At 44.8% G+C, this 144,179-nt stretch overlaps 3 protein-coding genes across 6 annotated transcripts; all 3 read left to right on the top strand.

Moving 5' to 3' along the window:
* The first annotated feature begins 1,289 nt into the window (after window positions 1-1,289).
* Window positions 1,290-24,626, top strand: LOC142488012 (uncharacterized). 3 transcript variants are annotated; one of them, XM_075588337.1, is made up of 7 exons: window positions 1,290-1,436; window positions 1,933-1,988; window positions 13,183-13,311; window positions 13,390-13,639; window positions 13,921-14,034; window positions 14,408-14,521; window positions 23,182-24,626. In XM_075588337.1, the coding sequence occupies exons 4-7, from the start codon at window positions 13,621-13,623 to the stop codon at window positions 24,360-24,362; spliced, it is 1,428 nt and encodes a 475-aa protein (XP_075444452.1). In that variant the 5' UTR covers window positions 1,290-1,436; window positions 1,933-1,988; window positions 13,183-13,311; window positions 13,390-13,620; the 3' UTR covers window positions 24,363-24,626. The 3 variants fall into 3 exon arrangements, with proteins under 3 accessions (XP_075444452.1, XP_075444451.1, XP_075444454.1); XM_075588336.1 differs by lacking the exon at window positions 13,183-13,311; XM_075588339.1 differs by lacking the exons at window positions 1,933-1,988; window positions 13,183-13,311.
* Window positions 24,627-40,134: 15,508 nt separating this feature from the next.
* Window positions 40,135-41,636, top strand: LOC142488300 (uncharacterized). Its single transcript, XM_075588673.1, has 2 exons — window positions 40,135-40,231; window positions 40,597-41,636. Exons 1-2 carry the CDS (start codon window positions 40,135-40,137, stop codon window positions 41,634-41,636), a joined length of 1,137 nt encoding a protein of 378 aa, XP_075444788.1.
* A 26,312-nt stretch (window positions 41,637-67,948) lies between these two features.
* Window positions 67,949-112,788, top strand: LOC142488013 (uncharacterized). Of its 2 annotated transcripts, none has more exons than XM_075588340.1 (7): window positions 67,949-68,588; window positions 91,251-91,616; window positions 91,903-92,016; window positions 92,397-92,519; window positions 93,367-93,480; window positions 93,856-93,969; window positions 111,857-112,788. In XM_075588340.1, exons 2-7 carry the CDS (start codon window positions 91,598-91,600, stop codon window positions 112,786-112,788), a joined length of 1,416 nt encoding a protein of 471 aa, XP_075444455.1. In that variant the 5' UTR covers window positions 67,949-68,588; window positions 91,251-91,597. The 2 variants fall into 2 exon arrangements, with proteins under 2 accessions (XP_075444455.1, XP_075444456.1); XM_075588341.1 differs by having other exon boundaries at window positions 67,949-68,456.
* Window positions 112,789-144,179: the final 31,391 nt, after the last annotated feature.

Raw genomic sequence — 144,179 nt, forward strand, 5'->3', positions numbered from 1 at the left:
ACGAGAATGTAGGGATGGGGGAGAACGAGAATGGAGGGATGGGGGGAGAACAAGAATGTAGGGATGGAGGGAGAACTAGAATGTAGGGATGGGGGAGAACTAGAATGTAGGGATGGGGGGAGAACTAGAATGTAGGGATGGGGGGAGAACTAGAATGTAGGGATGGGGGGGAGAACGAGAATGTAGGGATGGGGGAGAACGAGAATGGAGGGATGGGGGAACGAGAGTGGAGGAATGGGGGGATGATAATGGAGGGGGGGACGAGAGAATGGTGTGTGTGAGAGAAGGGGCGATAGAGAGGGGCAGAGAGACATAAAGGAGAAGGGGTGCAGTTGGTGATGTCATTTGTTTTATAAATATTTTTTTTTAATGTGTCCCGGTTTTTACTTTTATAAATCTGGTCACCCTACTTATAGGGGAATCCTGATTGGGATACAAAGCTTCAATGGAGCCGCTTACCACAGATGCACTTATTCAATTAACGCTTGGCACAGCGCTAGAAGCTCCCCCGTGTGTTGCGAATACAGTTTGCACATTCAACATACATTCACAGGACTGCAGCTAGTTTCTGAGCTGTAAAACAGGGACAATACAGGGATGTATAGGGGAAACACTGCATTGTGGTGACCAACAATTAACCCCTTCATCCCCAACAAGGTTTAGGGGTTACCAGCCGGGTACAAGACCTTTATTATTTGCCTGGTTAACCCCTTCACCGCCACAGTTCTCCCCTGTGGGTGCTGGGTAGATGTTGGACCTGTGGTTCTCCTCTGTGGGTGCAGGATGGGTATAGAAGCTGGGACCTGTGGTTCTCCTCTGTGGGTGCAGTTCTGGGTGTTGGGTAGATGTTGGACCTGTGGTTCTCCTCTGTGGGTGCAGGTCTGGGTGCTGGGGAGATGTTCAGATGATGTCTGAGCTGTAACTTAACCTCCTACAGGACAGGGCAGAGAGGTGTACCTCACACAGATAGCTGAATGTAAGTTATAGGGGAATCCTGATTGGGATGGGTCCCAGCAATAAGCACAGTGAGCTATGGAAGTGCTCTGTACTGGCAGTAATCTCCTCCCACCGGGTGAGGCCAGTGCAGGAATAGATCCCCCTGTTACAGACAGGGCAGCACAGTCAGTGACTTCTCATTGCTGTATCACTCACAGATCCTCTGCATTTCTCACAGGACTGTCTGTGTGCAGAACTCATTTCCTCCCATCGCTGCCTACTACATCCGGGTCACAGCCCTATGCTCTACTGCGCATGCTCACACGCAAGGGATCATGGGAGTTGTAGTTTTTATAGACAAGATCGATTGACACATATAAGCAACACAGTAACATTCCCAGAAACCTGCTAGGGAGAGAGATTCCTGTGCATGTACAGTTAGTATATACAGGATATATCCAGGAGCTGAAGCAGCTTTTCTGAAATATAAGGACCAGGAGGTAGGTAGGGGGCTGTGTGTATGTGTGTGTGTGTGTGTGTGTGTGTGTGTGTGTGTCTGAGGTATGTGTCACTGTGTGTGTGTGTGTGTGTGTGTGTGTGTGTGTGTGTGTGTGTCTGTCAGTGTGTGTCTGAGGTATGTGTCACTGTGTGTGTGTGTGTGTGTGTGTGTGTGTGTGTGTGTTTGTGTGTGTGTGTGTGTGTGTGTGTGTGTGTGTGTGTGTCTGTCTGTCAGTGTGTGTCTGAGGTATGTGTCACTGTGTGTGTGTGGCCACTGAATGAGATCTGCTCTTATATACTCATATACACGTGAGTATAACTATTGAAGGGTTTCTATTATTGTAATCCTGACTTTTACCGTTACTGTTATATGGTTTATATATTTTTGCTTCTCTTACATATCTCTTGCTGCGTACCCCGCTCCCTCATCTTTCTGGATTCAACTGTCTGACTTCATATCTTATTTCTGAATCCCTGATCAAAAACGTATTTAAAAAGGTGATGATAAGTAGATGTGCCCCTCCAAGTTAAAACTGCTCTTACAAGAAAACTGGGTAAGTTTCACCAATATTAACTATATGTGTAGGGTGCATTGCACTTATATATATATATATATTTGTGAATATATATATATATATATATAATAATCAAAAAATAAATAGATGATACAGTTCTGTGGCTAACGAAATGCTTTTATTTGTGCGAGCTTTCGAGATATCAAAAAATAAATAGATGATACCGTTCTGTGGTTCAAAAAATAAATAGGTGATACTGTTCTATGATACCTCAACATGTGTGTGTGTGTATATATATATATATATATATATATATATATATATATATATATATATATATACACATATATATACAGTGTTCTACAAACATATACATTTGCTCGCCCCGGGCGAGTGGATTTAACCCCCGGGCGAGTAAATATTGGCCCAAGCAGCACACGTTTGGTACTAGGTGGCGAGTAGATTTGTTTGTGTGGCGAGTAGATTTTTTGGTGATTTGTCAACCACTGTGTATATATATATATATATATATATAACCTGAACAGATGGCACTCTAAGCAAAGTTCAAGGTGCCTGCTTTGTAATCAAATACATGTAACAGCTGCTGTCACCAAAGTGAGAGCAAAGAAATAGCACTCTCAGGTATAAAGAAAAACAATGTATTAGGCAATACAAAATGAACACAGCGACAAACCAACGTTTCGGTCCTCTATGGACCTTCCTCAGGGTAGTGTTAAGGGGCACTGGCACACAGAAGATATATACCCATAACCACCCTCTGTGACTAATTGGGGATCCACTAATTAACCAAACACTGAGAACTCATGACATCATTATCCAGCGCCGACAGCCGGCGGCCATCTTGGCGCCTATGTAAACAAATCCAAATGAGCATGTGTCAGCAGAGGACCGCCCTCTAGTGGCCTGTAATGCAACTGTAAGCATTGTGTATCCAGGCAACGAATTCGTGACTGTGCATGCATCGCCTCCATAGTGGGACCAGCCAACCGGTGCCAGTAAGAGTATGACGTGAGCCCTCTGGAACAAAACCAAGGGAAGCAGTGAGGGAACATGAAGTGAAGACACAAATACGGATGATTAAAACCAATGGGAACCGAATATGTGGGCAAATATATGGATAAGCACAATTAACAGAAAAAAAAATAATAAACACCTAACATATGACTAAAAGAAACATTCGTGTACTGCATAGAATATATCTAACCACGAACTACACTTGTTGAAATTCCAAAAGGAATATATAAAGTGAAAGACGTGAATCATGATATGCAGGCTAACGTGGAAGGTGAACGCCTAAATCATCTATAAAAAGCAACTGAGCTTGAAGTCTTCATTAAGACCACGGGGAGCAAGGGTGTCAAGTTCAAAGATCATACGCATCTTTAGTTGTAATAGTAGCTTGCCCCTATCTCCCCCACGGCCCGTGCATATGCCTGGAGTATGGGCATGCACCTGAGCGTAGCCAGACTGTGCTTGCTTCTTTTGAAATGTCTTGCTACCGGCTCAATCTTAAACTCATCCATACAGCTAGTATCTGACAGTGCCTTTCTAATACCTGAGCGATGTAAGGCCATATGCATGGCCGTAACCTCCCACTGTGGTACTGTCCCCAAAGTACTTAGGGGCCCTAAGCTATGCAGAGCTTCTCCTAGACACATAGGCTCTTGCGCGACATGTGACCTTGTCCCTGATGCTCATGGGACATGTAGTCCCTGCTGAAGGCCTTACCTATAGGCCGCCATTCGCACGCATACACTGCGCATGTGAAACTCTGCTGAAGATGGCGGCACCCTGCAAAGGGAGCGCCGGTAGCCTCCGGCGATGCGCTCGCCTGCCCGCACTCTGCGCGTTTGCCGCAGGGAGCGCGCACCCCTTCGCTGGCCACCGCGCACCCCACGGAGGTAGGGGAATGGAAAAGGGACCCGGGGGCGGGTGGGGGGGGCGACGTCCTAGCTACACAATTATCCCCAGAACATCACAGATACCAGGTTCTTGAAATCATGGGACTCCATTCTTGGCAAATGTTACAAAGAGCTCATGAAATTATTAGTTGACTACCAATCTGACAAGCTAAAAACAGCGAGTACAGATTGGGAAACTAAATTGGATAATTTAGATAAATGGAACAAACTACCTGAATTTGTAAATCTTCAATCCAAATTACACAAGAGAAAGAAACCCCCCAGATTGGGCACTCGTCCACCTACTGGATGATTGGTGAAACAATTAAAATGAACTTTATTTCATATCCAAATTAAAATAATGGGCGTTAAAACGATAATTAAAAGCACTAGTGATCCTAATGTATGAACATTATGATAAATGTTCTGGATCAATGATCAGCTTCTGAAATAGGGTAATACAAATGTTTGAACCTATTGAGAGTGATAGTATGGATAGAATATCCACTGCCCATAGATAGAGCCAGAGATCTAGAGTTCAGCTAAATGATCACGGTCGCTGGAGTGATGCCATATATGAGCAACCCCCCAGATCCTCAGGCAGTGTTCTTGCTGATAGTACCGGGACATACCCTCGCCTGGTCTGCCACACTGATGTAATATGCAAAAAATGGATGCACAAGTAGTGTAAATGAAGGAGCACCACAGTATAGTGAGAGAACCAGTAACTCACGTGTAAATATGGTAGAATCAGTATCGCAAGGGAGCGTACAAGAGTAAACGCACACTGATAGATGGTGTAAAAATTCTGGCACCAGTATGGTATAAGCAAGCAAATGAGTAGACTCTGTGTGAGTCTATTCATAATCCTGCAAAGTCTGGTGGCTGTAAGAATGGTATTGGGGCTGGTATTCAGCAACCTAGTAAACCCCAGTAATCACAGCTCAGACAACCAGAGCACACCGAGACAGACTATGTGCAAAGTAGGGATCAGTACCCTCTACGTCTCAGTGTGATGATCGGTGTAAGATCCCGCCCCGTGATGTCACCAATAACGCACGTCAGCCGCAACCTGCGCAAAGGCGCTGCACCACGAGGAGACACCGCAGGGCCCGCCTCCAGGCTCCGTCCCTGTGATGACATGAGCAGCGCACAGTGCGCTCCGGCTACGCGCACACAAACAGGCATTCAAGGGGTTAATGCTCTGCATTATACCACAGCTGCTGCAGACTCCTCCCCTGACTATCAGCACACAACCTTTTGTGTAATCACTCCTTACCCTGCAGCTGTGAGCTTCCTGCTATTCATCACCTTGCAGCTGCATGCTGCCTTTTCCATTGGCTGCTGGTTCCTTAAGTACTCAGCCAGTCCGCTCACACACTGGCTGAGCATAACACTTCATGCAGTACGAAGTGCTTACTGCAATCCCTGCCTCCTTACCTTGAACCTGTCTCCTTGTTCCTGATTCTTGTTTTGTCTGATCTTGGCTCTCATCTGGACTCCTTACCTCTCCACTCCTGACCCCGGCATTACCAACGACGGTCCGCACCTCTCCAATCCCGACCACGGCTAAGTACCTCCAACGATCTGCACCTCTCCAACCACGGCAAGTACCTACAATGATCCGCACCTGTCTAACCCTGACCCGGCTACCCACGACCAATCTACTCTCCAGATGCGCCAACGCGGCTGTGGGTTGGTGTTGTATATCTATCCCCACCTCGGCCTCGCGGTCATGGCTTGTTTGGAGTTACACTCAGGAGGTGTTCTAATGCGTCATAGGCTGTATACAACCAGTAAGTAGCCGAACTAGAACCAAACTAGAGGATATACATATTAGTAGCTGAGATTTCTGCTGGTGTCAGCAAGAACAGTGAAACTGTAGCTAAACTCTTTCAGGCTCCCTTAGACCATCTTTTCTTTAGCAAAGGAGCAACAAATAAGTACACGAGCAGTTACTGGCAACAGTGTTGCCTGCCAGTTCCATGTGGGGCGTGGGAACCCTGCGTGTGCACCCGAGATGCCGACGCGCGCGTTTCGCGTAAACGCTTTCTCAAGGCATGTATGGGGGAGGGTCCCATTGGATACATGCTATTATTTATAACACTGCGCTAATTAGATCTAATGGCGTCCTATTAACCCATGAAGAACCCTCTGTGCTGATAGTAGCATGTAGCCTGGTCCTGCACAGGAAAGTGGGTAAACCGGAGGTGCATTCATGTCCACACAGGAATCTGTATATATATAATAAAGTTGTCCTTGCCTATATCGTTGCCAAAAGTTACTGCATAAGTGGGGTCTTATCTATACTGCAATCCTATGATAGGATCACTCCCACTGTAGTAATGCTCAAAGAATAGTGTTAAAGAAATAAGTGGTCCTTAGTAGTGTAGATGTAAGGTGTACATATTCTGTGGGTGGGTAATAGTAGATATATGATATTGGATCCTTATGGCAGTTCCTTTAAAATGTTTAAAGTTACAGTCTCCTGCCTACAAACCGGATGTAGTCCAGTAAGGGTTAGTGGATGCCAGATTTCCACTGCATGTACAAAGTCATTGAAAAAGTAAATGAACAGGATTGGAGGTAGATGCCCATCACCAGGTTGGCGAGAGGGAGGCGTAGATAAGAACGCACACAATAGCACTGGTGGTACATATGTACAGTCATGTAAAAAAAGAAAGTACACCCTCTTTGAATTCCATTGTTTTACATATCAGGACATAATAACAATCATCTGTTCCTTAGCAGGTCTAAAAATTAGGTAAATACAACCTCAGATGAACAGCAACACATGACATATTACACCGTGTCATGATTTATTTAACAAAAATAAAGCCAAAATGGAGAAGCCATGTGTGAAAAACTAAGTACATCCTTACTGCTTCCATATGAATTAAGATGCTAAGTAGCAGACAGGTGCTGCTAATCAAATACCCTTGATTAATTGATCATCAGCAAGTGTGACCACCTCTATAAAAGCCGAAGTTATAGCAGTTTGCTGGTCTGGAGGATTCAGGTGTGTGTTAACACAATGCCAAGGAGGAAAGATATCAGCAATGATCTTAGAGAAGCAATTGTTGCTGCCCATCAATCTGGGAAGGGTTATAAGGCCATTTCCAAACAATTCAAAGTCCATCATTCTACAGTGAGAAAGATTATTCAAAAGTGGAAAACATTCAAGACAGTTGCCAATCTTCCCAGGAGTTGACGTCCCAGCAAATTCACCCCAAGGTCAGACCGTGCAATGCTCAGAGAAATTGCAAAAAAGCAGGTTAAATATTAAAGTTCATGACAGTACAATTAGAAAAAGACTGAACAAGTATGGTTTGTTCGGAAGGGTTGCCAGAAGAAAATCTCTTTTCTCTAAAAAGAACATGGCAGCACGGCTTAGGTTTGCAAAGTTGCATCTGAACAAACCACAAGACTTCAGGAACAATGTCCTTTGGACAGACGAGACCAAAGTGGAGATGTTTGGCCATAATGCACAGCGCCACGTTTGGTGAAAATCAAAAACCGCATATCAGCACAAACACCTCATACCAACTGTCAAGCACGGTGGTGGAGGGGTGATGATTTGGGCTTGTTTTGCAGCCACAGGACCTGGGAACCTTGCAGTCATTGAGTCAACCATGAACTCCTCTGTATACCAAAGTATTCTAGAGTCAAATGTGAGGCCATCTGTCCGACAGCTAAAGCTTGGCCGAAATTGGTTCATGCAACAGGACAATGATCCCAAGCACACCAGCAAATCTACAACAGAATGGCTGAAAAAGAAAAGAATCAAGGTGTTGCAATGGTCCAGTCAAAGTCTAGACCTCAACCCGATTGAAATGCTGTGGCTGGACCTTAAGAGAGCTGTGCATAAACAAATGCCCGCAAACCTCAATGAACTGAAGCAACGTTGTAAAGAAGAGTGGGCAAAACTTCCTCCACAACGATGTGAGAGACTGATAAAGTCATACAGAAAATGATTACTTCAAGTTATTGCTGCTAAAGGTGGTTCTACAAGCTATTGAATCATAAGGTGTACTTCGTTTTTCACACATGGCTTCTCCGTTTATTTTTTCTAAATCATGACACGGTGTAATATGTCATGTGTTGTTCATCTGAGGTTGTATTTACCTAATTTTAAGACCTGCTAAAGAACAAATGATTGTTATGTCCTGATATGTAAAACCATGGAATTCAGAGGGAAATTTTCTTTTTCACATGACTGTATGTGTATTAATAGCGATATTTAACTTGCAATGAAGGCGAACAATAGGCTTAAATAAAGGGTGTAAAAACAAAGGCCTCATTCAGCTCTCCTGGTGATGGGGTCTTCAGTGTGTATATCCATCTGGCCTCCTTTTTTAAGAGATCTTCGTCCCAATTTCCTTTTCTGATATCCAGTTAGTACTGGTCAATCCCGATAAATTTATTGTTGCTTATGTAGCCATTTTGACACGAATTCATATGTCTGGCCACTGGTGAGTCAACCTTGTTGGGAATTGTGGCTATACTGTATGTTCAATGATTCTTTGTTTGAAGAGCCTCCTCGTTTTGCCTGCGTACTCCTTTCCACAGGCACATACCCCCCAATAGATGACCCCGGCGGTAAGACAGTTGATAAATTTACGTATTACATAGATTTTGGAGTCATCGCAGTTGCTGAATTCCTTCGTCACCTTAATGTGTTTACACGCCTTGCATCTTTGGCAGGTAAATGTTCCCACTGGTTTCGGTGGTAGCCAGAGACTGACAGGGGGTTCTGTGAAGTGACTGTGGACCAGAGCGTTGCGTATGTTTCTGGCTCTTCTACTCACCATGGGTGGGTAGATATTTAGAGCTTCTTTAATGTCAGGATCTGCCTTAGGTATATGCCAGTGACGCTGTAGAATATCACAAATAAAATAATTGTGAGTTAGTAAAAATAAAATACAATCTTGAATAAACATGCTTTGTGCCTGTGAAAGTGTAGAAGACTGTAAAAAATGTTGAGTGGCAAGAAGACCATACTCATGTGCTATAATAGTGTATAAAGATGTGACGTCCATAGTTACCCAGCGGTAATTATGATTCCAGTTGATCCCTTCCATGGTCAACAGAATATCTGTTGTATCCTGAATGTATGAGGGGAGGGAACAAGGGCTGTAGAAACCTATCCACGTACTTGGAAACACCATCTCCCAAAGATCCAATGCTGGACACGATGGGCCTGCCCGGGGATTTGTCCAGCCCCTTGTGGCTATTTGGGAGATGGTGGAACACAGGCACGATGGGATGTAGACAATTCAAATAGTTATGCTCTTTCGTAGTTAGTACATATAAGGTGTTTCCTTGCTCTAAAAGATTCTGTAAATGCTGCTGGAATTTCTCGGTAGGGTCTGTTGTAAGTTTGGTATAAAAGCCCGGTCATTCAGTTGTCGCAGAGCTTCCGCTCTATATGAAGAGGCAGACTGACCACAGCACCCACCTTATCTGCATTTTGAATCACTATAGATTGATCTTCTACTAAAGTTCTGAGACTGCTCCGTTCTTCCCTAGAAAGATTATCATGTGTAGGAGCTACAAAATAAATCCCACTGGCCAATATCTTTAGGTCCTTCTCAACCAATGCCTCAAAGGCAGAGATGAAAGGGCCCCTGGAACCACTAGGTACAAAAATAGATTTCTTCTTAAGCCCTGAATCAATATGGCGAAAAAAATGGGTAGTATCAGAACCTAAGGATTCAGTATAATTCTCTTGGTAGAGAGTCTCCATATCTAATGAAAACACTGTATTTTTAAATGTTTGTGGAACCTCTACAGCAACAGCGGCTACATTATCAAGAGAGTCAACTGAACACGAGTGGCTTAGCGTAAGTAAATTAACCGTCTCAATCCCTTTGTATAAATAAAAAGTATATGTAGCCTAGAGGTCAGAGGTGGCGGGACTGGGGGTGGTCACTACCAAACTTGCACCCCCACCCCCCTCAACAGTTGTGGTCTGTGCTGGTATATTACTATCCTCTAGTCTAGGTCCCTCAAATCTGACCTATGGTTATGGGCTGTAATGTGGGGCACTCAGCTGCTCCCCACTTTGGTATGACCACGTCAATCACCTCTCTGGGCCCCCTGCAAGCATCTGGTTGGTGATGATGGGTTGTAATGGGAGGTTCCCCACTTAAGTACAACCCCCGTCAGTCACCCTCCCCTGGCCCACAGTGTGGGCGAGTACCTGGAATTGCACGACGGGTTCCTGAACTTGTTGGGTCACAGCAGTCTCATGCTGGGTAACCATCTTCCCAAGATAATTTCCCAGCAACATATTGGCAGGAATATCATCAATTATTCTCACCTCCTCCACACCCTGTCCAGGACCACAATCCCAGGTATACCTTTACCACCAGCAGATCGTGGCGGCCTTCTCCCACCTCCTCCAAATGCGGAGTCCGCCCAGGAATAATTGTTCGGCTGCACTAGGGTAACTGTAGCACCTGAGTCCCTCAGTCCTTGGGTGAGTTTCTGCCCCACATTGACCGGCAGCAAATGGTCTTCCCTATTCTCCTGCATCCGAGACGCCACATAGGCACCTGGGTGTGTTCTTGATAGAAGATCCTCTCCAGGTGCAGTTACAGGCTTCTTCTTTTCTGGAAAAGTGGTCTACAAAAACAAAAAAGCGCAACCACCATAGTGTATTATTTAATGTAAAAAAGTTTTAATCTGCATAAAATACGTGAGGTATCAAACTCACAAACAACCCTAGAATTGTTGAGCGTTGTTGAGTTTAAATATCTTGGATCTTTGCCATCCTTTGGAGTCAAATAGCCATCTTTGGCTAATAGCACTTTTGTCCATTCCGGTATAGTGTTGTTGGTACAGGGGGTGGGTGAAGGTGGTAGTTTCCCAAGGATGGTGATTAGGCCTTGCGGGAGGGTAGCGCGAGGGATTAACCCTTTCATTACCTTAGCCGTTGTAATCGCTAGGGTAATAAAGGGTTAACTTGTACTGTCACCTCCCCCAAGGCCTAAACACCCAACCTGGGGAAACTACCACCTTTACCCACCCACTGTACCAACAACAAACCAGTGCCTGCTATTTATCCCTTTCATTACCTTAGCGGTTAATCTAACTGGCTGCAATTTTATTTTTACTGCATAGGATTGATGGGGGGGGGGGGGGTCCCTGCGGGTCTCCGGGGGGTCTGCCGGTATCAATCCTATTCAGTAAAAGTGAAGGAAACCCCTTTTATGCATGTTGCAATTCCTTTAGAGCCAGTCTTCAGCTGGTGAGAAAAGATTGAAGTTTTTATAGTACTATATGCATATCGGAGTTTAGTGAATAGCAGTTTCTGGCAAAAAATGAGATTTTGGACATTTTTTGGCTTGCCGCACAACTTGTTTTAGCCAAACTGTTATTGTACTATAGAAAGCTGTTTTAGTGCGATATTGCACTGATATGAGAGCTTTGTGATTAGCTACACAGGCAATATCGCACTATAAGGGCATTTATAGTGCTATAAAGCACTCATCGAAGTTTAGTGAATAAGCCCCTATATCTCCAGGACAAAATCCTTTAGAAAATCCCGAAATTTGTTTCTCCTCTTTTCAGAGCAACAAAAGGGAAAACCAGCTTCCTAGATAGCCATAGCCCGATGGATAAGAAACCTCATTATACAGGCCTATGAAGCATCAGGAAACGCACCTCCAAGTTTCTTAAGGGCTCACTCTACTAGAGCAATCCCATCTTCCTGGGCTATGAAACCACAAGTATCCGCAGAGCACGTCTGGAAACAAGCGACTTGGTCTTCCCTTTATACTTTCTCATAACACTACCAATTAAATGTAGTCGCATCAGTAGAAGCTGCCTTTGGAAGAAAATTCATACAGGCAGCAGTATCGCTATAATTTGCCCAACCCAGTGTTTTCTGAGGGAGAACGGCCTTCAGACTTGTAGAACAACACACTAACAAAAAAGAGAGCGGAAAGGAAGGACAGTATCAATTAAAAGTTAAAATCACTTTATAGAAATAATAAACAAATTAAAAACTTACAAAATCACATGTACGATGGAAACATCTCATTCCAAAAAATCCCTCCCACATCTTGGACAAGATGCTCATGTGAAGTCGCTCAATCGTGATGGAAACCGGTATAACACCAAAAACATGAGAGGGACCAAACTTAAGTCCTAAATCTTCCAGAGCAGGGGTGTGCAAACTTTTCCATGTGCGCAACCCTGTCTGCTCTCCTCGGCACCTCGCAACTTCCCCCCACCCCCCCACCCCCCCACTCTTCCTGCTTGGCCCCGGCGTCAAATGACACACACGGTCATGTGACGTCACGTAACCTTGCAGCATCATTTGACGCTGGGCTACCATGACGACGCGTCGCTGGAAGGTAAGTGTGTTTATAGAGGCCTCACGCGGTTCCCCTGGGGGAGAGCGCGGGTCCTTTATAACTGCTGCTCCCCCCCCCCACCCAGTTTGTGCACCCCTGTTATAGAGAACCTTTTTTGTTTGTGTGTTCATAATTGGCCTTGAGATATTTGGGTGCACATGTGTATAGTACAGCCCGACTAGAGGTACAACTGACCTGAATCAGGCATAGGAGGGGCTTATAAGGGTGTGAGCAGGTCAGAAGTCTGTGTCCTACCTTCAGATGGGCAGAGCCTATTCCCTCATGCTGACATTGAGAGATCAGGAGAAAATAAATAATCAACGAGTAAAATGTCAGTGTTTCCCCAGGCCCTCCTTTATATAAGTTATATCCAGTTACAATGGGCAGTGCTTACCTCTCCATAGGGGCTGCCCTGTGTGACTCGTATACTCCTAGAATATGAAGCTAAATGAGGAGGAGGACACAACGGACTTGCAGCCAATTTTATTAATGTGAAGGAAACCAACGATTTGGCTGGACACAGCAGCCTTTATCAAAATGGATCCCTCGCCTTGTTCTGTGGCATTGCAGGATGTTCCTGCCTGGTACAAAGGTGCTGAATGTGAGAAACTGGAGGTGACTGAGAAAAAAAGAATGAGGGTGTGAGTGATCAAACCCCCCTATTTAATATGGTGAGAAGTGGGTTCAGGTGAGGGGACGTTACTGCACGGTTTCCTCTGCATTACCCACTTCTCAGCGTATGAAATAGGAAAGTGAGACTGTGTCAGTATGGAGCAGAACTGCTGGACCTGAGAGAGAATCGGGAGCGTTTATCAAAGTCTCTCTGATGTATCTGCTTTTTACTCATACTATAGAACTGTACAGTATGTTACTATGTTACACTGAGAGGACATTGCTGGTCTTTTGGCTGCTGATCTCCTACTCTCTTTATACGCTTTGTTTTTCTAGATTGTAATGTTGTGACACAATCCTGAACTATTGATGTGTTTGAAATGACGTTCCTGTTTGAGGATGGATCATACAAATTTTTCTAGGTGCCCCTGTTTTCTCCGACTCGTTTGGGGTTAATAATCTTAGGTTAGAAAACTCATTCTAAATGCTGTATATTTGTCCAATAAAACAGATCATTCCAATTCTGTTTTCTCTCTTATACAGACACAGTTGTCATCCAACAAATATTAAGATTAAGGAACCTCCAGTCAGCCCCTCCAGAGCAGCACTGCCCTCTGCCAGCACCTCCCAGAGCAGCACTGCCCACTACCAGCACCTCCAGAGCAGCACTGCCCACTGCCAGCACCTCCAGAGCAGCACTGCCCACTGCCAGCACCTCCAGAGCAACACTGCCCACTGCCAGCACCCCCCAGAGCAGCACTGCCCACTGCCAGTATGGATCCACACTTGTTAAGTGAGTAGAGGAGATATTTTGGTGTCTTTGAAATCTGCAAGGTGGGAATATCTGGGTATTTTGCAGTTATGCGAGTCAAATTAATCTTGTTTTCTTATAGACCCATCAGTAGGTAAGAAGATAATATATCTTCAACTCTTGAAATCATTTTCTGCCATAAAGGATAGAATAAATTTCTTTACAAGAGGTATTATATTATACCAATATCAGAGGAGGTGATATCACAAGAAGCGCCCCCACTCCCAGCTTTACATGATGGATTTTCCTATTCTTGTTGCCAGGTTTCCCTGTGGATGTCCCGGAGAGGTTAGAGATTAAGTCAGAGAAAGAAGAGCCGAACACTGAGGAACATCTGACCCCAATAAAGGAAGAAATAGATGCTTTTCCTGTTTGTGGTAAGTTACATCCTCACTTGTCTTTATTCAGTATGTTTAAAAAATGGGCTGAAATTACTGCAATATTTTGGGAAATAATATTAAAGCGTGCATACAATTATAAGATACCTGTTCCAATAAAAAAAAATGATTTGTCTAAGGTTATATTGAGGATATTATTGTTATTGTGGTTTGAACATTGGTAGCTCCAAAATGTTTTCAGCACTCGGGGGTAAAATCTCCCTGACCACTCAAAGGGTTAATAATAAAGTAAAATCAATCACTTCACCCCTCCCCCATTGGAATCAGTATAGAGTATTTCTGTTTACTGATATCACAAGAAGAGCCCCCACTCCCAGCTTTACATGATGGATTTTCCTTTTCTTATTGCCAGGTTTCCCAGTGGTTGTACTGGAGAGTTTAGAGATTAAGTCAGAGAAAGAAGAGACGAACGCTGAGGAACATCTGACCACAATAAAGAGTGAAACTGTTCCATTTCCTGTCTCTGGTGAGTACCTTTTCCCCTTTGTCTGCACAAAGGGATGTTATCTTATTACAAGGAGCATGGTCACATTTAGCGAATATTCATGGTTCATTGCCTCTCATAGGAAGTCCCCAGGCCTGCTGGGTGTTCTGGAACAAGCCACATGCAGCAGAGTTCAATATGGCTCTCAGATACGTATAAAAAGTTATGGGTATCTGACCATCAATAGATGCAATAAAAACGCATTTGGAATAAAAATTCAAGGGAACCGTCCCATGTCTGACGTGTGCGTGCCTGTGTGTGTGTTATAGGATGGCCACTATCTGTACCTGGATTTCACTAAATCTGAATGAGATGGGACAACAGGACATTTGTATTATTTTACTGCAGTAAATATACTGTTATTGTATCACAGTTTACTATTATTACTAGTGATCTAGTTTGTTCTTATTTGTTAATTGACTTTACATTGTACACCTAACATTACCATCCATTGTGTCCAATACACACACCAGTCCACGGACTAGTGACTCCGCCACATCAGTGCTGCCAGTAGTTAATAATAATAATAAGAATATAATATCTAATTGGTGTACACCCCACTAAATCTAACTCCCATTGTAATTGGGGTGTTGCATGCTTGTAGCATTGCCTGCTGGCTGTGCAGCTGTTTTGCTGTAATAGTTATGGTTATAGCCATTAGCCGTGTCAAACACTTCTAGCATTTACTTAATAACACTGACTGAACTGACCCCGGTCTGTGTGTGTCCAATACCTGTCCACTTGCCAGGTCTCAGTGGCCCTGTTCTTTGCTTAATCTATTTTTGGGGGCAGGACAGGAGGAGTACTGTGCGCTGCTGCCAGGCAGGCTTCTGTATGTATATGTATTGTACCCTCCTGCATATTTCCCAATGCAGTCTAACTGTCGCCCACTACGCAGTTGAATTCTGGCCCCTTGCCTCAGAAACCAGATGGAACGCTGGTAGCAGTATTTTGGCAAGGCCTTATGGAGAACCTCAAGGACAAACTCGCCACGCTGGAACACCCTGCAGGTTTAGAGGATCTCATCACTCTATGTATCCACATGGACCTGCGCCTACAGGAAAGAAGACACGAGAGGGTTCAGTGCAAAGCAGGTACACAATCTCTTCATACTTCTTCAGCGGCTCTATTCCCTGGATCCAGAGGAGGCAATGCAGCTCGGGGGTAACAGCCTATTGACCAACGAGAAGCAGCGTAGACGCACCTCCATGTATTGGGGTGTCACCGGACATCAGGCCCTTCTTTGTCCCAATAAGTTGGGAAATGCCAAAATCCCAGTGAGAGAAAGGGAGAATCACACTGGGAACATTACATACTTCTCCCTCTAGACTACCTAATAGGTTGCTGCCATATATCAAATTGACAGGGAAATCCTTCTCGGTCAAGACACGGGTCTTCTGGACTCCAGGTCAGGCGGTAACTTAATCGACCAGAGTTTCGCGGAGAAACATGGAATTCCTTTGATACAGAGAATCTCTGGTTTGGAGGCGATCTATGGCAGACCTTTACAGCCAGTGTTAATTTCCTTAGAGATGACTCTACTACACTTGGAGACAGGTACGGACCATACAGAGAAGATGCAATTGGACATAATCTACTGCCCCAATATTGAAGTAATTCTGGGCTTACCGTGTCTTCAACTTCATAACCCTTTCGTGGATTGGGCGGAGTCTCGACTCATCCATTGGAGTTCACGATGTCTAAAGAAATGTTCCGTTACTTCCCAAACGCTGGCTAGTGTTTCAGAACCGTCCAAGGTGAACCCCGGCTTACCAACCATTTACTCCACCTTTCAGGATGTATTCGACAAAGTTCAGGTCGAGGAGTTACCACCACATCGGTCCTTCGACTGTCCCATTGATCTTTTGCCCGGCTCGGTTCCTCCCAGAGAAGGTTCATATCCATTGTCACCTCTGGAGAACCGCTCCATGAAGGAGTACATTCAGGAAAACCTTCAGAGGGGATTCATTCATAAGTCTTCTCCTTCTGGCGCAGGGCTTTTCTTTGTTAAAAAAGATGGAACGCCATTGAGGCAGTGGAGCAGCAAATACGGCTGTTTAGGTGAAAACAGGAATGTAAATGTGTGATGTAGCTCCATGTCTTGTACATAAAAATTCAATAAACTTGAAGTTGGAAAAAAAAAAGGATGGAATGCTACGGCCGTGCATTGACTATCCAGGACTCAACAAAATCACGGTAAAAAAACGCTATTCTTTACCCCTGAGTGGAAGACTGCTTTCAATACGTTTGACGGACATTACGAGTATCTTGTTATGCCTTTTGGACTCTGTAACACTCGGGCAGTATTCCAGAACTTTGTGTACGAGATATTTAGGGATCTCCTCGACAAATATGTCAACTATGTCATCGTACACCTGGATGATATCCTGATCTTCTCTAAATCAGCACAAGAACATCCAGGCCATGTGATGCAGGTTCTAAAATGCATGCAGGAGAATCATCTGTTTGCCAAGTTAGAGAAATGCCAATTCCATCAATCCAGTACCTCTTTTCTGGGATATATCATCTCAGATACTGTAGCCATGGATCCGGCCAAAGTCAAAGCGGGTCTGGAGTGGCTACTTCCCCTCAGCCTGAAAGCTGTTCAACGGTTTCTAGGATTTGCTCAGTATTACCGCCGATTTATCCATAATTTTTCATCCTATCACCTATCACCGTCTTTACCAAGAAGGGGCGAAGCCTTCTCAACGGTCTGCTGACACAGCAGATGCCTTTGACAGAATAAAAACAACCTTCGCTTCGGCTCCAGTTCTGGTGCACCCAGATGCCGATTTACCCTTCACCCTAGAGGGAGAACCCCTCCTGCCCACGCATCAGATACATCTATCTCAGCGGAAAAACCCAAAGGTTAAATTGCACCCTTGTGCATTCTTATATCCATAAAAACAAAGGGGAACGGAGGTGAAAGCCATGTAAACAGAAAAAAAATCACACAGTACAACATTGCTGAAACAACGATTAAAAAAAGTGAAATATAAGGGGCTATACATTTCCTACTCACAATGGAGCAAGAATAATGAGCAGAAATCCAAACAGTGGCAATGTTGTATCTGGATGGTATGATGCAGGTTGTCTGGTGAATCTCAAAGACAGAAAGACAGACCCATGGTGCAGATCAACTTAAAATACATTTATCACATAAACTCACAAATGGAGGCTAACACTGTGTCGGTGATTTAAAGACAGGGTATAACAGACTGTGTCTCTGTGCGGTGAGTCGCGATATCACCACTTCCACGTCCAACCGAGCCTCCGATTGCATCTGCCGCCGCCGCCACCTCCAACGTCACTTCCGGTTACGCCGATCCATGCGTCTGGAAGTGCTTGTCTCTCCTCTCTCTCCAGATCACGCGTTTCACTGTATGGGGTTAACAGCTTCCTTGGGTGTAACTCCCTACTGCATCATGGGTGATTTTAATATCCACTGGTGTAACACAAAGCTGTGAAAGGTTGCGCCCATAGGAAACAAAAGTCAGGAAGTCATACAGGGACAAGTAGACAGGTATTCGTTGGTAAACCAGGACAGATTTATTCCACTGACAGTTTATGCTTTAGATCCAGATCACACATAGAAAAAAGATAAACAGCTGACAGACAGACCTGGTTTAGAGTACATTGCAGGGTTACTTTAAGCTCACCAGGTGGATTTCCAGGTATCGGCTCTTCAAGGAGGCAGATGCAGCAGAATCTGGAGAGAATAGAGTTTTGCAGAGCAGCTGCAGCGAGGTACAACCTTCTCCTTCTCCAACTCTCACTCTCACTCTGATCTGCCAACTGATTCCCCCTTAAATAGCATCAGACAGCTGGTTCATTAGGACCAAACCAACTTAAGCCAAACACGGGGGAAACATTTCCAAAACACATACCCACATCACCTTAATATAGTTCAGGTAAGGATTTTTATACTGTATTTTTACACCTGGCTATTAAGAATTAACCCCCCTCATTCCTGCTAGAACTGCCGGCATGTGTACAATACGTTAAAACTGTGCAGCAAATAAACCATTCCTGCCTTCATTTGACTGCCTTCAGGACGCCACATGAAAGGGTATAAGAGAGGAAAGATAGCTGGGCCCAGCAAAAAGAAAACAGTAAAGACAGAAACGTGGTGCACTGCCTGCAAGAAAACAAATCTGCATTTACTTTACACAAAATGTACAAGCAGCCCTGTCACAAAAGCCCTCCTCATTGGATCTAAGACACAAGAGGTGCATCTATGCTAAATACAGCTACATAAAGCATACCATAAACATAATTAAATACAAAGTGCCATCGTTTTTCACACATGGGTTCTCCATTTTGGCTTTATTTTTGTTAAATAAATCATGACACAGTGTAATATGTCATGTGTTGTTCATCTGAGGTTGTATTTACCTAATTTTTAGACCTACTAAGGAACAGATGATTGTTATTATGTCCTGATATGTAAAACAATAGAATTCAAAGAGGCTGAACTGTCTTTTTCACATGACTGAATACACACACACACACACACACTAGATGTTTAAATCCCATGAAAAGATTGCCAGCTGCTGTGCAACCCAAGTTGATATATGGATTATATGGTATGCCCATAGTTCATGCAAAAAAACATGTAGAGCTGCACACCAATACAAAATTGAATAAATAAATGATACTACCGGTGCTCTTGGTTCAGGGATATATGCCTGGGACATCCAATGTTGAGCAAAAGAAGAGAGATCCAGGGCAACTTCGGATGTCACTTGAAAAAGTCCCCTAGGAGGGATGAAACGTCGTGTTTATGGGCTGAAATAAATAGTTTTTTCTTATAAAATCCGAAGTTGCCCTGGATCTCTCTTCTTATGCCCATAGTTCAGACAGTTCTTTGGGGACTAATTTGACTGCTGTCGGGTTCGCCAAAGGAGATTGCTGCTGCTGTTCTATTGGCTATTGAATGCGGCACTGTTACTATATCATCGGCCGCAATGACGCTTGTGACGGGGCAGGGGTGCCAAGCGTGTAATAAAGGGGTCACCCCCATTAGGTACCCCCTTCCACCTTCTGGGAACACCCTCACACGACCCCAACCTGGTCCGAGAGTTAATGAAAAAAACGGCTAAGTCAGAGTGAGCAGAAACCTGGAACCCATAACTCCGTTCTGTTCAACCTAGAGGGCTGAGATTCGGCCACCATGTAGTCCTAGTGCCGGCAGGATTGCATGGCAAATACCGACCCTCTCGGGGCAACAGAACGGAGTCAGGGTAATTGCAAAGTTTGGGTTTCTGCCATTGACTTACATGGCAGGAAAGCGCCTCGTGTTCCAAAAGTGCTTTTAAACTGTAATTGTGTAACTCCGGTCCGGTGGGTCGCAGCGAGCTGAAACTTGGCCACCATAGAGAGTCCCCTCCGGTATGAGGGTCTGGCAAGTTTCGGCCCGCTCGGTCCAGCCGAACGGATTATTTTAATATATATATATATATATAAGAACTGTACTGTATTTCAAAGCGGGGATAAAAGACCACGAAAGTCCCTGGCTCTGTTTAATGTTACTGCTCAGGGGGGCGACCCATTGTCTACAACAGACCCCCTTATCAAAGGCTCACTCTGGCTGTATAGATTAGGGCAGAGAAACGCAGGGCTTGAGTGGTCTGTAAGTGCTGTAATTCACACTTACAGACAAAGGATTTCCTGACCAGATCCAAGTCTGGTAGACTTTTAGGCGCCCTGACTTTTGTGTGGGGCTAAAGAAATGAGACCCCAAGGGCCAGAAGTACACATGTGCCAACTAACTGGGGTCATGATCTAACAATGTTAGCTGGCAAGGAGGGATTGGGTGCAGATAATTGTCATCCAATGTCTTGCACTCAATGCCAGGGTATAGGAATGAAATCCCATATAAACCGGTGTCAACCCTATACCCGTTGTCTTCGTGATGTATCCTGTATTTTGTCCTGATGATGTATTTGTATCCTGTATTGCTGAATGAATTGCCAATCCTGTACCTGATTGCTTCATTGTCCAACCCCTAAGTAAGTGCTCTATTTTGTCTGTTATTTGTATCATCCTGTGGGTTCCCCTTGTTTAAGGAATAAACTATATATATTATATCTATGTCATGTTCAATTCAACCCAGGGATTTTTGTGTATATTATAACCTATCACTAGCTACCGTGACAACACTACAAAACGTGATGACGTCAGGTGGCAGAGGAGACAGCAATCAGCTGTATGATACGGACTCTAAATGAAAATCAGTTGGGCAAACTTCGTTTTTGGCGCAAATATGAAATAGTGCTTTACTTATAAAAAGTCTAGCTCTTCTTGTGCAAACTCCACTCCCAGAAGAAGACCATCGTCGAAACGCGTTGGAGCGGGAGTTTGGTTGGGGGACCCATTGTGACGGTGAGGGGGTAACCAGGCTCACTAATAAAGGTTCAGCCCCTTGGTTGCCCCTGATTATATATCTATTGCAAACTTGTAACCTTTCCAGATTGATGCCATGGGTCATTTTTAATTGTGGCTGAACACTTCCTTCCTTCAATACTATTTGTTATATGCCTTGCTCCTGTAATTTCTGACAGCATTATTACTGAAGTGCTGTGTAACATTTGGCATTCCTTTTCCTAAGTTACCTGTACATCAATAGTTAATTGATTATACACATTTGCTAGGTACCAAACAATTTACTTGAGAATCATAGTCTGCATGTTTAACCTGATTGTAAGAGATGTGTGTAGAGGTATGCAATGGAGACCGTTTTTAAGGTGAAATTAAAATAAGGCTTTATTGCGCCTGTCCCTTTTTAACACAGCAAAACATATGAAAACAACAAACGCCTATCCCTGTTTAAGGGCTAACTTACTTCCCCAGTTCCTTTCTCCAGGGCTGGAGGGATAATCCCATTACCACCCTATTCCCCAAAGTCTCAAGAGATACCTTAAAGCAGGTGGCCCTTCATGTCAGTCTCTGATAGGTTCCTGGGTCCCCTGTGTCCAGAAATATAGTTCTTTGGGTGTCTTGATCTCAGCAGAGCCTTTCTGCTCAAGACCTCTTTCCTCTTGTCAGCACACTTGTGTACTGAGGAAAATCTCTTTTCCTGTCTCAGAGGCAGGCTTTTTGAGACCTGTAATCAGCCAGGTGGTGTTGGTTAATTGTCTACCAGCAGTTAACGACCACACTGCTGGATTAGAGGCACATTTCTGAACAGGGATAAGTCCCCTGTTACACTGATTATCACTAATGTTGTTCCATTAAATCTCCAACATTCTATATTATTTACTCTTTATATTCCCTGTATTATTTGGTAAATTTCTCCTATCTTTCTGCAAAACCCTGTGTCATGGCTTTCTTTACTTTAAATTTCTGTAAAAACACACTCATAAAAATATTGCATACATCTAACAAAATGTGTTTGTTTTTCACAATGCATTGCTTTCTCTAAAGAAACTACTGTACTCCACATAAAATAATAATATCATTGTTCCAGTCTAAGGGACGCATTGGCTGGGGAGCATTTGCATCTTAAGAGTGATGCATTTTAAGTGAGAATATATAGTTAGACTATAGTATATATATTTATTGTTCTTCATGCAAGATCTATAACCTCAGCTGATGTGACATAGATCTAATTGCATTGTGTCTTTACAGGTATGTTTTTAACCCACTGATTGATCTGAAACCCACTGTCTTAAAAGAATTACCCACCCTGCCTTAATTTTTAATCTTGGTATGTGTCACGGGAGACCAAGCTTATTAACACTTTACCATCTGGATCCTTTGATTGAATAAAGCGTGAAATAAAATTGTATTTATTTACATAAAGCACACACACAGCATGAATTACAAAATTATCACAAATAAACACTTACTGGAACGAAAGTTCATGCAATCCGGTCTCCAGGTATCAATTCCCAGAAGCGGGGTTGATATGCGAGCAGGAAACAAGATGCAGTCTTTTGGCTAGGGGCGCAACTTGCCACCCCTATATCTTCACCAAATGTAATTATTTTGTTCTGCCCTTGCAGAATTAATTTCCAAGTCCTTAGATCTAACGAAATCCTGAGCGGGGTACAAATCCGTGGTGATGATGAAAACGTCTCTTGGTACCACACGCTATCATTCCTGATGTAAAAGCAGAGAACACCTTCCCGACAGCGTGCACGGGCTTATAATACCCTCACAAGCCTTTCTGGGCAATGGGCAACCAATCTTTGGCATGGGAGCTTTATTCCAAGTGTGTGTTTATTGTATATGGGTCCTGTACAGGGGTCATCTACACTATAAAATCCCGCACAGGTGGAGGCGCTAAGAGCATCATTCCAGGATACACCCCAGGCTCCCAGTAAAGGAGACTCTGGCCTCCTGTGAACCACCAGGTATTGCACCACCCTACACACACCGTAGCTACATATGTATCAATGATTTCACTGTGAGAGCTGCTATAAATACAATTCAGGCCTTCGGGGACCATCACCAAAGTCATTAGGGGCCACTGGATGGTCATGGGGCACAATTTTAAAACCCCAGGTGAAGAGAATGTTTTGTTAATTAAGTATTGGTAATGTCAATTCTTCTGTGTTTTTGGATTTGTAATTTGCTTTCAGTAATTTGATTTACAGATTGAAAACATTTGATCTGTGTTTTTTGTTTACTTCTGTTAGAGAACGGCCTGAATGAGGAACAGAACTTGAGCTCTGATACATCCAGAAGCTGGCTGACTCCTCACAGCCCAGAAGTACCAAAAAACTATTATTCCTGCCACATTTTGGACACATACAAGGAACCAGAGCCACATGATGGTGAATTTACAGACCTTGTACAGCACACAGCGGAGATGGACTCTAAATATGGGTCCAGCAAATGGTATGAGAGAGATTTAAGAAGAAGCCGTGGTGCTCAGCCTTTTCTCTGTTGTCAGTGTGGCAAAAGCTTCTCACTGGACAGGGACCTGCTCACACACCTTTGTGTCCCCACTAGAGAGCAAACCTTTACATGTACAGATGGTGGGAGCAGTCCCTCACTGAAGGGGAAACTTATTTCACACGAAAAGATTCCGGCAGCGGAAAATCCTTTTACTTGTACAGTGTGTGGGAAACAGTTAAGTACTAAGTGGACCCTTCTCAATCACCAGAGGATTCATACAGGAGAGAAGCGATTCACATGTACAGAGTGTGGGAAACAATTCAGAGCGAAATACCACCTCCTCACGCACCAGATGATTCATACAGGAGAGAAACCATTCACATGTGAAGAGTGTGGGAAACAATTCAGAGTCAAGCACCGCCTCCTCACGCACCAGATGATTCATACAGGAGAGAAACCATTCACATGTGAAGAGTGTGGGAAACAATTAAGTTTTAAAAGCAGCCTTCTCGCACACCAGATGATCCATAGAGGGGAGAAACCATTCAGATGTACTGAGTGTGAGAAACAATTCTGTACTAAGAGCAGCCTCCTCATGCACCAGCTGATTCATACAGGGGAGAAACCATTCACATGTGCAGAATGTGGAAAACAATTACGTTCTAAGAACTGCCTTCTCTCACACCAGATGAATCATACAGGGGAGAAACAATTCACATGTACTGAGTGTGGGAAAAGCTTTTCTAAAAAGAACAACCTCCTAACACATCACAGGATTCATACAGGGGAGAAACAATTCACATGTGCAGAGTGTAGTAAAAGCTTTTCTCGGAAGGAGAGCCTCCTCCAACATGTGTTGATTCATACAGAGGAGAAACCATTCACATGTACAGAGTGTGGGAAAAACTTTTCTCAAAAGAGCAACCTCCTCAGACACCACAGGATTCATATAGGGGAGAAACCATTTCCATGTACATAGTGTGGGGAAAGCTTTTCACAGATAATCGGCCTCCTTACACATGAGAGGATTCATACATCAGATAAAACATTTGATTGTTCAGAGGAGGGTTGGGCAATATAACAGTAGCATAGTAATACTGCCTTAATAAAAATGGCAGCTACTGTAGTGCCGACGAGTATTCTAAAACAAACCTGGTGCAATCCCCAACAAGACCCAGGTACATGCTGCAACATTTCAGTTACATTTCTGCCGACAGACTAATGGCCCATCAGATTAACAGCGGGGGTCCCCGGCAGTCCCATTCAAACAGAATGGGACTGTCAGGGACCCCTGCTGTGTTAATCCGATGGGCCATTAGTCTCTGCAGAAATGTCACTGAAATGTTTGCAGCATGTACCCAGCATGTACCTGGTAATAGCCCCAGGTTTTCCAAGGCAAGTTTTAGAATACTCGTCGGCGCACCTGTAACTCAATACTTACCATTCCTTATTACCATGGCATTCCTATCTGCGCCTGCAGAGTGGGGGTGGATTTGGTACAGAGTGGAGTGGCAGCACGTCTGGAAGCTCCATGAACTTTTGTAAGAAAAATCTTCAATCAGGAATCAGGTTTGCAGTTCAAATCAGAAGTCTTTATTACTTCAATCAGCTTCAGCGATTTTAGCAAGCATATATATATTAGATGTATTAGATGCTGCTATTCAATGTAGCAAGCATCTAAGAAGAAGGTAGTGCTTATGCTATGTTCACAGTGATTCCTATACACTTAAAATAAAGAGATGTAAATCAGTGTCTTGGCTACCTCGCTTTTGCTGACTAAATTACATCCTTGTTTATCAGGAAGATTAGGAATTAAGAAAAACATACAACATAGGATGTAATTAAGAAAGGACTATAAAAAGCAGACGAGAATTCGGCATGTTGTCAGGCTATAAGGTCAATAATGACAAGTCAGAGATCTTGTGCAAAGTGAGGGTGAAGGAAAACGGCGCTAACTCTATTAGTGTGCACTGGTGTTTATACAGTGGGTTAATAATAAAATCAAATACTTATACAACTTTGTGACGTGATTCAATAACGTGTGAAACAATAAATAAGTTCAAACCCCCTGCTCAAAACCCAGCTGGTGGGGACTGGTTTCACTAGTCCCACAATTCTTCACTCTCCAACTGCAATCCAGGGGGAGCATAAAGGGAAATAGAACAAAAAAACAAAAAAACAAAAAAACAATCTAAGTGCAGACAGTTTTTTGAAGGGGTGTATACATTTGTGTTGTCTCGGCTCTTATGTGTTGCCTACTTACAAGATGTAAGTCAAAAACGAGCGGTTTTGACACACAATGGTCTCTGCTAGGAAGATTTCTTAACCAGGTGTAGGGATCTCCAACTCTCAGCTCAGCAACAGTGTATATGTAAAAGAAATAGTACCATAGTGCAGACCAGTAACAATAAAAAACTCGACTTTATAGGGTAAAAATAAACACTTACAATAAAAACAATTGGTTAAGGCATGTATCACATTGATAGTGATTGAGGAGAGAAAATGGTTAGCTCCAGGCTCACCCGCCTCCTCCGGTGTGACTGTGTATGGACCACCGCTCTTTGTGACCTTTCACCTCCGCTGGTGTTCGCTGTCTCGCTGGTCTCGTCCCATCAGAAATGCCCTCTTAAGTGGGCTAATCGGCTACCTTAGCTGGGTGCATGCAGGTGCTGCAGAGGACTCAGACTCCAGCTCTCTCACCGATCGATGGTCCCGCCTTGCTTCCTCCGATACGTCACTTCCGCTTGGTCTATTGCGTCACTTCCGGTCGCGGCTGTAAGGGTGTCAGCTCCCAGATCTCTCCTCTCTTCTCACAGGGTGGCTAGCACTCTATGCGTTTCGCCAGGTGTGTGGCTTCCTCAGGAGCCACACACCTGGCGAAACGCGTAGAGTGCTAGCCACCCTGTGAGAAGAGAGGAGAGATCTGGGAGCTGACACCCTTACAGCCGCGACCGGAAGTGACGCAATAGACCAAGCGGAAGAGACGTATCGGAGGAAGCAAGGCGGGACCATCGATCGGTGAGAGAGCTGGAGTCTGAGTCCTCTGCAGCACCTGCATGCACCCAGCTAAGGTAGCCGATTAGCCCACTTAAGAGGGCATTTCTGATGGGACGAGACCAGCGAGACAGCGAACACCAGCGGAGGTGAAAGGTCACAAAGAGCGGTGGTCCATACACAGTCACACCGGAGGAGGCGGGTGAGCCTGGAGCTAACCATTTTCTCTCCTCAATCACTATCAATGTGATACATGCCTTAACCAATTGTTTTTATTGTAAGTGTTTATTTTTACCCTATAAAGACGAGTTTTTTATTGTTATTGGTCTGCACTATGGTACTATTTCTTTTACATATACACTGTTGCTGAGCTGAGAGTTGGAGATCCCTACACCTGGTTAAGAAATCTTCCTAGCAGAGACCATTGTGTGTCAAAACCGCTCGTTTTTGACTTACATCTTGTAAGTAGGCAACACATAAGAGCCGAGACAACACAAATGTATACACCCCTTCAAAAAACTGTCTGCACTTAGATTGTTTTTTTGTTTTTTTGTTCTATTTCCCTTTATGCTCCCCCTGGATTGCAGTTGGAAAGTCAGAGATCTTGAACATCTCCCTCCCAGAGGAAGAATACAGATTCCTGCATTTTTAAGAAAAATATTGAGGGAAAGCTTCCCATATCAAATACCTAGGGGTCAACATCATCAAAAATTATGAAAACGTATATGAAAGGACCTCCCCCCCCCCCATATCAACAAAATCAAAAAAAGATCTGTTTGAGTGGATGTCACGGTAGACCAAGCTTATTAACACATTACCATCTGGATCCTTGATTGAATAAAGCATGAAATAAAATAAATTGTATTTATTCACATAAAGAACACACACAGCTTGAATTACAAAATTATCACGAATAACACTTGCTGAAATTAGGTCAAATTAAATCAAATGTCCACAGAACGAAATCCACAGAAACGACGTCTCCAGGCAGGAACGCGTTGAGTTTTGGACCATTCAGTGATCCGTAGAGGAAGAGAGAGGAGAGAGAACTAGGAGATCAACGTGCGTGTCGGCGTGCGTTCCAAATTCTGGAGTAGCAAGTGACGTCATCGGAGCCGTGGACGCAGAGAACATCCGCAGTGAGGTCGCGACGAACTGCAGGCTGTGTCCTTATGCGTATCCAATGCCTGATTGTTGCTGACACTATGTAAGCCTCCATTTGTCTCTTGTGTGTTGATAAAATTGTTATTGTCTGAACTATGGTTCTCTCCTTTTTGTCTTTGAGCTCGGGATCTTATGCATCACGTACCATCTGAGGGTCATCTGCCACTGTGTTGGATTTCGCTCCGATCTTCTGCTCCACGTGTGAGTAGAACATCTATAGATTGCTTGATTGACTTGTGTGATTTCATTTGTATTACTGTTTTGCACTATGTGATTTTTCTTTATTCTATGGCAACGTATCTGGCTCCCCTAATGTTTGGAACTATTGTCAGGCTATAAGGTCAATAATGACAAGTCAGAGATCTTGAACATCTCCCTTCCAGAGGAAGAAGTCAGATTCCTGCAATTTTTTAAAAATATAGATGGAAAGCTTCTGATATCAAATACCTAGGGGTCAACATCACCAAAAATTATGAAAACTTATATGAAAGCAACTACCTCCCCCCCCTTCCCCAATCGACAAAATCAAAAAAGATCTGTTTGAGTGGATGTCACGGTAGATCAAGCTTATTAACACATTACCATCTGGATCCTTGATTGAATAAAGCATGAAATAAAATAAATTGTATTTATTCACATAAAGAACACGCACAGCTTGAATTCCAAAATTATCACGAATAACACTTGCTGAAATAGGGTCAAATTAAATCAAATGTCCACAGAACGAAATCCACAGAAATTACGTCTCAAGGCAGGAATTCCCACACGTGGGGTTGCTGCACAAAAAGAGTCGTATAACAGTCCTTGGCTAGGGGCACTAGCGGCAACCCCTGTTTCTTCGCCAAAAGTAATATTTTGTTCCCCCCAATGAAGGATTAATTAGCCAATCCTTTGTCCTTGCGAATACTGGAAGCTGGATACAACTCTTTAGTGGCAATGAAATAGTCTCTGTACTGCCCGCTGTAGCTTAGATGAATCTACTTACAAGATGGAATTTAGATGAATCTTAATCTCGGATGACTCTTAGATGGAACTGCCTTTCTGACGGACTGCATAACTTTTTTAAACTTCCCCTGTCCCATCTGTTAACATGTGCAGCCAATCTCTGGCGTGGGAACCAATTTCTCCACCTATAGCCAGATTCTTCCAGTCACTCCAAAAACTCTAACAAAGCCTCAGTATCTCAACTGAGCATGTGCAACAAAAATGTCATCTTCCCTCCACTGGCCACTTGTCACTTAGCATACCTAGCCAAGCTTACTTCCCAGGACATCTGCTAAGCATTTCAAAGCCCAGTATTACACATCCTACGTGTCAACAAAAGTTTTAACACCTCTAGGACAAATGTCCCTTTGATCTAGTAGCCATAAGCCCCCCTGTGAACATATGGCTCGCACACCTCTATTTCTTTGAAGCTCAGAGGTTTCCTGCTAAGCATTTCAAAACCCAGGATTACACACCCTAAGTGTCATCTCCTGTTCTGAACTGAAGGAAGGCGAATTCCCTCCTGTCTATAATGTTAATTTCCTAACTCTTATAACTTTAAAATACCAAAATTATAGGGCACATTAATTTAAGCTACACGTAAAGAAAAAACCTGCACAGCTTAATTTAATGAACCATGGTGAGGTGCTAACTGGGTGGGGACGTAAGTGTACACAGAAGAAAAGGAACCCAGTCTTCAAGCACTCTGTCACCAATACATGTATAATTGTAAGGTTAAAACAACTTTATTGATTGACAATGAATAAAAAAAGGGAGTTAAAATTCAATTAAATAAAAGTCAACAGCACGTGACTGTATCATAAGTGACCCAACTATGGCTAGGTGGGTAGATGTACATATGGAGATCCCTAATAGATATTCGGGATCTAATGCTATGTTAATAGCTACCTAAAGATATAGGTGGAGGGGCCGTTGTGCACCCACTAGGAAAAGTATGTCTCAATGTTGATGTATCAGGGCGTATGTTGTAACGCACTGTATAGGTAAACTTCATATAGTGTGTACATTAACACACTCTAGCATGATATGCGGTAGTCAGACCTGTAGAGTGACTCCCTGTAATTATGTTGGTGTTTGGGCTAATCAAAAAAAAAAAAAAAAAAAAACCTCAAGGTATAGATACTGAGAGGTTAGGTGTGAGATTGTTAGGCATAAGTCAGGCACTAAACGTATTGGAGTAATTCTAAAGGCGGCATATACGTGTAACGCTTGTGCTGGTATAGACACATATACACTCCTGTCGGAGACTCGGAGACTGTATCCTCGTGATCTATCTATGGCAACTGTTGCAAACGGTTCTATAACCACAGGTAAGTGCGGTGTGTGTGGTTAATGCAGTCCCCCAGCACACGCAGATAATAAACCCTAGTTTAAAGGGGTGAGAGGGTGCGCAAGTGGGTGTAGCATTGCATAACCACCACAGCATTGCAAGGGTTAAAACACTCCTGCAGTACCCGTAGTCTGAGTGTTGACTCTCAAACAAAATTCATCCAGACAGTGAAGGAAGCTGGAATAAATCAACTCACGACTCAAATCACTAAGATACTGCTAGGGAGGCAGCCGAAAGACGCAGTATGTGTGCACTGAACTTGCCACTGCTCACAGATGATCAGCATATGTTGTCAGCGGGAGGAAAGTATATTGAGGCTAGGTCACGTAGACCCGTAGTTCACCCCACCCCCACTCAGTAGACAACGTGTATACACCATACTATAGGCAGACAGAGAACAGGTCTGACTTTTACCGCATTGTCCCCTATATCAGCGCTGATATGCTCGAGGGCAAGCCTTGCTGGTAAGTGGGCTGGTAAATGGCCACCTATCTCCTGCACACGCGGGAAGCTTTCATTTGAATATAGCCTTGTATGGATATTGCTCCACGCTATTGAAACAACAGCTACCCCCGGTGTTTATTGATTTTTGGATCGTGCAGGTATTATATCACTGCAGGATCCTCATGCCCCGAGGGGCCATTTACCAGCCCACTTACCAGCAAGGCTTGCCCTCGAGCATATCAGAGCTGATATAGGGGACAATGCGGTAAAAGTCAGACCTGTTCTCTGTCTGCCTATAGTATGGTGTATACACGTTGTCTACTGAGTGGGGGTGGGGTGAACTACGGGTCTACGTGACCTAGCCTCAATATACTTTCCTCCCGCTGACAACATATGCTGATCAGCTGTGAGCAGTGGCAAGTTCAGTGCACACACACGGCGTCTTTCGTCTGCCTCCCTAGCAGTATCTTAGTGATTTGAGTCGTGAGTTGATTTATTCCAGCTTCCTTCACTGTCTGGATGAATTTTGTTTGAGAGTCAACACTCAGACTACGGGTACTGCAGGAGTGTTTTAACCCTTGCAATGCTGTGGTGGTTATGCAATGCTACACCCACTTGCGCACCCTCTCACCCCTTTAAACTAGGGTTTATTATCTGCGTGTGCTGGGGGACTGCATTAACCACACACACCGCACTTACCTGTGGTTATAGAACCGTTTGCAACAGTTGCCATAGATAGATCACGAGGATACAGTCTCCGAGTCTCCGACAGGAGTGTATATGTGTCTATACCAGCACAAGCGTTACACGTATATGCCGCCTTTAGAATTACTCCAATACGTTTAGTGCCTGACTTATGCCTAACAATCTCACACCTAACCTCTCAGTATCTATACCTTGAGGTTTTTTTTTTTTTTTTTTTTGATTAGCCCAAACACCAACATAATTACAGGGAGTCACTCTACAGGTCTGACTACCGCATATCATGCTAGAGTGTGTTAATGTACACACTATATGAAGTTTACCTATACAGTGCGTTACAACATACGCCCTGATACATCAACATTGAGACATACTTTTCCTAGTGGGTGCACAACGGCCCCTCCACCTATATCTTTAGGTAGCTATTAACATAGCATTAGATCCCGAATATCTATTAGGGATCTCCATATGTACATCTACCCACCTAGCCATAGTTGGGTCACTTATGATACAGTCACGTGCTGTTGACTTACTATTTAATTGAATTTTAACTCCCTTTTTTTTATTCATTGTCAATCAATAAAGTTTTTTTAACCTTACAATTATACATGTATTGGTGACAGAGTGCTTGAAGACTGGGTTCCTTTTTTTCTGTGTATACATTAATTTAATACTGGGGGTGAACATAATGCTCAAAAACATAACCCCTTTATGTGTTCGTACCTCTGTAATGCCCACACCAAATATCATTTTTCTAGGATGCTCCTAGCTAAAGTTAGCTATCGGCTTTCATGTGGTTTTAATCTTTTATTTTAATAAAACAAACCTGCTCAGACTTATACCTGACTGGAGTGTGGGGATAAACATTAATCCCTTATGTGCCATGTACTGTAGGTTGGAGGGTATTTTTCACACAGTCACAGTAATGCATACACAATGCCCGGCCCCAAGAGCTGACATTCTACATTTTAACTTAAAACCCCCTATACCTCTCTTCACCTTATCCCTGGTAAGATATGTACTGAACCCCACACTGGGGTCAGGGGTTTGGGCATATTCTGAGAACCTTTAATGCAATTCACTTCCCCGCCCGGTTTTACTGTCCTGGTCTGTGCTGAAGCAGGGGGATTTGGCGGTGAGCTGCAAACTGCGTTCTAGGGAGGATTTTGTCCGGTGATCTGTGTTACTCATGTCCTCAGGAATCTGGGGGGATTCCTGAGTACATGTTTTGGGGTACCCCGCAACAATGGCCCCCTTCTACCCAAACACACCCTGACAAAATGTTACCGTAAAATCACCCCTGAAACTCACGCCCTGCACATCCCCGCTGGCTGGCACCCCTGAAACTCACGCCCTGCACAACCCCGCTGGCTGGCACTCCTGGAACAGTAAAACCACATACATCTTTATTACACATGCAGTTATATACCACAATTGGGTTGAAAAGCTGACACTCACAATTCCCCAATATAGTTCAGGTGGCACATTTCTCACATCGTATCATATATTTTCAGGACTGCAGCCAGCTCTGGACTGCAGAACTGACACTTCACAGTCACCTTTTATGACTCAGGGGTCCCCCAACTGGGCATAATGCTTTAATTGGTGGCCTGGGGACCCCTTCACCATCACAGTGGAACAAACATCCTGGATAGGGAGAATAATCTCAATAAAGATGAATGTTCTACCCAGACTACTCTACCTCTTCCAGACACTTCCAATCCATGCCCCAAAAACAGAACTAAAAGACCTACTGTACTGAACAGGATATTCAAATATATTTGGCAAATATAAGAGAGCTAGAATGGCTAGGTCAGTACTACTGGCCTCTAAAGACAGAGGAGGAATAGGTGTCCCAGATTTAACACGCTATTACCGGGCCGCCCAGCTTAGATAGGTAGTAGTATGGAATGTTAAACTGAATCAAGTCTACTGGGTAGATATAGAGGCCAAATATTCAAGGAACTGCCTCCTCCCACTCTCAGTCTGGTCCGAGGAGAAAAAGGGGCCTTCCAAGATCCAGCTAATACTAGGACCAATGAAACTGACTCTAAATCTGTGGGACAAAACCAAAAGAATATTTAAATTTACAACTGGTATATCTCAACTCACCCCGATATTTGACAACCCAGATTTCCCTCCGGGATGCGATACGAAGTGTTTTGACATATTCAAAAATAACAACCTAACAAAGATTGGAGACTTTCTCCACAAAGGTAAATTGTTGACTTACCAGGAACTCTCTGCTAAAATTACTTCCCCATTCAAGTACCTCCAAATCAGACATTTCTTATACAAACTATCAAGCAAACTTAACTTTTCTGAGATGTCTGATTTCTAGCAACTGTGCAAAAAAAAATACCTACCAGAAGGGTTTAATAACTAAAATATATGCAGGGATCGAAGCAGCCGGAAACACCCCAGACCAAAAATATATGTCTAAATCAGGCCTGCACAACACGCAGCCCGCGGGCCACCCTCATTGTGCGGCCCGCAGCGGCTTTCCCCGTCCTCCTCCATCCCGAGCCTCCTCTCCTGGCCGTGAGCGCTATTCCCCTCCCCCTCCTCTCCCGGCACGATTCCCCCCTCATCCCCGGCCGCGAGCCGCCCCTCCTCAGCCGCGAGCCGTGAGTCCCTCCTCCCGCCCGGGAGCCACGATCCCCCTCCTCTCCTGCCCGAGAGCCGCGATCCCCCTCCTCTCATGCCCGAGAGCCGCGATCCCCCTCTCCCACCCAGGTGCCGCGAGCCCCCTCCTCTCCTGCCCGGGAGCCGCGAGCCTGCTCTCCCCCTCCTCGAGCCTGCTCTCAGGACTGCACGAGTGTGCTAGTCCTGCCTGCTCCGTGAGGTGCCGGTGGGGGGAGGTGAGGTGCAAGAGGGGGGGGGGGGGTGATGTGCAAGGGGGAGGGGGGTGAGGTGCAAAGGGAGGGGGTGAGGTGCAAGGGAGGGGGTGAGGTGCAAGGGGGGTGAGGTGCAAGGGGGGGAGGTGAGATGCAAGGAGGGGAGGTGAGATGCAAGGAGGGGAGGTGAGGTGCAAGTTGGGAGGGGAGGTGAGGTGCAGGGGGGGTGAGGTGCAGGGGAGTGATGTGAGGTGCAGGGGGGGTGAGGTGCAAGGGGGGGGGTGAGGTGCAAGGGGGGGAGGTGAGGTGCAAGGGGGGGAGGGGAGGTGAGGTGCAAGGGGGGAGGTGAGGTGCAGGGGAGTGATGTGAGTTGCAGGGGGGGTGAGTTGCAGGGGGCGTGAGGTGCAAGGGGGAGAGTGAGGTGCAAAGGGGGGAGTGAGGTGCCAGGGGGGGGGGTGAGGTGCAAGGGGGGGTGGGGAGGTGAGGTGCAGGGGAGTGATGTGAGGTGCAGGGGGGAGGTGTAGTGGGGTGAGGTGCAGGGGGGTGATGTGAGGTGCAGTGATGTGATGTGAGATGCAGGGGGAGAGTGAGGTGAGGTGCAGGGGGGTGGGATGTGTGTGGTCTGCAAGGGGGTATTGTGTGTTATGTGGAGGGGGAGTATTGTGTATGGGTGAGGGGGAGAGATGTGGGTGTGAGATAGAGGGTGAGTCTCGCACAGGTTGATGATGAGGAGTGCAGGGGGAAATATGAGGATGAGGGGTGCTGGGGGAGATACATGAAGATGATGAGTGCTGGGGGAGATATGAGGATGATGAGGGGTGCTGGGGGAGATATGAGGCTGGGGGAGATATGAGGATGATGGGATGCTGGGGCAGATATGAGGATGATGAGGGGTGCTGGGAGAGATTGATGAGGGGTGCTGGAGGAGATATGAGGATGATGATGATGATAGGTGCTGGGAGAGATATGATGATGATGATTTTACCTGTGCGGCCCAAATCTGTTTTCCTTGGAGCAGTTCGGCCCTTTTCGCTTTACAAGTTGTGCAGGCCTGCACAACTTGTAACCTAGGAGTTGAAATTGATAAGGAGGGTTGGGGCGGTATCTGGGAGAACGCGTCCAAAACATCTATATGTACTATAACCAATGAGAACATTTATAAAATTTTATATCAGTGGTACCTTACACCAAAAAGGCTCAAACAGATATACCCTGAATCCTCTGATCAGTGCTGGAGGGGATTTGGATCAGTGGGGGATATGGTCCATATTTGGTGAAATTGTCCAATTACACAAAAATTCTGGATAACTATCCAAGAAATTATAGATACTATAACTGGGGTCGAAATTCCTTTAAATCCCCTAATCTACCTATTGGCAAAACCAACAGAAGACGTGACCCACCCAACGAGACAGCTAATCACTCATATTATGACAGCTGCCAGGTGCTCTGAGGTACCTCCTGCGCCTACCCATCCTCCTGGTTCCACCATTCTTGTACTAGCCGCTACTGGACATTTTTAATATGATGTGTAAGTTTTTACATTTTATTATACCAATTGTCTAATACATTACCTTAACCCTTGGTGCGCTTCTGTGTTTCTTTCAATATGCTCTGGGGTAGGTGCCTGGAAGAGCCCTCTCCTGCCTCCAGACTAACGGTTGAAAGGAGGATCGATGAGATACTGTTGATGGAAAGGCTGACAGCTTTTCTCAAACATCCACTGAGAGATTCTATAAAACTTGGGAACCCTGGATTGACGACTGAACAATAATAGGAGATTAATGATCGATGATAAGTGCGTATCAACTAAAGCAGCGGTGCGCAAACTGTGGGGCGCGACCACCAGGGGGGGCGCGGGGTTTACAGAGGCCCCGTGCGCTTCCCGAAGGCACTTAAATTAAGTGCCGGGGGAGCTGCAAGGCCTCTGTAAACCTAACTTACCGTGGCTCCGGCGGCTTCCTCCCTGCGTCGCCATGGCAACGCGGCGTAAAAATGACGCTGCGAGGTCATGTGACGTCACGTTGCAATGGCAACGTGACGTCATTATGCCGGAGCGCGGGTAAGTTGGGGTTGGGGGGGGGGGCGCGGGAGTGAGTGGACAGCCGGCAGGGGGGCGCAGGGAAAAAAGTTTGCGCCCCCCTGAACTAAAGGATAAAATTTGCTTTGGAGAAGGAATGGCAACGTGTCCCACCCCCCCACCCCCCTCCCAATCCCCTCTTTCTTTTCTATCTCATTTTTCCTTTTTCTATCTCTTCTATGTTCTCTCTCGTATAGTTATGTGTACTTTTGTTCTTTTTTTATTGTTTGTATTGCTGGACACTACACAGTAAACAGTGTTCGGGTGTTGCTCTGAACAAAATTACTATCTAATATAAGTGGACTGTACTGACTATTTACTTGTCTGTTGTTTGCAATTGATGATGTTATCACTACTATGGGTTGTACTAAAGACTCGATCCCCACTGCTTTTATTAGTGGTGGTGCATATATCATTGCGATAATCATTTTTGCTAAACATTTTTCTGATTCGTTTTTGTTATTGTAATTCTGAAAAAAACAATAAAACTATTTGAAATAAAAAAAACAGACGAGGGTCAAGAATAGGTCACACCTGACAGAATTAACATAGTATCAGCAAAATACAATGTGTGGGAAAGAACCTGAGAAAGGCAGTATTTGACTGCCGAAACGTTGGACTTTATGGCATATTAAACCTCGTTTTGAGTAAGACCGTGTGCCTGCTTCTTCTTTGTACTGGGAAAGAACCTGGGAAAGCAAAATCTTATTGATACAATTCAGTTTCAAGTTCCAGAAGACCATTAGTTTCAAACTGCCCATAAAATCAGTTATGGGCAAAAATAACTTAAAATATTTTAACCTATTGAGTGCTGAATATATATATATATATATATAAAATTATTTTGCTATCCTATTTAAAGCTGCAGTTCCGTCAATATCCTGCATGTGTGTTTTTTTTTAATAAATCAGTTCTGTAGTAAGAAAAAATACTTTTAGCGTTTTCTGTTTTTAAAAAAGCAACTTTGAAAGACCAATTTTCTTGTATTCTATATCTGGCAGTGACGTCATTACGTCAAGGGGGCGGGACTAACGCTCGTGATCGGAGCGTGTCCTGCACCCAAACTAACTCCCATACAGAGAGTTAGCATGAAAGACTAAGGGCCTCATGCTGTAAGCGTCGATTATGTGAAATCGGCAATCTTACCGATTAGTCATGTTATTGCCGTTTTTTCCTCTCCGTATGCAGTAAGTGCCGAATACATTCAAAATCAACCCGAAAATAAATCCGCCCACTCTCACGATGATTAGCCGATCACACACAGGTGTATCGGCGTGTGTGGCGGGGTGCTGTTAGGTTGCCCAATCACAAATCTTGCTGAATCAGGCGAAACAAGCATGTTTTGGATTGCGCGCCATATTTAAAGGCAACGTGTACTGCTATTCATTCTCTGTGTTGTTGGGAGTGAGAGAGAGAGAGACGCACAGAGCTGGCTGTTTGAACATTTGCATATTGACTGAGAGACTTGTTGTGTATTGGGTGAGCTTTGTCCATTGTTGTTTTGTTTACATCTTTGTCTTGTTTTATATGTGGAAGTGTTTCGTGTGATTGCCTGTACATTTCTTGTCTGTTTTTTGTGAGTGCTGGAAGTATGCCCGCAAAGCGTGGGAAGAGTGATGCTGGTGGGAGTGGGAGTGCTACTCGTGCGAGTACGCGTCAGAGTGAACGTACTGTTCAGGGGAGTGATGTTGCTGAGAGTGAGAGTGGTGTTGCAGGGAGTGGGAGTGCTGGTGCTGCGAGTGGTGTTGCTGGGAGTGGGAGTGCTGTTGCTGGGAGTGGGAGTGCTGTTGCTGGGAGTGGGAGTGCTGGTGCTGGGAGTGCTGGTGCTAGGAGTGTGAGTGCTGGTGCTAGGAGTGTGAGTGCTGGTGCTAGGAGTGGGAGTGCTGGTGCTAGGAGTGGGAGTGCTGGTGCTGGGAGTGCTGCTGGTGGCGCAGTTGCTGATGGGGTGGATGGTGGTGGCGTGCTTGCTGGTGGGCAGCTTTTGGAGGCTCTTCCATTGGAAGAAGGAGAGTCCAGTCAGCACCAGCCAAGCTCTGACCCTAAACCTGCTCGGAAGAAACGTGTGGAGAAGCCACGTAATCCTCGCTTCAATGACCAGGAAAATACAGCTCTTGTCACTGGCATTCTGGAGCACTATGACAGTATATATGGACATTTACTAGGTAAGTGTACATTTACATTTATTATTCAAATACATGTGATCCTAGGTCATCTGAGTTTTGTTCATATGCAAATATGGCTTCACAATATCTTTCTATGTTAATTAGTCTGGAAACACAGCTTTTTAGCATGCCTTACAAGGACAACTAAACACAGGCGGTCAATTTGCCATAACTGCATACAATATGAATGCAACCTTGCTTACATGTATAGGTTTAGTAGTGAATGCTCATGTGCTTCACATATTACACATAAAACAGCATGTTTGCTATCTCTTGGAACAGCTAGCAGTGTAGGAAACTGGTGCTTATATTATTATTCATTTACCTCATATATTTGATATGTTTTTCAAGGGCGGACAAGTTCAGCAAGCAGAAAAGAAATGTGGGACACAATAGTCATTGGTGTCAATGCGTGTGGGAATCATGTGAGGGACAAGCGGAATTGTCACAAGAGATTTGATGATATTAGGTCCAAATTGAAAAAGAAAATACAACACCAACGCGTGCATGCTACTGGCACTGGAGGTGGGCCCACACCACAACGTCTCATATTAAGTCCATTGGAGGAGCTGCTTCGGGCAAAATTACTTCCCGTCGTCGTGGAAGGCTTACCTGGTGACCGTGATATAGGAATTTACCCCTCACAATTTCCACCAGGTGAGAAATATTACTGTACTAGGCGTGTCGTTGCTTACAGTTATTTTGCATAGTTACACTGCTTTTTATACTGTCTTCACAATATAAGCATACCTGCATCTATATATGTATATGTCTGATTCTGTATACATATATATCTCAAAATAGACATATATGTTGTAGTCCTACTAAAAGCAGTAACTAATATAGCACGTGCCATTGCGTGCTCATTTACATGTGAATTCCCAAAATGCATTGCTGCAGTGGAAGCAATTGATTGTGGGCGAAGATGGGGAACAACAGGGTAGTACACATGTGTAACACATGTTAATCAGAAATTATTACTAGCTACAGGTACAGAACAGAAATATGTAGAATATTATTGTGTATTTTATTTATTTTACTCCGACAAACATGACATTACTGCCTATTTTAAGCATGCATCAAATATATTGCATGCAACGGCCTACAAACATCACTTGCACTAACACATCTATAGTTGTTAATGAAAAGGTCCATTTTTGATTTAAGTCATATACAGACAGCATAATGAGGCACACGTATCATATTTTATGTCATTGTTTTCATAACTTAAAAACTGCACACGACTATTTAGCTCATCTACCATTGTGTTAAAGCAGCTGCAATTAATATCTCATCACAGCATACACTTCAACAGAGGGGGTGGGGTTCAGCACACACACTAATTACAGCCTCATTTTAGGGGCAACTTAGTTCACACCATTTTCACCTGTTTCAAGTAATTTAAAGGTGTGGCTGATTAGGCTTTTTGGGGAAGGGAAAACCATTCTTACAACCTCACTAGCACAACTGAAGTTAATCACACTCATTTGAAAGCTTCACTTTAGCTACTAAATGCCCCAACAACTCATTACTTATCAAACCGTACGTCACACATTAGTTCACTCATATCTATAGTTGAACTACTATCAACGACACATTATCACACACTGCATGTGTTGTCTTGTTTAGTCACAGCCACATTCAGGTGTGCCACATCTTATATTAATGTACCACACATATCCTCTACCAAAAACAACACTTTTTGCAATATGACCACCTTCATGATAACCATTGTGAATGGTCATCTCATGATAGTTATGTACATTATGATACTGATATCACTACACAACATATGATTTTTATGTACAAATTTAATGTATTTTTCCTCACGCATTACTGCAGAACCATAGTATGTTGTATGTTAGGGAACTCAAAACTTCTAAGTACACAGGCATGTACATTGTTATTACAACTATTTATGTTCACTTTCACACACACATTTTGGGTTAAGGAAATGATGCTGTTAGATACTCATAAATACAGAACATACAATAACTGTTTGTTCAATATTTACACATGTAAATGTAAAACTTATGTTATTGTTATATATAGTTGCCCCTGAAGGACATGTGTCACCTGAGACTGAACAAGTGTCTTCACCTGGGTCAGCCAGCTCAACACACCTAGAAGGTGAGTGTATCAGTTGGTGGCCATATAATATGTGCTCTTCTATATGTTATGTTGTCATGTTCATTATTTGTTTTGCACATCTTCTTTAAATAGGATTACTTAGTGTCAGTGAAAATGAAGTGTAAGGCAACTTGTATTATGTTAGTGATGTTAACTATCATGTAGGAGTTGTGAGTTTACAGCAAGTTTTCATTCACTCATATTTCATACTGAGTCCAAACATTATTCTTAAGTCAAGGTAGTTTTTAATGTGAGGTTATAAAACGTATGGAAACATGTTAGTTGTTACTTATGACACAGTACAATTACATAGTAACACAGCAGAGATTAACATGACATTTAATAATTTGTACATTTATTTGTAGAACATGATGAAGAGGATTTTGATGATGATGATGATGATGATGATGATGCCGCCGCCGCCGCCATAGACACACAAATACAAGCAAGTGACCATGAAGAGGTTCCAATTGAAACTGTTTTACCGCCAAAACGTCCAGCAAATACCACATATGATGCAATTGTAGCTTCTGAGGGAAAAATTGTGGAAGCAGAAAATCGTCGCCATTCTGACCTGATGACAGTGCTGGAAAGGATGATTGCACTGCAGGAAGAAACAGTTTCACAATTGGCACATCTCCACAGAGTCTTCATTGAAGTGCCTAAACAGTTGCAAAAAATCAACACCTCATTCGAAGCATTAGTTGTTCAGCAAACACAAGCTAATTACTGGAGAATGACTAATGTACCACGATTCAACACCTCACAGGCAGGATCTGTTCATGCAGGTCAGTTTTCACCACATTCATCTGATATTCATTCACCAGGCCCAAATGTTACCGGTCAAGTAGCAGACATTGCTGTGCAGTTTCCTGATGACATCCTACCGCTGCCATCTGTACAAATTCAGCAGCAGACACCTACAAAGGAGGCGACAAAAACAAAACAAGACACACATGAAACAGACCAACCATCACTTGTGCAGTGTCTACCAACTTGCTCACATGTGTCAGTGGGCACAAGCCCTGTCCGTGAACAGTCACTACCCAAAAGCCCTGTAGGTGAATCACTGCCCAAAAGCCCTGTAGGTGAATCACTGCCCAAAAGCCCTGTACGTGAATCACTGCCCAAAAGCCCTGTAGGTGAATCACTGCCCAAAAGCCCTGTAGGTGAATCACTGCCCAAAAGCCCTGTAGGTGAATCACTGGCCACAAGCCCCGTAGGTGAACAGTCACTGCCCAAAAGCCCTGTAGGTGAGTCACTGCCCACAAGCCCTGCCCGTGAAGTGCCAGAGGCCACTCAAAGTGGCTCTGCTGTGCCTAAAGTTGGTGGCAAAAGAAAAAGGAAAATTCAAGAGACAACAAGCAGGCCTGTTACTCGCTCGCAAAAGGAACAAAAAAAATAAATGTTATAATTCAGAAAATATGTCTTTGGCCTTGTTTTGTTGACTTCACATTATCTAATTACTATTGTATGTATGCTGAAGACTGTGTTGTTTCCAAACTTTCAAGTATGTTCTTGTACACGTGAAGTTTTGGAAATGTTAACACTCAATTAATGAATAGTGTTATAAATATTTATGTATTAATCGTCTGTTCAGTAATGGTCCACCTGGAACCAGTTGCAAAGTTTAGAGAAGCTGCCATTGACTTTGCAGCAAAACATTGCATTTGGGTGTGTTAATTGATGTAAGAATTGCATATGCATATTAGTCACATGCATTTATAAAAACACCTAAGTAACTGCAAACATCTTTCTTGTACGTGTACAGCAGGATTATGTGTAAATTATTACTTACCTTTGCCTTGCTTGGGCATTCTAATTTTGTCCTTTAATCATTTGTGTGTTCTTGTTTCAATAACATCTCAGAATGTATAAAAATATATATACACACACACACACACACACTGAGTGTGTGTGTGTGTGTGTGTGTGTGTGTGTGTATATATATATATATATATATATATATATATATATATATATATATAGTACTATATAAACTGGTATACATGTATTTTACAAACTAATACACTTCATGCTTCCTTGTGAAAGCACACTATTTTAATAATACAGGCATAATGTTTGAGAAATATCCTAAGTATGAGACTCTAACAGTATTGTGCTTAAACAAATGTTTATTACTTCATTCAATCATGTTTCTCACCATTTAAATAGGTTTCATACAAGGTATACTTACTGCCATCAATGTTGTGTGTACTCCTGCAATATTAAAAAAAATAAAATATAATATATAAATATATATATATTTTTATAAGAGAGATATATTTAGATATATATATATACACACGTATTTAAACTCATGCAGACAGGGAGTTAACCAGACTTTCACATACACACAGAAATGTAAGCGGGGAAAAAACATTTCTTTTTGCAGGTGTGTGTTTGTACTGATATGCCTGGCTAAGAACTATTTTCACACAGTGGTCTTTGTTAGTTTTCAAAAAAACACTATGTGAACGAATTCAAAGTCTAGGGATGTTTTTCAGAAACGAGATAAAAGAAGGAGAAATGTTTCTCCCACAGTCCCATATCACTAACCACAACTGTTAACCCAATTAGATTTACAAAGCCAATTGGCGTTTGAAATAAGGAGTCAAAGTAGTTAGTTTTGATGACCTTGACAAGGAAAAACAGGAGTTTGTTAGCCATTCAGAACATTCATTTTGATGAGCAAATAACACAGACCTGCACACAGCTTTTGTGCTACTCAGACATGGCTGATGAATTCGTTACCAATATTAATCCCCTTTTAGGGTATAAGTACATGATCTGTGAAGCCATCTTGAACAGTCGCGGACAGAAAGCAAGCACTCGCCAAATCGATGATTTCATTCGAGCAAAATATCCTTATTACCAAGACCGTAAGCATGCACGGAATTTTAATTCCTCAATAAGATTCACTTTATCAAGTAATGACTTTTTTGAACGTGACCAGGATAAGCTACAACACACCTATGGTTTCTGGAAGATTGCCCAGGAAAAACAATTTCTCCTGAAAGACGGCACTTATATTGTCGTGAAAGGCATATTTATTCCTAATGGCAATAGCAATGTATCCGCTACTACTGATCCGTTTGAATCGATACGTGCTGCAATATCTGCAGCCTCCATTCCTGAAACCCACATTGTACAAGAACAAAAGTACTATGATTATGTACCAAGCCTTTCAGCTGAAAATGCATTGGAATGGGAACCCGAAGAAATGAACCTACCTCCCGACCAATTATTTGAAGAAAGCAGTGGCGATTCCTATGAGCGCTTCCTGGAGGAGATATGTGTCATACTGGATTCAGCGGTTGGGTCAAGCGTGGATGAAAATGCCTTGCATTTCTGGAGCGACCAGTTGCAGCCAGGCGAAGAGTTAATTCTAGAAGAATGGTAAATATAACAATCGTTATGCGTTGACTCTGCGTTTAAATTTTTTTTTTTTTTGTAACCACCATTTTCACTTTCAATGCGTGGATACAGCGTAACATTGCAGACTGCATAACATGTAGCGATCACAAACAAATTGTTTCCTAATACAATATAGTAGAACCTGAAAGAGTAGTACACATTGCTGACGGTATACATATACGTACTTTCCTATCCCTTTAAACATATTAGCAACATTTTTCCATAACTCTAACACATACCTGTTTTGTTATCATGCAACATCTACAACATTGAAAACCGGGTCCACCACGTATGACGTGGGACCCTTGTCATGGGCCAAGGCGTCCTTAAAAAGGATTACGGATGTAAGTCCCGCCCCCAAGCGACGTGCGCGCCTCAAAGCCTATTGGCTGTCATGTTTTGTTATAGTAACGGTAACTGCAGTGTGTGATGCGTGCGGCTCAGTGTTTGTAGGCGTACCCTGGGCGTTAGCCGAATGTTAATTGAGTGGGAGGAGTGTTAGCATGCGTTTCACGCTGGCTTAACATGACGTCACACGTATTGCATTTGCGCATTGTGTTATCGGCCGTCCTTTCTGTCCAAACACGTCTGGTTTAAAAGAATACAGATGTACTCGTTTAGAATGATTTTAGTTTCATCTTCATTGTATTTGAAATAAAGATGTGATGTTTACTGGTATTTTCTACATGTATTGAACGCACAACGTTCGCTTTGTTTTGCGCATGCGCTAACAGTTAGTGGAGCCAAGCGTGAAGTGCGTGCGCACACTAAGATGTGCGCGCACATTTTTCAGTATACAGGCAACGTTCACTTCATATACATAGTTATGGCTGCTACAAATGATAATAAAAATTACATACTGATGTACACTTGTAGTTGTAACATATAAATGAGTGACGTGTGTATGTACACAATCATATAGAGCTGTGTAACGCGTTGTCACGGATACATATATAGTAAGGTGCCATATTTGACCATCATGTGTTTGCTGTATTTCAGAGATGTCGGGGAAGATACAATCGGATCAATGTATGATTTCAGAAGAGTCTACCTTTATATGAGATGATTGTGAGGAGGAGCCACCGACTACTATACTACATATGGAACTAATTTTATATTGCTTGCAGCGCTTATTAACAAACAATTAAAAAAGTGATACCCTTATGCCTATATTGCATAAGCACTTAATTAACATAATGATGTTGCAAAATAGTGCCTCTTGAATTTTTCTTGAGTGTTCTTTAATGACTACTAACATTTTATGACATGGTGTGTTTTTTATATAACAACCATTCCCACTCTGCTAACACATTTGTGTATTCTATTGTGTAATGGAACGTATGACTGTCGAAACTATGTAACAATAATAATAATAATAATATGAGCATGTTCATGTATAGGGCTGCTAGTTGTACGCAGCGATTTACAGACACATGTTTCAGCCTGAGGTCCCTGGCCCGTGGAACGTACAAATGTTTTTTTGCCGCATGAGGCACAGGGAGATAAAGTGACTTGGCCAAGGTCACAAGGAGCCCACACCGGGAATTGAACCAGACTCCCCTGCTTCAAACTATCAGTGCCAGTGTGTGTCTTTACTCACTGAGCCACTCCTTCTCCCAATGTAAAGGACACTTACAACCAAGTAGCCATTTATATTTAAAATCTCTTGTTACATGGGTATGTAGATAAAATGGTTTGGGACTGTAGCAAATAATGTTACTGGCCAGATGTTATGGTCCCCTCCAATGCATGATGTTCTGAATATGACATCACCATCATGTTATGAAGTACGTTTCTGTGTATATTTCATTAACCTAACTAACTATAGTTTACGGTGTTTATTAATCGTTTAAAAATACATAGTATAGTCAATATGATGATATAAGCTACCATAATAAAGCTGGTGTTATCATTTGTCGGTGTTATACATGGATCCTACACCAATTGATAGAGACACAAACAGTTGTCTTAAAAAGTGTGTCTATGCTAGTGATGAATGTGCTCCCGTAAGTAAACAAATAAGTACAGTTATCCCCTTTTCTCCAAACACCTCTATATTACATTAATGGAAATTATAAGGAAACATACATAAAATGTGATGAAATGTGAGTAATCATTTTCTAATACAATGCACATGAAACCTCAAGAGTAGCTAAATGCATATACATGATACAGAAAGTACATATATGTAACATTTGTGTTTAAACCAATATGTTGGGTTTTTAGTTCAAATAATTATAGGAAGATTGAGGTAGCCACATCTTATGAGAGATGTCAGCAAATATACATACCATGATCAGTCATACTGCAAATATACCTATAATGCAAAGGAACAATATATAAATTGCAAACATTGACATGCCATCTTCAGTACCGTAAACAACACATCAAAGTGTGTATTTGGTGTTAAATGTGCAACACCATGTATATTTAATGACATTCAAAATGTAAATGAGCCTGGTGTACACATCATATGGATGTACATGTTACACTGCACCAATAACATTGTATGTAAGCATACTAGAAGCATGAATGAGTATGGGCATAATATGTGTATTGTGTTAGCATAAGGAACAACACAATGCTAAAATATTAGTGCTTTAATTCCCCAGTTGTATTCACATACACACATCTAAAGTACAATTGAAGAGGGATTATATAACCTGTGCAACAATAACATACCGGTGCCACATCCCTTTGTGCACACAGCAGAGAAAAGAAAGGTGTGCAACCCATATTCATCTGTGTCCTAACAGAAGGTTATATAAAAAAAAATTATTGTTAAGATAACATAATGTAAGTATAAAAGTAGAACTTGGAACATATCTGTTTTTACTTACAAGAAAAAAATGAATTGATGAGATTCTGGCGTGTCTGGCCACCACTGGCTGTTTGTTCATTTTCAGCAGCTACATGGGTGGGATGCTCGTCTACCAAAGGCTCAGCTAGGTCTGATTGTACATTGTGCCTGAGTGCAACATTGTGCAAAATGCAACAGGCAAGGATAATATCAGAGACTTTTTGAGGCTTGTATAGAAGAGCCCCACCAGTTCTGTCCAGACACCTAAATCTGGTCTTGAGTAGGCCAAATGTCCTCTCTATAACAGATCTTGTAGATATATGGGCTGCATTGTACCTCTCCTCTGCTTCAGTTTGAGGGTTTAGCACCGGAGTCAAGAGCCACGGCCTAATTCCGTATCCTGAGTCACCTATAATGAATGGAGCACACATAAGCTTACATTAGTGATCAAATTCTACAATGCCAACATTCCTAAATAAAAATGTGTTTTGTGTTATAACATGTAAATGTGTACTCACCCAGCAGCCAACCATATTCAAAATGTCCCTCTTCGAACGCATGGAAGACCAGGGAATTTGGGTACCACATGCATTATCCTCATCGTGGCATCACATACCACCTGTACATTGAGTGAATGGTAGTGCTTCCGATTGCGGTACACATGCTCACTCTGACTAGGTGCAATCAAAGCAACATGTGTGCAATCGATTGCACCCAGCACACATGGTATCCCTGCTATATTATAAAAGCCAGTCCTGACTTCCAGCCATTCTGTCGCCTCTGTAGGAAAATGAATATAATTCCTAGCGCGTCTATTGAGTGCATAGAGAAACTGGGTCAAGGCCCGCGAGAATGTAGATTGCGAGACCCCGCCCACTATGCCCACAGTTGTCTGGTATGACGCGGAAGCAAGATAATGTAATGAGCACAGCATTTTAACAAGCCCAGGGACTGCACGACCTCTGGCTGTGAAAAAATCTAAATCTCCCCTTATCTCCTGATAAAGAGCTAAGATTGCTGCTGAACTCAAACGATAGCGACTTACAATCTCCTCCTCACTCATCCCATCTAACAGGGTTCTCTCCCTGTACAGACGCGGACGAGGCACAACTTGTCTCCTCTGTCTTCTCCTCTGATCTCCTGTCCCTCTCCCTGTCCCTCGGCCTGTCCCTCTCCCTGTCCCTGTCGTATCCGCGTCACTGTCCCTGTCACTGTCCCTCGGTGTGTCCCTCCCTTGCCCTATATGATTGTCTTCATCATCAAGCATGTCATAGAAAAGAATGTTCCTCCGTCTCCTAAACAATCTCAACATTTTGAAATGAGTAGCTGTGAATGAGCAGGTAATGGGCGTCCTTTAAATAGGTATAATGATGTCAGGTGACATAGTAAAATGCAAGGTTTTACATGAACATAATAAAGTACTTGTGTGGCAAGCTGTGTGCAGTTGTTGTGTGTATTCTGCAGGGAATGATGATATTTGCCAATGATGTGACGTGATGCTTTGTAGAAACATTGCTTGCAAATAAATAGTTGCATGTGCAATGCATGTAAAACTTGTGAACGCAAGAGTCAGTCATGTAATGAGACAAAAAGGCTGAGATTGATGTGGGAAAAGTTTTGTGTAACATGTGTAATTAGCCATGTTATTGTGACATGTTGCCAACAATGAATAGTCGTGTGCATATGCATGCATTTGTGTAATGAGGATAGTTGCTATAGAATGAGTTTACAAGGTGTCCCAATGATGAATTACTGTACATGTGCGTATAAGTTAGGTTGAAGTGCTTGTAATGCAACGGTTATAATGTAAATATGCAATGTGATTGCGCGTCCAATAAGTGACGTCATGAAAATAGGGAGGACCAAACGTAGATGTAAACATGAGAATTTAGATGTACATGAACGTTTAAAGATGCGTGACACATTACAAGCATTGTGTAATGTAAAGGAACATGAATATACGGTGTATGTGTGACATGTGTGACATGTGTAACATCATGTAAACAATTGTCGATCAATGCAGTAAAATGTGTGCTATGATGTGAGGTTCTCCTTTAAGAGTTGAGTATAGTATTTTCCCTTGCCACATCATCACATGATGAGTAATGTGACCCGCAAATGCTGCAAACATGTAAAAGTATAATGTTATGCAAATAATACACGTCAGCCGTGACACAATGCAGGGAATGCCCCCCACACTGTAATGCAAATGACGTTTGTATTGTGAGCAATGAAACGTAAACAGTACTATACTGTTATACGTCCCCGCTCCATTGACTCCATTGATGTACAGAAGATTTTTTTTTTCTAAGTGCCGTTCCGGCAGCCTTAGCGATCGTTCTCCCGTCCAAACTGCCAACTTTAGTTGGCGGGAGAAATCGGCCATAACATCTCAATTTCGTAGTGCCGATCAGCCCCGATAAGCTGATTTTTTTTGTTGAATCCAGCCGATTTAAAAAAGTGGCGATCAGTGGCGAAAACAGGCTTATCGGCAGCCGACTGGCCATAACAAAATAATCGGCTCCGAAACCTGGTGAAATCAAGCACTTATCGGCGCTTACTGAATCTCAAACCCAATTTTGGCTATAAAATGGTGATAATTCCCTTATCAACGCTTACTGCATGAGGCCCTAAATCTCTACTTTATTCACGCGAGCAGAGACTGTGGGTCTACTGAGCAACGGAGCATTAGCCCATATATTCATAGCCACTGAGCATTACATGATCTCTGTTCGTTCTTTATATGACCAGCTCCTCACGTTTTTTATGGTTCTAAGTGTATGTAGACACTACTTGTGTACTACAATTTTATTTTTTCCACCCATTGGATGCACGACCTTCTAATCTGTTGCAGTTACACCCCCTATGCCAGCTGCAAAACGGTAGTGGCTAGAGAGCATGTGTGAGTGCTCTTAATATTACTGCAGCATTTAGACTTGCAGCATTACACAGGCAACACAGCAGTGACCTGCTGATCAGGAGCACAGAAGCAGATATACTTACCTGCTATACTCCACCGTGTATACTATATGTGCACCTACCTAATGTACCTACCTGCGTATATTGTGTGATTAAGACTATTATCACACTCACTTGGTGTACCAACCTGTGTATATTGTGTGATTAAGACTACTATCACACATACCACTACCCGGAATGTGTATATATTCAGCCACTAGTGGCTGCGTCTGTGTTTGAATACTACACTCACTGATTCCAATGGGGTTTTGATACCACCAAGCTGTAACCCGCACATATCATCAGGGATATTTGCTTACACTCCAACGTGAGACCTGGCACATATATTTTACTTTCGCTGCGCTTTTTTGGCTCACATGAGTCTCATTTATCCTTGGTACTTAGCGTCTGTATTTTAACCTTGAGTCAAGACTCTAATAAAGTGTTTTAACGTGCACAATTCACTCATCACTATATACACCCTTATTCCTGTCCCCTGTATATTGTGCATCTGCAGAGTGCTCTCCATTGGGGTTCTATTCTACCCACAGTATCCATTCATTATTCACCCCAGATAGTAGCACCTCGGAGAATATAGATTTAGCAGTTGCGAGGGTTCCCTTCCCCTTCCCCTCCCCCCACTCTACCCTAGTGTTTATTTATTCTATTTTTACAACCATTTGCTAAGGCACTGCCCCTTCATGTCCTGTCACAAGCCCTGGCACACCCCTTTGTCAGCCCTGCCCTCCCTCTTGCACATGTCAGTGCAGGAGTGCTCATGAATATTCATGAGCTTCCACTGACTGACAGAAGCAGATGAAAAACATATGCCATATCTAAAGATGTCGTCAAATTTTGCCGATCAATACATGGAGAACGAATTGACTGGCAGCTATACAGTTTTTTAGGTAATTAGAGATTGCCCACATAAAACTATTGAATTAAAAAAATAAATAAAAAAAAAAAAAAAAAGACTGAACTGCAGCTTTAATATAGAAAATATATAGGTATATAATAATATATTTAAACTTTCACATGCAGCTACAGTATGATTAATCCTCCAGCTGGTAATCTCACCCATCCCTATTAACCACTTCCCCTCTGCCATGCCTCTTACCCCTTCCCTTCAACCATGACACAAACCCTTCCTCCCCCCCGCATTTCTCTAATCTGTCACCCATGCCTCTTGACCTCCTCCTTACCCATGCCCATTAACCAACGCCTCTCAATGCCCCTTTAATGTGGGTATAGTTAATTGTAAAATAATTTTCATTAAAAAGTGTTTCATTATTATAATTGAAATATTCTAAAATGTATTTGCTTTTTTACATTTTATTAAGAATGAAATGCATTTGTATAAGAAATATGTCTCACTATAAATTACCTTGAACATTTTGACGACTGGATTTTTGTTTTCTATTGGGTGTTAATATCTTGATGATTATTGTTATCACGATAAATTACTTAATAATGTTATGGTGGGAAGTTACAGACCAGGTGATTCATACAAGGGGATTACATCATAACCAATGCTGTAAAATGAAGACAATCCAGAGCATTTACACGGGAGAAACCTTTCTCAGTAAGAAAACCTCCTCGCCCAAGTGTTTACACAGGGAAGGATCATCTTCTGTGTACAAAGTAGAAAACAAATATTTGTAGCTATATTGGTCCTTTGCCCTATGTAAAAAATGAAAAAATACTGTAGTAGGATATTTTCATTTGATCAATAATGACCTTTGAAACCTCACAAGATTTGACTTACACTGTCACACCTAAAGATACCATGTAAAGTTCAAACGTTTGTGTATAGTAAACCATCCTGTTACAATAAAAATATCATACTACCTACTGTTTTATTTAATTCTCCTTCTCCCTCTGTATGTGTGGAGATTGGGGGGGAAATACTTTAAGATGAAGTGTAGCCTCCTTACGCACTATGTATACATAGGGGAGAATCCTATGTGGGAAGAAAAAGATTACCTTACCAGGTACTATCATTAGCACACAGAAGAGGAGCCTTTTGCTTGTATACACTGTGGAAAAAGCTTCTAACATAATGGGAGCATCTACACACCCACTGGTCCATACAGAGTAGAAGCCTTTGTCTTCAGTAGACTGTGGAAATCAATTTAGCCAAAAGGTACCACTCCTCCTACAGAGGCAGCCGCCGGTTGTCGACCATTTCACCCAAGGCAACCTCAGGCTAGCTGTGAGATTTTGGAAAATTATCACGTGGGTTAGCCACGAGTTTAATGTGGTTTGAAATTTACATTTAGCATTGTCTGCAATACCGGCCAGAAACTAAAGTCGGCAATTGAGAGTTATTGTGTCTTACAAATCTAATTGCAATGCAACCTGTCACGTATTCCCGTTCAGGTGTGAACGATCCAATATCACACATGTGTTGTACTGTACAGTATACAACAATAGACAAAAATGCTCAACGCTACAGTACATCCAATGTGACAAAATACATACTGCAATACTTCAGTGCTGATATTCTCATGAGTAAGGGTCATTTAGTTAAACTCTTTGGCCAAAGCGTTATAAGCCTGCAGCCACGTCACGGCATGACCAAATTGCAGGTCCTAACACTGCCTGATAAAATTCTCATGTACCTCTGTGAGAGGGAGAATAACCACATTGGGTCTGTCATAACAGGAACATGAAAAAAAAGTGTGTGTGCTGTGCACGCGCATTCTAAGTGAAAGTTCTTTGTCTTTTGTTACTGTTTTGTCACAGAAATTGTATTTGTGATGGAGATGTTTCTAATTAAAAAGCAAAACACAATTTCAGTGCCAAAACGCAAATAAGTTTGACTTAGAACGCGTGTTTTGGCTATTTTCATGTCTATATTTGTGTGTGTGTGTGTTTGTCTCTGTGTATCTGTGTGCGTGTGTGTGTGTCTGTGTGTGTCTGTGTATCTTGAGTGTGACCAGCTGGAGATACATGTCAGAGTGGCTGCTGTGTGATCAGCACTCTAATATCCTGGACGAGAAGCGGGCAGGGCAAGCCTTCTGGAAGCAGGTCCCTGCACCTAGTGAGTAGGTTGATGCAACGCACAGCAAAGAGGGGGTGACAGCAGGTCTGGCAAAAATCTTCTTTATTAAAGAGGCATTAAAATGTGGAAGGCTGCAACCTTCTACGCGTTTCGTGCAATGAAAGTTGCACTTTATCAAGAAGTCAGTTTAAACATGGTATGACGCACTACATAGGGACAGTCTGCCGTTTTGGCGCCAAAAAACACTATTTAGAATTTGCATAAATGTTTAATTATACACAGCTGCGCCAGCGCTATGCCAGAAGTGACTAACTACCTGTTCAGATCCTGAGACATCCGCCTGCCAAGCACTCCTGCTCTGTGGTACGCACAGCAGGGCAATGGAGGGCGAAATCTCGCGAGATGCGTTCCAGGGTGGTCACGACTGCTCGCGCATGCGCAGTTTGCCTTTGGTAATAAAAAGGAAATCCCGATCCCCTTAAAGGGGACAGCTACTGTCCTGTATGTGCGCGCATGCGCATGAGTGGCTCTGTGAGTATAGATACAGCAAAAGCGGCAAGATATTGGTGTAAACGACCACCACAAGGGAGACAATAATGGAAATGCCCCATAAACCTATGGAGACACCCATAGCATGTACCAACTGATGGGGGAAGTGATACACCAACTGTATGGCACATAGAGAGTTCTAAATTGTATGAAACTAATTTAGGCAGACTGTACCCCATACATACAAAACATCTAATAATTGTCAAATTAAAAACAAAAATTTAATCAAACAATATAAAAAAATATATATAAATAACTATAATCCTAACTTATACCTATATTAAAACCATTCGTACAGCCCTCCAGAAGAACAGAGGAAGAATTAAACAGAAAAAAGTTGTATTCAATATTTCCTTGTACACTATGTTACAGAATCAGGACAAATCAGAAAAAACAACTCAGAAAAAACAAGCATATGTATCTGAAGCAATTCTCCTTTGTTAACCTTATTACAACCTTCATAAGTCAATAAAGTTGTTTCCATTGAGTGAAATATCTCGCCCAACCTAATGACATAAACATTAACATTGCATATTGTTTTTCAATTTTGGTACAGAGTTGCTAACTTTTCGTGAGCTAAAAACATTTCTTGTTAACTACATGATTGTACTGCTTTATTTGGAACACTAGAACCATATTGTATAGTCATGATAATATGATCCTCAACCAGACATAATTGTTTTACTTTTGTTCCAAATTAGATGAGAATTAAAGTGTCTATCTATTAATGTTTCATTTCAGAAAATGATTAATACTCCATTCAATATTTATTCCATCAGGAAAACGGGTTTTTAGCGTGAAGATCCAGTAGGACTCTCTACAGTCTAACCTTTTTACCAAATCTCCTCCCCTCATTTTGGGTAAAATTCTCTCCATTCCCAAGAATGAGAAATTCTCAATACCCCCCTTCACACACTCAGAAAAATGGTTGGAAACCGGGTGTACCAGGTCTCCTTTTTTAATTAATCTAAAGTGTTCTTGCATTCTAATTTTGAGGGACCTCGTTGTTCTTCCGACGTATCTTTTCCCACAGCCACAATTGATTACATAAACCACAAAAGATGTATTGCAATTAATGAAATCTCTAATTTTGAAACGTCTGTGAGGGCTGTGGGAAAAGACATATCTGGAAGGTTTCATGTACTTACACATATTACAATTATTGCATCTGAATGAACCTTTAGTCCTAAAGGTGTTGATATCAATGTTTACATCTGGAATTACACTAGGAGATAGATAATTAGAAATAGTCTTGGCCTTCCTATAGACAATTTTAGGACCCATTTTGGTATACTCTCCCAGGATGGGATCCATGCGTAATAGGCCCCAATGTTTATTAATTATCTTGTTCACTTGGCCACTGGCTTGACTATATTGTGTAATAAACAAGGGGGGTGTGCTTCCCAGTCTATTCTTATCACTTTTCTGCCCAACCTCCCTCACCCTTGACTCTCTGGTGGGGAGTAATGTACTTCTTTCTTTTTTAATTATTTCCTCCACTATGGGTTGGAGGGTCTCCCTGGTATAACCCCTTTCTACAAACCTATTGGTGAGCGCCTCAGACTGAGTCTGGAATCCATCTAATGTGGAACAATTCCTCCTCAGTCTGAGGTACTGGCTTTTGGGGATGCCAGTAATCACCGATCTGGGATGAAGGAGGAAATAATTAAAAAAGAAAGAAGTACATTACTCCCCACCAGAGAGTCAAGGGTGAGGGAGGTTGGGCAGAAAAGTGATAAGAATAGACTGGGAAGCACACCCCCTTGTTTATTACACAATATAGTCAAGCCTGTGGCCAAGTGAACAAGATAATTAATAAACATTGGGGCCTATTACGCATGGATCCCATCCTGGGAGAGTATACCAAAATGGGTCCTAAAATTGTCTATAGGAAGGCCAAGACTATTTCTAATTATCTATCTCCTAGTGTAATTCCAGATGTAAACATTGATATCAACACCTTTAGGACTAAAGGTTCATTCAGATGCAATAATTGTAATATGTGTAAGTACATGAAACCTTCCAGATATGTCTTTTCCCACAGCCCTCACAGACGTTTCGAAATTAGAGATTTCATTCATTGCAATACATCTTTTGTGGTTTATGTAATCAATTGTGGCTGTGGGAAAAGATACGTCGGAAGAACAACGAGGTCCCTCAAAATTAGAATGCAAGAACACTTTAGATTAATTAAAAAAGGAGACCTGGTACACCCGGTTTCCAAACATTTTTCTGAGTGTGTGAAGGGGGGTATTGAGAATTTCTCATTCTTGGGAATGGAGAGAATTTTACCCAAAATGAGGGGAGGAGATTTGGTAAAAAGGTTAGACTGTAGAGAGTCTTACTGGATCTTCACGCTAAAAACCCGTTTTCCTGATGGAATAAATATTGAATGGAGTATTAATCATTTTCTGAAATGAAACATTAATAGATAGACACTTTAATTCTCATCTAATTTGGAACAAAAGTAAAACAATTATGTCTGGTTGAGGATCATATTATCATGACTATACAATATGGATCTAGTGTTCCAAATAAAGCAGTACAATCATGTAGTTAACAATAAATGTTTTTAGCTCACGAAAAGTTAGCAACTCTGTACCAAAATTGAAAAACAATATGCAATGTTAATGTTTATGTCATTAGGTTGGGCGAGATATTTCACTCAATGGAAACAACTTTATTGACTTATGAAGGTTGTAATAAGGTTAACAAAGGAGAATTGCTTCAGATACATATGCTTGTTTTTTCTGAGTTGTTTTTTCTGATTTGTCCTGATTCTGTAACATAGTGTACAAGGAAATATTGAATACAACTTTTTTCTGTTTAATTCTTCCTCTGTTCTTCTGGAGGGCTGTACGAATGGTTTTAATATAGGTATAAGTTAGGATTATAGTTATTTATATATATTTTTTTATATTGTTTGATTAAATTTTTGTTTTTAATTTGACAATTATTAGATGTTTTGTATGTATGGGGTACAGTCTGCCTAAATTAGTTTCATACAATTTAGAACTCTCTATGTGCCATACAGTTGGTGTATCACTTCCCCCATCAGTTGGTACATGCTATGGGTGTCTCCATAGGTTTATGGGGCATTTCCATTATTGTCTCCCTTGTGGTGGTCGTTTACACCAATATCTTGCCGCTTTTGCTGTATCTATACTCACAGAGCCACTCATGCGCATGCGCGCACATACAGGACAGTAGCTGTCCCCTTTAAGGGGATCGGGATTTCCTTTTTATTACCAAAGGCAAACTGCGCATGCGCGAGCAGTCGTGACCACCCTGGAACGCATCTCGCGAGATTTCGCCCTCCATTGCCCTGCTGTGCGTACCACAGAGCAGGAGTGCTTGGCAGGCGGATGTCTCAGGAGCTGAACAGGTAGTTAGTCACTTCTGGCATAGCGCTGGCGCAGCTGTGTATAATTAAACATTTATGCAAATTCTAAATAGTGTTTTTTGGCGCCAAAACGGCAGACTGTCCCTATATATAGTGCGTCATACCATGTTTAAACTGACTTCTTGATAAAGTGCAACTTTCATTGCACGAAACGCGTAGAAGGTTGCAGCCTTCCACATTTTAATGCCTCTTTAATAAAGAAGATTTTTGCCAGACCTGCTGTCACCCCCTCTTTGCTGTGCGTTGCATCAACCTACTCTGTACTGGATTCTACCCTCTGGCGACAGCACGCAGATTGTGAGTAACCCTGGTGATTAACACATATATTTGTGAGTACTACTGGGGGCCAGCCCAATGAGGTTAGGGGTGGGTGTTTTTATGCAACTACCCCTGCCTTCAGGGTAACTGGAGCCCTTCCTATAGTTGTACTGTATTTATGTCCCAGGAGGTTACTTCAATACTTACTTTTACATTACAAGTAATGGGACTACATACTTGAGCACCATATTACTCTTCTATATCCCTGCACCTAGTGAGGCTAGAGTCTACTCCCCAGGCCCCCAGTTGGTATTGTACCTCGTTTTGTGCATCTTTGTATTGTCTGCTGGCGTGCCAGAATAAATCTAATTTTATTCAACAACCTTGTTCCGTCTGGTGCTAGTTATCCCGGTGGTTTCGGTGTAAAAGTACTGGTCTCCCGTGACAGTGTCTCTGTGTGTGTCTCTGTGTTTCTGTGTGTGCGTCTCTGTGTGTTTCTCTGTGTCTGTGTGTGTGTGTGTCCATGTCTGTGTGTCTGTCTGTGTGTGTTTCTGTATGTGTGTGTGTCTTTGTGTGTATGTGTCTGTGTCTCTCTGTATGTGTCTGTGTATGTCTCTGTGTGTATGTGTCTGTGTCTCTCTGTGTGTGTCTGTGTATGTCTCTGTGTGTTTGTATCCGTGTGTCTGTCTCTGTGTTTGTGTGCGTCTCTGTGTGTGTCTGTGTTTATGTCTCTGTGTGTGTGTGTGTTTCTGTGTTTGTATGTGTGTCTGTGAGTGTGTGTGTGTCTGTGTGTGTGTCTCTGTGTTTCTGTGTGACCGTGTCTCTCTGTGTGTGTCTCTCTGTATGTGTGTGTGTTTGTGTCTTTGTGTGTCTGTGTGTCTGTGTGACTGTGTGTGTGTGTGTCTCTGTGTGTGTGTGTAACAGGGGAGTTATCCCTGTTCAGGTAATGTGCCTCTAATCCAGCAGTGTGGAGGTTAACTGCTGGTAGTCAATTAACAAACACCACCTGCCTGATTAGGTGGCTTAGAAAAGTATGTCTTTTGAGACAGGAAGTGAGACTCCTTAGCTCACACCTGAGCTGAACTTGGAGACAAGCAGTCTTGAGCCCTGCCATAAGAAACAGCAGATCTGCTTTCAAGACACAGGGGAAACTTCTAAACCTGAATGCTGACACACCCTGAGGAAAAGGGAGCTGAACGAGGGACAGAGAAGATTTTCCCTCCAAACCACAAGGAACAGATAAGACTTTCATTTATAAGACTTTTTTTATATTTGTTCATTTCATGCTATATGTTTGGGGCTGGGAGACATGCTTATCTAAGTTAGTTGTGAACTGCATAGTATTTCACTAGAAATACTCCCAAGTGAATAGAAGCTTCGTTTACTCCTTGTTTGGATGGTTTCCTGATGTTAAGGAAACAGAGGCAATAAAAGGCTTATTTAATTTCACTATCAGTCTCCCTTGCATACCTCTGTGAGCGTCCGCCTACAGTGTGTCTGTGACGGTAGGGCAGCTGGCATCATAAAACTGGGATGCAGCCCAGCTAGCTACCCCTAAATCTATTTAACTTGGCCACCTATGTAAGGCTTATGTTGGCCAAATGTACTTTAATATCTGGGGGGAGAACAGGGAATGTATAATGCACTATGTATGTAAGCCCAAGCATTTTATTCCCTGTTAATGCAATCCCCTAGTCTAGTTGATCAAGCAATATGAGGTAAAGTGTTTTGTGACCTATGTGTATGCACTGTGATGTGATTTGGGAGTCAGCCATGTAAAGTGTAAATTGGATTGTGTGCTCATTTCTAAGATAGCAGACTTGTAATGTGATTTGCATGTGCACCTTTCTATTGAGGGGACTCTGTGATTTAATCAGCAAAGATTCCTGCAAAGAAATGTGGATTGAGACAAAGGCTGGGAGCAGTGAGATGTTAAAGGCATTTGGTGAGTGGGAAAGAGTGGACAATCTGGTATGGGGGTGGGCTCTTAGCACGCGCTTTGGCTATTGTGACACCAACTTAATCCGTGCTCTGATTGGCCAGCAGCCTCTGTCCCATGCAAAGAATAGCCAAAGAGGACTATATAAGAGGTGCTTCTGATTAGAGTTTGTGTAACCCCACCTCAGCCCCGCGGTCCGGTCCCGGTTTGTGGCGAGCATCGGCGTAACAGTATGCTCGGCCAACAAAAACCGGACCGCGCCGTGGCGGGGGTAGGCAATTTTCCAACTGAAGTTATGTCTCGGCCTGCGTACCAGTCCCACTATGAAGGCCAGTATCTGTGTGAAATAATAGCCCTGACTGAAGACCTGTATACGTATGAAGGTTTAACCTATTTGCAAAGACAATGCCGTTGTGATCTCTTTATTAAGGCTTGCTGCATCCAGAACTTAAAACAGTCTCTAGCCGATTGTATACGCTCCCCTGATTCCCCTTTAACCTGGGATAACGTGTACCCTATGGAACTGGCCGACGCCCAAGAGGCACTCTATGCCCTGGCCTCAGCACTGGACATTCATCTAGTACAACGGGGCGCCCTCCTCATGTTGGCTCAATCTCAAGATATACTCCATGTACTTTCCTTAACACTTGACATTTGCATAAAAGAACGCTGCTGCTTGGCAGATCTCCTATGCTGCCAGTCCTGTTGCTAAACCTGTGGGGGTACCTCCCTCTCCTAAGAATGGCCAAACCATCTCTCTGTCGCTGCCCACTAAGGAAGAAGCTGCCACGCTCCCTAATCCTGAGTTAACCTCCCTAAATTCTGTCCCTGAGGTTATTCCGGTCTTAACCCCTGCTAGTCAGGCCTATGAGTCCCCCACTGTAAATCCCTGCATTCCCCAGTGTGTCTTCCCTAGCACCAGAGAATGAATCCTGTTTGCCCTCTTTTTCTAACCCAAAAATTCTAATCTGTTCCCGAGGTTTTTTCTGTTTTAACCCCTGCTAGTCTGCTCTGTGAGGTCCCTACTGCTAACCCTAGTATTCCGCAGTCTAATGTTAGGTCCCTAGGGCAAGAGGCAGAACCCCCTATGACCCCATACTCGGAAACTAGCTTCTATTTCCCTGATTCTCAGGTACAGAGTAATTTAACCCTTGAGGTTTTTCCTATGTTAACCCCTACAGGTCAGCCCTATGCCCTATGAACCTCCCTTGGTAAATCCCTGTAGTCCGTCAGTCAGGGACACCTCCTTAGCCTCAGAGAATGAACCCCTTATGTCCACTGACTCAGCTAAAATTCTCAGGGCTACGCCCCCTGAACTTTCGGCAATAATACTGGCTCCAGTTAAGAGTATTCTGGAGCCGTTTGTCTCTAAACCTGTTTGCAGAATCCCTACTCCTAGGTATTTCGCTGACCCCGTCTGTCACTCAGAGAGCTGAGACCCCTGCTTCTGAGCATAGACCCCTTTTCGTGGAATCTGTTGTCGTTTCTGATGTCCCAGACACTCTTTCCCAAATACCCACTTCAGAGACCAGCACAGTCGTGGTTGCCCCATTTGCACTGTCTGTGTTCTCCTCTTCTCAAATCCTAGGGTTTAAAGCGAACAGTACATATTATGTCCCTTTCCAAGTGACCCCTTCTGTGATCAGCGTATCTGCTGTTGCTCCCTTAGTACAATTAAAGTTAGGGCCCTCCTATTTGGAGGATCAGGTTTTCAAGTTTGAAACTTCCCTTATCCCTGATTTTGTAAACCTGCAGTCCCTTCTAACTGTAGCTAAAATTTCTCCAGCAGCCGCTGAGTTAAGCTCTGCCGCTTCCAAATCTTCTGTTGTAGAAGCAACCTTTTCTAGCTTACTTCTGTTTTTCCTATCTGTTATGCCTATCACCTTTACTAAAATTTCTGTTTTGCAAGGTATTTCTCCTATTAAGTCTGTGATATCTGCAATTCCTTTAATTGGTTCCAAGACCCCTGTCACTGAGTTTCCCATGGAGTCTGATGCCCTCACTAGGGATTCTCAGGGATCCAATTCTGAAACAAGCGCAATGCTATCTGATTTCATTACAGTAGCTAGTTCAGTTCCTGCTGGTTCTCAATCACCCACTTCAGTGACTAGCAAGATGTCCCTTGTTTCTATTGGAGAATCTACCCCAGCTTCTTTCACGGATCATGCCACAGCCTCCGGGATGATTAAAGATGACTTTAAGTCTGGGATGCCCACTCCTTTAATAATACTGTTTCACGCTGATTCGCCCACAGTATTCGGGGTATCCACTACTGACTGTATGTCTACTACCACGAACTCTGGGGTATCGCAGTTGGAACTTTCAGTAATACCCGCTGTGTCCCTTTTTTCAAAAGACCCCGTCTTTAAGATGGACTTGTATTTCTCTGTGTCTCCCACAATACTTGGGGTACTTACTATTGACTGTCCTGTCGCTAAACTAGGGTTACCTCTCAGGAAGGTGCCTGGAGCTACCGATGTTAAGAACCCTATGTTTAAAACAGTAATATTTCGCATTGCTTCTCCCACAGTATCATGCGAGACCTGGGTACCTGGGACCTCCACCCCCAAGCCAAGCTCTTGTTCACTGTTTTCCTTCTCTGTGTTGGAGGTACCCAGCATTAACCACAAGACTTCTATTCCTAAGCCTGTTACACCGTTTACCCGACTTCCTGCTTTCTCGGATAAGATCTGTTTTCTCACCTTTCAAACAGAGTCTTTACTCGCAGGTTTCTGTGCGGTGTCTGAAGTGCCCTTTCTGGATTGCATGTCTTCATTCTCTAGGACGAGGACACTCATGCTGGACCTCGTTGCTTTGCCTGAGGCGTCCATCCCTGTTCTTGATGGCCCCACTATGGGTTTGGACGTGCTGTCCCCTACTGTCTCCGTGATGCTTACTATGCCCTTCGCCAAGACCATAACTTTGGATTTGATTCCCCCCAAATTTCAGAGGACAAAGGAGGCGGATCCTGCAACTGCATGTACCACAACCAACAATTACGTAAACACTACTACCAGCTCTCTCGACTTGCTTGGGATTGCAAGCCTGGTTCGTATCAAGACTACTGCTCCAATATCTTGCAGTGAACCCGCCCGCCCTATACCCTCGCTAACCACCACCCTGAATTCCTTGGGAGCTAAAGACTCTCGCAACTTCTTACATGCTGATTCCACCAAGGCCATTGTCTGCCCCGAATTCCCCAATGTCATTTTTGTCCAACAATCAGTGTCCTGTGTCCCGTATTCTTGGATTATTACTATGCACTGGATACCTGGCTGCGGCCCTTCTGATGTCCCTATTCCGGAGTCCCCTGGTCCCATTGCCCATGTACCAAAAACCGCAGTGCCACCATTGTCCTTTGTGGCACTCGCCAATGTACACCTGGATTTTGGACCTAAATCTCGCCTGAGACACTTCAGGAACAACTCGATGTCTCCCAGATCTATGAATGGTCCTGTCCACCCAGGCTTCTCACCCAGTGGTGGGTGTACTGTAAGGAATCCCAACAAATCGTGGGCTTTCAACGCCACCTCTCGCCTAAGGAGGTTTAGAAACAACTCCATGTCCCCCAAATCTGTGATGGACCCTGTTCGTCCGGAGTTCTCACCTGAAGGGGGGGGGGGGGGGGTACTGTAAGGAATCCACTCCTGGCTTTGATTATAGCTTTTGCAGACTACTGCAGTTGCAAAAACTTCCTCTGGCAATCAATGGCACATGTGCTGCTTCTCATTGCAGCTTCTGCCTGTGCTACATCATTGGAGGAATACTCACACACCCTCCTCCTGTGATTGGATCTCCGCCCTTTATATCCTGGGCGTTGGCACATGTGTGTCCATGTCTGTGTGTATGTGCGCGAGTCTTTGTGTGTCTCTGTGTGTGTGTCTCTGTGTGTGTGTGTGTCTGTTTCTCTGTGTGTGTTTGTCTGTGTGTGTCTCTACACCCCCCTTCTGCAAACCGTGTCCTCATCTCACTTGTGTCCCCTCCAGCTGTGATCTACTTTCTGTGCTAACACCTCCCTCCCCTACATCCATTATCGCAGCCCAGAAAACATACATTGTGTACGTACACTGTTTGTTATGTGTGTGTATTAATATGTAAGTGCATAGGTGTGTACACATGCACATTTGCACTATTCCCTGATAACTTTCTTTATATACATCACCAGACATAACATAGTTATAGTGGTTTTTATAATGATAGATATTTTAACACATTCACTGCCTTGTCCCCCTCACGTCTCCTTAATGTCTAGCCTGTGTGACAGAGTCACTGTCCTTATGGACTAAAGAGCTAACACAGTGAATAGGTTCCAGTATGCAGGAGGTTACATTTCTCTTTGTGAGCTTGCTGCACCTGGCACCAATTAAGACCACTCCTAAGTGAAGGTTTAAAAGGCAGGAAGTAACCTGCCTAACAGAGCTAGTTTTCCCCCAGGAGGGTAGAGAGACTTCTCCTGGCTAGGAAGGACCCTGGCTGTTGATCTGGTCCACCAGCTCTGCGAGGAGCTCTGCTGTTGGGACCCCAACCCAGGATAAAAGACTGCTATGAGCTGGACACAGCCTGCGCCTGTGACTGTGAAACTCCTTTAGAGAGATTTTCAGTTCCGCGCTAAGATTGCTGACATCCTGGCGAGAGACTTCCAGCTCTGTGCTGAGAGTTTGAACCTCTTTCTGGAGACTTCCAGCTCTGTATGGAGACTGCAAACCCCATATTGAGAGATTCCCTGCTCTGTACTGAGACTGTGAACTCTCTTTTGATAGACTCCAGTCTCTGCCTTAGCCTCCTCATACTTCTGCTTCCAGTCAATCATTTTGTCAGAGTGACTCTGCTTCACATCATGGCGGTGATAGCTGTATTTTGTCGTCTCCAGCTCCATCATCACGTCCTACAACTCCATTCATAAGAGATGGTCTATCTTCTCCAAAGTCCAACACAAAGTAAGCTGCGAACTGAGACCTCTGTAGCTCAGTATTAGCTTCCATCTCTTTTTACAATCATTCACATAGATCACAGTCATGTCTGGTAGTTTGCAGTGCATTTTCAGTGCTGGTCAAAGGATCGTCATTCAATTGTTCCAAATCCACTTCCCCCGTTGAGGGATTCTCACTGGCATAACCAGTTAGAGGGAACTTCTGGGTACCCAACTTCAGCATCGGACCCTCTGCTATTCCATAGGCAGCGCTTATAGTGCCGGCTTCGGATGACGTCACCCGTGTCCGTAGCCATTGCGAAAGTTGTAATCTGTTTTGGAGACGTCTCTGGCTACAAGGGGAGTGACGTCAGGCAAGGGGGAAGGCAGAGGGGCGGAGACAAGAGCAAGGGGGAAGGCAGAGGGGCGGAGACAAGAGCAAGGGGGAAGGCAGAGGGGCGGAGACAAGAGCAAGGGGGAAGGCAGAGGGGCGGAGACAAGAGCAAGGGGGAAAGCAGAGGGGCGGAGACAAGAGCAAGGGGGAAGGCAGAGGGGCAGAGACAAGAGCAAGGGGGAAGGCAGAGGGGCGGGGACAAGAGCAAAGGGGAAAGCAGAGGGGCGGGGACAAGAGCAAAGGGGAAAGCAGAGGGGCGGAGACAAGAGCAAGGGGGAAGGCAGAGGGGCGTAGACAAGAGCAAGGGGGAAGGCAGAAACGGAGAGGAGTTCTAATTTCTGTTTGTATGCTGAATTTACTTTACTTTAAATAACGGGAGACTTTACTATTTTAAAGTTGTTAATATAGTCTGTTTCACTTGACAGACACACAATCACACACATCCCCCCTCTCCCTGCACTCACACACACCCCCCCTCTCCCTGCACTCACACATCCCCCCTTCTCCCTGCACTCACACACACATCCCCCCCTCTCCCTGCCTGTAATGCTTGCGCCACACACCCACAGCAGCGGAGGCGTGCCTGGAAGGCGGATAGTCGGCGTAGCTGGGTCTGGGTTGGAGAGAGAGGATTATTCTTGTATACTTGCCGGGGTCCTGGGTTATAGAGAGCTGCATAGTTGAAGTCCGTAAGCCAATGGTCTGGAGTGGAGAAGACAGGGTAGTTGTAGTCCGTAAGCCTGGGTCGTGGCTTGGAGAGGTAAGCGTAGTCGAGGGTAAGCCGGGGTCAGAGCCAGAGAGAGTCCACAAACAAGCCGGGTCGGTACACGAAGGGTCACACTGCAAGAGAATACTGGGACAAGGCATGGCAGGGCAAAACACACGACAGGATCCGCACAAGGCTACACTTGGTTATGCTCAGCCATGCAATGAACCACTAGCAGGGCCTTTAACCAGGAAGGAAGCCAATAGCACAGGAGGCGGAGTGGGGGCGGGGGCGCGGCCCCAGCGGAGACCGGGATAGGTGCAGAAGACAAGGGGCTCATTAGGGCTTGACGCACAGCTGGGGATCGTTGCGCGACGTCACGCGTGCACGCCGCGCGCGGAGGAGGCGCATCCGAGGAGGCAGAGCTGAGCTCCGTGGCAGTGGCATATGAAGAGCGGGTGCGCGAGCGCTCTGTATCGGGAGCAGGGGTGCGGGCACTGGAGGAGAGGGGAGCGGAGGCAGAGGCAGCTGCGGTACTTCTGGTAAGAGAGGAGAGAACACGCCGCAAGGGACGTGTTCCCCGATTCCTCACGCTGCCCTCAAACACACACTTCCCCCCCCTGTCCCTACACACACACACACACACACACACACACACACACACACACAGACACACTCCCCCCTCTCCCTGCATCTGAAGCTATCTGATTGGTTATAGGCTGCCACATGGTGAGACCGTCACTGTAAAAATCAAATTCTACTGGCTACAGAGATTTAGGTTGCTCCGTCGCGCCTACTATAAGCGCATGCAACGGATTCAATGCATTTGTTTTGACGCGACGTCAACGGCACTATAAGAGCAGCCTTAGCTTCCTCCATACTTCTGCTTCCTGTCAATCATTTTGTCAGAGTGGGTCTGCTTCACATCCATGGCGGTGATAGCTGTATTTTTCCGTCTGCAGATCCATCATCACATCCTACAATTCCGTTCATAAGAGACAGTCTGTCTTCTCTAAAGTCCCACACAAAGTAAGCTGCGAACAGAGACCTCAGTAGCTCAATGTTAGCTTCCATCTCGTTTTCCAATCATTCACAGAGGAGATCTGGTAGTTTGCAGTGCATTTTCAGTACTGGTCAAAGGATCGTCATTCATTTGTTCCAAATCTGCTTCCCTGTTGAGGGATTCTCACTAGCAGTACCAGATTGTAGGTACCCAACTTCAGCACTGGACCCTCTGCTATTCCTGGGACGATTCCGGCACTCACTCAGAGCTGCAGGACATCTCGGCCCCTTCTGATGTCACAGGGTTATCTGCGACCGTGGAAGCTGCAGACACGTTAAGTGGAGAATCTCTTTTCTTCCTCTTTACTCTGGAAGACTCTCTGGTGCATCCGGGCTACTGAGGTCCCCTTCATTAACTTCTTGTCACGATTGTGCTCGCCACAAACCGGGACCGGACCGCGGGGCTGAGGCTGGGTTATGAAACCGACCTTATACCGCGCAGACTGGTCCGGAGTGCGCAGTTCATAGTCAAACAGGCCGGGTTCAGGACTGGAGATAACAGCATAGTTGTTGGGCAAGCCAGAGTCGGGGTAGGAGATATCCGGGTAGTCGTAGTTCAAGCAGGGAGTCGGCAACAGGAAATCAAGCTGGTCCTTTTGCATCAGCGCAATCGCTTCAGGTCGGGAACGAGGTTTACGCGAGTGGCGTCCACGACCCATGGCTCTGGTCTAGGAGAGGGAAGACTGACCGCAATAGGCACACCACCAGGCAGCACTAGTAACCCCGTGTTACAGCACAAACGAAGCAGGTCTGTAAGAACCAGGAACTCAGGAACTCAGCGTAGCAGCAGCAGGCCTGGAGGAAACTGGACGAGTACAACGAACTGGAACAAAAACAGAGATACGTAACGAAAGAACAAGGCTTTTGGCAGAAACACAGGTAACATCCCATAAGGATCTATGCTCGGCAAGGAAGTGAAGCCAAAGCAGAATATTTAAAGCGACAGTGACCAATCCGGACGAGGGGCATGGTGGAGGCGTGTCGAGGAGCTGCTTGTGAGTGGCTGAGAGACCAGGAAGTAGTGGAGCACAGCTGAGAGTCTGTAACACCAGTGCCAGAATCCAAGATGGCGACGGCAGAGTTCAAGGTATGCACTGGGCGGCGGCATGGGTGGCGACGGGGGGCAGGGGCAGCAGCCGCTGCAGTACTGGTAGTGGGTAAGGAGGGGTCACACCACAAGGGACGTGGCCCCCGATTCCTTACACTTCTGCAGTCACTGCACCCATGAGGTTTTGCTTGCAGTTGGAGTAGCTGGTGGAAATACAGTATTCGACGTGCAGCTGATCCTGCTCTTGCTGCCAGCGTTCATGTTCAAGGGCGTAGCGACAAAACCCCTCCATACTTCCCCCCTTCAATACTTCCTCCCCCAGTCCATGCTTCCCGCCGTCTATACTTCCTCCCCATCTACATACTTCCCTCCTCCCTATACTTTCTCACCCCCTACCTCAACCCATACTTCCCCTCTCCCCATACTCCCCCTCCCCCATCCTCTCCCCCCTCATATTTTTGCCCCCTCCCCGTACTTCCTCCCATACCCATACATTCCCGCCTCCATACTTTAGCCCCATGCCCACACCCCCCCTTCCCTATACTTCTCCCCTCCATATGTCCCTCCATACTCATACTTCCACCCTCCCCATCCACATACTTCCACCCTCCCCCATACACATACTTCCACCCTCCCCATACATCCACCATACTTCACCCCCATGTACCCCTTCCCCATTATTCCAGTCTATATATCTTCACCCCTCACTATACTTCACCCCTACCCTCTCCACACTTCCACCCACTTCCCCTCCCCATACTCTCCCCCCACCCACACACACCTTTTTCCTCCCTCCCCCTCCCCATACTGTTTCCCCTTTTCAGACAGTATATGAATAAAGAATATATTGGAACTTGTCAGTGTGTATAAAGAAGGAATGAAAGCCTGGAGTATTAGTGCAGATAGCACTGCATAACGTGTCAGCTTATACCACACGCGGTGTAATGTGCGCATACTCGGAGGAAATAGTACTTTTGTGTAAACAAAAATAATATATAAAGATTTGCAATTTATTTGTGAATATAGAAGTGCAATGCGCCCTACATATATAGTTAATGTTAGTGAAACTAACCCCCCCCCCCCCCCCCCCCTGGATATATCCTGTATATAAACACATTGTACATGCACAGGAATCTCTTTCCCTAGCAGGTTTCTGGGAATGTTACTGTGTTACTTATATGTGTCAATCGGTCTTGTCTAATAAAAACTACAACTCCCATGATCCCCTGCGTGTGAGCATGCGCAGTAGAGCATAGGGCTGTGACCCGGATGTAGTAGGCAGCGATGGGAGGAAATGAGTTCTGCACACAGACAGTCCTGTGAGAAATGCAGAGGATCTGTGAGTGATGCAGCAATGAGAAGTCACTGACTGTGCTGCCCTGTCTGTAACAGGGGGATCTATTCCTGCACTGGCCTCACCCGGTGGGAGGAGATTACTGCCAGTACAGAGCACTTCCATAGCTCACTGTGCTTATTGCTGGGACCCATCCCAATCAGGATTCCCCTATAACTTACATGCAGCTATCTGTGTGAGGTACACCTCTCTGCCCTGTCCAGTAGGAGGTTAAGTTACAGCTCAGACATCATCTGAACATCTCCCCAGCACCCAGACCTGCACCCACAGAGGAGAACCACAGGTCCCAGCTTCTATACCCAGCACCCAGACCTGCACCCACACCGGAGAACCACAGTTCCCAGCTACTATACTCATCCTGCACCCAGAGGAGAACCACAGGTCCAGGTTCTATACCCATCCAGCACCCACAAGAGGACAACAGGTACCGTCTTCTATACCCATCCTGCACTCACAGAGGAGAACCACAGGTCCAGCTTCTATACTAATCCTGCACCCATAGAGGAGAACCACAGGTCCAGCTGTGACCCATCCTGCATCCAGAAGAGAACTGAAGGTCCATGAGTTGTGAATCACAGGGATCTAGCCCTGATTTTAATATTTAAATAGATAGTTAGGAATGTTGATGGATTAAGCACTGGAGATTTGAATGTATACATTAGTGGGAACCCAAGCCTATTGTGTATTACAAATATAGTCTCTGGGTTAGACAGATAACAGGAGGACTGCACCTTGTTTATGTTGGGTAGGATACAATACTGACGCACCTTTATACAGGCATACCCTGCATTAACGTACGCAATGGGTCCAGAGCATGTATGTAAAGCGAAAATGTAGTTAAAGTGAAGCACTACCTTTCCCCACTTATCGATGCATGTACTGTACTCCAATCGTCATATACGTGCATAACTGATGTAAATAACGCATTTGTAACAGGCTCTATAGTCTCCCCGCTTGCGCACAGCTTCAGTGCAGGTAGGGAGCCGGTATTGCTGTTCAGGACGTGCTGACAGGCGCATGCGTGAGCTGCTGTTTGCTTATTGGGCGATGTGTCCTTACTCGCGAGTGTACTTAAAGTGAGTGTCCTTAAACCGGGGTATGCCTGTATTTTGCTCCCAGGTGGGACAGTAATTATTTGTGGCCACTTGGTTGTGACTTGGAGAATATTTTCCCAGTCACTCTGAGCTCGGTTATTTTTCTCACTTGCAATCAGCGGTGATGTATGCAGCGTACATATTGTATAAGTGTTCCTATGCCATATAATTGTTATATTATTTTACGTATCAAGGAGAAAAAGAAACCTAGTTTGCAAGCACTCCGTCACAACTAAATGTATAATGAATGTGTTAAAATACTTTATTATACCAATAAATAAAAAAAGGGGGTTTAAAATAAAATGTATGTCAAACAGTACGTGACTGTCATTTGTAACGTAACTCTGGTTAGTTAGGTTGATTTTACATATGGAGATCCTTAATTGATATTCAGGATCTTATGCTATTATATAGCTGCCTATAGATATAGGAATGGGGCCGTAATGGGGCCACTGTGTAGATAATGTCTTATCCCCGTAGGGATGGATCAGGGCATATAATTAGTAAGTGTACTGTTAATAATTGACTTTGTAATAATACGTTATTGATCCTTGGCAAGGGTAGCGAAGATAAATCCGATCTATGTGACTACCTATAATATATGGTCAGTCCAGAACCAGTGGGTAACCTCCTTATGGCTGCTAGGCAAGTGATTAGGTTATGCGGATAACACTCGAGAGAAGCACCTGTAAATGTTTCTCCCCTAGCACCCAAATAGCCTACAAAGGATGATATGGTGTACACAGTAAGGTAACTATTGTAACCCTCACAGTGTGATCATCATACAGTGACAGCCAGATAAGTACTGATGTATACTCTGGCTAAGGCTGATAAAGGCGATATTGTGTGTCCCCCAGAGATGATATACAGCTGGTCTCCTAAACCGGAGTTCCTACTGTACAGTTGGAACCCTCATAACACTTGCCCAGGGAATATGGCAAACAAGTACAGTATATACGTAGTGAGATTCGCATCCAGAATAAATTCTGGCATAGGTGAAGCACTAAATAGAGCCTTCATAGGGTGTACACAGTGCATCACACGCAAAGCGCGATTAACATTGTAATACAATAGCATAATAGGATCATAGTAAGTCGGCTTCGCGATTAGAGGTGCTGTTGACCTGGAGCCTCGTGAAACAGCGGCTGAAACCTAGCTATTTCCTGCAGCAGAGAGGCAGGTATCGTGCGTGGCGGAACATGTGAACCCGCAGTCCACGTACACCCCTCCTCCCCCTTTTTTTGAACAAGACGCTTCGATAATGATTGATGACTGATGCAAGCCTTGGTTTAAAACTGTGTACAGTGGCTGGTCAAGTACGACCACTTTTGTGACATATACATAGCAGGCTCTTATAAGTGGTTTAGATAAAGCGCATGAAGGTCTCAGCAAAGAAACTTTAAGAGCCGGTACATAACAGCTGATAAGTCTGGCTTCCCATGTCAACAAGAAATGCTGTGCGGCGGGTAACTTAGGATCCGTCACCTACGTAGACCCCTACACCAGGATATGGGAGTATATAGGCAGGTATATAAACACCTACACGTTTAGGGAGATGCACAGCAAAAACATTAACTGTGAGCCTAAGTGGTGGTATCGAGTAATAAATTGTCCAATTAGGGCAACCACTGATAGATAATATACCCACTACTGGCTTAATAAGATATCAATGAGGCTGCCAATAATGCTTCTTAAGGTGCCGATAGAGCAGCTAGTGGGCGCGAATCATAAGTAAGATACTGGTGCCATGAGGTAAGGTCAAGGTAAGTCCCGACCCTCCCGCACCCCCACTTAGCAGGATAAAGGAATGTGATGACTGGAACACGGTAGAGCACATAAAAATAGAACTATAAACGCATAGTCCCCTATATCAGCGCTGATCATTAATATATCAGCGCTGATATGCTCGAGGGCATGCCTATCTAGACAGTGGACTGGAGGAACAGCCCCATATAGCAGGAGGATCCTGCGGTATGGAATATAGCCCGCAGAATCGCTGTGTTCTATTACACGGAGGGAGCTGAAATAGAGGTAGCAGTAACAAAATCGCCAAAGTGCTACTTTCAAATGAAAAGTCTCCCGCGTGTGTATGAGAGAGTGTGGCCCACTTGCAATCAGCGGTGATGTATGCAGCGTACATATTGTATAAGTGGTCCTATGCCATATAATTGTTATGTTATTTTACCTCTGATCTTCAATAATAAAACACTTACATGTAATGGTGCGGGTTTCTGTGTCTGCGCTACATTACAATACAGCGCAAATAACGAACAAACAGTGGGGATAAGAGCAGCAAGTCCCGAAGAGCTTACAATCTAAGTGGTATATTGGGAAATAAACTGAAGACAAAACCCCTGCTTCAGCTGAATAATGTTTATGTAAATGTGAGGGTGCTGATTGGGGCAATAGTGGTACTGCAACTGTGGAGAAAAGGACCCCAATATAAGTAGCACTCTCTCACTAGCTGGATTGTTAATGTATAAGTTAAAATAATTTTATTGATGAACAACGGCTAAAATACAGGGCTTTAAAATAAACAATTAAATGGCGCAAAAATGATCCAATTGAAGTGTAGTGAACCCCGGATCAGAATCAATGCTAGATACAGTGTATTAATAGTGAGCAGTGAGCCTTGGTGTCACCTTGCCATTGTTGTACACGGTATAATTGTAGGTGGAAAGAGTATCTATACATAATAATAGCATGTTCTTGTATAGCGCTGCTAGTTGTACGTAGCGCTTTACAGAGACCTTGTGCGGGCACAGGTCCCTGCCCTGTGGAGCTTACAATCTATGTCTTTGGTGCCTGAGGCACAGGGAGATAAAGTGACTTGCCCAAGGTCACATGAAACCGACACCGGGAATTGAACCAGGCTCCCCTGCTTCACACTCTGTGTCATTACTCACTGAGCCGCTCCCTCTCCCATACATATTTGTGTGAAGACCAATGGTGCCCAGAAAACAGATAATCCCTTAGTTATGGGCTCCGTTAGAACATTGTCTGTTGGAGCTTTAACTTTGCCCGAGCAAGGCAGCGCAGACGCTCCCGTGTGGAGTCTAGATACTGCGTTGTCAGTGTGAGCCTTGCGCGTGCACGTGGGTAGTTATATATATTATTTAGTTAAAAACAATAAGCGAGAAAGTCTGATAATTGGTCAGAATAAGTGGTAACTGGTACGAGAGTCAATTGGCAGTTGGTAAGATTGCTTAGGTAGGGGGAGATATTGACGGGGGGGGGGGGGGGGGTGAGAGGAGGAGTCCTAGTAGTTCTGGTGGTTTTCTTTGGGGCGAGGCACCTTTTTGTTTGCATTTGGTCCAAGTGCTGGCACTTTTGTTTGCATTTGGTCCAGGTGCTGGCACTTTTGTTTGCATTTGGTCCAGATGCTGGCACTTTTGTTTGCATTTGGTCCAGGTGCTGACACTTTTGTTTGCATTTGGTCCAGATGCTGGCACTTTTGTTTGCATTTGGTCCAGGTGCTGGCACTTTTGTTTGCATTTGGTCCAGGTGCTGGCACTTTTGTTTGCATTTGGTCCAGGTGCTGGCACTTTTGTTTGCATTTGGTCCAGGTGCTGGCACTTTTGTTTGCATTTGGTCCAGGTGCTGGCACTTTTGTTTGCATTTGGTCCAGGTGCTGGCACTTTTGTTTGCATTTGGTCCAGATGCTGGCACTTTTGTTTGCATTTGGTCCAGGTGCTGGCACTTTTGTTTGCATTTGGTCCAGATGCTGGCACCTTTGTTTGCATTTGGTCCAGGTGCTGGCACTTTTGTTTGCATTTGGTCCAGGTGCTGACACTTTTGTTTGCATTTGGTCCAGGTGCTGACACTTTTGTTTGCATTTGGTCCAGGTGCTGGCACTTTTGTTTGCATTTGGTCCAGATGCTGGCACTTTTGTTTGCATTTGGTCCAGGTGCTGGCACTTTTGTTTGCATTTGGTCCAGATGCTGGCACTTTTGTTTGCATTTGGTCCAGGTGCTGGCACTTTTGTTTGCATTTGGTCCAGGTGCTGGCACTTTTGTTTGCATTTGGTGCAGGTGCTGGCACTTTTGTTTGCATTTGGTGCAGGTGCTGGCACTTTTGTTTGCATTTGGTCCAGATGCTGGCACTTTTGTTTGCATTTGGTCCAGGTGCTGGCACTTTTGTTTGCATTTGGTCCAGGTGCTGGCACTTTTGTTTGCATTTGGTCCAGGTGCTGGCACTTTTGTTTGCATTTGGTCCAGGTGCTGGCACTTTTGTTTGCATTTGGTCCAGGTGCTGGCACTTTTTGTTTGCATTTGGTCCAGGTGCTGGCACTTTTGTTTGCATTTGGTCCAGGTGCTGGCACTTTTTGTTTGCATTTGGTCCAGGTGCTGGCACTTTTTGTTTGCATTTGGTCCAGGTGCTGGCACTTTTGTTTGTGCTATGGTGGCTCAGTGGTAGAATGAAACTTGCTGCTTCTGTTGTACGGATGACGTCGGGCTCCTCAGACGTTGGGCTCCTCGGACGTCGGGAAGGCAGACGCACCGTGGAGATAGTTGAGAAATTGATAGCAGGGAGCAGGTCACAGAGGATGGATGACAGAAGTTTGAAATGGCAGAGATATTTAATTGTAATGTTAGTCGCAATTAATCAAAATGTAAAAACGTTATTATATATTAATACCTTCCCCTCCCCCTGCGACAATTAAGCCTTTCTCCTTTCCCTCCCCTGTGCACGTATCCTCTTCCCTCCCCCCCTACCCCTCCCAGGCATTTAACCCACTCCCTTCTCTCCTGGGGCACTTAATCCCTTAACCATCCTTGTGGGGCATTTAATCTCCTTCCCCTCTCCCTTGCCCACCTCATGGGGCACTTAATCCCTTAACCATCCTTGTGGGGCATTTAATCTCCTTCCCCTCTCCCTTGCCCACCTCATGGGGCACTTAATCCCTTAACCATCCTTGTGGGGCATTTAATCTCCTTCCCCTCTCCCTTGCCCACCTCATGGGGCACTTAATCCCTTAACCATCCTTGTGGGGCATTTAATCTATTTCCCCTCTCCCGCGCCCACCTCCTCGGCACTTAATTCCTTCCCCTCTCTCCTCCTCTTGGGCACTCAATCCCTTTCCCTAACTCAGGGACTAAAACCCTCTCTCCTCTGGGGCACTTGACCTCTTTCCTTCTTCCCTCTGGTACACTTAACACCATTCCCCTCTCCCCACCTGGGGCACTTAGCCCCTCCATCCTCTCTCTGGGACTCTTAACCCCCCCCCGGACCCTAAACCCCTTCCCATCCGCCCTGTGGGACTTATAACCCCTCCATCCCCACCATCCCTCTGAGACCCTTAAACCCTCAATCCTCACCACCACCCTGGGACTCAACACCCCCTCCCTCCCGCCACAACACACACACACAGACACACTTTTTTTTTTTTTTGGACTCAACCTCCCCTCACCCCCCTTCAAGGCAACCCCCCCCTTCCATATCTGCACTATATCCTTTCTCACCTACACTGCTTCCATCACCCTAGCATCCCATGACTCTCACCCTTAGATACGCCCCTCATTTAAAAGTTAATTAAATTAATACCAATTTGTTTTGATAATTCTTAAGATGGTGCAAATATACAAAGATAACAGAGAGGTACAAGAACTTTGTATATTTGCATAATTTAGAAAATGAGGTGTTAACCCCTTGTATGCTACAGACGTGAGGCTACCACATGCTTGGGTTTTTATATGGCGGCGCATACAGAGACCCAGACACAGCACCCACCTCTATGCCTGGGGTCACCCTGCTCTCCCTCAGCTGTATTTCTGCACCGCAGATTGGGGGAGGGAAGAGGGCTCTGTGTCTCACTTCTAAAGCCGCGATTATAGTGCAGTCACGCGTGCAACATTACGTGCCGCGATCTCAAATGTGTGTTCCTCAATGAGGCCGCTCATAGTGTGCGCGAGCGAACGAGTGACCGCGCACATTTTCAAAATACAATTCAAATTGTTGTTGTTTTATCGCGACGGCCACGTCACGTGAGCGGTTAAGCCAATAAGGGTGAACCAGCCACGTGACGCGTCCGACACGCCTCCCGATCGCCTCTCAATAGCCTCCAGCTTGGCTCATGTTTCATACGCGTGTGACGTTACACGAGCTTCCACTATAATCGCGGCCTATTGTCCGAATATTACCGGCCGAAGTTGAAACCGCGTGGGTTCACGATTAATACAGACCGACCGTAGGATCCGATAACACATCCGTCTGTGATAAATGGTGCCAAGTTTCCTCTGAAATGGCAGTATGCATGAGTGCTCTGCCGGGCTGAACTATTCATTATCCGTCCACAATTTCCACCTCCGGTGACTGCTACTCAGGTGTATTAGATCTGAGGGCGGCAGATTGATACATCAGGCGGTTCACTCTGCGTATATATCTCCGCACAGAGAATATGGCAGTACTCTTTGATAACGCGCCATGTGCGTGAAACGCGATTAGAACGGCTCTGTATTTTTGGACAGAGATGCTGTTCCTCATGTTGCAATAAATCCTGTTTTTTACCAGCAAGTTAATCTTTTGACCCCTTTCTGCTTCATCTATCTTACCGGATTCGCACACTCTTCAAACACGTATTTATGTCTGTCTTTATATAGCGCTGTAACAGGGGAGTTATCCCTGTTCAGGAAATGTGCCTCTAATCCAGCAGTGTGGTGGTTAACTGCTGGTAGTCAATTATCCAACACCACCTGCCTGATTAACTTCTTAGAAAAGCATGTCTTTTGAGACAGGAAAGGAGATTGTTCCTGAGTCTCACAACTTGTGAGACTGACCATGGGGACAGATGTCTTGAGCCTGCCAGAAGAAGAGCAGAGCTGCTTGCAAGACAGAGGGGAAAACACCTCTAAACCTGAATGCTGACACAACCTGAGGAAAAAGGCAGCAACCCAGGAACAGAGAAGACTTTCCCTCCAACCACTACAAACAGACAAGACTTTCCTTTTATAAGACTTGTGGTATACCTGCTTATATCAAGATATATGTTTGGGGCTGGGAGACATGCTTATCTAAAGGGAGTTGTGGACCATATGTTTCACTAGAAATACTCCCAAGTGAATAGAAGCTTTGTTTGACCCCTTGTTTGGATGGTTTTCTGATATTAAGGAAACAGGCGCAATAAAAGCCTTATTTAATTTCACCATAACCAGTCTCCCTTGAATACCTCTGTGCGCGTTCCTCCTACAAGCGCCATTAATGTACATCGTGCTTCACAGCAGTAATATATGTGATAATCATATAAATAACAAATAATATAAATAACACATGAAGGGAAAAGTGCTTTAGACATAAGAGTAACATTTGAAGAGCTTACAATCTAATTGGTTGGTAGTAAGAACGTACAGAGACAGTAGGAGGGCGTTCTGGTAAGTGCGTCTGCAAGGGCCAAGGTTAATGTATGAGGTGTTAATTATAAGCCATGGAGCTATTCATATGCTTCCTTAAGCAGTTGCGTTTTGAATTGGGTCAAAAATGTGGATAGAGAGGGTGCTTGTCAGATATTGAGGGGAAGGGCATTCCAGAGGTGTTGGGCAGTCAGTGAGAAAGGTTTAAGGCGGGAGAGGGCTTTAGCTACAAAAGGGGTAGAGAGAAGACATCCTTGAGCAGAACGCAAGAGTCGGGATGGACTATAGCGAGAAATTAGGGCTGAGATGTAAGGGGAGCAGAAGAGTGTAGAGCTTAAAAAGTGAGGAGGAGAATTGTGTGTGTGTGTGTGTGTGTGTGTGTTACAGGATTTTATAGGAAGCCAGGAAAGGGATTTCAGCAGGGGAGACGCTGAGACAGATTTAGGAAATAGTAAAATGATTCTGGCACCAGCATTTAGGATAGATTGTAGGGGAGACAGGTGAGAGGCATGAAGTCTAGTCAGCAGGAGGTTACAGTAGTCGAGACGGGAGAGAATGAGTTTTTGCAGAGGAAAGGGCGTATATTGGTAATAATGCGGAGAAAAAAGCGACAGGTTTTAGATACCTTTTGAATGTGAGAGAGGAGTCAAGTGTGACCCCTAGGCAACGTGTTTGGGCTACTGGGTGAATGATAGTACTTTCAACAGTAATGTGGAAGTAGAGAATATGGAATTACCCAGTATACCGAGGCTGCTAACAGGTAGTGCACACACTTTATGGCAACTTGATTGAAGAGAGACCCAGCAATGATTAATGAAACAATAAGCCTCCGGTATTGAAAACAGGGAGTTGGGTAATAGTAAGCCGGATAGAGGTACAGGGGGACACCTCCCTAAGGGGCGCCCCCAAGTAAATCACAGCCCGGCACTAACCGCCTCAATAATCTCCCTGAAATACCGCGTGGAGGTTAGGAGTACTCACGAAAAAGCCGTCCCTGTTGGTGCAGGGAATTCTGCAGCGGCTTCCTCCTCTGGTGTAGCTGGCGTCAGCGTGCTCCGCCGGAAATGATGACACAGGAAGAAGGGGGTAAGATGGTCCGTGGTTCACAGCAACTTCAGCAGCCAACGCATGGATGTCTAAAAAAACTTTATTGATCGCTAGCAGCAAACATCAGGCAACCACTCTAACATGTTTCGTCCAGGCTATGGACTTTTTCAAAGAGTGCTGATAGTGTATGGCAGCCAAATAGATATAGGGAGTGGTGAGTGTATGCCACCAATAGAAACAGGGAACGTATTTAAACCTCACCTGTGGTAGATTAATCATTAAAGTGGATAACTATCTCCCCAACAATCCCCATAGCAATGGCTGCACAACAAGGTATTTACAACATACACATGAAAAATCTTAAAAACAAAACAGAACATATAATGGATAAATTTAAAAACACAACTACTGATGTTTTAAGTTACCAGCATCATTATTATTATATAAAGCTATATCAATTAATGGAAGTATACAGATGTATAACAAAGGATTTCATATATCTAGTACTTATAAAATCTTTTTTGTACTTATAAAGCATTTTCAGTATCAAGATTCACTTTAAAGGGATATAAACATTTTATCAATTTATTCACATAATTCATATCCATGAATACAGTGGCAACCGCATGACAGACAGTAACTTAATATGTCACCTCCCAGATCACAATGTAATTGGGTGAACACTGTGAACCCACCCCAAAACTTAGCCATTACCCCATCAGGAAGTGTTTCAGTTCCCACTCCTGATTGATGCCGGCCGGATGGAGTGTGTTCAGAGTGTACACCCAATACATTTCCTGTTTATTTAATACCCCCTCTCTATGGCCTCCTCTAGCGTTACAAGGGATATGTTCAATTGCCATATAGGAAAAGTTGGCTATTCCCCCTTTAGGGCATCTGGAGAAGTGTCTGGGAACTGGATGAGACACATCATTCTTTTTAATAAGTCTGACATGCTCGGCAATGCGGGTCTTGACTGGCCGAATGGTTCGTCCCACATATAATTTTTTGCAACCACATCTCATTAGACAAACATGAGATTGAATTTTTGAGAAGTCCACATCCCGTGATTCCGGTATTCCACCATCTCCCAAAGATCCATAAGTCACTGGTCGACCCTCCTGGTCGTCCTATAGTGGCAGGTATTGGATCTTTGGGAGATGGGTTATCGCGGTATGTGGACTCTTATCTCAAACCATTGGTACTGGCATTACCGTCATTCATTAAGGATTCCACGGACCTCATGGTAGATGTAAAGGATCTGGTCTGGAAAAAAGAATACAGATGGGTCACCCTTGACGTGATCTCTCTGTATTCCATCATTAATCACGATCACGGGTTATTAGCTATCACGCACTTTTTAAATTTATCACATCTGTCCACTTCACTTTGCACTTTTCTATTAGAATCTATTAAATTTTTATTAACTCACAATTATTTCTTATTTGATTCACGTTTTTATTTACAATTATTAGGCACTGCAATGGGCACAAGTTTTGCACCATCATATGCAAACTTATTCATGGGGTTATGGGAAGCACAATATATATATCACAGTAATAATTCTTATCGTTCACAAATTATTTACTATAAAAGATTCATCGACGATCTCATTATTATATGGGACGGCGATGAATCATCACTTGTAGCATTTATAAACACACTTAATATCAATAATGTTAATATCAAATTCACTTATGAACAAAATATAAATTGCATCAATTATCTGGACCTGCTCCTTTACATAGACCATGACATGCTAATCCAAACTGACATATTTCGCAAGCCAAACTCCCGAAACACACTACTGTCAGCCAAAAGTTGTCATCCACAATCTTTAATCAAAAGTATTCCGAGGGCCCAATTTGTAAGGTTGAGACGGATATGTTCTGATGACGAGAATTTCTCTTTGCAGTCACAAGCACTATTTGAGAGATTCCAAGCCAGGGGTTACAAATATACAGATATCCAGACAGCATACGAGTACGCTATGACTTTGGATCGCCCTGGAATCCTCGATAAAAAGAAAAAAGACAAACATCATAAGGGGTACATACAATCTAAGAGCAAGTATAGTGATATGAGTCCATTATTCATCACGACTTATAGTCGCCAATCCAAGCTTATATGCGACATTGTGCATAAACATTGGCACACCCTGTGCCTTGATAAGGATATTGCTGAGTTTACCTTGAAGGGACCAAAATTTTCATTCCGTAGGGCTAAGACACTAGCATCACACCTCTCGCCAAGTCACTTTCAAACTAAAACTGATCTTAAAAGAATTGGTAGTATTCCTAAAGGTTTTTATGCATGTGGAAATTGTTCCATGTGTAAATATGTTCATAGTACAAAATTTGTCCAAACTGACATCAATGGAAAAAAATATTTTATTAAAGAATTTTTGAATTGTAATACATCCTACACCATTTATCTTTTGAGATGTGGTTGCAAAAAATTATATGTGGGACGAACCATTCGGCCAGTCAAGACCCGCATTGCCGAGCATGTCAGACTTATTAAAAAGAATGATGTGTCTCATCCAGTTCCCAGACACTTCTCCAGATGCCCTAAAGGGGGAATAGCCAACTTTTCCTATATGGCAATTGAACATATCCCTTGTAACGCTAGAGGAGGCCATAGAGAGGGGGTATTAAATAAACAGGAAATGTATTGGGTGTACACTCTGAACACACTCCATCCGGCCGGCATCAATCAGGAGTGGGAACTGAAACACTTCCTGATGGGGTAATGGCTAAGTTTTGGGGTGGGTTCACAGTGTTCACCCAATTACATTGTGATCTGGGAGGTGACATATTAAGTTACTGTCTGTCATGCGGTTGCCACTGTATTCATGGATATGAATTATGTGAATAAATTGATAAAATGTTTATATCCCTTTAAAGTGAATCTTGATACTGAAAATGCTTTATAAGTACAAAAAAGATTTTATAAGTACTAGATATATGAAATCCTTTGTTATACATCTGTATACTTCCATTAATTGATATAGCTTTATATAATAATAATGATGCTGGTAACTTAAAACATCAGTAGTTGTGTTTTTAAATTTATCCATTATATGTTCTGTTTTGTTTTTAAGATTTTTCATGTGTATGTTGTAAATACCTTGTTGTGCAGCCATTGCTATGGGGATTGTTGGGGAGATAGTTATCCACTTTAATGATTAATCTACCACAGGTGAGGTTTAAATACGTTCCCTGTTTCTATTGGTGGCATACACTCACCACTCCCTATATCTATTTGGCTGCCATACACTATCAGCACTCTTTGAAAAAGTCCATAGCCTGGACGAAACATGTTAGAGTGGTTGCCTGATGTTTGCTGCTAGCGATCAATAAAGTTTTTTTAGACATCCATGCGTTGGCTGCTGAAGTTGCTGTGAACCACGGACCATCTTACCCCCTTCTTCGTAATGTGGAAGTAGGTAGTATGGCCAGGTTTGGGAGGAAGTATGAGGAGCTCTGGTTTTGCCATGTTAAGTTTGAGTCGGCGTAGTGCCTTCCAGGATGATATAGCCGAGAGACATTCAGAAACTTTGGTCTCGTACAGCAGGTGTAAGGTCAGGGGTAGAAAAGTAAATTTGTGTGTCATCAGCATAGAGGTGATATTTGAACCCAAGAGATGTGATTAGGTCACCTAGAGAGTGTGTAAAGAGAAAAGAGAAGAGGTCCCAGGACAGAGCCCTGTGGTACCCCAACAGAGAGATCGATAGAGGAGAAGGTGTTGGCAAAAGAGACACTGAAAGTACGATGGGAGAGGTAAGAGGAGATCCAGGATAGAGCTTTGTTACGAATGCCAATAGTATGGAGAATGTGAAGGAGAAGAGGCTGGTCCACAGTATCAAATGCTGCAGAGAGGTCGAGTATTATGAGCAGAGTGTAATGACCTCTGTCTTTGGCATCATGGAGGTCATTAGTTATTTTAGTGAGGGCTGTTTCAGTGGAGTGAGCAGTGCGGAAGCCAGATTGTAGAGGGTCTAGGAGAGAATAGGTGTTGAGAAAATGGAGCAAGCGAGAGATACAAGATGTTCAAGGAGTTTAGAGGCAAAAGGCAGGAGGGAGACAGATTGATAGTTAGAAAGACAGGTAGGGTCAAGCTTGCTGTTTTTGAGTAATGGTATAATTGTTGCATGTTGAAGGTAGTGGGAAAGGTACCAGAGTAGAGGGAGGAGTTAAAAATGTGTGTGAGTGTAGGGATTATAGTAGTAGCAAGAGGTTTTAGGAGAGTGGAGGGAATGGGTCAAGAGGGCAGGTGGTAGAGGGAGAAGAGGAGATCAGCAACGACACATCCTCCTCTGTGACAGTGGATAAAGAGTCAAGGAGTGCAGGAGGAGAGTTAGGAAGAGTTGTAAGATGGGAGGAGGCTACCGAGGGGATGGCCTGATGTATGGATTCCACCTTTTCCTTGAAATAGTCGGCAAAGTCCTGAGGTGAGATGGAGGAAGAAGAACAGGCAGCAGAGGGGGGTCTGAGTAGGGAGTCAAAGACAGAGAAGAGTCGGCGTGGATTAGACTTGTGCGTGTTGATTAGTGAAGAAAAGTAAGTTTGTTTAGCTTGAGAGAGGGCAGAGTTGAAACAGGATAGCATACATGTGTAGTGAATGAAGTCTGCAAGAGTGTGAGATATCCTCCAGAGGCGTTCAGAGGAACGAGTGCAGGAACGCAGAATGCACGTATGGAAATTAAACAAGGGTCTGGGGTTCAAAGGCAGAGAGAAAGCGGGGCATGTAGATCAAGAGAGGAGGATAAGGCAGAGTTGTAGTTCCTGACCAGGTTGTCAGGAGTGTAAAGTGGAATAAAAAGCTGGTAGGTTAATAGAGCGCAGGTCTCTGCAGAGACAAGGGGTAGGTGGAGAAGGGGAGAAGTGAGAGAGAGAAAATGAGATGAGGTGATCAGAGAGAGAAAAAGGGTAAATTGAGAAATCAGAGAGAGAAAAGTTTTGAGTGAAAACCAGGTCTAGGTAGTGGCCATCCTTGTGAGTGCTGGCTGTAGTCCACTGTTGAAGGCCAAGGGAAGAGATTAGAGAGAGAAAGTGGGAAGCCCAAGGGAGAGAGGGGTCATCAATGTGGCAGTTGAAGTCCCTAAGGAGAAGAACAGGGGAGTCTGAAGAGAAAGAAAGAAAGCCAGGATTCAAAGTGAGAGAGAAAGGCAGAAGGGGGATGAGTAGAGGTAGGTGGGCGATAGATGACCGCCACATGGACAGGGAGAGGAGAGAAAAGCTGGACAGTGCGAGCCTCAAAGGAGAGAAAAGCAAGAGAGGGAGGAATAGGAAGGGTATTGTAACGGCAGAGAGAGGAGGAGCCCCACACCTCCACCCCTGCCATCAGTGCGTGGAGTATGGGAGAAAAAAAGGCCACCATAAGAGAGGGCAGCTTCCAGAGCAGAGTCAGACTGAGAGAGCCAGGTCTCAGTTATAGCAAATAGGAGCAGGGAGTGAGAGAGAAAGAAGTTATGCACAGAAAGGAACTTGTTAGAAAGGGAGCGAGCATTCCAAAGGACACAGGAGAAAGGGAGAGAGGAGGGAGGGTGACCGGGGATGGATATGAGGTTGGAGGGATTGACACCAGAAGGAGTAGAAGTTGTATGTGGGAGGCGAGGACAAGAGCATACAGAAATAAGGCAGGGACCAGGATTGGGAGAGATATCCCCAGAAGCAAGGAGGAGAAGCATGGCTAGAAAGAGAATGTGTGAGGATGATTTGTAGGGGTGTGTTTTAGTGCAGGGGATATAGCTGTGTAGTGTCAGAAGGCGCAGGTAAGAAAGGAGTTCATGTGAACAGAGAAGTGGGGAAGGAAGGAGAGATGAAGATATATGAATAGAGTTAGAGACATACTGAGGCTGGTAGAAAGGAGAACATATTTTGAAAATAAGTGAGAGCAAAGCAAACAGTAGCGGAGGCATGGCAGGAATAGTTTAGTGCTGACATGTGCAGTCTGTGATAGATAATGTCCTTCTTTCAAGCGTAGTTCCAAATCCAGGATTCAGGGCCAGAAGTTCTCTTGTTTCACTCCTGTTAAACTCCACACTTCATGCTACTTTAAATTTATGCTGCTTGCCCCAGCATTGCTGCTCCCCCAGTGTGTCTCTAGCTATATAGGACTTACAAGTCACCTGACTGAATTAAGTTCAGCCCAACGAGCTCAATTAGCACGTGAGGCACATTTAAACAAATGGTACTTCTAAACAGGCTGTTGTCCTGCCAGGATTTACAAGTTGAATTTAGAAGCATCTATTTTGGGACTGACAAGTGAAAGGAGTGAGGGCTATCCTTTCCATGTGGACAGTGGGAGATGGGTTTGCTGCGGTGCTGCCTTTCAGCTCTATCCTCCCCCTCCTTCCCCCTCCCCCTTCCCCATCCCCCCTCCCCCTCCTATGTATGTCAAATCTATTATTTTTCTTACGTTGTCAGCTGTCTGACGACCTGATATAAATCCAACTTGGTTATGATGTATAAGATTGGGAAGAATACTTCTTAATCTGTTAGCTAAAATTTTGGAAAATATTTCTAGATCAGCGTTAATAAGTGAGACGGGGCAATAACTTCCGCAATTAGTAGGAGCTTTGCCCTCTTTGTGAATAAGGGAAATATACTGTATGCCTGCAGCATGGAAGGGGGAAAGAAAGCTTCTTCTTTTTCTTCTTTTCTTTCGAATTAGTTGAAAAGTTTGAGTAAATAAAGGGCTATTCGTACCAAATTTTTTTGTAGTATGTTTATGAGAAACCATCAGGGCCAGGGGACTTTGAGCTCTTCAAATATTTAATAACCACGTGTAGTTCTTCTGTAGTTATTCATTGATTTAGTGCTAGGTTTTCTTCAGGAGATAATTTAGGTATGTTTGCGGAGTCTAGATATTTTTTTCATCAACTGCATATTTTGGTCAGAATGTCTAACTTTTTTCATCATACAATTTTGTATAGTACTTGTAAAATTCAGCGGCTATCAGTTTTGGGTTAGAGGTCAGATCTCCCGAGGTAGTTCGAATAGATTGAATACTATAAGTGGGATGTTTATTCCTCAGTCTGGCTGCGAGCATGGAATCTGCTTTATTAGATTGTTCTAAGAACTTTCTCTAAGGCTGCGTCCAGGGTGAATCCAGCCGGGCGGAGGCGCGCTGAGGCTGAGGGAAAGCGGGTGCTTTCCCTGGCCTTAGACCGCGTGCCGTCGGGGGGGGAGGGGGAGGGTGGGGGGCCTGTGACGTCACGGAGCTGGTTCGCCCTCATTGGGCAAAAATTTTTAGCGCCAAAACTAAAATTTTCTTAAGACCCACGCATCCGAACGCTTGCGGAAGCGTGCGCGAGCCCCTGCTAAAGCCGCTCTCATTGCGGCTGCAGGGGCTCACCGCCGAGCAGCAGCGCGCCTCAGCACGGGCGCTAACCATGCCCGAGGCCTTAGTCCGCTCCAATGCTCGCTCGGCCTGTGTTGCAAGCAGCAGCTCCAGTTCAGCTCTGGATTCTTTTACATTTTCAAGGGTTGTCCCTGCTTGGTGTATTATCTGTTTTGCTGATAAGGTGTCTACTTTCTCTTGCAGTAGTTTGATTTTTGCCTGACTCTCTTTTGCTGCCTGTTGCTATACTTATTATCTTGCCTCTTATTGTCGCATAATGGGCCTCCCAAAGGGTGGACCAGGAGGCAACACTTCCCTCATTTGTCTGGGAAAAGGCTTGTATTTCTTTATCTATATCTCGGGCTATTTCTGGGATTTTTACTAAAGCCTCATTACGTTCCCAGTGAGTTTGATGTGACTTGTATATCTATCATCTCTATTTCAACCAGAGCGTGATCAGACCAACTTATATTACGGATGTTTGAGTTTATGATTTGGGAATCAGGTTAGCGCTTGTGGTTATAAGATCTATCCTGGAGTAGGACTGATGGGGATGGGAGAAAAAAGTATAATCTTTTCTCCTTGGGTTTAGTTCCCTCCATGTGTCTATCGGGTTCAGAGAGCTTAAACCTCTCTTTAAGGCCTTTAGATCTGTGATTCTGGAGTAGAGGGACATCGTAGGGTTGTTTGGATGGTTTAATCTGTCCCTGTTGGGATCCAATGTCAGATCGACATTTCCGCCCAAGATAATTTGGCCCTCTGCTATGTTTCCCAGAATACTAAAGAATTTGTTGAAGAAAGGAGCACTCCTTTCGTTCGGGGCATAACAACTTGCCAGAGTGACCTCGTTACCCTGAATGCTTCCAACCACTATCACATATCTTCTGTCTTTATCTATCTTTGTGAGTTTGGGGGAGAACTGTAAGTGTTCATTTATAAAAAATTGCCGTTCCTCTTTTTTTCCCTTTGCAGATGACCGGAAGACATTTGGGAAGTTTTTATCAAAATATTTAGGGGTCACACTGTTTAAACTACGATTCCTGAATTAGGAGGATGTCGCCTCTTAGTCTCTTATATTCTGAAAGGTCTATTTTCCTTTTGGAAGAACTATTCAGGCCTTTGACATTGTGGGTTATAATTCTAATTGACATCTTGAGGTCCAAGTGGGACCCTGGACCGATCCCTTCAGCTCATGTGAGCTTCTAAGAGTATCCACTGTGTAGGAGATGGGGGTTTATGGTAGGTCACACTTAATCTGTTGTTTAAAAGGAGGATCCTCTCAGATTTTGTGTATCTATATGTTGTTTTCCCATTTGGGACATAGTACAGTATGCACACCTTGATTAGGGGATCAGAAAGGGAAAAAACAAAAATAAAGGAGCCTCGTGAGTCACTGAAGATCTTGAGCTCATTTGCCCTTGCAAAAACCGGAATGGGGGCGGAGGGGGGTGGAGAACAAGGGCCAGAGTTCCTTAAGGGGACTCGGTCTTAATTGGGAATATATTGTGAGTCTTGTCAAGTTAGACTTAGGATCTGCCGGGCAACGTGCTGTCTGGATATTAACTTTTCAACGGGTATAACTTGGGTTTATAATCTAAGAAGAGGAAAGGACTAGCAAATTTTGAATCATAATATTGAACTTATTTTTGATAGGTGTGTTGGTTCATACTCAAGTTATCATTTGAGCTTATTAGAAAGCGTTTCAACTTAATGAACATAGAATTCTATATTCTTGATGGACCGACCCGGGCACACAGGCCGGATCGAGGGGTGTGAGGGGAGGGCCAGAGCCGATCCATTCTCCAACATCATCTGAACTTTATCACAGACATTTGTCATAACATTTAAAATGACATTAACATTTTGTTAGAGAACAGTTGAACATATTAGCCATAAAACGAAGGATTCTTAGTGGGCTGAAACGATTGCAAAAGCTGTCTTTCCAGATTCCCCCCTGTGTTGCCGCTCCCAGATCTCTGCCCACTCTCCCCCGCAACTGTTCTGAGGGAAGCAAGTTCCCTCAGATTTCTCATCTCTCAAATGTTTGACGAAGGGGCAGAGAGGAACAGGAAAGGGGTGGAGAAGAGGGCACCGGGAGGGGGACTGACCAAGCCTGAGAGGCAACACAGGGAAACCATATAGTCTTCCATCTGGGGTCATTATAGTTCTGTTGGCTGACCGAGGGACCCCATCAACCCACCACTCACCCCCCACCAAGTCCAAACCAACGCCCCACTTTGATCACATAAAGGATATATTAAGTCTTCCTCTCCACCGAGTGGGTCCTGTTTAGGTGTAATTTTTTTTTCTAGGTCATCTCATCACGTGGCCGCCACCTGCACTATCATGTTCGGCCGTCTGCGCACATCTTCGGCTGCTCGCCCGCGCACAGCTTCTTGTCCGCCCGGGCACAACTTTTTCGCCGTCCCACACACAGCGTCTGCCGGCCCGCGCACACCATGTTTTGCCGCCTGCGCCACCCCTAAATATTCTTGCGCCCCCCATTTGCGCACCACTGCATTCAATCACAACACACACAGCACACATACTCAATCACAACGCACACACAGACACAACACACACACTCAATCCCAACACAGACAACACACACACACACACAGACACACAACACACACTCAATTACAACCAACACAGACACAACACACACAATCACAACACACACACACACTCAATCACAACCAACACAGACACAACAGACACATTTTCACCTGTGGCTTTCAGAGGCTACTGTGACGATGGCGCATTATCTTTGCGATCAATAAAAGGCAGGTTGCCCGGCAAAGTAAACCCCGAGTCATCAAATGTGTGTTTAAAGTGTCAGCTCTGCGGTCTAGGGCTGACTGCAGTTTTACAAAGGCTGCTAGCCTGTGTTTAAGGGGGTAATTGGAGAAGTACGCTTGGGATGGGGAAGATACCATTTAAAGCCCAGATCAAAAAGCGTATCCAATTAACGGTATAACTTTCGTTAGGAATGTCCTAATGTTCTAATTTTTTGTATGCAAACGATTAGGAGAGAGACATATAGACTGTTATGATTTTATTAATAGCACCATGTGTGTAAATGCATAAACGGGCATGGCACTTGTGTAGGTTACAGTTATATGAGGTGGGGGGATTTATATGAAGGCACGGGACAGGATACATTGAAAGATTCACCCTGCTAGGTTATGACCCACCATACAAGGGGGGCAGGTATGCATAACCGAATGCATGGCTTCTAAGGGACCCTGGTGAGATGCACTCCAGGATGTATACAGTCAGAGCTTCAAAAAAGAGGTTAACCAGCTGGCCAGCAACTGAGGGGATTCTCTGATAAGAGCCAGGTATTCTGTCACTGAGAAAAGGGGGTTTGGCCAGGCATTATAAGCTGATGCAGGCCATGGGGAAGGGGTTCTCTGCTGTAACATCAGGAAGAAGCGGGCGGGGGTAAAGAGGAGTTTTATCACCATCACAGATTTGTACCCGGTCAGGATTTCGTTAGATCTAAGGACTTGGAAACGAATTCTGCAAGGACAGGACGGAATTCTTTTATTTGGCCGAAATATATGAGTGGCAAGTTGCGCCCCAGCCAAAAGACTGTCCTGTTGCCTGAACTTTAAGTCCAGAAACCTGTTATTTCATTGGAATATGTGTTGATTTGTGATATTTTGGTAATTCAAGCTGTGTGCGTTCCTTATGTGAATAAACCCATTTTATTTCATTTAATTCAATCAAAGGATCCAGATGGTAAAAGGTGTTAAAAAGCTTGGTCTCCTGTGACAGCTACCACATAGAGTCCCAAAGTGATCGATCAGCATTGGGAGACAGAACACAGCCTAAAGTATCAATATGATATAAAGCAGGACTCGGGTACAGCAAGCTCACAAATTGTCAGGAGCACTGATTGTCAGGATCACTGGAGAACTGCTGTGTGCTGGGGGGGGGGGAACGGAAAGTACATGCATGCTTCTGCTCCGATCCCCGTAGCCACTGCACACATACAGGAGGAGTTGTCTGTGTGCAGGGAAGGCGCCGCCCCAGCAGCAAGCACAGAGAAGCGGGCAGCAGAGAAACAGCAGCACGGAACTTGGAGCTGTTTGGCCTCCCGTGCACTGCTCTGCCCGCCCCCAGGTTTTGCCGCACGCAGCCTGTGCCCCCCCCCCCTAAATAATTTTGCCCCCCCAGTTTGCGCACCACTGCACTAAGCCACAGTGAGCCTGGAACAGAAAACTTCCCTTTTACACTACCAATTAGATGTCACGGGAGACAACTACTTTTAACACCTTTACCACCAGGATCACCATCACCAGGACACAATAATTGAATAAAAGTTTATTCTGGCAAACCAGCAAGCATACAAAGTACAATATCACAGTGAAACACTCACCAACTGGGGATTTGGGGGGGAAGACTCAAGCCTCAACTAGGTGCAGGAGCCTGCTTCAGAAGGCTTATCCTGTCCGCTTCACGTACCGTGCTTCTCCGGTGCTACTCCACTGAGATCAGTGCTATTTTACACAAAGCACATACAAATCTCCGCCCAGCCATGTCTCCGATCAGCTCCAAAGAGGTTCTGATCTTTGATCGGCCGTGCTCCTTACATAGCCCTCAGTGGCTATACTTTACATGGAGCAGGAGCCGCAGCCCAATCACAGTGCGGATCGTGACGGTACAGCCAATCAGAGGACGAGGGCTCGACCCAGCTGCACCAATGAGAGGAGGGAGCCGGCTTAGGTGCTCAGGACCGCCCCTAGATGATGGAGCTGCTGGCAAGCGGCAATTTCAAACTTACCAATGGGAATCATGCCTATGGGTCTCAGACCCGGCAAACGGTTCCCTTGTCAAGTTCTATACCTCCCGCTGGGTAGGCACCTCAGTGTCTGCGGAGAACAAAGGCTCTACCCACTGAGAAAACGTCCGCAGACCTGGTAATCAGCCCTTCCCCGCTCACCATTTATCCCTGCCCGTAGCCGCCTCCAGCCTTTTGTCACGACCCGGCATTTCTATGCAGGCTGCTCAGCTAAGGTGAATTACAGGGTCTGTCTGCAGAGAAATGCTTATAACATAATTTACAGTACTGACTTGTGGACTAACTGTATGGGGAACATGCTATACTCTAACATGGGAATAAAAGTGCTTTTCTTTATTATACAATCCCCTGTCCCCAATGTATACAGTTTCCCCCCCTTCCAAACATCAGACAGTGATTAGCTCTTTTCTGGAAGGGGTTACACAAAACATGTCATACACTGGCCAAAATGAGCCTCACAGAGGTGGCCATTACACACGGTATTGTGGCAGCCTGCCGGGCTTCACCTTTATTATGGGAGGCTGGCTACCCCTACCGTCACCCTGCCTGTGGAAGAAAATTTATAGAGGCAGCAATGTCAATATTATTTGCCCAGCCCAATATTGTCTGAGGGAGAACGGCTTTCGGACTTTCCCTTATGTCTTGCGCCGACACGGAGAGAAAACTGACATTTTATTCACCAATAAATAATTTTCTCCTGGTCCCTCCATGGCAGCGAATGCCTAATTCCCACCCCTATCTTTTGTTATGAGCAGACTTTGCAGAACATTTATTTTGTCTAGCCTTTGATCGCTTTGTGTTACTTATGTAATAATCCCCGAAGAACAGGGCATTACTGGCCAACAATGCCCTGGCTAGAAGAGTTGAAGGCCCGAGACGATTTGGCTGGACACAGCAGCCGTCATCATAACGGGGCCCTCGCCTTGTTCTGTGGAATTTCATGATGTTCCTGCCAGGTACAAATGTGCTGAATGTGAGAAGCTGGAGGTGATAAGGAAGAAAATAATAAGGGTGTGAGGATCAACCCCCTCTATTTAATATTTTGAGAAGTGGGGTAATGTGAGGAGAAGTTGCTGCACTGGTTCCTCTGCATTACCCACGTCTCACCGTATGAAATAGGAAAGTGAGACTGTGTCAGTATGGAGCAGAACTGCTGGACCTGAGAGAGTATCGGGAGCTTTTATCAAAGTCTCCCTCATGTACTGTATCTGCTTTTTATTTATTTTTGGTGGGGTAAGGTGAGGGGAAGTTACTGCACTGGTTCCTCTGCATTACCCACTTCTCACCGTATGAAAGAAATGAGAGGACATTGCTGGTCTTTTGGCGGTTGATGTCTTGACTTTCTTTATACGGTTTGTTTTACTAGATGTTATGTTGTGACACAATCCTGAACCATTGATGTGTTTGAAATGAAGTTCCTGTTTGAAGATGGACCACATGGTTTGTTTTTTTGGTGCCCCTGTCTTCTCCGACTTCTTTGGGATTAATAATCTTATGTTAGAAAGCTCATACTAAATGCTGTATATTTGTCCAATAAAACAGATCATTCCAATTCTGTTTTCTCTTTTATACAGACACAGTTGTCATCCAACAAATTTAGATCAAGGAACCTCCGGTCAGCACCTCCAGAGCAGCACTGCCCCCTGCCAGCACCTCCAGAGCAGCACTGCCCACTGCCAGCACCTCCAGAGCAGCACTGCCCCCTGCCAGCACCTCCAGAGCAGCACTGCCCACTGCCAGCACCTCCCAGAGCAGCACTCCCACTCCCAGCACCTCCAGAGCGGCACTGCCCACTGCCAGCACCTCCAGAGAAGCACTGCCCACTGCCAGCACCTCCAGAGCATCACTGCCCACTGCCAGCACCTCCAGAGCAGCACTGCCCACTGCCAGCACCTCCAGAGCAGCGCTGCCCACTGCCATCATGGATCCACGCTTGTTAAGTGAGTAATGGAGATATTTTGGTGTCTTTGAAATCTGCAAGGAGGGAATATCTGATTATTTGGCAGTTATGTCAGTCATACACCCAAACTAATCTTGTTCTCTTATAGAACCACCAGCAGCTAAGAAGATAATATATCTTCAACTCTGTCATTTTCTGCCTGAAGGGCTAGTAATGCATTTCTTTACAAGAGGTATTATATTATACCAATATCAGAGGAGGTGAAATCACACGAAGCGCCCCCACTCCCAGCTTTACATGATGGATTTTCCTTTTCTTGTTGCCAGGTTTCCCACTGGTTGTGTTGGAGAGGTTAGAGATTAAGTCAGAGAAAGAAGAGGCGAACACTGAGGAACATCTGACCCCAATAAAGGAAGAAATAGAGTTATTTCCTGTTTGTGGTATGTACCCTTACATCCTAATTTGTCTTTATTCAGTATTTTTAATATTATTTCCCAAAATATTGTACACATCAGTCCATTTTTTTAAAGCATGAATAAAATTATAAGTTACCTGTTCTAATGGGGGGAAAACATGATTTGTCTAAGGTTATAATGAGGATATTATTGTTATTGTGGTTTGAACATTGGTAGCTCTCAAATATTTTCAGCACTCTGGGGTAAAAACTCCCTCGTCACTCAGAGGGTTAATTACAAAGTAATATCAATCAAATTCACCCCTCCCCTTAGGAATCAGTATAGAGTATTTCTGTATACTGATATCACATGAAGAGCCCCCACTCCCAGCTTTATATGATGGATTTTCCTTTTCTTATTGCCAGGTTTCCCTGTGGTTGTACCGGAGAGTTTAGAGATTAAGTCAGAGAAAGAAGAGGCGAACACTGAGGAACATCTGACCCCAATAAAGGAAGAAATAGATGCAACTGTTCCATTTCCTGTCTCTGGTGAGTACCTTTTCACCTTTGTCTGCACAAAGGGGTGTTATCTTGTTACAAGGAGCATGGTCACATTTAGTGAGTATTCATGGTTAATTGCCTCTCATAGGAAGTCCCCAGGCCTGCTGGGTGTTCTGGAACAAGACACAGAGTTAGAAGTGCAATATGGCTCTCAGACACGTATAAAGGTTGGAAATGCAGAGTTATGGGTATCTGACCATCAAGAGATGCGATAAAAACACATTTGGGAAAAACATAATCAAGGGAACCTTCCCCTGTCTGACCAGTGTATTCTGCCTGTGCTCATGTATGGGTGTGAAACTGAGACCCTAAATGCGAAGATAATTCAGAAGCTTCAGACAGCTATAAGAAATATGGTGAGATGTATGCTGGGTATTACCCAAAGAGACCGGGAAAGAATGGGTGAGTTCAAACACAAACAAAACTCTGTCCCTTTATCACATGGGAGAAAATGTAAAATAACTGTGGGCCGGACATATCATATACAGAAATTACTATCCTCTGGCTAATATGGATCCAAAAGATATTAAAGGCCAAGACCATGATGTGTGTGTGTGTGTGTGTGTGTGTGTGTGTGTAATAAATATACTGCTATTATACCATAGTTTACTATTAAATTTATCTCGTTTGTTCTTATTTGTGCTGCCACTAGTTAATAATAATAAGAATATAATATCTAATTAGTGTACACCCCACTAAATCGAACTCCCATGTTAATTGAGTTGTATTATAGGTTTGTAGGTATTATATTATACCAATATCAGAGGAGGTGATATCACAAGAAGCGCCCCCACTCCCAGCTTTACATGATGGATTTTCCTTTTCTTATTGCCAGGTTTCCCAGTCGATGTCCCGGAGAGGTTAGAGATTAAGTCAGAGAAAGAAGAGGCGAACACTGAGGAACATCTGACCCCAATAAAGGAAGAAATAGATGCATTTCCTGTTTGTGGTAAGTTACATCCTCACTTGTCTCTATTCAGTATGTTTAAAACATGGACTGAACTGAAATGTCTGCAATATTTTGGGAACTAATATTAAAGCGTGCATAAAATTATAAGATACCTGTTCTAATGGAAAAAAATGACTTGCCTAAGGTTATATTGAGAATATTATTGTTATTGTGGTTTGAACATTGGTAGCTCTCAAATATTTTCAGCACTCAGGGGTAAAATCTCCCTCAGCACTCAAAGGGTTAACAAAGTAAAATCAATAACTTCATCCCTCCCCCATGTAAATCAGTATAGAGTATTTCTGTATACTGATATCACAAGAAGAGCCCCCACTCCCAGCTTTACATGATGGATTTTCCTTTTCTTATTGCCAGGTTTCCCAGTGGTTGTACCGGAGACTTTAGAGATTAAGTCGGAGAAAGAAGAGCCGGACACTGAGGAATATCTGACCCCAATAAAGAGTGAAACTGTTCCATTTCCTGCCTCTGGTGAGTACCTTTTCCCCTTTGTCTGCACAAAGGGATGTTATCTTGTTACAAGGAGCATGGTCACCAGGCCCGCCAAGAGGGGGGGACAAAGGCACTGGCGTCCTGGGCCCCATGTGTCAGGGGGGCCCGGCCGCCCTGTGCGGCCGGGCGCCAGTTAATTAAAAAAATCAACAACAAAAAACCACTCTGTGCCTGGTCTCCCTATTGGCAGCGCCGGAAGTCAGCAGCTGGGTAAGCGTCCGGCGTGCCAGCGTAAGAGGGAGGCCTGGCGCATGCGGGAGCAGCCTCGTGGAACAGGTAGTGCCGCCAGGCTGCTCCCACCCACGCAGCACTGTCACCACTGTGGTGCCGTGCACCCACCATAATTTAAAATACATAATGTGTGTGTGTGTGTGTATATATATATATACACAGTGGTTGACAAATCACAAAAAAATCTACTCGCCACCTAGTACCAAACGAAGCCTTTTGGTGAAACGCGTAGGAGGAGGAGCAAATAGAGTGTTTGCTTGCTATCAGTGTGTTTGAGAGGAGCGGTCAATACCACTCGCTGCGCTGTCTGTATGGTCACTGTTAACCATCAGGAGGAGGAGCGCTGAGAGACGGAGCCCAGAGACTACCGGGAAGGGTCTGTGCGTCACAGCCGGAAGTGACATCAGACCCGGACACCCGGAGGGCTGCGTGGTATCGCGAGTTGCAGCACATTCAAGCTGTGTGCACCGGAGCAGTTTTCGTGATCTGAGGGAAAACAGGACCGTCAAGGATCTGCAGTATTCAAAGGGTGAGCTTTTCCAACATTGTCTCAACCCTGGGGTACCCCTCTTCATTAATACCTGCCCGGGCAGTGCACTACCTACAGGACTAAGACTTTCCATCGGGTAACTCCCGTTTTCAATCCCCTGGAGACTGATTAAGTGTTACCGCATATCCATTCAACCAGCACTATTTTTTTTAACCACCATTCATGTATTGATCTTATACATTGTTGTCCCAGAGGGTTTTTTCCTGGGACTAGTTCATTTAATAAAGTATATTAGTTTAATCACAACCCCCACTGTCTGCGCTTCTCACTTTTTTCTTTTTGTTACGTTCACACTAGGGACTGGGGGTTCCCTATTATCAGAAGCTGCACCCACCACCGGGTTGTGATTACTTTAATTCCATCTATACTTCCACTCAGTATTAGCAAACACTCATTTGCACCGGACTGGTTCATGTCACATGACTTTTTTTGTTTTTTGTTTTTTGCTTTTTATTTTGCTCCAGTGCCCATATTCAAACCAACAACCGATTCGGCGCTTTTACACTTTTTTGTTTTTTCTTGTTGACCAAACGTGTGCTGCTTGGGCCAATATTTACTCGCCCGAGGGTTAAATCCACTCGCCCGGGGCGAGCAAATGTATAGGTTTGTCGAACACTGTATATATATATATATATATATATATATGTATATGTATATATATCTATATGTATATATATCTATATGTATATATATCTATATCTATATATATATAATCTTGACAAATCACCCAAAAATGTACTCGATACCTAGCCCCGCCCATAGCCCCACCCTAGCTTAGCTTTAAAAAAAAAAAAACATTGAATAAATTCGTAGTAAGAACAACATTTGTTTTTGACATGTTTATTTATTGTATTACATTTATACTTTACTACAATTAGTCCTTGTTACGTGTGCGTGTGTCTAGTTTCCTGCACCCCTTAACCAGTGTCTGGATGCCCCCGCTTCACAATATCAAAAGCAGCAATCCCACCTGGGATTTTACCTGATCCGCAGTCCCTCAATGTCCAAGTACACTCATTCCCGCAATGTTATACATTGGAGGGGAGGTGTTCACTACCTGTCTTCTGGGTTAGGGGGGGGGGGGTTCCGATGTCTCCCTTCTGAAGCTTGAGGGTCAGATCTGGAAGAAAGCAGTATAGGTTATTTCGGTGTAGGTATAGGGCAGTTAAGATATATAGGGTAAATAAGATATCCAGAGAATGTGAGAGAGAGACACCGAGAGGGACACCGAGAGGGACACCGAGAGGGAGACAGACAGAGAGTGTGAGAGCGGGGGGGGGGGGGGGGTGACTGACTGACGGTGAGTGACCGACTGTGACGGTGAGGGGGTAACCAGGCCCAAGAATAAAGGTTAAGCCCACCTGGTTACCCCTGATCCGTGTTTGGGGGTCCTAGAGTGTCAGCTCTTGGGCCCGAGCATTGTGTATGCATTACTGTGACTGTGTGCAAAATATGCGACAATTGCCATTTTTTGTGTTTTACCTGTTCCAGAGGTGCTGGAACCAGGAGATTTTCAGGAGGTAAGTTTCGGGGTGGGTTTGCCGGAAAAGTCTTTACAGATTGTGGCTATGTATCGGGGTCCTCAAGTTATGAGTTACCCCAGAAATGTATCTGGAAATCAAGTGAGATTCTCGTATACATAGAATCTCAGTGCTCTGGTCAGACCCCATCCTGAAATCGTTCTTGCGACTCACCACTAGGACGTCCTGCTTCAGCATAAACCAGGAAAAGGTTAAATGAGGCACAGGACTCCCTTGGATAAAGGGACACTGCCCAAGTACCCTGAATCCAGTATAAGGGTTCAGGGGGTTACTCCAGCTCTGGATAAAGCTGAGAGTTTATTGGTGTGTAAGGGAAATGTTTAAGTCATGTTAAAATAAAACTGTAAGTTAGGTTTTTAAAGTATGACAGGGATGGGCTAGTAAGTGTCTGTCTGTCTGTCTCTCTCTCTCCATCTCTCTGTCTGTCTGTCCGTCTCTCTCTCTCTCTCTGTCCGTCTCTCTCTCTCTCTGTCCGTCTGTCCGTCTGTCCGTCTGTCCGTCTCTCTCTCTGTGTCCGTCTCCCTCCCTCCCTCCACGCAAAAGATTGGCTACACAAGATTGGCTGCACGTGGTAAAAATAGGACTTGGGCAGCCAATGAGGAATAAGTTCCATCGTGTGTGATTCAATGTGTGGTCCAAGTTCCCAGAATTTCAAGCTCTGACTAAGTCGTCTAAATTTCTCAGAGGCTAAGTGTCCAGATACAACACTCCCACAGGAAACAGCTACTTGAAGGAAAATTTGCCTGGATTATTTGGCTGTTTGTTTTGCAACTAGGAAAGATTAGTTTTATATCCCAGTTTCCAAAGTAAGTGTGTCTTTCTTCTGTATTTTGTGTAATATTGTGTGTCTGCCTATTTAAGTGAATAAATTACAATTTATTTCATGACTCATTTTGCTCAATGAAATGATCCTGGTAATTAAGGTGTTAAAAGCTTGGTCTCCCATGACACTGGCTGGGGGGGAGGGGGTGAATGGCTGGGGGGGGGGGAGGGTGACTGGCTGGGGGGGAGGGTGACTGACTGACGGGGTGGGGAGGCAGCACACATGTGTTTTTTAAATATCCCGCGCTCGCGCTGCTGCTTTTCCCGCGCTCGCGCTGGAGAAAAAAAAAAAAAGCCGGAGGCGGGTTCATGTTGTTGGGGGAGATTACCCCGCCTCCGGCTCTCTGAGCAGTGGCCTCCCTCCTCAGCGCTTCCACTCCTCCCCCTTCCGGCAGCCAGCCCCTTCCACGCCTGTCTGCCTCAGGCCCCTGCAGGGCCATCTGTCGCCCCCCCCTCCCTCCCATCGGGCCATCTGTCGCCCCCCCTCCCTCCCATCGGGCCATCTGTCACCCCCCCCCCTCCCACCCATCGGGCCATCCTCCCCCCCCCCCCTCCCACCCATCGGGCCATCCTCCCCCCCCCCCCTCCCACCCATCGGGCCATCCTCCCTCCCCCTCCCATCGGGCCATCCTCCCCCCCCCCCCCCTCCCATCGGGCCATCCGCCCCCACTCCCATCGGGCCATCCGCCCCCCCCTCCCATCGGGCCATCCGCCCCCCCCTCCCATCGGGCCATCCGCCCCCCCCTCCCATCAGGCCATCCGACCCCTCCCCCTCCCTCCCTCCCATCGGGCAATCCATCAGCCCTGCTCTTCTCCTGCTCTGATGGCCAGCTCAGATGTTAGCAGGGGAAATCCCCTAACCGGATCTACTCCCTGCTCTAAGCAGGGGAAATCCCCTAACCGGAGCTACTCCCTGCTCTAAGCCTGCTCTAAGCAGGGGAAATCCCTCACCCGGTGCTGCCCACGCTGCCATGTGCGACCCCTCCTGCCGTGTGGGGGGCCCACTGCCGTGCAGGTGAGTGTTTGTTTGTGTGTGTGTGAGTGACAGACTGTGTGTGTGTGTGTGTGTTTGTCTGTCTGAGTGAGAGTGAGTGTCTGTGAGTGTGTCACCCTCTCCCTCTCCCTGTGTCACCTTCCCTCTCCCTGTGTCACCTTCCCTCTCCATGTGTCACCCTCTCCCTCTCCTTGTGTCACCCTCTCCTTGTGTCACCCTCTCCCTGTGTCACCCTCTCCCTGCGTCACCCTCTCCCTGTGTCACCCTCCCTGTGTCACCCTCTCCCTGTGTCACCCTCCCTCTCCCTGTGTCACCCTCCCTCTCCCTGTGTCGCCCTCCCTCTCCCTGTGTCACCCACCCTCTCCCTGTGTCACCTACCCTCTCCCTGTGTCACCCTCTCCCTCTCCGTGTCACCCTCTCCCTCTCCCTGTGTCACCCTCCCTCTCCCTGTGTCACCCTCCCTCTCCCTGTGTCACCCTCCCTCTCCCTGTTTCACCCACCCTCTTCCTCTCCCTGTGTCACCCTTTCCCTGTGTCACCCTCTCTCTGTGTCACCCTCTCCCTGTGTCACCCTCTCCCTGTGTCACCCCCTCCCTCTCCCTGTGTCACCCCCTCCCTCTCCCTGTGTCACCCTCCCTCTCCCTGTGTCACCCTCCCTCTCCCTGTGTCACCCTCCCTCTCCCTGTGTCACCCACCCTCTCCCTGTGTCACCCACCCTCTCCCTGTTTCACCCACCCTCTCACTGTGTCACCCTCTCCCTGTGTCACACTCTCCCTGTGTCACCCTCTCCCTGTGTCACACTCTCCCTGTGTCACACTCTCCCTGTGTCACCCCCTCCCTCTCCCTGTGTCACCCCCTCCCTCTCCCTGTGTCACCCTCCCTCTCCCTGTGTCACCCTCCCTCTCCCTGTGTCACCCACCCTCTCCCTGTGTCACCCACCCTCTCCCTGTGTCACCCCCTCCCTCTCCCTGTGTCACCCCCTCCCTCTCCCTGTGTCACCCTCCCTCTCCCTGTGTCACCCTCCCTCTCCCTGTGTCACCCTCCCTCTCCCTGTGTCACCCACCCTCTCCCTGTGTCACCCACCCTCTCCCTGTTTCACCCACCCTCTCACTGTGTCACCCTCTCCCTGTGTCACCCTCTCCCTGTGTCACACTCTCCCTGTGTCACACTCTCCCTGTGTCACCCCCTCCCTCTCCCTGTGTCACCCTCCCTCTCCCTGTGTCACCCACCCTCTCCCTGTTTCACCCACCCTCTCCCTCTCCCTGTGTCACCCTTTCCCTGTGTCACCCTTTCCCTGTGTCACCCTCTCCCTGTGTCACCCTCTCCCTGTGTCACCCTCTCCCTGTGTCACCCTCTCCCTGTGTCACCCTCTCCCTCTCCCTGTGTCACCCCCTCCCTCTCCCTGTGTCACCCCCTCCCTCTCCCTGTGTCACCCTCCCTCTCCCTGTGTCACCCTCCCTCTCCCTGTGTCACCCTGTCCCGCTCCCTGTCACCCTCCCTCTCCGTGTCACCCTCTCCCTGTGTGACCCACCCTCCCCGTCTCCCTGTGTCACCCTCTCCCTGTGTCACCCTCTCCCTGTGTCGCCCTCTCCCTGTGTCGCCCTCTCCCTCTCTCTGTCACCCTCTCCCTCTTTCTGTCACCCTCTCCCTCTATGTCACCCTCTCCCTCTCTGTCACCCTCCCTCTCCCTGTGTCACCCTCCCTCTCCCTGTGTCACCCTCCCCCTCTCCCTGTCACCCTCCCCCTCTCCCTGTCACCCTCCCTCTCCCTGTCACCCTCCCTCTCCCTGTCACCCTCCCTCTCCCTGTGTCACCCACCCTCTCCCTGTGTCACCCACCCTCTCCCTGTGTCACCCTCCCTCTCCCTGTGTCACCCTCCCTCTCCCTGTGTCACCCTCTCCCTCTCCTTGTGTCACCCTCTCCCTGTGTCACCCTCTCCCTCTCACCTCTCCCTGTGTCACCCTCTCCCTGTGTTACCCTCTCCCTGTGTCACCCTGTCCCGCTCCCTGTCACCCTCCCTCTCCGTGTCACCCTCTCCCTGTGTGACCCACCCTCTCCGTCTCCCTGTGTCGCCCTCTCCCTCTCTCTGTCACCCTCTCCCTCTCTCTGTCACCCTCTCCCCTCTCTCTGTCACCCTCTCCCTCTCTCTCTCTGTCTCCCTCTCCCTCCTCTGTCTCCCTCTCCCTCTCTCTGTCTCTGTCTCCCTCTCTCTGTCTCCCTCTCTGTCGCACTCTCTTCTTCGCTCTCTCTGTCGCACTCTCTCTTTGTCTCTCATTCTCTCAGTGCGTGTGTCTCTCATTCTCTCTCTTTCTCTGTGTGTCTCTCTTTCTCTGTGTGTGTGGGTGTGCCGCTCTCTGTGTGTGTCTAATTGTAGTATAATGTAATACAATAAATACATTTATGTCAAAAATGAATGTTGTTCTGACTAGGAATTTATTAAATGTATTTTATTTATATATTTTATTTTAAAGCGGGGTTGGGGGCGGGACTAGGGGCGGAGTTGGGGGAGGGACTAGGGCGGAGTTGGGGGCGGGACTAGGTGGCGAGTAGATTTTTTGGTTGGGCGAGTAGATTTTTGGGTGATTTGTCGAACACTGTATATATATATATATATATAAACTAACAAACAGAAGAAAAAGCAGCGCCTCAATGGGTTTATAAGTGGTAAATAAGTTATATATAGTGTTAATACAAATGACAATGTGATTAATATCAGTGCCTGCGTGAAAAATATATACAATAAACAATAAACATATAATCAATAAAATAACTTAAAATAAACGCAGTACATATATGTGCAAAAAGATACAAAAAATATAAAATATATAAAATAAAAATAATGAATAACCAGTCCTTTATGATATAGTTCGTCAATGGTGTTTTAGACTTAGGTGCAGGGGGTCTCCGGCTGCTCTCGAGAGGATGAACCACATCCTATGGAATCTGTAGAGGAGAAAGAGAAAAGAGCGCACGCCCCATAGTGTATAACTGTATTTTTAATAAAGGGAGGAGAAGGAGAAGAATCTCACCCACCTTAAGACACATCTGCTTAAAGAAGCATATGAGTAGCACTGGATAATCATGGACACATGACACAAAGCTTGGCCCCCTGCAGACGCACTTACTAGTATTCCCTCCTACTGTCTCTGTACGTTCTCCCTACCTACCAATTAGATTGTAAGCTCCTCGGAGCAGGGACTCCTTCCTTAATGTTACTTTTACAGTATGTCTGAAGCACTTATTCCCATGATCTGTTATTTATATTTGTTATTTATATGACATGTATTACTACTGTGAAGCGCTATGTACATTTTATGGCGCTATACAAATAAAGACATACATACATACATACTCACAAGGGTAAGGAAGTTAAAAGCATGTCGTGAATAAATCACCACCATCCGGTATCTTTACTTGTCTTTGCTTGTCTCTGATGTCAGTCTCTGGATAATGGACGATCCGTGATCATCAGGATAATATCCAAGCGTAGATGGAGTATACCGGCGTCGGGTTGGAGTCCTCAGAAGATCTCCTGGCTGTATGGCCTCTAGCTGTTACACACACGAACCGGCCTGTTCATGCGCAACGTGGTGACGTAATGTCCGTGACGTAATGCGTAATGACGCTCCCTGACGCGTTTCGTCACTCTCGGGCGACTTTTTCAAAGGGTGATGATCACCCTTTGAAAAAGTCGCCCGAGAGTGACGAAACGCGTCAGGGAGCGTCATTACGCATTACGTCACGGACATTACGTCACCACGTTGCGCATGAACAGGCCGGTTCGTGTGTGTAACAGCTAGAGGCCATACAGCCAGGAGATCTTCTGAGGACTCCAACCCGACGCCGGTATACTCCATCTACGCTTGGATATTATCCTGATGATCACGGATCGTCCATTATCCAGAGACTGACATCAGAGACAAGCAAAGACAAGTAAAGATACCGGATGGTGGTGATTTATTCACGACATGCTTTTAACTTCCTTACCCTTGTGAGTGAGATTCTTCTCCACCCCCCCTTCTCCTCCCTTTATTAAAAATACAGTAATACACTATGGGGCGTGCGCTCTTTTCTCTTTCTCCTCTATGTGTGTGTGTGTGTGTGTGTGTGTGTGTGTGTGTGTGTGTGTATATATATATATATATATATATGTGTGTATGTGTGTGTGTATGTGTGTGTGTGTATATGTGTGCGCGCGTGTGCGCATATGTGCGCATATGTGCGCATTATGTGCGCATTATGTGCGCATTATGTGCGCATTATGTGCGCATTATGTTGCCTGGTTCCAGCACTTCAGGGTTGCAAATACAAGTTCAACGGCAGATGCAAGCACTCATTAAAGTAGTAAAGAGATACTTAGCTGCCGGTGCCACAGAGGGAGTCCGAGAATCATGTATATATTTTTTATGTTTGCTGCCAACGGCTCCATATAAAGAGCAAACAACAAGGGGGAGAGAGGGCACCCCTGTCTTGTACTGTTTAGTATAGGGAATGGATCTGAAGAAAAACCCTGGGACTATACTCTAGCTGTAGGGGTAGTGTATAGAGCCTGAATTGCTCTTAAAAAGGGACCTTCAAGGCCAAATGCCTGCAGTGTCGTAGACATGTGCGACCAGTCAATCCAGTCAAATGCCTTTATGGCGTCCAAGGTCAGGACCATCGACGGTATCTCTTGTTTGGAAGTGAACGCCACCAGGTCGAAGATACATCTGGTGTTGTCCGCCGCCTGTCTCCTGGGAATAAAGCCCACCTGGACCAGAGAGTAAAGGATTTCATTTAATCTGTTGGCTATATATATTTTTTTTTTTTTTTAGATCTGTGTTTATTAATGAATAGAGTAGATCTATTGCTCAAACAACCAATTGTTCCATATAGTTGATAAACTATCAATGATACTTGAAAAATTCCTCCTTTTTAAATCTTGAAATCCAATACAGAGTGCATGGAGTGCCTAGTGTCTCTCGTGAGTTAGACACACAAAGCCTGGCTGACACACTAATAAATCTCCTTATTTACGCACAATATGGCATATATGCTGAATAAGATAATAGGAAAAGAGTTACTCACTTTGGAGTCCTGTTGAATCCCGAAAGAGGTCCTCAAATGTGCATCCACTGTAGGAAAGTAGCAGGAACAAGAATAGAAAAACCTCTATCCAATGAAATAAGGATCCAGAGGGGGCTACCTCATAAAAAATACTTTATTGGGTCATATAAAAAACAAACCCCTAAAGAGGTAGGGGGTTACCGTGATTCAGTCGGCGTCTGGAAGCGTCTCCATGGCAACGTGACTGCAAATGACGCCGCGGGTTCATGCGACAACTTGACACGCGCTTTGCCATGGCAACGCGGCATCAAATTAAACCACTTGTGACGTCACATGACCCCGTGAGTCATTTGACACCGTACTAAGCGAAGGGGGGAGAACACCGGGAGACACAAGGCAGGGGGGCCCAAGAGCAAATGTTTGCGCACCCCTGGAGTAGAACACAAAACCTCAGGAATTTCTAATGAGATTTTTTTACTTGGTACACGTCTTTCAAGTTGATGGATGATAGGAAATCTCTTTGTTGTATGGAATGATCATGAATTGGAGCAATTGAATCTTGAATGGTCTTGTTTTCAGAATGCGATTCTGAGATCTACATCAGGCGGGTTCAGGTCGGGAGCTTTCTTTACCAAAAATGTGAGGGGAGTATATGTTTTATTTCTTGGCCTGATATTCCTCCTCAGAGCCTGGGTTTTGGAAAAATATCAAAACGTCTTACTGGGTTTTTCTGGATCTCTAAGGCATATCTGGATTTTATTATTTTGAATATCCAGGCCTCCGTTGTTGTCTGGAACCAGTTTTCCCGTGTCGGAATACCATGCCTGTAGATCTTAATAAAGCAGAGGCGCTTGTCCTCTGACAGTTCTCTCATAAAGCCCAAAAAACTGAGCAGCAGCTTTTCCTGTGTTCTGTCAAAAATAACCCTTTCCTGGTCTAAGTTCTTTTTGACCCTTGTTGGTGTCTGTAGGAGGATGTGCGCAGAGGTATGCAATGGAGACTTTTTTAAGGTGAAATTAAATAAGGCTTTTATTGCGCCTGTTTCTTTAACATAAGAAAATCATCCAAAAATATGTAAATAAGGGGTCAAACAAAGCTTCTGTTCCACTTGGGAGTATTTCTAGTGAAACCTATGCAGTCCACAACTCCCTTTAGATTAGCATGTCTCCCAGCCCCAAACATATATCTTGATATGTGCAGATATACAAAAAGTTTTATAAAGGAAAGTCTTATCTGTTTCTTGTAGTTGGAGGGAAAGTCTTCTCTGTTCCTGTGTTGCTGCCTTTTCCTCAGGCTATATCAGCATTCAGGTATAGAGGTGCTTTCCCCTGTGTCTTGCTGGCAGCCTCTTCTGGTAGGCTCAAGACGTCTGTTCCTATGGTCAGTCCCACAATTTGTGAGACTCAGGAAATCTCACTTCCTGTCTCAAAGGGAGGCTTTTCTAACAAACCTAATCAGCCAGGTGGTGTTATTTAATTGACTACCAGCAGTTAACCACCACACTGCTGGATTAGAGGCACATCTCCTGAACAGGGATAAATCCTACCTCTCCCATCGTACTTTCACTGTCTCTTCTGCTAACACCTCCTCCTCCTCTATTGATCTCTCTGTGGGGGTACCCCAGGGCTCTGTCCTGGGACCTCTTCTCTTTGCTCTGTACACACTCTCTCTAGGTGACCTAATAACATCTTTTGGGTTTAATTATCACCTCTATGCTGACGACACACAAATATACTTTTCAACACCCGACCTTACACCTGCTGTACAAACCAAAGTTTCTGAATGTCTCTCTGCTATATCATCCTGGATGGCCCTCCGCCGCCTTAAACTCAACATGGCTAAAACAGAGCTGCTCATACTTCCTCCCTAACCTGGCCCTACTACCTCCTTCCACATTACTGTTGGAACTACGATCATTCACCCAGTAGCCCAAGCACGCTGCCTAGGGGTCACACTCGACTCCTCTCTCACATTCGCCCCTCACATTCAAAACATTTCTAAAACTGTCGCTTTTTCCTCCGCAATATAACAAAGATACGCCCTTTCCTCTGTTGCTCGACTGCTAAAACTCTGACTCAGGCCCTCATTCTCTCCCGTCTTGATTACTGTAACCTCCTGCTGTCCGGCCTTCCTGCCTCTCACCTGTCTCCCCTACAATCTATCCTAAATGCTGCTGCCAGAATCACTCTACTCTTTCCTAGATCTGTCTCAGCATCTCCCCTCCTGAAATCCCTCTCCTGGCTTCCAATCAAATCCCGCATCTCACACTCCATTCTTCTCCTCACTTTTAAAGCTTTACACTCTTCTGCCCCTCCTTACATCTCAGCCCTAATTTCTCGTTATGCACCATCCAGACTCTTGCGTTCTTCTCAAGGATGTCTTCTTTCTACCCCCTTTGTATCTAAAGCCCTCTCCCGCCTTAAACCTTTTTCACTGACTGCCCCACACCTCTGCAATGCCCTTCCCCTCAGTACCCGACTTGCACCCTCTCTATCCACCTTTAAGACCCACCTTAAGACACACTTGCTTAAAGAAGCATATGAATAGCACTGTGGATATTCTGAACACATGATACATAAAGCTTGGCCCCCTGCAGACGCACTTACCTGAACTCCCTCCTACTGTCTCTGTACGTTCTCCCTACCTACCAATTAGACTGTAAGCTCCTCGGGGCAGGGACTCCTCTTCCTTAATGTTACTTTGATGTCTAAAGCACTTATTCCCTTGATCTGTTATTTATATTATCTGTTATTTATTTGATTACCACATGTATTACTACTGTGAAGCGCTATGTACATTAATGGCGCTATATAAATAAAGACATACAATACAATACAAAATCCCCTGTTACATACCTCTCCTGTTTGTGGGAAGCTCGGGCTTGCCACGGCCAAAGCCTATCCTTCCACTCTCATTCGAGATATCTCTGTGACTTGAATGAGAGTGGATGGAGGAAGAGAACCCTCAGTCCCGCTGGGATTGGAGCCCTTTCTCCAGTTTTTTCGTGTCTCCTCCCGAAGGTGCTTGAGATCAGCACTCAGTCGCTCGAGGAGGACTTTTTCCAGGTATAGTCTTTTTACTGCGTGCGCGATCATGAGATTTCCCTCGCGTCGGATGCTCGTGTTATTGTAGGCAGACTATGGCAATAGTTGCAGAGCGGTTAAAAGCAGCCCTTTGAGTTTTCCGCTCTTGAAGCTGTCTCTCTGCACTTTTTCCACTCAATGTAGTTGCTAGTTCAGCTTCTTTGGGATTGAGTTGCAATTCCACATCCACTTCCAGAAAATGTCCCATCTTTTCAGCTTCATCAGCTAAGGATTCTTCTGGTTTTGATTCAGCACGTGTACCTTTTTTTGTTGCCTGTTGGGTGGCTGAAGGTTTTGCTAGTGCTTGTTTAGGTGGTTCAAATTTTGCAACCTTGTTTTTCAGACAAGCGGTATTCCCAGCTCTCACTGTACCCTTGTCTTCATGGGTTTTTGTGGCTGTGGGATACTGACGCTTAGTCAGGGTCAATACTTGTCCTTGTAGAACTGTAATCTCATCCGCAAGAGAGCCCTGTTTTTTGAGTGCGTCTTGCAAGTCTCTTCTCAGGGAATTTATCTGCACACTTTGCTTTCTCTGAGCTTGCTTCCACATTTTCATTGTATTGTGAAGCACTGTGAATTTCTTTGCTCGGGCCACAGTTACTTGTCTCAGTTTCTGGACCTTCTTGTGCTCCCTTTTGTGCCGAGTCACCTGGGTTCTAAGCTTGGCCTCTAGCGATGCTTTGGTGATGCTCAGGGTAGCCTTCAGTTTCTCATGCTGCTTTGCGGGGACATACTGGGTAATCAGATGTTCCTGCAGCACTTGTACTTCTTTAGCAGCCTGCAGATTGTCTTCCTGCAGAGTTTGCTGCTTCTCCTCTGCCTTCTGGTGGTGCGTACGCAGACCTTGCAGTTGGTTCTGCAGTCAGTGCTCTGCTTCAAACTTCTCATCTTCCAAAAGTTTATTTATTTCTTTAAGCTCGTGCGGCTTTTCATTCTTTTCCTTGATGAGAATTTTCTCTTTTTAATCTTACATTTTCTCCTTTTTCAGTCTCTGTACTTTTCAGGGCCTCCTTGCAGTCCACCTTCCATTTTTGCACATCTGCTTGGAGGAGGGCTGTCTCCTGGCATGAGACTTCCATCTCCAGGTTTAGGTTCTAAAGCTCCTTCTGTGAGACTTTGAGATCTAAGTTAAGATGGAGGATAGTTTTCTTTCCAATGTCCAGCTCCTCAGTGAGACTGTGAAGTTCCTTTCTTGAGACTTCCAGTTCTGTGTGGCAGCTGTTGGTCTCATGATGTGAGGCATCCAGTGCTCTGCGGAGTGTATGAACCTCTTTCTGAGATACGTCCACCTCTGTCCGGACACTGTTGACCTGCTGTGAGGCATTCAGCTCTACGCGAAGAGTGTGAACCTCTTGCTGAAAGACTGTCATCTCCTTCAGTGCCTCCTCATACTTCCGCTTCAGCTTAGCCATCATTTTATCGGATTGGCTCTGCTTTTCCACCATGGTGGCTTTTGTAGTGTTTGCAGCATCTAGCTCAGTCTTGAGATCGTCCAATTCTGTCCTGGCCAAAGAGTAAATTGTGAGCACATCTTTCTGTAGCTTCACGTTATTTTTCTGTAGCTGTGTAACCATCTTCCTTTTGTTTCAATTGTTCACGGAGCATATCACAGTCATGCCTGGCATTTTTCAGGGCATCTTCAGGGCTGGTCAAGGGATCGACACTCACTGGTTCCGGCTCCGCTTCCCTGGGATGGTTGGTTGAGGGTTCCTCACTGTTGGCACCGGACAGACACTTCTTTGGAGTACACGACTTCTGCCTTGGGCCCTCTGGATATTCGGTTATCCGCGGGACGAATTCTCCATTTTCTCTAGGCTGCAGGGCAACTCGGTCCCTCTTTTTCTCCACAGGATCTGCGGACGTGTATGTTCCTTCCACGGTAAGTGAAGAACCGCTTTTCTTTTTCCGCCTTTTTGTTTTGGATGACTCCGTCCCATAAGGAATACTGGGGTCTCCTTCCTTATTTGATACTTCAGCGGCTTCATTGTATACGCCAGGCTTTTCTTGCAGTTGCTTTAGCTGACAGAAATATTTGGTGATCTGCTGCTCCCGCTCTTTTTCCTGCCGATCATATTCGTCATCATAGGGAGCGGTCTTTTCGGTCCGTGCCGAGTTCAGGCATCCCCACCATTCTTGGGGTGTTTTGTGGGTGTGACTCAGTTTGGGTTCCCCGTAAGAGATGTCTTCCTCTTTATTGGACTGGAAGGGCCACTCTTCCGTGGGGTAGGGTTCATTACAGGAACGCTGCATCTTGTCCTCCGTTTTGGGGCTATCAGGTGTAATTTTCTTCCTGACCTCAGGAGACGCTATTGCAGCTGTTGCCACTGTATTTGCTAGAACCCCCAATTGTGGTAGTCCTACAGGTGGGCATATTTTGCTTGTAGAGGTCGTAGCTCTCACAGGCATCTCTGTAGACTATTTTTTTTTTGGGGGGGGGGGGGTAAGTTTTACAATATCAGCAGTACTGTGCACGCATTTTCTCTCATTAGGTATACTGGATGTGCAGTTGCTAGGTAAAAACTTCTGTTTGCTTTACACCATTTACTTGCTAGGTGCAATCCCTCCGCTTCAGCCAAATAATGTGGTTTTCTGCTTGAGTTCAGTAATTTTCAGTCTCAGCTTTGGGTATTATGGCATTCACTCTTACTTTTACACAGCTCAGCAATGCCTTTTTTCCCCAGTAGGGCAATTTTACCCTCAGCACTTGTTTACTGAAAATTCCCCTGCTTCAGCACAGTCTTGCATCACTTTTCTGCATATACTCCATTCACAGCTGGTAGTCCTATGCGGTGTGGCAGCCTTTACTTGCAGAATCAGTACCGCTCGTGGGTCACCATCTGTATTCACTGCTTCAGCGAAACATTTCAAAACAACAAACGCCTATCCCTTTTTAAGGGCTAACTTCTTGAACCCTGACTACGTCTGGAAGGCAAAACCCCTATTTCAATGACCAAACACACACGCAGATATGTCACCTCTCCGTTTCCCACCTCCCACCTCACAGCGGGGGGTCCTTCCGGGCGCTGCCATCTTAGCCGCGAGGCAGCTGCAGGAGGAAGGGGATCCTTCCGGGCGCCGCCATCTTAGGCACTCGGCGCCTCGAGGGAGGAAGGGGGTCCTTCCGGGCGCCGCCATCTTAGGCACTCGGCGCCGCGAGGCAGCTGCAGGCTGCCTGCCCCCTCGCCGGGGAGGTGAGTGAGCGCCGGGGAGGGAGGTGAGTGAGCGCTGAGGAGGGAGGTGAGTGAGCGCCGGGGAGGGAGGTGAGTGAGCGCTGGGGAGGGAGGTGAGTGAGCGCCGGGGAGGGAGGTGAGTGAGCGCCGGGGAGGGAGGTGTGTGATGGGGGGGAGAGGACAGAGAGAGAGAGAGAGTGTGAGTGAGTGTGTGTGTGTGTGTGACCGAGGGGGAAGAGAGTGGCAGTTGGGTGACATCAGATCCACCAATCTGATTGGCCAGAGGCTGAGGACCATTCAGATTCACCGCAGATAGCACTAACCTTTCAATTTTATATATTAAGATACAAAGTTTCACACGTGCATTGAACTAGAAGTTAAGCATTGGAAACTATAGAAACTGACCTACAGAGTTTACCATCTAAATGGACTAAAGGGAGATTTACAGAATACAATAAGAGCAAGTGCAATATAAAACATTTTCAGGAAAGATGAAGGTGCATCCGACAAGCAAGAACTAGCCAGAGGCCCAAACTAATCAAATGATTAATTGGAGAGATGAGGTTTCAGGCATTACTTGAAGATTGGTAGGGATGTGGATTGGTGAAGGCTGAGGGGGAGGGAGTTGCACAGCAAGGAGATTGGTTTTAGATGTGAGAGTACTGTAGAGACAAATTGAAAAGAGAGGAGACGGCCCTCAGCAGAGCTAGAAGGGGTATAGAAAGCGATAAGAGCTGAGATGGAAGAGGGGATAGAAGAACGTACAGAGAACGAGAATCTGCTAAGTAATGACTTGTTTGATGGGGAGAAACTGAGAGGATCTCATGAGAAGAGGGTTAGAGACAGACCAAAAAGGGAGTGAGAGAATTCTACTAATGGCATTTTGAATAGTTTGTAGAGTATGGTGTTGGGAGAAGGGAAGTCCAGAGAGGAGAAAGTCTCCATAGGGGGAAGATGAGGGTATGCAGGAGAGTTTTAGGTAGATGGCAGACTGTGGAAATGTTGCAGCGGGAAAATCTGCAAGATTTATCAACAGCCTGAATGTGAGAGGAGAAGGAAAGAGAGGAGACAAATATTACTCCAAGGCAGCGTGCTTGGGAATTATATGAATAGTATTTTTGACGGACAATACATGACACAAAATGGAGCAATTGAGTTTAGTTTATGTGGTTCTTATGGCAGAAGATTACATGGACATTGTAGTTACTGCATCACTTAGATTGTAAGCTCTCCAGGGCAGGGATTTCCTTTCCTATTGTCTAATTGTGTTTGTTGCACTTATTGTATTATAATTCCATGTACTGTATTGTTTCTGCTGTAAAGCTCTGAGTACACTGTGGGCGTTATATAAAGACATACATACATGGGCATCTGCAGTATCTTTACACTATAGGTTGCTGTCTGGTTTAGTTGATATTATTAATGCACCAATATGATAGCCCAGTAGTTCCATAACTTTACTTCTCATGGGCATTTTCCAGGTTAATAATCATTTGGAGATAAAATAAATGTCAGGCCTTTGGGGACCACCACCAAAGTCATTAGGGGCCACTGGATGTCTATGGGCCACAATTTTAAAACCCTGGGTGAAGAGAACATTTAGTTAATTAAGTATTGGTGAAGTAAATTCTTCAGTGTTTTGGAGTTGTAATTGTAACGAGTGCTCACAACAAACAAGGAGGGACCGTGAGGCTGAGGTGGGGATGTTGGTAGCCACCAACCTACAACCAAGCAGCCACGTCCGGAGTGCAGAGTGGTAGTCGTGTAGCTGGGTCAGGGTAGAAGAAGTCAGATGGGTCGAGGTACTTGCCGTGGTCTAGGAGTTGAGAGATCGGATTGTCGTTGTGCGGTGCTGGGGTCCAGGGGTATAGAATGTAGAATAGTCGTGTCCGTAGTCGTGGTCCAGAGGTCAGAGAAGGCAGGAGTCCGGGTGCAAGCTGAGGTCAAATACAGGGAGCAGGACAAGGCAAGGCAGGACATCAAGACGCTAGAGGTAAGCACAAGTCACAAAAACAGAGTTCATGCTCAGTCAGTTTGCAGGTGGGCTGGCTGAGTATTTAAAGGGCGGGCAGGCAGCCAATGGAAAGGCAGCAGGGTAATGAGCAATCAGACATACGCTGTCCACAGATAGGCAGGGGCTGGGTGCATAGCAACTGAGGAATAATTGAGAGAATTAACCCCTTGTTTGCTTGTGTCCGCATGGTGTCTGCGCGGAGCCAGCTTGCGCCGTAGGTTGCCCATGTCATTGCGGAGCACGGAGACGACTCCTGCGGTGTTCTTCCTGGCAGCGCGGCTGACGCGCCTCATTCGTGAGGTCGCGAGATGCTTCACTGGGGCGGGGCCTAAGCCCGATCCTGACAGTAATTTGCTTTCAGTAATTTGATTTACAGATTGAAAACATTTGTTCTGTCTTTTTATTTACTTCTGTTAGAGAACGGCCTGAATGAGGAACAGAACTTGAGCTCTGATCCATCCAGAAGCTGTCTGACTCCTCACAGCCCAGAAGTGCCAAAAAACAATGATTCCTGCCACATTTTGGACATGTACAAGGAACCAGTGCCACGTGATGGTGACTTTACAGACCTTGTACAGCACACAGTGGAGACGAACTCTAAATATGGGTCCAGCAAAAGATATGAGAGGGATTTAAGTAGAAGCCGCGGTGCTCAGCCTTTTCTCTGTTGTCAGTGTGGCAATAGCTTCTCACTGGACAGGGACCTGCTCACACACCTGTGTGTCCCTGCTAGAGAGCAAACCTTTACATGTACAGATGGTGGGAGCGGTTTCTCACTGAAAGGGAAACTTCTTTCACAGCAGATGATTCAGACAGCAGTGAATCCTTTTACTTTTACAGTGTGTGGGAAACAGTTAAGTATGAAGAGGATCCTCCTCAGTCACCAAAGGATTCATACAGGGGAGAAACCATTCACATGTACAGAGTGTGGGAAACAATTCAGTACAAAGAACTGCCTCCTCGAGCACCAGAGGATTCATACAGGGGATAGACTATTCACATGCATAGAGTGTGGGAAACAATGCAGTAATAAGAGCAGCCTCCTCACGCACCAGATGATGATTCATATAGGAGAGAAACCATTCACATGTACAGAGTGTGGGAAACAATTAAATTTCAAGAGCAGCCTTCTCGCACACCAGATGATTCATACAGGGGAGAAACCATTCACATGTGCTCAGTGTGGGAAACAATACCGTTCTAAGAGCAGCCTCTTCAGACACCAGATGACTCATACAGGAGAGAAACCATTCACATGTGCAGAGTGTGGGAAACAATACCTTTGTAAGAGCAGCCTCCTCAGACACCAGATGACTCATACAGGGGACAAACAATTTCCATGTACATAGTGTGGGGAAAGCTTTTTTTTCAAAAGAGCCAGCTCCTCACACACCACAGGATTCATACAGGAGGGAAACCACTCGCATGTAGAGAGTGTGGGAAACAATTCAGTATTGAAAGCCACCTCCTCAGACACCAAAGGATTCATACACAGGAGACGGAAGAAACCATTTCCATGTACATAGTATCACCCCAACACATGATTGATACACGGGAGAAACCATTCACATGTACTGAGTGTGGGGAAAGCAGAGACAGACTCTAAATATGGGTCCAGCAAACGGTATGAGAGAGATTTCAGAAGAAGCCGTGGGGCTCAGCCTTTTCTCTGTTGTCAGTGTGGCAAAAGCTTCTCACTGGACAAAGACCGGCTCACACACCTTTGTGTCCCCACTAGAGAGCAAACCTTCACATGTACAGATGGTGGGAGCAGTTTCTCACTGAAGGAGAAACTTCTTTCACATGAAAAGATTCCGACAGCGGAGAATCCTATTACTTGTACAGTGTATGGGAAACAGTTAAGTACTAAGTGGACCCTCCTCAATCACCAGAGGATTCATACAGGAGAGAAGCGATTCACATGTACAGTACAGAGTGGGAAACAATTCAGATCAAAGTACCACCTCCTCACGCACCAGATGATTCATAAAGGAGAGAAACCATTCACATGTGAAGAGTGTGGGAAACAATTCTGTACTAAGAGCAGCCTCCTCACGCACCAGCTTATTCATACAGGGGAGAAACCATTCACATGTGCAGAATGTGGAAAACAATTACGTTCTAAGAATTGCCTTCTCTCACACCAGATGAATCATACAGGAGAGAAACAATTCACATGTACTGAGTGTGGGAAAAGCTTTTCTAAAAAGAACAACCTCCTAACACACCACAGGATTCATACAGGGGAGAAACAATTCACATGTGCAGAGTGTAGTAAAAGCTTTTCTCGGAAGGAGAGCCTCCTCCAACATGTGTTAATTCATACAGAGGAGAAACCATTCACATGTACAGAGTGTGGAAAAAGCTTTTCTCAAAAGAGCAACCTCCTCAGACACCACAGGATTCATACACGGGAGAAACCATTTCCATGTACATAGTGTAGGGAAAGCTTTTCACAAATAATCAGCCTCCTTACACACGAAAGGATTCATACATCAGATAAAACATTTGATTGTTCAGAGGAGGGTTGGGCAATATACTAGTAGCATAGTAATACTGCAGTAATAAAAATGGCGGGTAACGCAATACTTACCATTCCTTATTACCATGGTATTCCTATCTGTGGCTGCAGAGTGGGGGTGGGTCTGGCAGAGAGGCGTGGGGCTTGGGACGGTGTTAGAGAGAGGATTGAGTGTGGGTTACCATGACTCAAACCCTTGCTCCCTTCCTCTCCCCCGCATTTCTCTAATCTCTCAACCATGCCTCTTGGCCCTCCCTCTTCCCCATGTGCATTAACCCACACCTCCCCGTGCCCCATTAATGTGCACAGAAGGGGGGTCATTGTAAATGGTGAAAAAGGGTCTTAGTGTGGGTGTAGTTTATTGTAAAAAAAAAAAAAAAAGTAATTAAAAAATGTTTAATTCTTAAAATTAAAATATTCTAAAATGAACTTGCGTTTTTACATTTTATTTAGAATGATATGGATTTGTATAAGAAATATGTTTCACAATAAATGACCTGGAACATTTTGACGACTTGCTTTTTGTTTTCTATTGGGTGTTAATATCTTGATGAATATTATCACGATAAATTACTTAATAATGTTATGGTGGGAAGTTACAGACCAGGCGATTCATACAAGGGGATTACATCTTAACCAATGCTGTAATAGGAGGACACTCCTCAGACACCAAAGCATTTACACAAGGAGAAACCTTTCACATGTGCAGAGTGGATACAATGTTTCTGAGTAAGAAAACCTCCTCAACCAAGTGTTTACACAGGGAAGGATCATCTTCTGTGTACAGAGTAGAAAACAAATATTTGTAACCATATTGGTCCTTTCAAGAAAAATGACCCCTGAACGAGGTCAAATGTGTATCTCGCACAACATCACGGGAGGGTAGATGGATAACCTGTGTGATGACTGGAACTGCAATAAATAATACTAGGGGGGTGCTGACTGGGAATATATACTGTGATGAACAAAGAAAAGATAGAAAGCTCCCTATAGTGTCGCACTAGAGAGCACCCTATGCTTAAATTAAAAGTACTATTTATTAATGAATGAATTAAAATATATTTATTGCAGCAAAATATACAATGAACCAAATGATTAAAACAAATTAAAAATGAGGGAGGTGTCTGTGTGCTTCTTCTCAAAGACGTCAGTGTATATAATGAAATAGCTATTGATTACTATTTATGTCCACGGCAATACAAAGGAGATTATAGTTGGCACACCACTGCTTTAAAGAAAAAGTTTTTCAAGGAGTTTACATTTGGTGCTCACCTTCCGTTGATCCTGGCGTCCCAAAGCTGGATCCAAAGTAATAGCAAGATAGGAGAAAGGAAGAGGCACACAAATTGTAGTGGAATCAAATGATTTCAAATGTATTAATGCCTCAGAGCTAACAATGGTAACGTTTCAGGACAAGCAGTCCCTTCCTCAGGTCTGTGTCCTGAAACGTTACCATTGTTAGCTCTGAGGCATTAATACATTTGAAATCATTTGATTCCACTACAATTTGTGTGCCTCTTCCTTTCTCCTATCTTGCTATTTATGGCCACGGTTATATGATTATACTAACCGTGGTAATAGCTATTAACAGTAGTAACATAAATATGTCGAATCTAGAAAAAAAAGCCAGATGTGAATGACTAGTTTCCTGCACCCCTTAACTAGTGCCTGGATGCCCCTGCTTCACAATATTTAAAGCAGCAATCCCGCTTGGGATCTTACCTGATCCGCAGACCCTCAATGTCCAAGTACCTCATTCCCGCAATGTTATACATTGGAGGGGAGGTGTTCCCTACCTGTCTTCTGGGTTACGGGGGATTCCGATGTCTTCTTGAGTCAGATCTGGAAGAAAGCAGTATAAGTTATTTCGGTGTAGTATAGGGCAGTTAAGATATACAGGGTAAATAAAATATCCAGATCCAGATTGTGAGACAGAGAGGGTGAGACAGGGAGAGGGTGAGACAGGGAGAGAGGGTGAGAGATGGAGAGAGGGTGAGAGACAGAGAGAGGGTGACTGGGGGGATGGGTTGACTGGGTGGGGGGTGTGGGGTGACTGACTGGATGATTGGGTGGGGTGACGGGGTGTCTGACTGGGTGGGGATTACTGACTGTCTGACTAGTGGGGTGACTTGGCGACGGGGCGACGGGTGGGATGACTGACTTTTGACTGACTGGGTGGGGGGAGGGTATGACTGACTTTATGACTGACTGGGTGGGGGGGTGACTGACTGACAGGGTGGGTGGGTGACTTGGTTAGGTGAGTGACTGGGTGGGTGGGTAGGTGACTGACTGGGTGCGTAGGTGACTGACTGGGTGGGTGGGTGACTGACTGGGTGGGTGGGTGACTTCTGACTGGGTGGGTGACTGACTGGGTGGGTGGGTGACTGACTGGGTGGGTGGGTGTCTGACCTTGATTGACTGGGTGGGTGACTGACTGACTGGGTGGGTGGTTGACTGGGTGGGTGACTGACTGACTGGGTGGGTGGGTGACTGACTTGGGTGACTGGGTGGGTGGGTGACTGACTGGGTGGGTAGGTGACTGGGTGGGTAGGTGGGTGACTGACTGGGTGGGCGACTGACTGCATGTGAGCATTTAGCCCCCCCCAGCCTGTCTCTCCTCTCCCCCCCAGTCTCTCTCAGTCCTCTCCCTACTCCAGCCTGTCTCTCTCTCTCTGCTCTCTCCCCAATCCAGCCTGTCTCCCTCTTGCATCTCTGTTCCCCCCCCCACCTCCATTCACCCCCCCTCCAGCTCCATTCACCCCCCCCCCCCCTCCGTTCACCCCCTTCCCCCCACCTCCACCTCTGTTCACTGTCCCCCATTACCTCCGTTCACTCCCCCTGCACGTCGACCGCCCCGCGGGGCCTAAATGGGAGACCGCAGCAAGAGCGGAGCAAGGCGCCTGCTGTAGGGGGGAATAGATCTGGTACCCGGCAGACCGAAATGGCGCTGGCAGCGCCGGGTTCGGTCCACCGCAGCCTCCCGCTCCAGCTCTGCAGTGGGTAGTGTGAGTCCCTGTCGTCGTCCCCGTCCCCCCCTGGTACCTGCTAGGGCCCGGCCCACTGCAGCCTCCCGGAATAGCAGCTCCAGCTCTGCAGGGGATGGTGTCAGTGTGCGTGAGCGTCCACCCCCCCTTCCCCCGGTACCTGATCAGACCCGGCACACCTACAAGGAACGGAACAAACAAACACACACACACTACAAGGAACGGAACGAACACACACACACACACTACAAGGAACGGAACGAGCACACAAACACACACTACAAGGAACGGAACGAACACACACACACACACTACAAGGAACGGAACGAACACACACTACAAGAAACGGAGCCGGGAGTCCCACTCACCAGAGGTATGTGGGTATCTGGGGCCTGCGGGCGACATCGAGGTCTGCGGGTGACATTGGGGGGCCTGCGGGGAACATTGGGGGGCCTGCGGGGGCATTGGGGGGAAATTGAGTATGTGGGGGCATGCGGGGGACATCCTCCCCGAAGGGAAACGTGGCCGGACGGGGACGCGCTGGATCCAGCAGCTACTTTGCTAGCGCGCGTGCCCCCACCCCACCGCCTGCATCCATGGGGACGGAAGTCAGAGCCCCTGGCAGCAAGCGGGGATCGGGGGCAGGGAGGGGGGAGAGAGAGGCTGACCCAGAGCTGCCAGCCGGCCCTCTTCCCCGCATCAGACCAATCAGGGAGAGGATTTATTTATTTATTTTAAAAAAAATTGAAAATTTTGGCGCGAGCAGGGGAATTAATAGAGCTGCAGCATGGCTCGCCAACGGCCTAAATCCACTCGCCACGGGCGAGTGGTTATTATTATTTGTCGAGCACTGGCTATTAAATACAATTCTAGGTCGTCCGACAACTATTCCTAGGTAGATGAGAGTGTTGGTTTGTTAAGAGGGTAATGAGCTCTGTGTATAAATGGCTTTGCTTGAAAATGGAGTACTGTGAATACAGTCACTATATACACATACACAGTAATACCAGACCACCAGGCTCAGAAATAGCTGAGCCTATAGGTCTGTCCTGGTGAACAACTAAAACATATGATAGCCAAATGCTCTTAAAAAAGAATGAACATAGCCCTCTCAGACCACAATCTGTGGGTCTAACACTCAAAATATAAACTAATTAGGAGATGAAGCCACAACGGTGAAACATATGTTGGGCAGGCCAGGCGCTACTACCAGGTGCGCAGGCTAATCGGAGAGGTCTGGTGCTTTCCTCACTGTCAGAGCGTTTCGGAGCCTTCGTCATCGGAAGCACAACGCTCTGACTATCTCCTAATTAGTTTATATTTTGAGTGTTAGACCCACAGAGTTTAATTTAAGCGTAGCATATTGGTCCTTTGCCTGATGTAAAAAAGGCTCAGAGGGGGGGCAGGGGGAGGACATCCTCCAAGATCAAAAGAAGGGAGTACCCGAGGAGGAGAAGCTACAGTTAGGTTTGGGGCAGAACTAATGTTTTAACGGATTAAAAAAAATTGATTTAGGTTAGAATTAGGTTTAGAGTTACACATTAATTAAGGGTTAGAAAGAAAGTTAGAATTGGAAATGTGGTTAGGGATAGAATTAGCGTTACAGCTAGAACTAGTTATTCTTTATAATTTAAATTTTGAACAGAACAGGAGCACAGGTCTTGAGATATGTAAAAGAAAAATAATACAAAATAGTGCAACACAGATATTCACAATATTCAGAGAGACCTATAACTAGCGTCAGATGCACTCACAAATTTGTAGGATATTTTCGTTTGATCAACAATGTGCACAGTATACAACCTTTCAAACTTCACAACATTTGTCTTACACTGTCACACCTAAAGATACCCTGTAAAATCCAAAAGTTTGCGTATTGTAAACCATCCTTGTTACAATAAAAGTATCATACTACCTACTATTTTATTTTATTCTCTTTTCCCCCCGTATGTGTGGAGATTGTGGGGTGAGGGGGGGAATACTTTTAAGATGAAGGGGAGCCTCCTTACGCACTATGTATACATAGGATTCTCCCCTATGTGGGAACAAAAAGATTACATTGCCAAGTGCTAGAATTAGCACACCGTAAAGAAGCCTTTTGTACAGTATGTATACGCTGTGGGAAAAGCTTCCAACATAATGGGAGCATCTACATACCCATTGATTCATACAGAGTAGAAGCCTTTGTCTTCAGCAGACTGTGGAAATCAATTTAGCCAGAAGGTAAGACTCCTCCTACATCAGAGAAATCACAAAGGGTAGAAGCCATTTGTCTCTCAGGACAAAGTGTATGGATAACTTCTAAGAGACCATGGAACACAAGCATCAACGTAACACAGCAAATGTTGCATTCTCCTTCCTTGAATAAAACATAATAGATGACTGCATATATACTGTCTCAGTACTGGACCACAGAGGAAAAACAGAAAACTTGTTTTAACAATTATATTTTCAATATTTAACCCCCTGAGTGTGGCCCCATGCAAGACCTACATGAGTGCAGACCCATTGGAATGAGGACACACATATCACCTATGTCACAAAGGGTTAAAGCCCTCCTGTGTCTTGTGGGGCACAGAGGGGGGTGACATCCTCTAATATCAAAAGATGGGCGTACCCTAGGAGGAGGAGCTACAGTTAGATTTGGGGCAGAACTAATGTTATAACGGATAAAAAAAATTGATTTAGGTTAGAATTAGGTTTCGAGTCACACATGAATTAAGGGTTAGAAAGAAAGTTAGAATTGGAAAGTTGGTTAGGGATAGAGTTAGAGTTACAGCTAGAACTAGTTATGCTTTATAATAGAAATTTTGAAGAGAACAGTTGTGCAGGTCTCGAGATATGTAAAAGAAATTTACAATTTTCAGAGAGACCTGTAACTAGCGTCAGATGCACTCACACATTTGCAGCCCTATTCAGCATATTTGAATCAGAATAGATGGCAGTATAACGGGTGTTCGCCACAAACAGGACTGAGCCGCGAGGCTGAGGTGGGGATTTAGAATACACCAACCCGCAGCCGCAAGACCGTCCGGTGTGCATTGGAGAAATTGCTAACTAGAGATACGAAGAAATAGATTGATGTGACTTTTATGGCAAAATATTTAGAATGTGAAAGGATCCCAAGATGGCTTAGACTTTAAAAAATCCCTCATTCGACTTGGAAGATGAGGATTTTGTAAAAAAAAATGGTATGCGGCATTAGATGATAAGCTTTTTTAGCATAATGAAACTGATCATAGATCAGCAGAAGAAACAATTAAAGCTGAAGTTCAAGCCCGTTTTTTTTTTGTTTTGTTTGTTTTTTTTACTTCAATAGTTTCATGTGGGCAATCTCTACTTGCCTAAAGAACTGCATAGCTGCCGGTCAATTCGTTCTCCGTCTATTGATCGGCGAAGTTTGGCGACATCTTTAGATCTGGGGAATGTAAATGGTTGCTATAGGAACAAACATGCTTGTTAAAATAGAATACAAGAAAATTGGTCTTTCAAAGTTGTTGTTTTTTAAACAGAAAATGCTAAAAGTATTTTTTCTTACTACAGAACTGATTTTATTTAAAAAAAAAAAAACACACATGCAGGATATTGCTTGAACTGCAGCTTTAAACATTATAGATAAAGAAGTGGATGAGATTAAAGGAAAACTGTTACCATGTGAGGATAAACCAGAATTTAAAGAGAGACAGGGATTTTCAGAAAAGATTAGACAAAGTAGAAAAAGACCCAAGTTTTATAAAGATGAAAAAGTTGAGACACGATGAAACATTATAAGGGGGAGCAGAGGAATTGGAATAAGGGTAATAGAGAGGAACACCGTTTTTTATCAACAAAGAAGATAAGCCTGGTTTTGGACACTTTAGGGGGAATCCAAAAAATGATCATTCTAATAGAAATGCTAATTAAATAATGTTGAGAAAAATGGAACCCCTCAAAGGAGCCTAAAATCTAGATTAGAACCAGTTGAGACGAAGGGCAGTGTGGCTACTAAAACAACCTTATTAGATGGAGAGATAATTGCTAGCATTACCACACCTACGGAAGGATTAAAGGACGAAAGATTCAGAGATAGTATATCCTTGGATCTTTCGGCAGGTGAAGGTACATCTGGTTCTAAGGTTTTTTTAGGGAAACCCAAGTCGTCCCAAGTATGGGAGACAAGGAACCGGTCCCAACCCTTGAAGAAAAAAGACCATCCAAAAACAAGTTTAAAAAGAACAAGGCCTATAGAGGAAAGCGAGGTGGAAGGAAAAAGAAGGGGGGGGAATGTTCAAATAAATAATATCTTTACTTTGAGTAAAGTAATCCTTACTGAGGCACAAAATAAATTAATTATGAAGGGTTTAAGCTTTTGCTCCCACGTCAGGTCCAAATAGCTTCAATTTGTATTTAGATGCAAATAAGTTTGTGAGAAAACTCACAGTTAAAAGATTTTTTCTGAGTCAAAATTCAGAATCAAGGTTAAATGGAAGAGTCTATTCCAGTGGAACCAAAGGGAATATTACTGATGAGGAAGAAAATAAGTTTATACACTCCACATTAAAGTCCAAGTCCACCTTTTACCCGTCATTTTGCAAAGGTCACAATTTGGATGTTTTTTTACCAAATGGTTACGAATAACTTTGAAGATTTGGACAATAAAAAAATCGGCCTTCAAACATAATTTAACAAAAATAGAAAGAGAAGCACTAAAACAGATTGTTGAAGATGAGAGAATAGTTATCAAACAAGCTGATAAGGGAGGTGCCGTAGTTGTGATGGATAGAGAAAAGTATTTGAAAGAGTCATACATACTGCTTGTGGCGGTGAAAGTGTTAACCAGGCTTATAATAAAGGTCAAGCCCACTTGGTTACCCCTGACCCGTGTTTTGGGGTCCTAGAGTGTCAGCTCTTGGGCCCGGGTATTGTGTATGCATTACTGTGACTGTGTGCAAAATATGAGACAATTGCCGTTTTTTGTGTTTTACCATTTCCAGAAGTGCTGGGACCAGGAGATGTTCAGGAGATGTTCAGGAGGTAAGTTTCAGGGTGGGTTTGACGGAGAAACTGGTTGCAGAATGTTGCTATGTATCGGGGTGCCGGAGTTACAGGATTCCCCAAGGGTGTACCCAGGAATCAGGTAAGATTCTGGGATACACTAGAGCACATTGCTCTGGTCAAACTCCCATCCTGAAAACATTCCTGCGACACCACTGGGACGCCCTGCTTCAGCACAGAACAGGAAAAGGTACAAATGGGACAAAAGGGGTTAATGTATATCCCCACACTCACGCCGGTATAAGACGGAGGGTGGTTTTATTAAAATAAGAGGTTTAGGTTTGTAGTGGTTTGAAATATGTTTAAAGATCCAGTTGCTGTGTGTAAGACAGGCCTGCACAAGTCGTAAAGTGCGAAGGGCCGAACTGCTCCAAGGAAAAAAAAATTGGGCCGCACGGGTAAAATCATCATCATCATCATCATCTCTCCTCCAGCACCTATCATCATCATCATCATATCTCCCCCAGCACCCCTCATCATCATCCTCATATCTCCCCCAGCACCCTTCATCATCATCCTCATATCTCCCCCGAAACCCAACCCTATCAACCTTCGCGATACTCCCCATCTATCTCTCATACCCCCATCTCTCCCCCTCACCCACACACATAATACCCCCCCTCCACATCAAACACACAATACCCCCCTGCACACCACACACATCCCACCCCCCCTGCACTTCACATCCCTCTCCCCCCTTGCAGCTCACACCCCTCTCCCCCCTTGCAGCTCACATCCCTCTCCCTCCTTGCAGCTCATATCCCTCTCCCCCCTTGCAGCTCACATGACTTTCCCCCCTTGCAGCTCACATCACTCTCCCCCCTTGCACCTCACATCACTCTCCCCCTTGCACCTCACATCACTCTCCCCCTTGCACCTCACATCACTCCCCCCCTTGCACCTCACATCACTCTCCCCCCTACACCTCACATCACTCTCCCCCTTGCACCTCACATCACTCTCCCCCCTTGCACCTCACATCACTCGCCCCCCTTGCACCTCACATCACTCCCCCCTTGCACCTCACATCACTCTCCCCCCTTGCACCTCACATCACTCTCCCCCCTTGCATCTCACATCACTCTCCCCCTTGGGTGAATGACGATGGGTGGGTGGGTGGTTGACAGTGACTGGGTGGGAGACAGTGACTGGGTGGGTGGGAGACAGTGACTGGATGGGTGGGAGACAGTGACTGGGTGGGTGGGAGACAGTGACTGGGTGGGTGGGAGACAGTGACTAACAGTGACTGGGTGGGTGGGAGACAGTGACTAACAGTGACTGGGTGGGTGGGAGACAGTGACTGGGTGGGTGGGTGGGAGACAGTGACTGGGTGGGTGGGAGACAGTGACTGGGTAGGTGGGAGACAGTGACTGGTGGGTGGGAGACAGTGACTGGGTGGGTGGGTGGGTGACAGTGACTGGGTGGGTGACAGTGACTGGGTGGGTGGGTGACAGTGACTGGGTGGGTGGGAGACAGTGACTGGGTGGGTGGGAGACAGTGACTGGGTGGGTGGGTGACAGTGACTGGGTGGTTGGGTGACAGTGACTGGGTGGGAGACAGTGACTGGGTGGGTGACAGGGTGACAGTGACTGGGTTGGTGACAGGGTGACAGTGACTGGGTGGGTGGGAGACAGTGACTGGGTGGGTGGGAGACAGTGACTGGGTGGGTGGGTGACAGTGACTGGGTGGGAGACAGTGACTGGGTGGGAGACAGTGACTCACATTGACTGGGTGGGTGGGTGACAGTGACTGGGTGGGTGGGAAACAGTGACTGGGTGGGTGACAGTGACTGGGTGACAGTGACTGCACCTCACATCACTCTCCCCCCTACACCTCACATCACTCTCCCCCCTTGCACCTCACATCACTCTCCCCCCTTGCACCTCACATCACTCTCCCCCCCTTGGGTGAATGACGATGGGTGGGTGGGTGACAGTGACTGGGTGGGAGACAGTGACTGGGTGCGAGACAGTGACTGGGTGGGTGGGAGACAGTGACTGGATGGGTGGGAGACAATGACTGGGTGGGTGGGAGACAGTGACTGGGTGGGTGGGAGACAGTGGCTAACAGTGACTGGGTGGGTGGGAGACAGTGACTGGGTGGGTGGGAGACAGTGACTGGGTGGGTGGGAGACAGTGACTGGGTGGGTGGGAGACAGTGACTGGTGGGTGGGAGACAGTGACTGGGTGGGTGGGTGACAGTGACTGGGTGGGTGACAGTGACTGGGTGGGTGGGTGACAGTGACTGGGTGGGTGGGAGACAGTGACTGGGTGGGTGGGAGACAGTGACTGGGTGGGTGGGTGACAGTGACTGGGTGGGTAGGTGACAGTGACTGGGTGGGAGACAGTGACTGGGTGGGAGACAGTGACTGGGTGGGTGACAGGGTGACAGTGACTGGGTGGGTGACAGGGTGACAGTGACTGGGTGGGAGACAGTGACTGGGTGGGTGGGAGACAGTGACTGGGTGGGTGGGTGACAGTGACTGGGTGGGAGACAGTGACTGGGTGGGAGACAGTGACTCACATTGACTGGGTGGGTGGGTGACAGTGACTGGGTGGGTGGGAAACAGTGACTGGGTGGGTGACAGTGACTGGGTGACAGTGACTGGGTGACAGTGACTGGGTGGGTGGGTGACAGTGACTGGGTGGGTGGGAGACAGTGACTGGGTGGGTGGGAGACAGTAACTGGGTGGGTGGGAGACAGTGACTGGGTGGGTGGGAGACAGTGACTAACAGTGACTGGGTGGGAGACAGTGACTGGGTGACAGTGACTTACCTTGACCGGGTGGGTGCAGGTTGCCGCCGGACGCTTTCCCCTCCTGCCCCCGATATCCCTGCGGCAGCTGTTCGGGACGGGAGGTGGGCTTGGGGGCGCGGGGTGGGAGGGGGGCATGGGAGGTGAGCTCGTGGGGGACGCGGGAAGCTGGCCGCGGAGGGAACCGGTGAGAAGCAGGCCGCAGGAGGAGCTGAATTACTTATTAATTATTACTTCCCCCTCCGCCCCACATTGGGAGCAGAGGGGGAGGGAGCGGGCCCGCAGAGGAGCTGCGTGTTGCTTCCCCCTCCGCCCCACGTTGGGAGCAGGGGGGGGGGAGCGGGCCCGCAGAGGAGCTGCGTGTTGCTTCCCCCTCCGCCCCACGGGAGCAGGGGGGGGGAGCGGCTGCAGAGGATTCCCCTCCATCCCACGTTGCGAGGGGGTGGGAGGGGAGCGGGCCCTGCATATGCGCGCCGGGATCGCAGGGAATCGGCGCCATTTTTTTAAACATTTTTTTTTTTTTAATTTCATTAATTTGACGCCCGGCCGGATTCATCGCGGGCCGCACAGAGAGGCCAGGCGGGCCGCATGCGGCCCGCGGGTCATATGTTGTGCAGGCCTGGTGTAAGAGATGAAGGCGAGTGTAAGGGGAACCGTTTAGGTTACACTCTATTTCCTGCATCAAAAAACTGTAACACATTGTAGCAGCAGAATGTGTATATTTTACCACACATAAGACAGGCCACAATATATTATATTACATGGGAATAGTTTAATGTGTATATATGTTGATGCTCTGTGGGATTTAGGAGTCATGGCTAGCAGGCTCGGTGCCTATGCGGCTGAGAGTTTATTGAGGGGTTAAGGAAAATATCTCATGCTAGAATAAAACCTCTGAGCTTCAAAGAAATAGAGGTGTGAGAGCATTTGTTCAGAGGGGGGCTTATGGCTACTAGATCAAAGGGTCCATGTGAAGGCCAGACGTAGTGGCATTTGAGCCAAGGCGGGGTGGGGGGGTTCCAATAGTGAGTGGGCATAATGATGGTTCGGACACATGTTCTCTCACTACTCTGGTGCCAGGTGGGGGAAGTTTTTAAAAATCGGTGCAGTAAGTGAGGAAAGTTAGTTCTAAGAGTTCCATCTAAGAGTTTCATCAGTTCCATCTTGTGTGATTCACCTGAGATTCAGTCCCATTTGAGAAGTTCCAGCTCTGAGTAAATCGCCTACATTTCTCAGAGGCTAAGTGACCAGAATTCAACAGCAAGAGGCCACAGGAAGGAAAAGTGGCCAGGAATTATTTTGCTGTGTTTTTGCAACTAGAAAAGATTAGTTTTTTTATCCCAGTATCCAAAGTAAGTGTGTCTTTTTCCTGTAATTTGTGTAACATAGTTGTGTACGTTCGTTATGTGAATAAACACAATTTATTTTTATCTCTCTGCTTGCTCAATCAATGATCCCGGTAATTAAGAGTTTAATAAGCTGGGTCTACAGTGACACTGCTTAATGATGAAACAACATATCAGAAATTAAGAAAGGATCCATCCCTTGAATATACAGCTGAGTTAAAGATACTATTAGATAAAGGTAAATATTTGAAGATTTTAAATTGTAATGAATATGGTTTTTTAATGAAAATAAAACCCCAGATACCCATTTTTTACTTTCTACCGAAATTGCATAAAAGCCTAGAGAACCCACTAGGAAGACCCACAATATCAGGATCGATTCATTAACCTCCAATCTGTCGGCATATATTGACTTTTTTCTGCAGTCTCATGTCAAGGGACTGAGATCATATGTGAAGGTTACCCCAGCCATTATCAGTGTTCTGAATGATTTCGAATGGAAAACAGAGTATATAATAGCTGTGATAGATGTGACATCTCTATACACTTCAATAAAACACAATAAAGGTGAATCTGTTAGGACCATCCTACTGAAAGATGCAAGTATAGATGAGCTACAGATGCATTTCCTTATTGAGTTTATGGAATTTATCTTACACAAAAATTTATTTTTGGTTTGAAGATACATTATTCCTTAAAAGATGCGGCACAGCCATGGGGGCCAGGTTTGCACCCAGCTACGCCAATCTCTTCATGGGAGATTGGGAAGATCTTAACATCTGGTCTGAAGCGGGGCCCAGTGCAGACCTGGTCCTCTGACGGAGGTATATTGATGACATTATGTTAGTGTGAAAGGGGGATTTAGATAGCCTCACTAGGTTTATAGAAGCATTTGATGATAATGACAGAAATCTGCATTTTACATCTAAAATCAGTAAAATAGAGGTGAACTATTTAGACTTGACCATTTATATTCAGAATGACCAGGTGAAAACCAGGTCGTTCTTTAAACCTGTGGATACCAATAACTATATCCTATAAGCTGCCACCATCCTACAGTAAATGGATGGATGATGTTCCATATGGGCAGTTTCACAGGATAAAAAGGAACTGCACGAATGAAGGAGTATTCTCTAGCCTGGTAGAAATTTTAAAGAAAAGGTTTTTAGAGAAAAATTATAGTGAGAAACTCCTTGAAGACTCCCTTGATAAAGCAAACAAGTTGTAAAGAAAGGACCTGATTAAAGTCGGAGAAAAGCTACCCGTTTCAGGAACAATGAATAAGGATTTTAGCTTTGCATTCCTGACAGAATACAACAGGGATGCAAAGAACATTAAAGATATTATTAAAAATCATTGGCACTTATTGTTGAGTGATCCCGTACTGAGGAATGAAATTCCTGAAATACCAGATGTAATTTAAAAAAAAAAACATGCAATCTGAAGAATAGGTTGGCTCCAAGTGTAATAAGAAGATGTAAGAACGGGGAAAGTAATGATGAGAGGAATTTTTTGAAGAATGCTGAGAGTTTTAAAAAAAAAAGGCTAAAGGCTTCTTCGGTTATACATCCTGCACAGCGTGTAAGTTAAAGTCTAAAGAGAAATTATGCTTCAAATCAAATGTGAAGGAGACTTTTAAAATAGAACAATGTATATGCTGAAGGACTGAGTTTGTCATATACATGTTGGAATGCCCCTGTGGGCTCCAATATGTGGGCAAAACATCTAGACCCATCAGCACACGCATTCTTGAGCACTTGAACATCATTCGGAGGGGGGTCACCACTCATAGTGTGCCCAAACATTTTTTAGAGTGTCATAACTCAGATCCCAGCGGTTTGACTTTCATGTGGATTGAGTTGGTGCAGCAACATTTAGATTTAAGTAAGCGGGAAATGTTTTGGATTCATTAATTAAAGACGCTTACTCCTTTCGGTTTAAATGCTGACTTTGAGATTATACCTTTTTTATCATTGTAGCCGGTCTTCCCCCACCCAATCTCATCTTGGGCCTCCTCAGGGAACTCTCACTCTGGTTACAGGAACTTTGGTGGTGCATACCTGCTGGTAACAGGAGGGTGTCACGATAATTTACAGGGCTATAATATACACATAATTACTGGGTTGAATTGAATACGACTGTGCTATGATAAAGAGATTTTATTCCTTCAAATAAGGTGGACACACAATGTTGGACAAATAACAAACGGAATATTTACACTTACTTGGGATGGGGACCATGAAGTAGCCAGGATTCAGGCTAGCCATTCATTCAGCAATACAGGATACAAACGAAGAACCCTGGGTAGAGGGCTTACAGTCACTTAAATAGATTTTAGCCTCTACTCCTTTACATTGGGACCCAGGTATTGGAGAACAATTATCTGGACCCAATTAACTTTTGTCAGCTCACATGGGAGCAAACTGGTATATGCCCCCTGGTAGGTGGGACATGCGCACACACTGTCAGTCAGAGTCCAATTTAGTGCACCCCACTCTTAAGCCTGGTGCCTATGAGTCTACTATCTGTATTTCTTCACAGAGGAAACGCTGACTGGAGGTGTGATTTGTGGCCCTTAAACATAAATAACCAGGTCCTGCTATCTCTCCCCCCTGCACACTCAATCTGGGGGGATGAGCCTTTGATCAGGGTTTTCCCTGTAGTCACCCTGTGCCCCCTGGCCATTAACATACCTCATGGGCCAGTATCTTTTATGGGCTATACAGTAAGCAGGGAAATACAGAAATCACACCATATTTTATACATATGAAAATACCCCGCTCGGTTAATTTATTTATTTATAAAATATTTTACCAGGAAGTAATACATTGAGAGTTACCTCTCGTTTTCAAGTATGTCCTGGGCACAGAGTTATGATGACAAATACATGTTTACAAATGTAGCCATGTGTAAAATTGGTGTACATATCTCTTTCTCATGCTGGCAGTAAACCTGGTAAGTATGCAGGATTGCCAGTAGTCATCATGGAGGTTTGCCCTAACACCCTGGTGAGGTGTCATATGTAAACACAGGAGAACCAGGGGAGCGATGGTACCTTAAAAGTAAAACAAAATCTACATAGTGCAAATTTGTAAACACAGTGAAGTGGTTTCTAAGTACTACTTATAAGGTTGAAGCAAGGCTATAACAAGTATAACCAGCAAATAGGTATGGTACAAAACCAAAGGAGGAGCTTCGATCTCAAGCGGAGACAGACATAGACAGAGCCAAGGATAAAAACAAACAGTTTATCCACACACGAGTAAAATGGAGGCTTACAAGATCCAAATGGAAAAACAGCATATGGAGTAGGTGATCTTACGATCACTTCACGTCGCTGCTGCTGCTGCACGCCACCCGACTGTGTCTCGATTAGCCATCACGTCACTTCCGGGATTCCGGCCGGTTGGAGATGACGTCACGGACTCAGTATTCTCTCTCCCTCTGTCGTAGGGTCACGCTCTACGCGTTTCGACGTTCTAAATGACGTCTTCATCAGGAGTAGCTGTGACCTGCTCTAGGGGTCTTTTTATACCCACTCGAACTTACATTAACCCCTCCTCCAAAAGGTTAACTATTAAAACACCATTACTTATGGGCAGCTGGAATACATCCCCCATATGTCTAGGTGTTACAATTTAAGCAAAAATTTATACAATTCTTAAAATAACCACACTAAAAAGATTCTCCTTTTAACTTCATAAGGGAAGAATCATACTTTTAATATTACATACAATTTTATTATTAAACACAAATATTAAAAGTTAAAGCATTAAAACATATGTGAATCCCTATACTGGGTAAGTGATATTGAACGACGATTGATGTGTCTTAAAGATATGAAACAAAAAGGAATTTAGTGAAGAAACAACTTTAGAGATAAAAATCACATTATTCATACATCAGTATACCTAATATAATGGACACATACAGAGCAGATGGCAAGAATTATATAAAAAATTTGTTAAAAATTCATAAAAAGAATTTCTATAAAAAGTTTTATAAAAAGGCACCCAATTCAAAATCTACATTTAGGCCCTGAGGAACCAAAGTTTTTAATGAAAAAATCCAAAAGCTCTCTCTTTTTTGAGTGCAGTATTTCTGTCACCACCCCTCCAGTGGGGCAGCACCTGCTCAAGGACAGTGAACCTCAGGCCTGATGGGTCACCATTATGTTTTAAAATGAAATGATGTGACAATAAGTGAGTTGTAACACCTCTTCTAATATTACCAACGTGTTCAAGAACACGTGTCCTTATGGGCCGAGTGGTTTGACCCACATACTGTAGCCCACAAGGACATTGTATTAGGTAAATTACATGATCGGTTTTACATGTGGTGTGCTGTTTAATCTGGAATTTTTGTTTGGAGATATTAGACATAAACCCAAATTTGTCATCTGCTCTGTATTTACATGCAGTGCATGTTGTGCATCCAAAAAAGCCCTTAATTTGTGGCAACCACCTATTATTATAGTTATTAATCTTAGGTAAGGCGCTTGGTGCCAACTTATTTTTTAGAGTATTTGCTTTTTTGAAAATTACCATTGGTTGATCAGGGACTATATCACCCAATATTGGATCATTTTTAATGATATGCCAATATTTACGGACTATTTTAGTTATCTTTTCTGACTGTCTATTATAGTTTGTTATGAAAGTGAAGTCAAAATTTTTTTTATTCTTTGTTTTAACATTGTCAGTCAAAAGGTTCTTTCTTTCTAAACTTTCTACTCTTTCTACCGCATCTTTGATGGTCTTGTTTTCATAGTTTTTTTCTTTAAATCTATTCTGCAAGAACAGAGATTGTTTCTGGAAGGTATTATTATCGGAACAGTTTCTTCTGATACGCCTCAGTTGTCCATATGGCACACTTTTTAGCCATTTAGGGTGATGGCAGCTAAGGGGCGATATATAGTTGTTTATATCCACCTCTTTGAAGAAAGTCTGAGTGCTGATTGATCCACCATCAATGATTATAGTTATATCCAAAAAATTGACCCTTTCCTGACTATATTCGCAGGAAAACTTCAGGTACAGGGGATTATCGTTTAGATAGTGGATAAATCTCACCAGACTCTCTTCATCTCCTCTCCATATAAAAAATATATCGTCGATATATCTCCGCTATAGGCACAAATCAGCACCCAGCTCCGCAATGGACCAAATATAGTCCTCCTCCCATGCTCCCATTAGAAGATTTGCGTAGCTGGGTGCAAATTTTGTGCCCATGGCGGTGCCACACTTCTGGAGATAGTATGTTCCCTCGAATGAAAAATAGTTATGTTCAAGAATAAACTTGATACCATCCAGGATGAAGTTGGCCTGTTCATGGGGCATGGCAAGATCTCTCGACAAAGCTCTATCTATAGCTTCGTGCCCATCTCTGTGGCTAATGCACGTATATAGAGAGGTTACATCGCACGTAGCTAAAAACCACCCTTCTTCCCATACTTGACTTGCCAGGATACGCAGGATATCCGTCGTATCCTTAAGATATGACGGAAGTTTCTTTACATATGTCTGCAGATAGGTATCTATATATGCGGATAGATTCGAAGTCAGTGAGTCAATCCCTGCTATAATGGGTCTCACAGGGGGGTTTATAAGGCTTTTATGTAGTTTGGGGAGGTAATAGAAAATTGGTCTAATGGGATGTTCTTTGTATAGAAACTTGTATTCACTCTCATTGATTATTTCCTCAGCTTTACCTTTATCAAGCAACACTTTTATTTCTCTTTGAAATTCCACTGTAGGGTCTTTTTTCAAAGGTGTGTAGGTATTTTTATCACCCAAAATCCTATTTGATTCAATGATGTAATCCTCTCTATTAATAATAGCGACACCACCCCCTTTATCAGCCTGCTTTATTACCACACTTGTATCATCCTGGAGATTTTTAAGTGCTTCTCTCTCACTTTTATTTAGATTATTAACAAATTTGTCTTCTGATAATACTAATTTTTCAAAATCTCTCTGTACCAGTTGGGTAAATACGTCCAAGTTCTTCCCTTTCATGTGTTTAGGGTAAAACGTGGATGGCAATTTTAGCCCTGAATGTACCAGTATAGGTATTTCTTCAGAAGGTTTTTCATTCATTTTTTTATTAAAATCTATTTTAGAATTTTCCATAGTCTTTAGTTCTACATCTTTTTGTCTAAAAAATCTTTTAATCGTGAGTTTCCTTAGAAATCTCTGAGCGTCTATAAAGAGGCCAAAACTGCTTGGGCCTGCAGTGGGGGCAAACTTCAAGCCTCTCGAGATAACTGATTGTTTAGATTGTGATAGTACTTTAGAACTTAAGTTAAAAATGTTATTCACCTTTTGCTTTTTTTGAGGTGTTTCTTTTGTCCCTCTTCCCCGTTTTCGTCGTTTCTTCCTCTTTTCTTCCTTTCCGAGGAGGGGTCCCTTTCCTTCATCGGAGCATAACGATTCGCTCCCTGAAAAGAAGTGGACCCGCCCTCCCCTAAAAAATCCTTATTGTTTCCTAATTTGAGGCCACCCTTTCGGAACATTTTATCCCTTTGGGCTTCTCTCTGGTCTCTCCTATTGCTGATAATAGTTTCCCTTCTGAGTCACAATCTGTACTCATATTTCTTTTTGGAGTTGTCTCTGTACTTGTCTGTACCTTAGCTTGTTTTTTTGGCTGTTTTGTTCTCCAATTATCGCTTTCAGGGCTTTTCCTAGATTTTTGGGGGGGATATTTTCTAGGTGTTTTCCCTCCCTTTGGTTTATCTAATTTAGGTAAGGCCTTTATCGGGGTTTTCTTGGGGGGTTTTTCATTATCATTATCTTTTTTAGCAATAGGTTCAATTTTTCTTGGGGGACCATTTTTATAGTCCTCCTCATCTCTCAAGTATTTTTTTACTTTTTTTGTAATCGTCTCTTTCCAAATTTTATCTAGTTTGTTTTGTAATTTAGAATCTTTCTCTTTAAAAAGGGTAGTTTGGTCCAGTCTGCCAATCCTCTCTTCCACCTCTTTTACCTCTATGTCAATTTGTAACACATGGTTTTTTTGTTGTTCTATAATTACATTCATTAAATCATGTGAACATTTTTCCAAGTGGTTATACCACTTATCAAGAAAGGTCTCATCCTCAAGGTCTAAAGATGGATCCTTATTTAGTCTTAGACCTCTTTGGACTCTATTTCTCAAAACATATTGTTCTAAGAAAGTATAGTCCCAAAAATTCTTAATATCTTTAATAAGTAGCTTTTCTAGTTTTTCAAATTCAGCTTCTAAGATATTAGCCTCCCCAACAATAGGTACATTATCTAGATCTAATTTAAGAAGGCTATTAAAGTCCACCACTCTAGTGTGTCTTCTTGAAAAAATAGTGGAAGAATTGCTATCTATCTCAATTTCTTCCATAGTGACAATATGATTAAGTAGTGTAGCCTATCTATAAAACAGAACAAATATAGCAAACAACAGTAGATGGCACTCTAATACTTAAACTTAATGTGTAGGTGAATATAAATGTATAAATATACAAAAATAGGTGCAAAGTGAATAATTAAGTAAAATTAAACAAGTGCAATGTAGGTACAAACAAAATCACTCAAACCCTTAGATGGACTGTTTCAAGGTCCAGGAAATCAGTAAACACAGGCTCCAGCAGCACAGATAGAAACCGCTCGACCATCTCAGTCTCCAGTCACATTCGGGAGACAAAAGCTCCGACTAGAGAACTCCTTTCAGGAGCTCAGCGAGGATGCGCCTAGCCCTATGCGTTTCACCTGTGTCTGGCTTCCTCAGGGGATCAATAGTTCTGAATAGATGAGGACATTGTCAGAGATGCATATTTGCTTTTTAATAAGTATTAATAAGTTGCTTCCTTGAGTACCGACTCATTGACTAATCCACTAGAGGTATAGTAGATATTGTCCAATGCAGTATATAAGTAAAGGTTCAGCAATAAATTACCAAAGTATGATTTGCAGCATTGTAGAACTTTATTTCTGTACTTCGAGCACAGAGAAACAGCTGGATGGAAACTGCTACATGTTCACTCTCTCTCCAAGTCACTGAACAACATTACATGTTATACCCTGTATACAGACTTACCACTCAATACAGATAAACCACTCCCCTTAATGACGATCAAGTCTAAACTTGTCTTTCTGGTATTTTCTATTTACTGCTTTCCTTTAGCAAGGCTTTCATGTGTTAATTTGTGTTTTATTGTATCTTTCCATTCTATTGATCAACCAACAAGGAAGGGGTTAAACAAGGTATAGTATATTGAAGTACAGTTTATTGTTAGGATTGAAAATGCTACTCAATGCCACATGTACAGATGCAATATACTTAAATGACTTGCCTAGGCGCCACAATTTCCTTCAAAATGATAAATTCTATATATATGATAAAGAAAAAAATAAAATAAAATAAAAAGATGTTACCCAACAGGATACTTCTCAAACCTTTCCCAGGAAAATGTGCTAAGATTTTCCACGAATGCAGTCTTGGTTTGTTGTGGTGAAGGGAGCGATCCAGTCAGGGATACATCATGTGAATAAAAAACATATAAAACAATAATTGTGCAGTATTGTGATTAATATGTTGGCTTGGTATGAATCTTGGCTCTAATGAAGAACCTACTTACAACAACAATAAAGAAAATTCGCGTTTGTCTGACTCAGTCAGGTAGTATGGAATTGGTGATGTTTCTTTAAGGTAAACGTTAGCCTCATCCGGTCCTCACACAGGTGGGCTATTCCAGTGAATGTTAATACTCCAATCCCAGTATGGTATATATGGATAGAAAGCAGAGACAGCCCAATGGTGTAGGTTGCAAAAGAACAGGGTTTATAATCGGTAAGGGTAAGGCATGTACTCACACTTTGTACAATAAAAACGTGCACATAAAGGTATCTTTAGCGCTGGATAAGTTGCGCCCGCTGTAGTGGTGACTCCCCGTCTTCCTCTATCGCCAGACGTGCCGCCGGCAATGGCGTCTGACGTCACTTCCTTCTCGCGTCTATCCGCATCCGGTGGAGGTAGATTATGACGCACTGGGAGAGGGTCTGTGGGAGAGTACCAACGTCTGGAGTTCTCTCTTCAAAGCAGCTGCAGCTTGATGAGTCGGCTCTACGCGTTTCGCTGTAGCATACAGCTTCGTCAGGAGCGTCATGACGTATAGTTGTGGGCGTCATATATTTATACGGTGTGGACTAATTGGCTACTTAGTGTCATTCTAATTGGGCTCATTATTACATTCTTTAACCCACAGGTTTGCCTAAAAATAGGCACAGAAAGACTCTGTGGTCCAAAAATAAACTAGCTGTTCTGTTAAATTACATAGCTAAGTTATAAGGCTAAAATACACAAAACACAATCTTTAATAACATCCAAAATTTAAATTAGTATACATAAATTTAAAAAATAAAATAAATATAAAAAATGTAGATTAGATCAATTAAATATACAAAATATATTTCATATCTCATAAAAATATTGACTCATAATGGTTTAGGGGTTTGCACTTTAAATAACGTGGATCAGGAGAGAGAAGAGACAGAGAAACAGGTATTAGTACATAGTACTGTATCTTTTATGGATACTTAAAACAGCATTTATTATAAAATTGATAAAAATATTTTTTATATGATACATCAATATATCATTCTGCTAGAGGTAGATTTAAAGATAAAGGTGACTGGAGGAATTCAGATATTAAAAATAGATATAAGTATTATTATTTAATAATTTTATACAAAAATATTATTATATTAAATTTTATCTAATGGCACATACAATAGTGTAAAGTGAGTATAAAATAATTTATAAAAATGTAGAAAATATTTATAAAATCATATCTTTAAAACATGAATATGCATATTAAAAACATGGATATACATATTAAAAACGGGCACAGTTGAGAGGCGTAGGTGGAAAAAGAGTCAACAATAAATTGCAAATGCATTAATTATGTAAAAAGGGCAAAATTTCAAAGTCTGAATTCAAACCGTGTGGAATTAGTGTATTGAGTTTGTGAATCCAGTACATTTCCCTCTTACTCAAATCCACCTCTCTAGAACGACCCCTCCAGTGTTGTTTCACATTTTCGATAGCAATAAATCTAAGGCTATCTGGATTAGATTGATGGTGTTTGGCGTAGTGTTTTGAAACGCTATGGGTTAAAATACCCCTTCTAATATTGCTTAAATGTTCGATAATGCGGGTACGAATGGGTCTTGTTGTCTTACCCACATATTGTAACCCGCATGGGCACTGGAGGACATATATTACAAAGTCGGTGTTACAATTCATATATTGCCTGATTTAAAGGATTGGAGTGTTAACATTCACTGGAATAGCCCACCTGTGTGAGGACCGGATGAGGCTAACGTTTACCTTAAAGAAACATCACCAATTCCATACTACCTGACTGAGTCAGACAAACGCGAATTTTCTTTATTGTTGTTGTAAGTAGGTTCTTCATTAGAGCCAAGATTCATACCAAGCCAACATATTAATCACAATACTGCACAATTATTGTTTTATATGTTTTTTATTCACATGATGTATCCCTGACTGGATCGCTCCCTTCACCACAACAAACCAAGACTGCATTCGTGGAAAATCTTAGCACATTTTCCTGGGAAAGGTTTGAGAAGTATCCTGTTGGGTAACATCTTTTTATTTTATTTTATTTTTTTCTTTATCATATATATAGAATTAATCATTTTGAAGGAAATTGTGGCGCCTAGGCAAGTCATTTAAGTATATTGTGTTCATCTGCTTTTGATTTGTGGGCTGCCTTTCTTTTTCAAAACTATATTATCACACCACTATTAGATTATTGTTACAGAAATGGATATCACTTCACCTAATATTTTTGCAAAAAGGCACTCAAGACAAACACAGTTTAATTACCAGGATGTACTGTAGATACGTCACACACACCGGTATCTTATGATTTATTAGAGGAGGAGTTTCACAAATTAGATAGACTATTAGTTAAAGACACAAAAAAATGGCTGGATCTGAGTTTTCTAAACAAGTATATTAAATGCAATAGGATACCAAGGGGTTTGAGACTCTCTAAAGATCCCTCTTCCAACTTGGAAGATGAGGAGTTTGTAAAATTATGGTATAATATTATTGACAAATGTTCAGTGGACTTGATGCTGGCATTGGTCAATCAACACAAAAAGAATATTAAAGTAATAGATGAAGAAGTGACACTTATAGAGGAAAAATTAGCCCATCTGGAAGACACTGCAGAATTTAAAATTAAAGATAGAGAACTAAAGAAGAAAATAGATAAGTTAGAAAATTATATATATATCAACAAAACTAATAAATTCTTAAGAGACGAGGAAGACTATAAAAGAGGTGAACAAAGGGATTGGAAAAGGAAGAGAAACCCATATCAAACAGATAGGAAATTTGATAATAGATATGGTAATACCAATTCAAGATCAGAAAAACCATATTATAGTAATAATTCCCACAGGAGAGATACCAATTATGTCCCTGGGCAGAACAAACCAAACACCATATACAGTGAACACAAAGAACAGAGATGCAGAGACCCATATCCCATATCAGCCACTCCATATGTACCTAATAAAACTGTGGTTGATAAAACAATATTTGAGGAAAGAGAAAAACGTAGGGATATTGAACAACAAACAGAAAGAGATAAAGTAAGGGAGAGAGACTCTAGAATGGAGGAGGAAAGACGGAGAGAGAGGGAGAGACAAAGAGAACGGGAAAGACAGAGAGAAAAAGAATTTAGAATGAAAGAGGAAAGAGAAAAAATTGCTAGAGATAAAGAAAGAGACATCAGAAGATATAGAGAACAACAGAGAGATAGGGATTTTGCCTATCACCAAGAGCAGAGAGAAATAGAACAGAGGGAGAAAGAACAAAAAGATAGGGAATATCAAAGAGAGAAAGAGGTAAGAAGAGAAAAGGAAATGAAAAGAGAAAGGGAAGAAAGAAAAAGGGAAAGAGATAGATACCAGTTGGATAGACAACAAAAAACCAGTAGATCTAGGTCACCTATTGGGGCTACCGGATCAAATACTTTTTTAGATATGGACAAAACTCTAAGCGTTTGGGAGACGCCTGTGACGATAGCTTCCACAGGCTTATTAATATTACACAAAAATAATTGGGTTTGAACTGAACGAGGCTTAAGATATAATAAATTGTATTTATTCCTTAGAATAAAGGTGAACACAACAGATAATACAGTAACAAACAAGAAGTACACTTACTTAAGGGTTGGGGAATGAGAAGTATGATGTAGCATTTCTTTCAGCAGTGAGGAAATCATTCAGGTGATATCAGGTAACCATATCAGCAAACGAAGACAAAGGATATATGGGTGGACAGCCGTTTATAAACCATTCTCCTTCTATTCTTAACCTTAAGCACAGGGGATTGGTTTACAATTACCTCCAGCCACTCACTAACGTGGGAAAGCATTCTGACCCATGCCCCCCTGCTAGTTGGCACATGGGCAGTAGAACTCTGGGGGTCTCATTTCTGAAGCCCCACATTTACGTCAGGAATGCCAGAAAGTCTACTATTTGGAGTTCTGGCAGGAAAACCTTTGTTGAAAGGTGTTAACTGGAACACTTAAGACCTGCCCTGGTTTGGGCTTCGGATAAACAGTGAGGGTGATAAAACTCTTTGAACAGCACTTAAATCCTAGACATAGCGGCGTCCCCAGGGCCATCTGCTACCTTATGGCCCAAAAGAATTTCCTTTTGAACTTATCCCTACCTTAGGATACACTATTAAGCATAAAACATAAACGTATTAAAATATCCGGTTCCGTTAGGTTTAGCAGGTCCAAACTTCCCAGTTCGCATTGCCAGAACTGGGACACCATATGGTCAAAAAAGCGACTTGCTACGACCTAAGAAACCGGAGTTACACAAATGCACATTAAATCATTTTAATACAAAAATCTCCATTGGAAAAGAAATCTCAGCTTTTCACTAAATCCCCATTGAAAACAACGGGCAGCTCCGCCATAGACTTTCAATGGTAAATCGCCGCCATTGAAGTCAATGGGGATTTTCTGCCATTGAAGTCTATGGGAAAAGTCCCGAACTTCAAGGGGGTCCATACTCCGTCGGGTTGGTCCAAGCGGGTCAAGGATGGTTCTGCAGCAATGCCGGAGCAGTGGCTACAGATACCCCAAACCCTGATCCGCTGAACCCTCCGGAACCGGAGATATGGATTCCTAAAATTCAGCATTTCTCACTTAGTCATTTTTCTGAGCCGTTTCTGCCGCCGCCGGCAAAGCCTATGGCGCGACCCGCTCTATCTGGTTCGACCCTTATCGGGGGTCCAGGATTCGGGGACCCGGTGGTGGTCGAGTGGGGGGACGCTTAGGAACTAGGGGCAAAAAGAATTTTATCCCTAGGTGCCCTAGAACAGTTTATTTCCCCGCTAATTGACGTTGAACTTGACCCAGTGATTTTAGCTCTTTTGAAAGACATTGTATCCGCTTTGCGGTTTGCGGTCTGGACGGCAGCCAACTAGGTTACCTCGAGGCATCTCCATTGAAGTCAATGAGCCCATTGACTTTCAATGGGAAACCGCCGCTCTCCCTCTCGGACGCCACCTGCTGGTCACTACAGGAAACAGGACGAAAACAGCACAAATTCCTATTGAAATGCATTGAGACCTAATGGCGGCCAATGGGGACCTGCAAAATGGTGCCTGAAAAGGCGGGAAAACTACACAAAGAGCTATAATCATTAAAGAATTATTAACCCTTGTGCTCCCGGATGGATTCTAGTGTGTGTGTGATGCAAACACTGAGTAACCAGACATTACAATGGAACAGGGGAAATACATTTACATGTCATAACAAGGGTTACATCACATTTCTGGACCTCAGCCCAGTTAACCCCTTGTCTCCCTGGTGCGGTCAGGGGTGGCCAAATGGGGTGCAACCCCTTTAATACCGGGCCACCCCTCTCTCTCCCTCTACACCTCCCCTTCTTAATGCGTGTCCTGTGGCCCACTGGCCCTGACGGGGAGTGGGGCACTGCTGGCACCATTAATGAATTCAGTCTCAGAGGGATAGTCCTGGCGTGAAAGCCCATCAGCATTGCTGTTTTCACTGCCCTTTTTGTGCTGAATGGTGAATTCAAATTCTTGCAAAGCCAAGCTCCATCTCAGCAGTTTGGCATTTTCCCCTGATACCCTCTGTAGCCAGCTCAGGGGATTGTGGTCGGTAATGACCGTGAAAGCCCTCCCATAGACATAGGGCTGGAGCTTTTTGAGTGCCCACACAATGGCCAAGCACTCCTTTTCAATGGTGGCATATGCCACCTCCCTGGGGAGCAGTTTGCGACTGAGATACACCACAGGGTGCTCTTTGCCGTCGTCCCCCACCTGGCTCAACACAGCCCCCACACCAAAGTCAGAGGCATCAGTCTGAATAAGAAAATGCTTGGTATAATCTGGGGCAGCCAGGATGGGGGCCTCAGCAAGCGCAGCTTTCAGTGCCTGGAAAGCAGTTTCACAGGCAGGAGACCAGGTAACAAGCACAGGCAGTTGCTTCTTAGTCAGATCAGTCAGGGGTTTGGCCACGGCGCTGTACTGTGGGACAAATTTCCTGTAGTACCCTGCGGTGCCCAAAAAGGCCATGACCTGTTTCTTGGTTTTTGGAACAGGCCACTGAACTATGGCTTCTACCTTGGCTGGCTCTGGCTTGAGATGCCCTCCACCCACCCTGTGCCCTAAGTACAGGACTTCTGCCATCCCTACCATAGACTTAGTGGGTTTTAAGGTAAGCCCAGCCTCCCTGATTCTATCCAGCACCGCAGCTACATGTCCTATGTGGGATTCCCAGGAATTACTAAAGACAGCAATGTCATCTAAGTAAGCCCTGGCATAGCTCTGCATCCCTTCCAGTAACCTATTGACCAGGCGTTGGAAGGTAGCCGGGGCATTCTTCATCCCAAATGGCATCACCAAAAACTCATAGAGGCCACTTGGAGTGATGAATGCTGACTTCTCCCTAGCCTCCAGGGTCAGGGGAATCTGCCAGTAGCCTTTGCTCAGATCCATGGTGGTCAGATACTTTGCCCCCGCGAGTTCATCTAGTAACTCATCCATGCGGGGCATGGGGTAAGCATCTGACACCGTCCCAGCGTTGAGCAACCGGTAGTCCACACAAAACCGGGTGGTTTTGTCCTTCTTAGGCACTAGGACTACTGGACTTGCCCAAGGGCTCTGGGACGGAGTAATTACCCCTAGGGTCAGCATCTCCTCAATCTCTCTCTCCATACTTGTCTTGACCTCTGCTGACACTCTATAAGCGTGCTTATGCAGAGGCTGCAGGTCCCCTGTGTGTACTGGGTGTTTGGTGAGATGTGTGGTCCCTGGCATGTCAGTGAAGAGGGCGCTATACTGAGCTAGCATGTCCCTGGCTTCTCCCTTCTGCCTAGCACTCAACTGTGCCCCGATCTCTACCTGCTCAACAGTGTTTCCTTGCTTTGCCTCCCCTAGGAGATCAGGCAGAGCATTGCTCGCCGGATCCTCCAGCAGTGGGCTACAAATGGCCATTACTGCTCCCATACTCGGTGCTCGGTATTCCTTTAACATATTAATGTGATATGTCTTGTGCCTCTCAGGCGCTACCTGTACAACATAGTTGCACTCATTCACCTTTCGGATGACCGAATACGGTCCCGACCAGGCAGCCATTAACTTGTTCTCCCGAGTGGGTTTGAGAACAAGCACCTGCTGTCCTGGGATGAACTCTCTGCTACGGGCCTGCTGGTCATACCATTGCTTCTGCTTGGTCTGAGCAGCCCTGAGGTGGTCCTGGGCCACCCCCATAAGCATCTCTAACCGGTCTCTGAGATCTACCACATACTGGATCACTGAAGCATCAGTAGCGGTAGTCTCCCCCTCCCATCCCTCACGGAAGAGGTCCAGAGGTCCACGTACCCTGCGGCCATATAGTAGCTCGAAGGGGGAGAAGCCTGTAGATTCTTGCGGTACCTCTCGGTAGGCAAACAGCAAGTGCTGCAGGTGAATCTCCCAGTCTTTCCCCTCCGCCTCTATAAAGGTCCGAAGCATCTGCTTCAGGGTACCATTAAACCTCTCACATAATCCGTTTGTTTGGGGATGGTAAGGGGTAGTGCGCTGGTGCTGTACACCGCAGGCATCCCAGAGACAATGTAACAGTTCACTCATGAACTGCGACCCCTGATCAGTTAGGATCTCACTAGGGAAACCTACCCTAGCAAAAATGTTCAGCAAAGCTCCTGCCACTGTCTTGGCACTTATGGTGCCCAGCGCTACCGCCTCAGGGTACCGGGTGGCAAAATCCACCACCGTGAGGATGTAGCGCTTCCCTGACCTGCTAGGAATCATGAGGGGTCCTATCAGGTCCATCGCTACCTTCTGGAAGGGTTCCCCTATTATCGGTAGGGGTCTCAGGGGTGCCTTCACACGGTCGCCCGCCTTACCTACTCGCTGGCAGGCATCACAGGAGCGGCAGAAATCAGCCGCATCCCTGGATGCCCCCGGCCAGAAGTAACGCTGCAATAACCGGGCTCGCGTTCTGGTGACCCCCTGATGTCCCGCTAACGGAATAGAGTGAGCTACCCGTAACAATTGCTGTCGGTACCCCTGGGGTACTACTAGCTGTCGCTTACCGGTCAATCCCTTCTCTATTCCCGGGTTCCCTTCTTCTCTGTATAGGAGTCCCTTATGCCATAGGCAGCGCTCAGTGCCCTCCCCTGCCTGAGATTCGGACGCCCGAAGTCTCACGCCGGCCAGGGTAGGGTCTGTCTTCACTGCCTCCCTAAACTGGGCTCCTAAATCTGGCCCCCCCCCAGTCATGTCATTGTCAGGGGAAAGGGACACGGTAAGGGGGAACAGTAAGTCAGCCTGTGGTTGCAACTGATCCTGGCTTACCTCCCTGGGCTCCTCTGTGCCCTCCGCTAACGTTGGTCCCAAAGGCTGGGGGACTGGGGTGGCCACCGCCGGCATTGCCGCGGTCTGGCTCCGGGTAACCGCCGCCACTGCAGCGGGCTGGGGCACACGGTCGTAGGTGCAGGTCATCGGTCCCAGGTCATTGCCCAAAAGAATTTCAGCATCCAAACCTGGTAAAACCCCCACCTCCCGCACACCCTTGCCCACCCCCCAATCCAAAAAAATGCGGGCCACCTGCAGGAAACGTGGCTCTCCGTCAGCCACAGTGATCTGCATCCCAGGGCCTGGGATCAATTCCTCTGGCCGGACCATATCAGGTCGGACCAGGGTCACTGCAGCTCCTGAATCAAGTAAGCCAACTGCTTGCCGGTCACCGACTGTGACCGGGGTGAGATGCTTGCTCCTGCCGTCCGTCTGCTGCAGGTCTGCGCTGTGATGTTCTCCGCTCCTGGCTGTAGGCACTGAAGAAACCGGGGTAGGGGTGACATGGGACGTCTCGCTGGGAGTTGTTTCCATGACCGGTCCTGGTTCTTTGGTGGAAGCCACCCGCACGCGGGCTACCGGCTTTGCAGCTGGGGTGCGTTGCCCTCGGTAGGGTCCATTGGAACGCAGGGGTTCCGGGCAATCTGGTCTAAGGTGACCAGTGCTGTTGCAATTGTAGCACCGGCGCTCATGCCGGAGCTCTCCCGCCTTCTGTGACCCGCTGCCCGCAGGCGGCTTTTGGGTCCAATGGGGGGTACTCACAGCTTTCTTGGCCGGCGCCGGTGGGGTTACCGCTTTGGCTGGTACCTTGGCGGTCATCTGGGACCGGCTGACCACATAGTCATCTGCCATCCTCGCCGCCTCGGTGTAGGTCTTGGGCTTTTTATCATACACAAAAGCCCTCACCGCCGGCGGGCACTGCTGCATGAGCTGCTCCTGAAAGATGAGGTCCAGCAGGCGTTGGTAAGTCTTGGCCTCAGAGCCCTCCACCCAGTGTAACCCGTACAAAGCCATGCGGGTCACATAAGTGACATAGGTCTCCTGAGGGTGCCTCTCCTCCAGCCGGAACTTACCCCGGTAAGCTTCAGGGGTAAAACCGTGCTGAAACAGCAAAAGTTCTTTCAGGTGGTCATAGTCATCAGCAAACTCATCTGGAAGCGCCATCAAGGTCTGCTTAGCCAAGCCGGAGA

This window comes from Ascaphus truei, chromosome 2 (genome assembly GCF_040206685.1).
Source record: "Ascaphus truei isolate aAscTru1 chromosome 2, aAscTru1.hap1, whole genome shotgun sequence".
NCBI lineage: Eukaryota > Metazoa > Chordata > Amphibia > Anura > Ascaphidae > Ascaphus > Ascaphus truei.

Excerpts from the sequence above, each read along its gene's own strand:
- LOC142488300 (XM_075588673.1), top strand. The coding sequence starts at position 40,135 with ATGTTATTGTTATATATAGTTGCCCCTGAAGGACATGTGTCACCTGAG. Across the intron at positions 40,232-40,596 it reads CAGCTCAACACACCTAGAAG|AACATGATGAAGAGGATTTT; the intron begins GTGAGTGTATCA and ends ATTTATTTGTAG.
- LOC142488013 (XM_075588340.1), top strand. Across the intron at positions 92,017-92,396 it reads AGAGTTATTTCCTGTTTGTG|GTTTCCCTGTGGTTGTACCG; the intron begins GTATGTACCCTT and ends TCTTATTGCCAG. Across the intron at positions 93,481-93,855 it reads AGATGCATTTCCTGTTTGTG|GTTTCCCAGTGGTTGTACCG; the intron begins GTAAGTTACATC and ends TCTTATTGCCAG.
- LOC142488012 (XM_075588337.1), top strand. Across the intron at positions 14,035-14,407 it reads AGATGCTTTTCCTGTTTGTG|GTTTCCCAGTGGTTGTACTG; the intron begins GTAAGTTACATC and ends TCTTATTGCCAG. Across the intron at positions 14,522-23,181 it reads TGTTCCATTTCCTGTCTCTG|AGAACGGCCTGAATGAGGAA; the intron begins GTGAGTACCTTT and ends TACTTCTGTTAG.